A 144,179-nucleotide genomic window follows, 5' to 3' on the forward strand; every position below is an offset into this window, starting at 1 on the left:
TTGTATTTATATATATATATTCATATATATATATATTCTCTTTAATATTTATACTACACATATTTATACAGGTACTTGGTATCACTATCCTTAGAACACAAGCTTCTTGAGAGTAGAGGTTGCTTCATTCTTCGTACTTGTATCCTTACACCTGAGTAGTTCTCCAGGCACATAGTAGGTAAACCATAATTGCTTCATGAGTAATTCATTGATTCTCAATGTTTCTCTTGCCTTCTAATGTACCTGAATTTAATGGTCTTCTTTATGGGCTACAGCCAGACCTGTTGCTTCCATGTTCTCTGTGAACAACGGGAACTGAGATTCGGTTTCTGAAATACCACATTTCCTCTCCCACTCTTATCCAATTTCATGTTATTTCCTTTGTCATTCTTCGATTTTGCCTTTCTCAGGAAAGCCATCACAGTGAAAAATGAGGATTCTCATTATTCCTTTTATTATTTAAACTCTAACTATACAAGTAAAACTAGAAAAATAAATTGTTAGATTATTGATTAGAGGAGATGAAAGCATTTGTATATGGATAATAATTATTCACTGAAGAATTCCTACAAAGGTTTTAAAAACCAATACCTCAAGAAAATATACATTCATCAAGGTAGCAGGACAAAAACATAACCCTAGAAATAATTGGTATTTTCATTTGAAACTAACAGCTAACTACCACTCGATCTAGGTTTGAGGGAAATTAGATCAATCTTGAAGATTTCTTCAGGAATTATATCTCTCTGGATTAATTTGTCCACCTAATTGTCTTCTGAAACCACAGCTCATGCTCAGATATCTACAAATGTGGTGTAAAAGAGGTCTGGTTCCCATTCAATCACTCAAGGTAACCATACAAATCTTATATAAGGTAGCCTTTTTTGGACTGAATTGAAAATAGAACTAGCAAAAGAACTCATAGTAGGTTGTAGACAACAGATACAATTCTCTCACCTCTCTAAAAAGTGGTATTTTTTCCTTGTCCTTATACAGTTCTTAAATTCAAAATAGGGAAGGTGGATACAAGATGGCACAATGTCAGAAAGAAGTATAGTAAGTTCTATCCCAAAACTCACTCAAACAGAACTAGAGGATGCACTAGATCAAATCTTGATCAAGAAATCCAAGCATTTCATATTAAAAGATAAGAGCTGAATAGAAACCCTAAATTTCAAATACAGGAGTTAATAACAATATAAAATCAGAAACACAAATGAAAAAGTATAAAGCACTAAAAAGGATAAATTATCTATACTCTAATATGGGGAGATGATAAATATGTGCCCACTGATCCCTAGAGTCATAGAGGGACTCTAATGAAATAGAGGGCCTGGAGTGTTCCTTTTATGTCTGATCATTTTACAAAGAGGGTGGAAAGAGCAGGGAAGAAAAGAAGGAGTGGCAAGAGAGAGAGAAACAAAGTAAAATTATAATCAAGGTACATAGACATGTAAACAAATAAGAAAATGGTTTGGGAGACCAGCTGCATTTCAACATGAGAGGGAAAGGGAGGAGAGGGGAAAAGGGAGGATGAGATGAGGAGGAGATGGCAAAGCAGGGGGAGGCAGGGGGTAAAAGACAGAGAGAGACACAGAGAGAGACAGAGAGAGACACACACAATGAGATAGAGAGAGAGAGGGAGAAAGAGAGAATTAAGTATAGAAGAATACAAAAGCATTTCTCTGAGGAGGGAAATGGGAGAAGAGGAAAGGCAGAATTTAAGAGAAAGCAGATTAAGAGAGAAAGTAGGGATTAGTCTTGAGCAAAACAAACTGTAGCAAAGAATATACAAATGCATTTATAGAATTTTGTGAGGTGGCAAAAAAATGGGAATCTGAGGGAGTGCTGATGAATTAAGGAATAACTGAACAAGGTATGGAATACAAAACTGATGACATCAGTTGAAATTCTTGGTAGTGAAGTGGAGGAGACTCTCCCGATATCATTGCTACTTCCACCACTGCCTATGCTGCCATCTGTGCCCCTGTAGCTTGGGATTTCTCACAGTCTCCAGCATATTGAATAGATATGGAGGAATACACAAAAATAGAGAAAACTGAAGAAGGTACCTGTGGTGCTATATACAAGGGTCTACATACATTAGATGTCAAACGGTAACCATGATGAAAATCAGATTAAAGAGTAAGAAAGACATTACAAGAAGTACAATTCAAGAAATTTTGCTGTTGAAGGAACTTCACACAAATACTGCCAGCTTTCAAGATGTACTCATGTGAGATACTAGACCATACCACATTTTTTATTCCTTTTCATTTATCTAAAAAAAAATTGGATTCTATCCCTCCTAGCCAGCATATGTATTCTTAATTCATTAAAAGTTATGTATACCAAATCTTATAACACACAGTCTTTTTTTTTACTGTTTTTTTATTGTTGTTTTTTTTTAGGTAATCTGATTTCTATTATTTATTTATTTTGTGTTTTGGGGGTTTTTTTAGTTTTTTTTATAGTAATTTTTATTTATTTTTTTGTTTTCAACATTTACTTCCACAAGATTTTGAGTTCTAAATTTTCACCACATCTCGCCACTCCCACCACCCCAAGATGGTATGCACTGTGAATACCCCTTTCCCTAGTCTGCCTTCCCTTCTATCTCTCCCCCCTCTTCTCTTATCCCCTTCCCCTTCAGTTTTGCTGTAGGGCAGGATGGATTTCTGTACCCCATTTCCTGTATTTCTTATTTCCCAGTTGCATGTGAAAATGTGTTTTTAAAACTTTGGGTTCCAAATTTTCTCCCTTCCTCCCTCCCCACCCACCCTCATTGATAAGGCAAGCAACTAAATATAGGTTATATACGTGCAGTTATGCAAAATAATTCCTTAATAGATACGCTGTGACAAACTAACTCTATTTCCCTTAATCCTATCCCACCCCCCTGTTTATTCTATTCTTTCTTTTGACTCTGTCCCTCCTCAGAAGTACTTGCTTCTGATTACCCCCTTTCCCAATCTGCCCTCCTCTCCATCATCCCCTTACTCCCTGGACCCTCCCCCTGCCCATTTTCCTATAGAGTAAGACAGCTTTCCATACCCAATTGAGTGTGTATGTCATTCCCTCTTAAGTCAAATTCTATGAGAATAAGATTCACTCATTCCCTCTCACCTTGCCCCATTCCCCCAACACTGTAAGAGCCTTTTCTTTTGTTTTTTTTGTGAGATAATTTACCCTGTTCTACCTCTCCCTTTCTCTTTCTCCTAGTATAATCCTTTCTCACCCCTTAATTTTATTCTCCAGATATGACCCCTTCATTTTCAACTCACCCTGTGCCCTCTATCTATTTATCTGTCTATCTATCTATCTATCTATCTATCTATCTATCTATCTATCTATCTATCTATCTATCTATATCTATATATACATACATATAATTTTTTCTCCTCCAATTACCCTAATACTGACAAAGGTCTCATGAGTTACAAATATCATCTTTCCATGCAGGAATCTAAACAGTTCAACCATAATAAGTCTCTTATGATTTTCTCTTTCCTGTTTACCTCTTCCTGTTCCACTTGAGTCTTGTATTTGAAAATCAAATTCTCTGTTCAGCTCTGCTCTTTTCATCAAGAATTATTGAAAGTCCTCTACTTCACTGAATAACCATTTTTTCCCCTGCAGGATTATATTCAGTTTTGCTGGGTAGGTGATTCTTGGTTGTAATCCTGTCTCCTTTGCCCTCCAGAATATTATATCCCATGCCCTGCAGTCCCTTAATGTAGAAGCAGCTAAATCTTGTGTTATCCTGATTTTGTTTCCACAATACTTGAATTGTTTCTTTCTGGCTGCTTGTAATATTTTCTCCTTGACCTGGGAACTCTGGAATTTGGCTACAATATTCCTAGGAGTTTTCCTTTGGGGATCTCTTTCAGGCGGTGCACAGTGGATTCTTTCAATTTCTATTTTGCCCTCTGGTTCTAAAATATCAGGGCAGTTTTCCTGGATAATTTCTTGAAAGATGATGTCTGGGCTCTTTTTTTGATCATGGGTTTCACATAGTCCAGTAATTTTTAAATTCTCTCTCCTGGATTGATTTTCCAGGTCGGTTGTTTTTCCAATGACATATTTCACATTGTTTTCTAATTTTTCATTCTTTTGAATTTGTTTTACAATGTCTTGATTTCTCATAAAGTCATTAGCTTCCAATTGCTCTATTCTAATTTTTAAGGAAGTATTTCCTTAAGTAATCTTTTGGACTTCCTTTTCCATTTGTCCAATTTTGCTTTTTAGGGCTTTCTTCTCCTCATTGGCATTTTAGACCTCTTTTGCCATTTGGGTTAGGCTATTGTTTAAGGTGTTATTTTCTTTAGTATTTTTTTGGGTCTCCTTTAGCAAGCTGTTGACTTGTTTTTCATGATTTTCTTGCATTATTTTTAGTTTTTCCTCTATTTCTCTTACTTGCTTCTCAAAATCCCTTTTGAGCTCTTCTAAGGCCTGGGACTGATTCATATTCTTCTTGGAGGATTTGGATTTAGGAGCTTTGGCTTCGTTGTCTTCTTCTGGTTGTATGTTTTGATCTTCTTTGTCACCAATGTAAGATAATACAGCCTGAATTTTTTTGCTCTGCTTGCTCATGATCCTGCTCAGTTACTAGAGTTTGAAACTCTTTGTTAAGATAAAAGTCTGTTTCCAATGTGGAGAATGTACTGTCCCGAGCTTCGGGGGTTTGTACAGCTGTTTTAAGAGATACTTCTAGGGATCTGAAAATTTTCAGTTCTTCCAAGGGGGATGATACAGGGCAAGGTGTTTCTCCACCAACACAACAAGCTCCACCATGCCAACACTCCTCCTCACCCCGGGACTGCCCCTCAGAACTGTGACCCAGATCCAAGCACAGGTAAAGCAAGAGATTCCTGCCTCAGCTCTGGGAGAGAGATCCCTGCAATCCCCCTCTGATCAGCCACTTGATTCCCCCTCAGCATGTAGGCCAGAAGCTCAGGAACAGCCGCAGCCCCAGGGGTAGCTGAGACCTAGCTCCTTCTCTCACCATAGTCACAGACTTTTCCCACTGACCTTCTAAGTTGTCTTTGGTGTTTGTGGGTTGAGAAGTCTGGAAATTGTCACAGCTTCCAGCGATTAAGTCCTCTGAGGCCTGCTCCAGGGTCACTGTGTCCTGCGTGCCAACACCAAACTGTGCTCCTCTCCCTGCCTGGCGCGATATACCTTTCTGATCAACCACCCAGGCTGTCTTTGGCTATAAATTTGTTTTACTCTGTCTTTTTGTGGGTTCTGCTGCTTTAGAATTTGTTTAGAGCCATTTTTTATAGGTATTTGGAAGGGTTTGGGGGGAGACCTCAAAAAAGTCACTGCTTTCCCTCCGCAATCTTGGCTCTGCCCCTGAGACTGGTAATCTGATTTCTCCACACTGTCTTTTATTACTCATGAAGAGTTCCTCACAGATGCTTGAAACCTCAAAATCTGTTAATAAATAATAAATTAGTAATTTAGCTAGCTGACTTTGGACTTGCTGGGCCTTTGCAATACTTATAAGGATACACACACACATACATACACACACACATATATTTATAGTGGTAACACTGGTACAGATCTCCAGAGGTATTGCAAGCATTTGCTAGATATTCTAATCCAGTAGACATTTGGAGTACAGGAAGCTAGATGGCCTACCAGATAGAGTGTCAGACCTAAAGTCAGGAAGACTCATCTTTACTAACTGTGTGACCCTGGGTGAGTCACTTAACCCTGTTTGCTTCAGTTTCTTCATCAGTAAAATGACCTGGAGAAGGAAATAGCAAACCACTCTAGTATCTTTGCCAAAATGGGGTCACAAAGAATCAGACAGGACTTAAATGACTCAATAACAATAATGCTATTTACTGAATCAGCAAGCAATGAGTCACTTTTCCATGGTGATTCTGAAATTGATCAGTTCCTCAGAATCTTCAGGGCTTTGTGAACTCCCAAAGAAGCATAGCTAGAAGTTGAATCAATACAAGATTGTAAGAATACATCATCCAATTGGAAAGCAGGAATACAGACATCACTTGGATGAAAATGGCATAGATTTGCTCTCTAAAAAGTTTATCCATGATCCTGCAAACAAATTTCAGACAAAATGGTATTGAACATCCATATGTATATTACCTAAATAGTTAGATTAAGGAAGTCTAGTTGTCCATCCAAGCATTTTAAGGGGTTTCATATCAAGAATGAATAGTCCTCTTGTACTGTTCAACTCTATCAATGTTTGTCTTTATATTTGTGTTTCCTTTTCTTGTGGTAAAATTGAAGCTGTCCTGTTTCACTACAGATCCATTTCTATATGGCCTTACAGCTGGTTTGAAGACAAGCTTTGGGATATAATTCATAAGTTTATGAGGATAGATGGGTATTTTAATTCAATCAATGTGAATCAGAATTGGGCAGGGGTAGGAGAGAGACAGGTATTCCCTATACTATCTTCTCCTTTAAAAACAGAAGGACAGATTCAACATAGATGGGAATGATCCAAGAGTTAGGTCTTAAGTTGATAATGCGTTTGTATTTCCAGATGCTTGGTCTGGATTAGTGGTGGTATAGCCTTTAGTCAACAAAGAGCACAAAATGAAATGGGCCAAGTTGGTCTCAAAATGGTACCAACTGCCTTCATTTCTGTGACAATTCCAGGTTACTGATAATATCAAAATAACAGAGTTTTAGACTGGGTATCCATCCTGGGCACTGGATAGCATTTAAAATTGCTTCAGAATCCATAGCACTGTTTGTCTTAAAGAATGGAAAGACAACCATTTGTTCATAAAGAGCAAATTCAGGTTTGCCTCAGCTCAGGAACCTGGAAGAACTTTCAAGTCAACGTTGACATCAGAGACTTGGGTTAATATCCTGATTCCAACTCCTTTTCTGAACACCAGAAAGTCACATAACTTCTCTAAACCTTAGTATTTTTTTGTGTCAAAAGGTAATAATACTACTTGAGCTATCTACTTCACAGGGTTCTTATAAAAAATTGGCTTTATATACTCTTTTAAAATCACACATTTAAAGAAATCTCACTATCATTTTCATTTTTTTCAAGGTAAAGATCCTGTTCATAGAGTTACAGTTTCTTTGGAATGTAGAAGAGCATTTGGAAATTATCTAGTTCACTTCTTGGCCTTTCATGTGGTTTGGGTCCCTTCTGTTGAAGTCTATGAGAACTTTCTTAAATAATATCTTTAAATGCATAAAATAAAACAAAAAGATTTTAAAGGAAACCAACTATATGGAAATAACTTACCGACATATTTTTAAAAATTCATGGACTTCATGGGCCAATCCCCTAGTCTCAGGTCCTATGTCCAATTCCCTCATTAACAAATAAGAAAATGGAGGGACACAAAATAATCATACTTTGCCCAAGGTGAGGCAATGAACTTAAAATGAGGTCTTCTAAAATTCAACACTGAGTGTTTTTCTCATCATTTGACAGCTACATTTTTCAGCTTTGCAGACAATGAAGAGAACTCTCAGAGTATGGCCAACCTCACTATGATGACAGGATTCTTCCTCATGGGCTTTTCCAACACCTGGGAGCTAAGGTCTTACAGGCCACCTTGTTCTTACTGATATACATGGTGGCTCTGATAGGTAACATATCATCTTCACCCTTATCTCTCTAGATGGTCATCTCCATACCTCCATATATTTCTGTCCAAAGAACCTGTCCTTTTTGGACATCTGCCTTATTTCTGTCACTGTCTTCAAATTACTTGCAAAATCCCTGAACCACAGCTTCTGCATCTCTTAAAATAAAATACTATGAAAGAGATTAGAGTAATATATCATAAAGATAATACACCATGACCAGGAGGGATTAATACCAGGAATGCAGGGTTGGTTCAATATTTTTAAATATTTTTAGAAAATCTCAACACAATTGAACATATCAATAACAAAATAAAAATCATAGTATCTCAATATGTTAAGAAAAAGCTTTTGATAAAATGCAAAACTCTTTCCTATTAAAAAAAAATAGAAAGCATAGGAATTGATGGAACTTTTCTTAAAATCATAAGTAGTACCTATCTCAAACCAAGATCAAGTATTATATGGAATGGGGATAATCTTTAAGCCTTCCCAATACTTTACAGAAGTAAAGTAAGGATGTCTATTATCACCTCTATTATTAAAGATTGAACTAGAAATGTTAGCTATAGTAATAAGAAAGGAAAAATAAACTGAAAAAATAAAAATAGGCAATGAGGAAACAGAACTATCACTCTTGGTATATGATATGATGGTATACTGAGAAACCCTAGAGAATCAACTAAAAATAGTTGAAACAATTAAATGCAACAAAGTAACAGGATATAAAACAAATCCCCATAAATCATCAGTATTTCTATATATTACCAACAAAGCCCAGTGGTAAAAACAATAGAAAGAGAAATTCCATTTAAAATAATTGCAGACAATATAAAATATTTAGGAGTCTACAAGTAAGACAAACCCAGGGATTAGTTCATAGAACTCAATTACAAAATGCTTTTCACACAAATAAAAGCAGATCTAAATAACTGGAGAAATATTAATTGCTCTTAAGTATCAAAGACAAAATAATAAAATAACAATTCTACCCACATTGATTTATTTATTCAGTGCCATACCAAACAAACTACCAAAAATTTACTTTATAAAACTAGAAAAAAATAGTAACAAAATTCATCTGGAAGAACAAAAGGTGAAAATAAGAAGGGAATAAATGAAAAAAATGTAGAGAAGGACAATGTAACAGTTTCAGATCTCAAACTACATTATAAAATGGTAATCATCAAATAATCTAATACTGGATAAGAAATAGAATGGTGGATTGGTGGAACAGATTAGGTATACAACACACAGAAGTAAATAACCATAGTAATCTAGTGTTTGGCAAATCCAAAGATCCAAGCTTTGGGTGTAAGAACTCAAACATTTGACTAAAACTGCTGGGAAAATTGAAAAGCAGTTTAACAGAAACTAGGGATAGATCTGTATCTCATACTGTATAGCAAGATAAGATCAAAATACATAAATGATTTAAACATAAAAGATGACATCATAAATAAATTTGGGGAACATGGAAAATGTATCTGTCAGATTTATTGATAAAAGAATTTTATTACCAAATAGATAGAAAGGATTATTGCCAAGATCTTGGCAACTAGTCTCATCACTTCTTGGCAAACAGAGGGAGAAGAAATGGTAGCAATGTCATATTTCATATTCCTGGGCTCAAAGATCACTATAGACAGTGACTGAAACCATGAAATTAAAAGACACTTGCTCCTTGGAAGGTAAGCTATGTTAAATTGAGACAGCATACTAAAAAGCAGAGACATCACCTTGTCAAGAAAGGTCCATAATTTCAAAGTGATGGTTTTTCCAGTAGCAAAGAATGGCTATGAGAGTTGGACTACATGGAAAGCTGAGCACCGCAGAATTCATGCTTTCAAACTGTGGTGCTTGAGAAGACTTCTGAGAGTCTTTTGGACAGCAAAGAGATCCAATCAGTCGATACTAAAAGAAATCAATTCAAGCAGTTCACTGAAAGGTCAAATACTGAAGCTGAAGCTTAAATACTTTGGCCACATAATGAGAAGACAGAATTCATTAGAAAAGACCCTGATGTTGGGGAAAATTAAAGGCAAAAGGAAAAGGGGGGTGCAGAGGATGAAATAGATAATACAATGGAAACAATGAAAATTAAGTTGGACAGACTTCAAGAGATAGTGGAGAGGAGGACCTGAGTTCAAATCCAGCCTCAGACCAAACACTTGAAACTTACTATCTGTGTGACCCTGGGCAAGTCACTTAACGGCCACTGCCTTAAAAAAAATCAAAGAAGAGATAGTGGAGGATAGAAGGGACTGGGGTTCTTTGATCCATGGGGTCACAAAGAATCAGACATGACTGAACAAAGAAGACGAATTCAGGAAAACGATCAGAAACCTGGCAAGAGATATGATATCATAATGATGGGGAGACTTTAAATACTAAGACATCTCTTAAAGATTTTTTTTCTTTCTCTACATCTCAGTAAATGTTTAGTATGTATCAGGCACTGTGCTGGGTACTAGGAACAGAGAGATGGTATTTCTGCCAGCTTGTCAAATGAAACCCCCTTTCTTATAACAAATGGAGAATTATAAAAGATAATGGTTGCAATGAGGCATGCTCCTTTTTCTAAGAGGTGTAGAGGAATATCTTTTTGTTGTTGGGTTTGTTTGGTTTTGGGGTTAGGTATGGTATATTGATTTACATTGCTTTGTGGGATATGAAACTTTTTTATGAATTTAAAAAAATTTTAAATGTTATCTGATGTTTACTGGGATATTTATGATATTAGCAAGATAAGTCATAGGATCTAGGTGTCATAGAGTCCTCAAGTGTCCCTCATTTCCCAATGGCCATGCTAACAAGCTGGCTATAGTTTCTAGGCTTGGATTTGAGCTCAGGGACTGTAGGGGCCTTAACACTGAATAACTATAGAAACTCTCAGGAGAGCTTTAGTTCTCTTATCCTCAGAGATTCCCAGCAAATTTAGAGAGCTTGAATCTTAGAAGGAAAATAAAATGATTTAATAATATACCAAATATGTCAACCTCAGAGAAAGAACTAGCTACCGAGAAATTTGATTCCCTAAAACATTTTAAATGCTATGGTAGAAAAGTGGAAAGCATAGCTGGGACAGCATCAGTGCTTCCCACCTCAGTATACTTACTGTGACTGCGAATATAGCTGGATCCTAACAGGACCAGAAATAAGAAGAAAGGAAATGAAAAGTTTTTTGTCAACTACCTGTCACCATCAGGTATATAAATATCCTTCACTTTTGAAAGCTTACTTCATCTCTACATAACTCTTTAGGTGCCTGACAAATAGTCTTATCTCAAGCAATAGATTGAAGAAATGAATGGAATAGGAAGTATAAATTTCCAACATTTTTGTTATCAAAATGTAGATGCATCAGTGACTTTGTGCTCAAGATTAGAAAACACTGTGATGAAACAATGTTAAATGTACAGAAAAATTAAAAACTATATTAGCAAAGGGAGAGAGGTTGTTACAATTTGCATCTACAATTTTAAACAGGTTCTTGGGTATGAAAATCAAGCCAAGTGTGGCAAAAGTTAAAGAGAATGTAAAGGTTGTTTTAGGTAAGCTCCTACATCTTTATATTCTTTACTAAGTTTTAGCACTTCGGACCCTCATGTTGCTTTCTTGCTATCCAATGAACATTCAATTTATTCTCCCCTCCCTGCAAAATATCATTCTGTGCACTCAGGACTAGCTCTCTTTGTGGTGTAGTCAGTTGCAAAATCACATATTCTTTCTCTATAACATTGAAGCAAAACATTCTTTCTAGTGCCTGATCTTAACCAAGTGTAAAAAAAAAAAACAACACATCCAAAAAACCTGTCTCTTTAATGGTGAAATTCAGGAAGCCTAAAACAGAGAAGTTGAGCATTTCAGGCAATCTTAGGCCATAAGCTGGGGGTGCAATGACCTTTCCAATGACTCTTATGGCTTATAGACTAAGTGATCAATGAAAGGCTAACCACAAAAAAATCAATCAGCAAGAATTTACTCAGGTCCTAAAATAGGTCAATCACTAAGGGCTAGGAATTCAAAGATAGATGGAAAAACAGTCCTTAACTTCAGCCTTTTGAATAGGCAGGACAAAAGCACAGAGATGGTAGATGGAATGCTGTATATGAGGAAAGAAGGAAGGCTAGGTATCACAGTGGATGGAGCATTGTGCTGGCAATCAGGAAGAATCATCTTTGGGAGTTCAAATATGGTCTCAGACACTTACTATCTCTGTGGCCCTGGGCAAGTCACTTACCCCTATTTGCTTCTGTTCTTCATCTGTAAAATGAGCTGGAGATATAAATGGTAAACCACTCCAGTATTTTTGCCAAGAAAACCCCAAATGGGGTCATGCAGAGTCAAATATGATTGAAATGAAAACTGAACAACAATATAAAAAAAGGCAAGAAGGATATGTTAGCTGCACACTAGATTGTATTAAGGTAGAGAAGATGTATGTGCACTGTTGCTGGAAATAAGGGCTGGGTACTCTTTCAGAAAACATTTAAAAATCAAAAATAAGAGTTTATATATGATAATATGAAAATTAGTGAGCCTTCTGGGGTTTAATCAGTGGAGAAGTGGCATGCTCAGTTTAGTGCTTTAGGAAAGCCAGTTTGGCAGAAATGTGATGGATGGATTGAAGAAGGGAGAGACATGGGACAGGAACATCAATTAAAAGATACTGCACTAGTCTAGATAGTAAGTGAAAAGGGTCAAAACTAGAGTGGTGGCTGAGTAAATGAAGACAAAGGGACAAATGCAGGAGACATTGTGGTGATAGAAAGAACCCTATGTGAAAACTGATTAAATCTGGGGACAGAGATAAGAGTGACATGAAAAGGAGAGCAATGAAGCTATGAATCCAGTGACTGAAAGGATGATAGTACTCTTGAAGAAATAAGGAAGTTGAGAACCAGGGGGTCTGTGGGAAATGGGGAAGATAATGGGTGGATTTGGGACATGCTGAGTTTGAGATAGCTAAAGGACATCCACTTAGGAATGTCCAATATATGACACAATGCTAAAGTTTAAGAGAGAAAGACTAGGGCAGGAATGTAGCAATGGGACTCATCATCACAAGGAACATGAACAAACCCATGTGAAATAATATGGTCACTGAGAGAACATAAAAGGAAAGGATAGAAGAAAGCCTAAATCAGAACTATGGCTAAACCTAGTTAGAGGGCATGATGGGAGAGTTATGATGCAGCAAGGAAAATTAAGAATTAGTTGTCAGATATTAGGACATCCGAGAGAGCAGAGTAACAAAAATCCAGAGAGGAAACAGTATAAAAGTGTGAAAGTGCACAAGAGTGTCAAATACTACATAGAAGTCAAGAAGAATGAGTTTTTAGAAAAATCTATCAGATATAAACATTAATAAATTATTGTTGACTTTGAAAATGATTATTTCAGTTGACTCATGAGGTCATAAATCAGATTACATGGGGTTTATAATGATAAAAGAGGATACAGTTGAGATAAAAAATAAGGATGGCATTTTTTCCAAAACATTTACTGCATACAGAAATATTACAGAGCTTATTTAGGTGTTTTCAAGGATAAGGGAAATTTTAGGCTCCAAAAAAGGAATGAGCAGTTAGGGAAAGGCTTAATATGAGAGGTAAAGAAGAGGCTGATAATAGAGGAAAAACATTTATAATGGGATGGAGGATTTTACTCTTGCCAGGAGCAGGGCTCCTTTAAATCTTCATCAGAGATTAGGGTAAAGCAGGAGAGAATGGGGTACAATGTCAATTAGTTGTGAGTTGAAAAGAAGGGGGAAATAACTCTCAACCATAATGGTCTCTATTTTCTAAATGAAGTATGATATGAAGTCTTCACTTGTGCAAATGTTTGGAAGGGGAGGTATGGGAGATATAAAGAGAGAAGATAAGTTTAGAAGCAGCCAAGGTAAGGAATGGGATATAAAAATCAACATGAAAGGAACTAAAGGACTGCCTTGCTGAAATGAGGACCAGTTGCAATTATATGGCATTAATTGGTAGTAAATCCAGTCAGTAGAGTGTTGTGACTTTTCCCAGCTCTATCCAGCAGTACATGAGTAAAATTATAATAGGTGGGTGGCTAAAGTAACCAAAGGTTAGGGTTTAACAAGTTGTAATCTTCAATAAGACAAAACAGCAGGTGATTTAAGAGGAGAGATGAATATCCAGTTCAACTGGCTATTTACAGGGACACAATTAGGATGGGAAGAAAGTAAAATTAATCAGGATTGCCAAGCAAATTGTTGAGTGGTACCGGAATTATACGTCCCAATAAAAATAAAGAATAGGCTTAAGAAGAATAATTCATGGGAAAACAGGCATTTTAGTTAAAGGACAAGAACTTTGATTGAAATTGTATCTCTTGAAATCAGGTTTTGAATTCCAAAAGGTCTTTATATGAAGAAAATAGACATTCCCTCTTCCTTCCCTTGCTCATCACTGCTCCTGTGTTTGTGCTGAAAACATACATAGAATATCTCCCCTTGCAGCCTCGATTTTTATGCCTTTTGAAATCCTACCCAAACTCTAAAAACTTTCCTTCCAATTACATTAAACATGAAACTGTCCCTTGATCTTGCCAGTCAGAAATAAGCTCACTGTCTCACATGTCTCTGAGCTCTTTGTTCTCCTCCCATGCACTTGTCCCATTCTACTTTCAATTATTTTCATTTACATATATTACATGTTCCCCTGATAGACTGGAAACATCTTGAGGCCTAGAAATGATTCATGTTTTTAAACTATGCAGGTTTAGAATAGAGGCTTATACAGAGCAAGCCTTTGATAAATGTTTTGTCAAATGTTATGGGTGATCCATCCTTTTTAATTCCTTTGCCTCATGCCTAAATGCAAATGTCTGTTTATATATGGTCTTGTAGGCATAAATAATGGGTCTTAGAGGTATAGCTCAGGAAATAATTTATGAGTATATGAGGATTTGTTAGAGTTCCAGGAGTGTTTTAAGTAGGGCAGAATGAATCAAAATCTAAAGTGGTGTTTGGGGGTGGAGGGAGCAATTTTTCCATATTCCGTATTCTTCAAACCAGAAGAGATCCAACACAGAAGAGAATGCTTTGGGAGTTATTTTTCCACTTGAGGATAGACTTGCATTTCGACATGACTGGTCTGGGTTGGTGGTAGCCACCAGAGAGCTTGAAATTGAAAAGGCCACAAGGAAGTCTAATCTGTGACACTACATTCATCTGCATAACATGTCTAGTCTATTAGTCTGATTGTAGTTTCAAAATGTCTTGGATAGAGAACCAGTCCAGCCCAGTGGACATCGTTTCAAATTACTAGATAATCTACATAACTCTCAGTCTGAAAAGATGGTAAGGCAGTCATTTGTTTATGAACAGCATATTAAGGTACGCCTCAGCAAAGGAACCTAGAGGAACTTTCAAGACAGCCTGAAGAGCAAGGAACATGGATTAACATCTTGGTTCTGACACTTCTTCAATAATGACTGAAAAGTCACTTAACTTTTCTGAGCTCCACTGTCTTCTGTATAAATAAGTAAAACACTTTTAGGATAGTCTACATAAAAAGAGATCTTATATTAAAAGTACTTCATGATAATGAACATCCTCCACTGAAAGAGATACAGCTGTTGCTCACAACTTTTTCAAGGTAAGGATATTGTTTAGAGATTCCTGGAAAATCTGGGATGTAGAAGAGCCTAAAAAATCATCTACTTGAGGGGTTCTTAGCCCTTTTTTGCTTCATGGATCCATTTGCTATCTGGTAAAGACGATGGACAAATTTATGAGAATCAATTCACTAAAAGGCATTAAATACGTAAAGATTAAAATGGAAACAAACTACAAGGAAATACATTTATAAAAATATTTTAGGTCCATGAATTTCAAGTTTAAATCCTCTGAACTAGTTCCACCATTTCTTTCTAAAAATAGGAAAACTGAGGCAAAAAGAACTGTCATTTGCCCAAGGTCACACAGTGAACCTGAACCAAAGTTACCTGAGATGTTCTTCTCATCATTTTGCATCTGTTTCTTTTCTCCACGCAGGCAGTAGAGAAAATTCTCTACCTCGAGAACATGGCCAATCTCACTGTGGTGACAGGATTATTCCTCATGGGCTTTTCCAACATTTGGGAGCTACAGGTCTTACATGCAATCATCTTCTTGCTGCTCTACCTAGTGGTTCTCGTGGGTAATATACTTATTTTCACCCTCATCTCTCTTGATGAGAAACTCCATACTCCTATGTACTTCTTCCTAAAGAACCTGTCCTTTTTAGACCTCTGCCTTATTTCCACCACAGTCCCCAAATCAATTGCTAACTCTCTAAGTCACAGCTGCTACATCTCTTTTTGGGGGTGTGTCTCACAACTCTTTTTAATGGTGTTATTTGTAGCATCAGAGCTTTATCTCCTCACAGTGATGTCTTATGACCGCTATGTGGCCATTTGTCAGCCCCTTCACTATGAACTCATCATGACTAGAGGGGCTTGTGTGAAGATGGCAGCTGCTTCCTGGCTCAGCAGAGGTTTGTTTGGGGCCCTGTACTCAACTAGTGTATTCACTTTGCCCTTCTGTGGCTCCAAGGAGATCCACCAGTTCTTCTGTGATGTCCCTCCATTGCTCAAGATCTCCTGCTCTGAAACACACCTTGCACTTGATGTCAGTGTGGCTTTTGGGGTTGGTATGGGGTTTTATGCTGTATTGACATCACAATCTCTTACAGTCACATCTTCTCAACTGTCCTAAAGATTCCAACCAGAGAGGGTAGGTCAAAAGCCTTCTCCACTTGCCTGCCTCACCTCATTGTTCTCACGGTTTTTATCACCACAGCTGTCATTGCTTATCTACAGCCACCCCAGGAATCTGACTCACTTCTAAATCTGTTGCTGCCCATGTTCTACACAGTGTTGCCCCCAACCATGAACCCAATCATCTATAGTCTGAGGAACAAGGACATGAAGACTGCTTTGGTGAAACTCATAGCCTGGGAATACTTCTCAAAGGGATTAATATCAAAATCTTTTCCATGATAATATGACTGCGCATAGATACAGGTATGCATATATGTATATGTTTCATGTTTACACACATTTATGTTTATATATATTTTAAACATATTGATATACCACTTCAATATGTGTTTACTGACTTAAATTCCTTGCTACCATATCTATATCAAGCTCACCAATTTAAAAATGTGTTATCTGAACTAGTGGTCATACAGGGACTTTAATGAGACAGAGGGCCTGGAGTGTTTCTTCTATGTCTGATCATTTAAAAGAGAGTGGAAAGAGCAGGGAAGAAAAGGAGGATGAGCAGGAGAGAGTGAGAAATAACGTGAAATTATAATCAAGGTACATAGACATGTAAACAAATAAGAAAATGGATTGGGAGACAAATGTATTTCAACACATGAGGGAAATGGAGAAGGAAAGGGAGAAAGAGAGAGCAGAGAAGGAGAGAGGGAGCAGATAGCAAGGCAGGAGGAGGTAGGAAGGGAAACAGAGAGAGAGAGAGACAGAGAGAGACAGACAGAGAGACAGAGAGAGAGACAGAGAGAGAGACAGAGAGAGAGAGAGAATGAAGTATAGAAATGCATTTCTCTGAGCAGGGAAACAGCAGTCGAAGAGAAAAGTCAGAATTTAAAAGAAAGCAGATTAAGAGAGAAAGTAGGGATTAGTCCTGAGGAAAACAAACTGTAGTAAAGAATGTACAAAAGCATTTATAGAATTTTTTGAGGTGGCAAAAAAATGGGAACGTGAGGGAGTGTGGATCAACTGAACAAGGTATGGAACACAAAAGTGATGACATCAGGTGGAATCCTTGGAATTGAAGTGGAGGAGACTCCCCTGCTATCATTGCTACTACCACCACGGCCTATGCTGCCATCTGTGCCCCTTTGGCTTTGGACTTCTCAGAGTCGCCAGTATATTGAGTAGCTATGGAGGAATATCCAAAAATAGAGAAAACTGAAAAAGACACGTACGGTGCTATATACAAGGGTCCACATAAACGAGAGGTCAGATGGTAGCCATGATGAAAATCAGATTACAGAGTGAGGAGGACATTACAAGTAGTGCAATTCAAGAAATTTTGCTGTTGAAGGAACTTCACCCTAACATTGCCAGCTTTCAAGATGTACTTATGTGAGATGCTAGACTATATCTCATTTTTAATTCCTTTCCATGTATCTAAAAAAATAATTGGGTTCTATCCCTCCTAGCCAGTATATGGATTCTTCACCCATCAAAAGTTATGTATACAAAATCTTATAACACATTGTCTTTTGTTACTCAGGAAGAGTTCCTCACACACATTTGAAACCTCAAAATCTGTTAATAAATGACAAATGAGTAATTAATCTAGCTGACTTTGGACTTCCATGGGCCTTTGTGGGTGTGATCCGCAACTTGACAATGCAGTAAATGACTGAATAAAAGAGAAACATAGAGTTGATTTGGTTAACGATAGGGTATCAACTGAAAAGGAAAGGAAGTTAAGTCAAAGTAGATGGTCAGGGAAAGTACTGAGGGGTGCATGGACTAAAAGGACTAGTGAAGACAAAGAAGAAATTAAAGAAAAATAAGCTATGGTAAAATGTGGGCATTCTAGTTTTTTTTTTTTTTAAATAGAGGAATCCGTTTTTAAGTATGGCTCTTGAAATCAATATTTGGGATTTCAAAATATCTTTATATTGCGGATAAAAAATAATTCCTCATGTCAAATTTGTCTTGCACCTCTCAGTTTCTGTGTATTTGAGCACATTACGTATATAACACTGTCTCCAAGGGTACTTCTGCCTGTCTGTTAAAATACTACCTACCTATCCTCGAAGAACTACCTTACCACCTCCATAAATTAGAAAGTTCTCCCTGATAATACCAGTCAGAAGTTCACCCTCACACATTTCTCTGAGCAGTTTGTTCTCATCTCATCCATTTATTCCTTGGTATTTTGAATTGTAATTATTTGCATGTTTTTCTTATAACCCCTGAAAGACTTAAAAAGCATTGAAGTTTGCAACAAGAGATGATTCGTTTTTTTTTTTTAATATCTAGATTTAGGATAGAGGCTTGCACAAAGCAAACAATAGATAAAAGCTTAATGAAAACACGTACTGAGTCATATCTTTGTCCCATGTCTAAATGTACAGATGCATTTTTATATGGCCTTACAGTTGGTTTGAAGACAAGCTTTGTGATATAATTCATAAGTTTATGAGGGTAGATGCGTATTTTAATTCAGTCGATGTGAATCAGAATGAGAAGAGAGCAATTATTCCCTATGCCATCTTCTGCATATACAGATGGTAAAACAGATTCAACACAAATGGGCATGCCCTAAGAGTTAGGTTTCAAGTTAAGAATGGATTTGTATTTCAAGATGGTTGGTGGCATAATCTTTGGTCAACAAAGAGCATACAATGAAATGGGCCAATTTGGCCTCAAAATGTTGCCATTGCCCTCTTTTCTGTGACAATTCTAGGCTACTGAACTACTGATAATATCAAAATGACAGTCTTAGACTGGATATCCATCCTGAGCACTGGATAGCATTTAAAATTGCTTGAGAATCTATAATACTATTTGTCTGAAAGAATAGAAGACAATCATTTGGTCATAAAGAGGAAATTCAGATTTCCCTCAGAACAGGAACCTGGAAGAACTTTCAAGTCAAACTTGACATCAGATACTTGAGTTAACATCCTGAATCTAAGTATTTCTGTGAATACTGCAAAGTCACATAACTTCTCTGAACCTTAGTATCCTTTTGTGTCAAAAGGTAATATTACCACTTGAGTTATCTACCTCACAGGGTTCTTATAAAAAATAGTTTTATATAATCTTTTAAAATCACACATTTAAAGAAATCTCTTTTATTATCATCATCTTTTTATCATCTTTTTCAAGGTGATGATCCTGTTCATAGATTTGCAGTTTCAATTGATTGGAGAAGAGAATTTGGAAATCATCTAATTCAATGGTTCTTGGTCTTTCATGGGATTTGGGGCCCTTCTGTTGAAATCTATGGGAACTTTCTTGAATAATATCTTTAAATTCATAAAATAAAACAGACAGATTTTGAAGGAAACAAACTCCATGGAAATAAACTTATGAACATATTTAAAAAATTGAAGAACCTCATCATCCAATCCCCTAGTCTCACATCCTAGTTCCAATTCTCTCATTAACAAATAAGAAAATTGAGGTAGACAAAAAGAATTGTGTTTTGCCCAAGGTGAGTCAATGAACTGAAATTAAGGTTTTCTAACTTCCAACACACTGAGTGTTCCTCTCATCATTTGATAGCCATTTTTTTTCACCTTTACAGACAGTAAAGAGAGCTCTTCATTATGGACAACCTCACTATGATGACAGGATTCCTCTCATGGGCTTTTCCAATATCTGGGAGCTGCAGGTCTTGCAGGCCACATTGTTGTTACTGATATACCTAGTGCCTCTGATCGATAACATACCGTCTGATAGATAACAGTCATCTCTATACACTTCTGTCCAAAGAACCTGTCCTTTTTAGATATCTGCTTTCTTTCTGTCACTGTCCCCAAAATGGTTGCAAAATCCCTGAAACACAGCTTCTCCATCTCTTAAATAAAATACTAGCAAAGATATTACAATAATATATCACAGTAATATATTACAGTAATAAGGGCAAGTCACTTAACCCCATTGCCCAGCCAAAAAGAAAAAAAAATGATCTGATGTTTACTGGGATCAAGATAAGCCATAGCATCTAGTTGTCACAGAGTGCTCAAATGGCCTCCATTTCCCAAGGGCCATGCTAACAAGCTGGCTATAGGTTCTAGGATTTGAGATCAGGGACTGTAGAGCCATTAAAACTGAATAACTATAGAAACTCTCAGGAGAACTTGTTCTATCATCCTCAGAGAATCCTAGCAAATTTAGAGAGCCTGAATCTCAGAAGGAAAACAAAATGATGTAAGAATATATCAAAAACATCAACCTCAGAGAAAGAATTAAATACTAAGAAATGTGATTCCCTAAAAATACTTTAAATGCAATGGCTGAAGCAGAAAAGTGAAGCATAGCTAGGACGGCATCAGTGCTTCCCACCTCAGTATACTTACTGTGACTGAGAATATAGCTGGATACTACCAGGCACAGAAATCAGAAGAAAGAAAATTTAAAGTTTTTGTCGAATGCAGGTCAGCACTGGGTGTACGAATATCCTTCACTTTCGACAGCTTAGTCGATCTCTACATAAGTCTATGGGTGCCTGAATGGAGAACACATAGTCTTATTTCAAGCAGTGGATTGAAGAAATTAATGGAATAAGAGGTATACATTTCCACCTTTTTTGTTATCAAAACGTAGATGCATCAGTGACTCTGTGTCCAAGATTAGAAAAAAACTGTGACAAAACAAATCTTAAATGTCCAGAAATATTAAAAACTATGTTAGCAAAGGAGAGAGGTTGTTACAACTTCCATCTATGGTTTTAAGCAGGTTATTGGATATGAAAATCAGGTCAACTGTGGTAAAATTTAAAAAGAATGTGAAGATTGTTTTAGGTAAGCTCCTACATCTTCATATTCTTTACTAAGCTTTGGTACGCAAGTTCTTCATGTTGCTCCCTTGCTACCCAGTGAGCATTCAATTTAGTCTCCCCTTCCTGCAAATTCTCATTCGATGCACTCAGGACTAGCTTTCTTTGTGGTGTAGTCAGTTCCAAAATCACATAATCTCTCTCTATAATATTCAAGCAAAATAGCCTTTCCAGTACTTGATCTCAACTAAGTGTTAAAAAAAAAAAAGCACATCCAACAAAACTGTCTCTTTAATGGTGAAATTCAAGAAGCAAAAATCAGAGAAGCTGAGCATTTCAGGCAATCTTAGGCCATAAACTGGGGGTGCAAGGATGTTTCCAATGACTTTTATGGCTTATAGACTAAGTGATCACTGAAAGGCTAGCCACAAATAAATGAATAAGCAAGCATTTACTAAGTTCCTAAAGTAGGTCAATCACTATGCTAGGGGCTAGGGATTCAAAGATAGATGGAAAAGCAGTCCTTAACTTCAGCCTTTTGAAGAGGCAGGACAAAAGCACAGAGATGGTAGATGGAATGCTGTATATTAGGAAAGAAGGGAGGTTAGGTGTTGCAGTGGATGGAGCACTGTGCAGGGAATCAGAAAGAATCATCTTTGTGAGTTTAAATATGATTTCAGACACTTACTATCTCTGTGGCCCTGGACAAGTCACTTACCCCTTTTTGCTTCAGTTCTTCATCTGTAAAATGAGCTGGAGATGTAAATGGTAGACCACTCCAGAATTTTTGCCAAGAAAACCCCAAACGGGGTAATGCAGAATCAAATATGATTGAAACGACTGAACAACAATATGATGAATGCCAAGAAGGTTATATTAGCTAGACATTAGATTGGACTAAGGTAGAGAAGATGTATGTGCACTATGGCTGGAAATAAGGATTGGGTCCTCTTTCAGAAAGCATTTAAAAATCAAAAATAAGGGTTTCAATTTAATTCTATGAGAATTAGTGAGCCCTCTGAGGTTTAATGAGTGGTGGAGTGACATGCTCAATTTTGTGTTTTAGGAAAGCCAGTTTGGCAGAAATCTGATGGATGGATTGAAGATGGGAGACACTTTGCACAGGGACACGAATTAGAAGATACTGTACTATTCTAGAGAGTAAGTGACAAGGGTTCTAACTATAGTGATGGCTGAGTAAATGAAGTTAAAGGGACAAATGTAGGAGACATTGTGGTGATAGAAAGAACTCTCTGTGAAAACTGATGATATGTGGGGACAAAGGTAAGAGTGAAATGAAAAGGATAGCCTTGAAGCTATAAATCTGGTGACTTCAAGGATGATAGTACTCTTGAAGATATAAGAAAGTTGAGAACCAGGGGGTCTATGGAAAATGAGGAAAATAATGGTTGGGCTTGGGACACACTGAGTTGGAGATATCGAAAGGACATCCACTTTGGAATTTCCATTACATGACACAATTCTAAAGCTTAAGAGACAAAGACTAGGGCAGGAAATATAGAAATGGGACGCATCATTGTAATGGGAACATGAAAAAACCCACGTGACATAATATGGTCACTGAGAGAAAATGAAAGGAAAGAACTTAGAAGAAAGCCTAAATCAGAAGTTTGGCATAAACATAATTAGAGGGCATGATGGGACAGTGATGTTGCAGCAAGAGAAAGTAAGAATTAGTTGTCAGATATTAGGAAAACTAGGAGAGAGCAAAGTAACAAAAATACAGAGAGGAAACACTATAAAAGAATGAGGGGGTGCTCAAGAATGTCAAATACTACACAGAAGTCAAGAAGAATGAGTTTTTAGAAAAATCTATCAGATATACACATTAATAAATTATTTTTGACCTTGAAAATGATAATTTCAGTTGACTCATGATGTTATAAGTCAGATTATATGGGGTTTATAAGAATGAAAGAAGATACAGTGGATATAAGAAATAAGGAGCACATTTTTCTAAGACATTTACTGGGTATAGAAATATTATAGAGCCTATTTAGGTGTTTTAAAGGATAAGGGAAATTTTAGGTCCCAAAAAAGGCCTGAGCAGTTTGGGAAAGAGTGGATATTAGAGGTAGAGAAGAGGCTAATAATAGAGGAAAAATCTTAAAAATGGGATGGAATCAAGGATGTAGACATAGAGGGTTTTACTCTTGTCAGAAGCAGGGCTACTTTAAATCTTCAACAGAGACTAGAGTAAAACAGAAGAGAATGGGGTAGAATGTCAATTAGTTTGGAGTTGAAAAGAAGGGGGAAATAACTCTCGATCATACTGTTCTCTGTTTTCTAAATGAAGAATGATATGAAGTCTTCACTTGTGCAAATGTTTGGGAGGGGAGGTATGGGAGACATAAGGAGAGAATATAAGTTTGGAAGCAGCCAAGGTAAGGAATGGGATGTAAAAATCAACATGAAAGGAACAAAAGGACTGCTTGACTGAAATGAAGACCAGTTGCAATTATATGGCATTAATCAGTAATGAATCCAGTCAGTAGAGTTTTGTGACTTTGCCCAACTCTATTCAGCAGTACATGAGTAAAATTATAAGAGGTGGGTGGCTAAAGTAACCAAAGGTTAGGATTTAGCAAGCTGTAATCTTCAATAAGACAAAACAGCAGGTGATTCAAGAGGAATATCCACTTAAACTGGCTAATTATAGGGACACAGGATGGGAAGAAAGAAAAATCAGATTCAGCAGGATTGTCAAGCAAATTGTTGAGTGGTACCAAAACTGGAGGCCCCAACAAAAATAAAGAATAGGCTTAAGAAGAATAATGCATAGGAAAACATAGGCATTTTAGTAAAAGTACAAGAACTTTGATTGAAATTATACTCTTGAAATCAATATTTGAATTCCAAAAGATCTTTATATGAAGAAAATAGACATTCCCTCTTCCTTGTCTTGCTCATCACTGCTTCTGTGTTTGTGCTCATAACATACATGGAATATCTCCCCTTGCAACCTCAATATTTATGCCTTTTGAAATCCTACCCAAATTCTAAAGACTTCCCTACCAATTCCATTAAGCATGAAGCTGTCCCTTGATCTTGCCAGTCAGAAATAAGCTCTCTGTCTCACATCTCTCTGAGCTCTTTGTTCTCCTCCCTTGCATTTTATCACATTCTACTTTAAGTTACACTCATTTACATATATTACATGTTCCCTGATAGACTGGAAACATCTTGAGGCCTAGAGAAGATTCATATTTTTTTAAACTATGCGGGTTTAGAATAGATGCTTGTGCAGAGCAAGCCCTTGATAAATGTTTTGTCAAATGTTATGGTTGATCCATCCATTTAATTCCTTTGCCTGATGCCCAAATGCAAATGTCTAGTTATATATGGCCTTATAGCCATAAATAATGGGTCTAAGAGGTATACCTTGGGAAATACTTTATGAGTATATAAGGATTTGTTTGAGTTACAGGAGTGTTTTAACTAGGGCAAAGTGAATCAAAATCTAAAGTGGTGTTTGGGGGTGGAGGGAGCAGTTTTTCCACATGCTATATTCTTCAAACCAGAAGAGATCCAACACAGAAGATGGTGCTTTGGGAGTTATTTTTCCATTTGAGGATAGATTTGCATTTCAACATGTCTGGTCTGGGATAGTGGTAGCCAACAGAGAGCTTGAAATTGAAAAAACCGTAAGGAAGTCTAATCTCTGATACCACATTCATCTGCATGACATGTCTAGTCTATTGAGCTGATGATCTTGTCAAAAAGTCTTGGATAATGAACCAGTCTACGCCAGGGTAGTGGACATCATTTAAAATTATTATATAACCTATATAAGTTAAAGTCTTAAAGGAAGGGAAGACAATCATTTGTTTATGAACAGCATATTAAGGTATGCCTCAGCAATGGAACCTAGAAGAGCTTTCAAGACAGCCTGAAAAGCAGGAAACCTGGATTAACATCTTGGTTTTGAAACTCCTTCAATAATGACTGAAATTTCACTTAACTTTTCTGAGGTCCAACATCTTCTGTATGAGTTGGTAATAACACTACTAGAATTGCCTACATAAAAAGAGGTCTTGTAATGAAAGTATTTTATGATAATGAAAATCATCCACGTAGAGAGATATAGCTATGGTTAGCAACTTTTTCAAGGTAAGGATGTTGTTTAGAGATTCCTAGATAATCTGAGATGTAGAAGAGCCTTAAAAATCATCTACTTCAGAGGTTCTTAGCCCTTTTTTGCTTCCCTTTGGACTCTTAAAAAAGACCATGGAAAATTTATGAGAATCATTTCTCTAAAAAGCACTAAAATATGTAAGATTAAAATGGAAACAAACTACAAGGAAATACATTTATAAAAATATTTTAGGTCCATGAATTTCAGTTTTAAATCTTCTGAACTATGTCCATCAATTCATATTAAAAATAGGAAAATTAAGGCAAAAAGAACGGTCATTTGCACAAAGTCACACAGTGAACCTGAACCAAATTTCCCTGAGATGTTCTTCTCATTATTTTGCATCTGTTTCTTTTCTCCATTCAGGCAGTAGAGAAAACCCTCTACCCCTAGAACATGGCCAATCTCACTGTGGTAACAGGATTCTTCCTCATGGGCTTTTCCAACATCTGGGAGCTACAGGTCTTACATGCAATCCTCTTCTTGCTGATCTACCTAGTGGCTCTAATGGGTAACATACTTGTTTTCACCCTCATCTCTCTTAATGGGAAACTCCATACTCCTATGTACTTGTTCCTAAAGAACCTGTCCTTTTTAGACCTCTGCCTTATTTCCACCACAGTCCCCAAATCAATTGCTAATTCTCTAAGTCGCAGCTGCTACATCTCTTTTTGGGGGTGTGTCTCACAACTCTTTTTAATGGTGTTATTTGTAGCATCAGAACTTTATCTTCTCACAGTAATGTCTTATGACCGCTATGTGGCCATTTGTCAGCCCCTGCACTATGAACTCATCATGACTAGAGGGGCTTGTGTGAAGATGGCAGCTGCTTCCTGGCTCAGTGGAGGTTTGTTTGGGGCCATATATTCAACTAGTATATTCACTTTGCACTTCTGTGGCTCCAAGGACATCCACCAGTTCTTCTGTGATGTCCCTTCCTTGCTCCAGACCTCCTGCTCTGAAACGCACCTTGCAGTTGATGTCCCTGTGGCTTTTGGGACTGGTACAGCAGTTTTCTGCTCTATTTACATCACAATCTCTTACAGTCACATCTTCTCAACTGTCCTGAAGATGCCAACCAGAGAGGGGAGGTCAAAAGCCTTCTCCACTTGCCTGCCCCACCTCATTATTCTCATGGTTTTTATCACCACGGTTCTCATTGCCTATCTACAGCCACCCCAGGAATCTGACTCACTTCTAGATCTGTTGTTGCCCATGTTCTATACAGTGCTGCCCCCAACCATGAACCCAGTCATCTATAGTCTGAGGAACAAGGACATAAAGACTGCTTTGATGAAACTCATAGCCTGGGAATTAATTTCAATACCAAAATGTTTTCCATTATAATATGACTGTGCACATATATTTACACATGTATAAACACACATTTACATAGATAAAGGTATGCATATATGTATATATTTCATGTTCATACACATTTATGTATAAATATATATATTTTATACATATTGATATATCACTTCAATATGTGTTTACTGACTTAAATTCCTTGCTACCATGTCCATGTCAAGCTCACCAATTTTAAAATGTTGTCACCCAGATTGTCTGGAGAATCATAACAATATGCTTTTGAAAATATGTTCAGCCATTCTGGTCCTGAAATCAAAAGGCCATTACTTTTCTGAGAAAAGGGTACTTATTTGAAAATAATGTATTTGAAGATCCTCTGATCAATTTATGTCAACTGTTTTCTTAACACATAGCTGCATAAAATGACAGAAAATATTATCTGACTTGAAAACAGATGAATCATTTGACTCAGGGTACCACAACTTACAATGAAGCACCAAAAGTTCCTCATACGTCTATTTTACTTTACAATTTTTTGAAATGGCTTCACTATCCAATATTTGATTACCATGACAATAGTTGGAGAAAATTAGGAAAAATATTATCATCACCACTTTATATTTAATAATAATAAACATTTTCAAGAATTACAGTAAGTGATGGCATTCTGATTCAATTGTTTCATTTATTCTCAGGTCAGATAATGTTTTCTACTATTCCCTGTTGTCAGTTACTAAGTAAACAGTTGATATAAATTGATGAGAGGATCTTCAAATACATCATTTTCAACTAATTTTCTTTCAGAAAAGTGTTAGACTCTTCATTTAACCTTCAAATTTAGAGCATAAGTATAGAAATCCAGAATCAGGAGGGACATCAAAGGCTATTCCTCTAGTCTAATCTTACCTGAACTTGACATCCATATTAAACATCCACAATTCATGGTCATCCAAATTTCATGTGTGTATTTGCAGTGAGGGAGAGTAACTTCATGCAAAAGCAATCCATTCCACCTGTGAAGGTTTTTGATTGTTCAGACACTTTTCTCCCATTAGGCCGAACATTGCTCTCTCTGCAATTTTTACCCATTGCTCCTACTTCCACCAGTCCTTTCACTACACTGATATATAGGTTGTTTGGGCTTGTTATATGGGGAGCATAAAAGAGCAAATGATACACAAATAACTAAGTCAGTCATGTGTTCTGATCATACAAATTTACGATACATTTAAGGTACAGAATCCCTTTTAAAGAATAAGATTCTTACAAGAGCAGAGTGTAACTTGATTTCTTTGTGTTTATATTGTACACAGAAAAGACATTCTTTTTGCTATTAATTTGTTACCCCAGAGAGTGTAGCTTTATGTCCACTTTGTAAGAAAGTAAATACATATTCAAGACCAAACTTTAAGATGCTTAGCTAAGTCCATATATTTTATGTTTTTAAAGTTTTGTTGAACTCATATCCCTATAGAAGTAACTTAAGTAAGAAAGGGGTCTTTATATTAAATTTTTCATATTCAAGCATACATCTATGTATCCATCTATCTATCTGTATATCTACACACACATACACAGACACATACAATAGGTGGTACTGTGGATAGAGTGCAGGGCTTAACATGTGGAAGACCTGAGTTTAAACATAGCCTCAGAAATTTCCTAGATGTGTGATCTTGGAGAAGTCATTTAACATCTCTTTGCCTATGGATTGGTGATCCACTGGAAAAGCAAATGGCAAACCACTTAAGTGTCTTTGCCAAGAAAACCCCATAAACTGAAGTCCATTGGGTCATGAAGAATTCGACATGACTGAATGATTAAACAACACATGTATACTATTATGTGGAAGATTTTATTAATATACATTATATAATTATATATGAACACACTATATTAAATGATAATCAATATTAAAGATAGATTGACAAACAAAAGATATAATTTCCTTATTTTTTAAATACAGTCATGTCAGGGCAGCAAGGTGACATAACACTCACTAGCTATATGACTCTGGGCAAGTCACTTAACCCCAATTGCCTCACCAAAAAGAAAGCATATATATATATATGCATATATATATATGTATGTATATATGTATATATATATGTATGTATATGTGTATGTGTATGTATATGTATATGTATATGTATATGTATATGTATATGTATATGTATATGTATACACACACACACAAATATATATTTGAGGGGAGGTTGGAGGGGAAGGTTTTTGCAACATTCCTGAACTGGTTTAATGGCAGTCCTTGACTAGGCTTCCCATTGCTGAAAAAAAATTTTCTGAGGTTAAAAATAAAGTTATCAGACTGAAGAAAAGGGTCACCTGCAAAACCAGCCATGGATTCAAAGACTGGCCCACTAATAACTGCAATATCTAAAACATCAAAGTAAGTATTTGAGAATGGAGGCAATAGATAAACCCTTGTCCCTTAATCAGTTAAAACACTAGAAAGACCAGTAGATGGGAAAGCTGAAAGAGATTAGGTAGGTGGGAAACTATTCTCCATCCAGATAGTAATTGAAAATAAATAGATAATTAAATCTTAGATATTGCTCTCCCTTCAATGGATACAACAAAATTAGTAACTTCAGCCAGCTGATAGGAATCAGATGCTATGGGTTCCTCCATAAGCTGAAACTAGAATGCGTACCACACTTGAAAGTGACAAAAGAAAGTAGGGATAAAATTAACTGTATTCTTAGCCCCCATTGTCAATTTGAAATTTAGCCATCTAAATGTATGAGACTCCATGTATTCTTCAATGAACTTCACTAGGATTGTTGAGAATTACTTTGGTTTTTTTTTCACTTTCCTAATGGGGCTACCTGTTTACCATGAAGCAATATAAATCATGGTTGACCATTAGATCTCTCCTTATCCCCTTATTCCTCTCTTACCCCAATCATAAATAACTGCCTGAAAACATATGCTAACTTGAATTCATCAAGGGCAGCTAGAGGCTCCCTTATATTATTCCTGTCATAGTCTTCTCTCTCAAGGAACTCATCTTCAAATAAGGAAAGACAATCAATAATAGAATTCATATGCAAGAGAGATGAAAAGATCCAGTGGGCCTTACATTAGAAAAATAAGATAGGTGATAAAACATCTTTTTTACTGTTATTTCCATTTATAGAACCATATCCATTTCTGATATCACATCAGTGACAATGCAGAGGTGGATAATTGATAGCTATGGCTACTGAAAAAACACCTTTAAAAGGAGTTGCCAGGTCTCCCATCCACAACTGTAATTACCTGGATGGCAGCAGTAGGGACTGGGCTTGAAAACAGAGGTGGTCTAGTGTGATACTATTTCCAGGATGGTTGGGCTCAAATTCTAGGTCTGTCTCTATCCAAGTTTGAGAAGAAAAATTGATTGATAAAGCAGTGGTAGTTTGACTTGCCTGGCACATGAAGTCTCCTATCTTTCCCTGTACTTTGCTGCTTCAGATCGGCTGTCTGTATAATCAGTTCCAAAAACAAGCCCTTTGGTTGATCCCTTCTCTCTATTCACACAGGTATCACCTTAATTCAGGCTTTCATCACCTCTAGCCTAGATTACCACAATAGTCTCCTAACAAGCCTCCCTAATTCCAGTCTCTCATCACTCCAGAACATTCTGAGCACTACTGACAAAATAATTATACTAAGAGCAAATCTGACCACGTTACTATACAATTCAATCAATTCTCCTAGCACCCTATAGCCTCAAGTATAAAATATAAACTCTTTTATTCAGCTTTATAGCATTTTAAGAACTGGCCTCACACCAGTCATTCCTCTTTAAACCTTACTCCTTATCCCGCACACTTTGATCAGCTGAATTGACCTTCACTCTGTTCCCCAGATCCATGCCTTTACACTGAACATATTACACATCTTCAATGCAATCCTTCCTAACCTCTGTGCCTCAAAGACTCTCTTCTCTTTCTTTATGGTACAGAACAAGAAACATCTTCTGAAGCCTTTTCTAATCTCCTTCATCTGCTGGTGCACTCTATCACAATATATCATACATTTAATGACCATTTGTAATTTGGTATCTCTATCTTTAGAACACAAGCTTCTTCAGAGTAGGGGTTGCCTCATTCCTTGCAGTTGTATCCTTACAACTGAGTAGTTCCCCTTGAACACAGTAGGTATACAATAAATGTTTCCTAAGTAACTGATTGATTCTCATCATTTCTCTTGCCTTCTAATCTCCCTGAATTTTAATGGTCATCTTTGTGGGCTATAGCCAAACCTGTTGCTTCTATATCGTCTTTGAACAATGGGAGGAACTTGAAGTTTCTGAAATACTAAGCTTCCTCTCTTCCTCCTATCCAATGTGGCATTATTTCATTTCTTCTTCTTCAATTTCACCTTTCTCAGAAAAGACATCACAGGTGAAAAGAAAAGATTCTAACCATCATCTTAATTATTTAAACACTAGCTACACAAAAAAGCAAAAAAAAAAAATTTCCAGATTATTGGTTAGAGGACAGGAAAACACATGTTATAGAAAATGATTATTCATTGAGGAACCCCTAGATAAGCTTTTAAAAACTAAGAATTTAAAATAATATACAATTTCATCAATATAGGAGACCAAAAATATAACACTAGAAATCATCTGTATTTTCATTTGAAGCTAACAGGCTTAAGGTAAATAAGATCAATATTAAAGATTTTTTCAAGAATTATATCTCTTTGGGGCAGCTAGGTGGCACAGTGGATAGAGCACCAGCCCTGGAGCCAGGAGGACCTGAGTTCAAATCTGACCTCAGACACATAACACTTAGTAGCTATGGAACTCTGGGCAAGTCATTTAACCACAAATGCCTCACCAAAAATAATAATAATAATTATTATTATTATTATTATTACTATTATATCCCTTTGAATTAATTTTCCCATGCATTTATCTTCCAAAACCACATTTCATGCTCGTATATTTACAAATGTGGTTGAAAAGACCTATAGTTTCCATGCATTCACTCAAGGTAACCATAAATATCTGATATAAGGAAGCATTTTTTTCATTTAACTGAAAATAGGACTAGCAAAAGAACTCATAGTAGTTCACAGAGAAGAGATAGAATTCTCTCACCTCTCTAATCAGTGGTATTTTCCCCTCGGTCTTATACAGTTATTAAATTCAAAATAAGGAAGGTAGATACAAGATAGCACAGCAGCAGGAAGAAGTACAGCGAGTTCTACCCCAAAACTCACTCAAACAGACATAGAAGATGCACTAGATCAAATCTTGATCAGAAAATCTAAGCATTTCATACTAAAAGACAAGAGCTGAACAGAAACCCTAAATTTCAAATACAGAAGTTAATGATGTAAAACTGGAAACACAAATGAAAAAGTATATAGCACTAAAACTAGTAAATTACTATTCTCTAATATGGGGAGATGATAAATATGTCCCCACTGCTCCCTATTATCTGAACCAGTGGTCATAGAGGGACTCTAATAAAACAGAGGGCCTGGAGTCTCATCATTTTAAAAGAGGGTGGAAAGAGCACGGAAGAAAAGGAGGATGAGCAGGAGAGAGAGAAACAAAGCAAAATTATAATGAAGGTACATAAACATGTAAACAACTAAGAAAATGGATTGGGAGAGCAGCTGCATCTCAACATGAGAGGGAAACAGAGAAGGAGAGGGAAAAAGAGAGAGAGGAGAAGGAGAAGGAGAGAGGGAGGAGATGGGAAAGCAAGAGGAGATGGGGAGGAGACAGAGAAAGAGAGAGAGACAGATAGAAAGAACTAAGTATAGAAATGCATTTCTCTGAGCAGGGAAATGGGAGGAGAAGAGGAAAGGCAGAACTTAAGAGAAAGCAGATTAAGAAAGAAAGTAGGGATTAGTCCCGAGCAAAACAAACCGTAGCAAAGAATGTACAAAAGCATTTATAGAACTTTGTGAGGTGGCAAAAAAATGGGAATCTGAGGGAGTGCTGATCAATTGAGGAATAACTGAACAAGATATGGAATACAAAAGGGATGACATCAGGTAGAATCCTTGGAACTGAAGTGGAGGAGACTCTCCTGCTATCATTGATACTGCCACCACTGCCTATGATGACATCTGTGACTCTTTGGCTTTGGACTTCTCAGATTTGCCAGTATATTGAATTGCTGTAGAGGAATATACAAAAATAGAGAAAACTGAAGAAGGTACTTATGGTGCTATATACAAGGATCCACATAAACTAGAGGTCAGATGGTAGCCATGATGAAAATCAGATTACAGAGTGAGGAGGACATTACAAGTAGTGCAATTCAAGAAATTTTGTGGTTGAAGGAACTTCACCCTAACATTGCCAGCTTTCAAGATGTACTTATGTGAGATGCTAGACTATATCTCATTTTTTATTCCTTACCATGTATCTAAAAAAATAATTGGATTCTATCCCTCCTAGCCAGTATATGAATTCTTCACTCATTAAAAGTTATGTATACCAAATCTTATGACACACTGTCTTTTGTTACTCAGGAAGAGTTCCTCACAGACATGTGAAACTTCAAAATCTGTTAATAAATAACAAATGAGTAATTAAGCTAGCTGACTTTGGACTTGCATGGGCCTTTGTGGGTGTGATCTCCAATTTGACAATGGAGTAAGTGACTGAAGAAAGACAAATATAGAGTTGATTTGGTTAAAATAGGGTATCAATTGAAAAGGGAAAGAATTTAAGTCAAAGCAGATGGTCAGGGAAAGTACTGAGGGGTGCATGAACTAAAGGTACTGGTGACGACAAAGCAGAAATTAAAGAAGAATAAGCTGTGGTAAAATGTGGGCATTCTAGTTTTTTTCTAAATAGAGGAATCCATTTTTAAGTATGGCTCTTGAAATCAATATTTGAGATTTCAAAATATCTTTATGTTGGGGATAAAAGATAATTCCTTATGTCAAATTTGTCTTGACCATCTCAGTTTCTGTGTATTTGTGCACATTACGTATATAACACTGTCTCCAAGGGTACTTCTGCCTGTCTGTTAAAATACTACCTACCTATCCTTGAGGAACTACATTACCACCTCCATAAATTAGAAAGTTCTCCCGGATAATATCAGTCAAAAGTTCACCCTCACACATTTTTCTGAGCAGTTTGTTCTCGTCTCATTCATGTATCCCTTGGTATTGTGAATTGTAATTATTTGCATGTTTTTCTTTTAACCCCTGAAAGACTTAAAAACCATTGAAGTTTGCAACAAGAGATGATTCATTTTTTTAAATATCTAGATTTAGGATAGAGGCTTGCACAAAGCAAACAATTGATAAAAGCTTAATGAAAAGACATACTGACTCATATCTTTGTGCCATCTCTAAATGTACAGATACATTTCTCTATGGCCTTATAGTTGGTTTGAAGACAAGCTTTGTGATATAATTCATAAGTTTATGAGGGCAGATGGGTATTTTAATTCAGTCAATGTGAATCAGAATGGGAAGAGAGCAGTTATTCCCTACACTATCTTAGGCATATAGAGATGGTAAAACAGACTCAACACAAATGGGCATGCTCTAGGAGTTAGGCTTCAAGTTGAGAATGGATTTGTATTTCAAGATGGTTGGTGGCATAGTCTTTGGTCAACAAAGAGCACAAAATGAAATGAGCCAAGTTGGTCTCAAAATGGTACCATTGCCCTCTTTTCTGTGACAATTCTAGGCTACTGAACTACTGATAATATCAAAATGACAGTCTTGGACTGGATATCCATCCTGGGCACTGGATAGCATTATAAATTGCTTGAGAATCTATAACACTGCTTGTCTTAAATAGTGGAAGACAATCATTTATTCATAAAGAGCAAATTCAGGTTTGCCTCAGCACAGAAACCTGGAAGAACTTTCAAGTCAACCTTGACATGAGATACTTGGATTAACATCCTGATTCTAAGTATTTCTGTGAATACTGGCAAGTCACATAACTTCTTTGAACCTTAGTATCCTTTTGTGTCAAAAGGTAATAATACTACTTGAGCTATCTACCTCACAGGGTTCTTATAAAGAGTGGTTTTACATAATCCTTTAAAATCACATTTATCCCCTCCCCCAATCTGCCCTCCTCTCTATCAACCTCCAGCTCTCTTATTCCCTTTCCCCTTATTTTCCTGTAGGGTAAGATAGATTTCCAAGCCAAATCCTATGAGAATAAGATTCACTCATTCCCTCTCACCTTCCCCCATTTCCCCTCCACTGTAAAAGCCTTTTCTTGTCTGTTTCATGTGACATAATTTACCCCATTCTACTTCTCCCTTTCTCATTTCCCCAGTATAATCCTCTCTCACCCCTTAATTTTATTTTCCAGATACCACCCCTTCATCTTCAACTCTCTCTGCACCCCCTATCTACCTGTCTCTCTATCTATATATACACACATATAATTTTTCCCTCCCACTACCCTAATTCGGACAAAGGACTCATGAGTTACAAAAATCATCTTTACGTGCAGGAATGGAAACAGTGCAACCTTAACAACTCCTTATGATTTCTCTTTCCTGTTTGCTTCTTCCATATTTCACTTGAGTCTTGTAGTTGAAAGTCAAATTTTCTATTCAACTCTGGTCTTTTCCTCAGGAATGCTTGAAAGTCACCTATTTCATTGAATGACCACTTTTTTCCCAGAAGGCTTATATTGAGTTTAGCTGGGTATGTGATTCTTGGTTGTAATCCTATTCCCTTTACCTTCCGGAATAGCACACTCTATGCCCTCTGGTCCCTTAATGTAGAAGCTGCTAAATCTTGTGTTATCCTGATTGTATTTCCACAATACTTGAATTGTTTCTTTCTGGCTGCCTGCAACATTTTTTCCTTGACCTGGGAATTCTGCAATTTGGCTACATTATTCCTAGGAGTTTTCCATTGGGGATCTCTTTCAGGAGGAGATTGGTAGGTTCTTTCAATTTCTATTTTGCCCTCTGGTTCTAAAATATCAGGGCAGTTTTCCTTGATAATTTCTTGAAAGATAATGGCTAGCCCCTTTTTTTGATCATAGTTTTCAGATAGTCAAATAATTTTTAAGTTTTCTGTCCTGGATCTTTTCTCCACATCAATTGTTTTTCCAATGAGATATTTCACATTCTCTTCTATTTTTTCATTCTTTTGGATTAGTTTTACAATGCCCTGAGTTCTCATATAGTTGCTAGCTTGAAATTGCTCCATTCTAATTTTTAAGGAAGTATTTTCTTCAGCAACATTTTGGACTTTCATTTTGATTTGTCCAGTTTTGCTTTTTAGGGCATTCTTCTCCTCATTGGATTTTTGGACCTCTTTTGCCATTTTGGTTAAGCTGTTTTTTAAGGTGTTATTTTTTTCAGTATTTTTTGGGTCTCCTTTAGCATCACTCTCAGGTTTTCCTCTACTTCTCTTACTTGCTTCTCAAAATCCTTTTTGAGCTCTTCCATGGCCTGGGAACAATTCATATTTATCTTGGAGGCTTTGTATGTAGTAGCTTTGGCTTCATTGTCTTCTTCTGGTTGTATGTTTTGATCTTCTTTGCCACCAAAATAAGATCATGTAGTCTGACGCTTTTTGCGCAGCTTGCTCATAGTTCTGGCCAATTACTTGAGTTATAAACTCTTGGTTAAGGTAGGGGTCTGTTTCCAGTGTGGAGAATGTACTGTCCCAAATTTCGGGGGTTTTGTGCAGCTGTTTTCAGAGATACTTCTAGGGACCTGTAAATTTTCAATTCTTCCAAGGTGCTATAATCAAGGGCGAGGTGTTTACTCCTTTTCTGGCCTGTGCTCTGGTCTATGAGTGACCACAAGCACTCTTTTCCGTCTTGGAACTGTGAGGAGGATTTCCTCTCCACAGCCACTACAAGCTCCACCAGACCAGCTCTCCTCCTCAACCCAGGACTGCCACCTAGAACTGTGACCCAGATACAAGCATGGGCAAAGCAAGAGAATCCTGCACCACCAGAGAGATCCCTGTAATCCCCCTCTGATCAGACACTCGATTCCCCCTTAGTCTGTGGGCCAGAAGCTCAGGTGGGAGCCACCGCCCCAGGGCCAACCTTGGGGAATAGGGCTGGGACCCTTGATTGTGTCTCACTGCAGAAACAGACATTTCCCACCAACCTTCTAAGTTGTCATTGGCGTTCATGGGTTGAGAAGGGTGGAAACCACCACAGCTGCCTGCACTTCAGTCCCCTCAGGCCTGCTCCAGGTTCACTGTGGCCTGTGCGACCATGCCTAACTGCACTCCTCTCCCGGCCCTGCACAATATACCTTTCTGATCAACCATCCAATTTGTTTTGGGATGGAAATTTGTTTCTCTTTGTCTTTTTGTGGTTTCTGCTGCTTTAGAATTTGTTTAGAGCCATTTTTATAGGTATTTGGAAGGGTTTGGGGGAAAGCTCAAGCAAGTCACTGCTTTTACTCTGCCATCTTGGCTCCACCCCCTAAATATTTTTAAAAACTCTCAGCAGAATTGAACTTATCAATAGTAAAAATAATAAAAATCACATTATTATCTCAATAGGGGAAGAAAAAGTTTTTGATAAAATGCAACACGTATTCCTATTTAAAACATTAGAAAGCACAGGAATTGATAGAACTGTTCTGAAAATCATAAGTAGTAAATATCTCAAACCAAGAGCAAGCATTACCTGTAATGGAGATAAATTTAAAGACTTCCCAATAAGATCGGGAGTAAGGCAGGGATGTCTAGTGTCACCTGTATTATTCAAGATTGAACTAGCAATAAAAAAAGAAAAATAAATTAAAAGAATAAAAATAGGCAACGAGGAAACAGAACTATCACTCTGCAAATGATATGATGGTATAATAAGAAACCTTAGAGAATCAACTAAAGAAAATAATTGAAACAACTAACTGAAACAAAGTTGCAGGATATAAAATAAATCCACATAAATCATTAGCATATCTATATATTACCAACAAAACCCAATGGTAAAAAATAGAAAGAGAAATTCCATTTAAAATAACTGTAGACAATATAAAATATTTGGGAGTCTACCAGTAAAACAAACCCAGGGATGAGTTCATAGAACTCAATTATAAAATAATTTTCATACCAATAAAGGCATATCTAAGCAACTCGAGAAATATTAATTGCTCATAAGCGGGCAAAGATGAAATAATAAAAATAACAATTCTACCTAAATTAATTTAACTATTCAGTGCCCAAACAAACACACCACCAAAATTTACTTCATAGGGCTAGAAAAAATAGTGACAAAATTAATCTGGAAGAACAAAAGGTGAAAATAATAAGGGAATCAATGGGAGAAAAATGTAAAGGAGGGCAACCTAACAATTCCAGGTTTCCAACTATATTACAAAATGGTAATCATCAAATAATCTAATACTTGATAAGAAATAGAGTGGTGGATCAGTAGAAGAGATTAGGTATACAATACACAGAAGTTAATGACCATAAAAATCTAGTGACTATAATAATCTAAACCCAAAGATCCAAGCTTTGTGGGTAAGAACTCAGCATTTGACAAAAATTGCTGGGAAAACTGAAAAGCAGTTTGGCAGAAACTAGGGATAGACCTATATCTCACAGTGTATACTAAGATAAGTTCAAAATGCATAAATGATTTAGACATAGAAGGTGACATCATAAGAAATTTAGGGGAACATGAAAAAATGAACCTGCTAGATTTATCAATAAAGAAGAGTTTATGCTCAAACAGATAGAAAGGATTATTGGAAATAAAATAGATCATATTGATGATATAAAATGTAAAAGTTTTTGCATAAACAAAATTAATACAGCCAAAATTAGAAAGAAAACAGGAAATTGGAGAAAATATTTACACCAAGTTTCTCTGATAAAGTCTTCATTTCTCAAATAAATTGGGAACTGAGTCAAATTTATAAAAATAAGAGATATTCCATAGTAGATAAGTTTTCAAACAATATGAATAAGCAATTTTCAGAAGAAATCCAAGCTAGCAATAGTCACATGAAAAAATGTTCTGAATCACTATTGATTAGAGAATACAAATGAAAACAACTCTGAGATACCACCTCACACCTATCAGATGGACTAACATGACATTTACTCCAGATTATTAGGAATCTCAATAACAGACAGAGGAGGTAGCAAAAGATGGGCAGTTATACTTATGCTCAGGAATACTCAAGCAGATAGTCCTCTTACCAATTTCAGAGAATTTTGTTTTTTCTTCAGACACCAGAAAACAGACACACCAGAAAACTGCCAACAGTTATCAAAATGAGAATAACTTCCAATTTTTTACAACTCTCATGGACACAAATAATGTCAGAAGGAACCTAGAAAGCATTGCCATGAAGCATATAGTGAATCATGTGGTATTTTTCTCATGGAGAAAAGAAAAAAATTAATTTGGTTAATGAAAAGTTATCTATGAATATAATAAAAGAAAACTGGCTTTGGATTTCTGGATGTTGGCATAATACAAAGTAATGGCTCTTGTCTAGGAATGGAAGTTCATAAGAATACATATGCTCACTAAAAGTGCTTCAAAGTAAAAAAAGATGATAGAAAGTTAACTATTCACATTCACCAAGATAAATGGCATAAAGTATGGCTAAAATGAAAGAAGGATACCAGTTGAGAAGCCTTTCAGAAGGCTACACGACAGGTTCCAAGAAAGGATCAGAAATAAAATTCAAGGGCTAAAAAGGTCATATATAAATTCCAAATTTAGGTAACAAACAAGAAGAATTAGAGGACATGATTCAAGAAGCAAATATGACCTCATACATATCACTGAAGATGAGTGTTATGAACCCCATGACTGGAATAATGCTATCAATGGGACTACTACTATAGTGCTTCTAAAAGTAGCAGGAGAACAAAAAAAATGATGGAGTGTGGTGAGGTAGAATTGTAAACTATACTTATTATGAACTATAATCATGTGAGGGTATCCTAGAAATATAAGAACAAGAATGATAGAGAGCATTTGAGTCAAAATTAATGGAGGTACTAACATTAACTATATGCAGTATAGGATACAAATGACCTAAACATAAAGACAAAAACAATGAGGAATTCTCTGATAGCAGAAAGTGAAGTGAAGTCCTCTTCACTTAAGAAGCCCCTTTATGAGGGTAAAAGAAATTGTAAAAGCTGGCTTGAAGTCTGATACCAAAAAAACTAAGATCTTGGCAACTGGTCTCATCACTTTTTGGCAAATAGAGGGAGAAGAAATGGTAGCAGTGTCATATTTTATATTCTTGGGCTCAAAGATCACTACAGATGGTGACCGAAGCCATGAAATTTTTAAAAGACACTTGCTCCTTAGAAGGTAAGCTCTGGCAAATTGGGACAGCATACTAAAAAGCAGAGATATCACCTTACCAACAAAGGTCCATATAGTCAAAGCGATGGTTTTTCCAGTAGCAAAGAATGGCTATGGGAGTTGGACTATTTGGAAAGCTGAGTACCACAGAACTGATGCTTTCAAATTGTGGTGCTTGAGAAGTCTTTTGAGAGTCTTTTAGACAGCAAGGAGATCAAATCAGTCAATACTGAAAGAAATCAATTCAGGCAGTTCACTAAAAGGTCAAATACTGAAGTTGAAGCTTAAATATTTTGGCCACATAATGAGAAGGTAGAACACATTGCAAAAGACCCTGATGATGGGAAAAATTGAAGGGAAAAGGAAAAGAGGAGTGCAGAGGATGAAATAGTTATCATGCAAATAATGATAATTAACTTGGATAGAGTTCACGAGATAGTGGAGGATACAAGGGACTGGGATACTTTCTTCCATGGGGTCATGAAGAATCAGACGTGACTAAACAAAAAAAGAGGAATTCAGGAAAATGATCAGAAACCTGGCACAGAGATATGATATCATAGTGATGGAGAGAGTTTAAGTATTAAGACATCTCTTAAAGTTCTTTCTGTCTCTCTTCCTCTCTCTCTCTCATTCTCCTTCCCTCCCACCCTCTCTCACATATCTCCATGACTTCTTTTTACATCAATAAATGATTAGTATGTATAAGGTACTGTGCTGGGTGCTAGGAATTGAGATGATTTTTGTGTCAGATTGTCAAATGAAACCCCCTTTCTTATAACAAATGGAGAAATATAAAAGATAATGGTTGCAATGAAGAATACTGCTTTTTCTAAGAGATGCAGAGGAATATTTTTGGGGGGTTTGTTTGGCTTTGGGGATAGCTGTGGTATACTGATTTATATTGCTTTGTGGGACACGAAACTTTCTTCTGAATTAAAAATAGTTTTAAATGTGATCTGATGGGGCAGCTAGGTGCTGCAGTGGTTAGAGCACCACACCTGGATTCAGGAGGACCCGAGTTCAAATACGGCCTCAGACCAGACAATTGATACTTACTAGCTGTGTGACCCAGGTCGCTTAACCCCATTGCCTAGCCAAAAAGGAAAAAAAAAATCTGATGTTTACTGGGATATTTATGGTGTTATCAAGGTAAGTCATAGCATGTAGGTGTCTTAGAGTTCTCAAATGACCCCCATTTCCCAAAGGCCATGCTAACAAGCTGGCTATAGGACCTAGGATTTGAGATCAGGGACTGTAGAGCCCTTAACACTGTATAACTGTAGAAACTCTCAGGAGAAATGTAGGTCTATCATCCTCAGAGAATTCTAGCAAATTTAGAGAGCTTGAATCTCAGAAGGAAAATAAAATGACGTAAGAACATAGCAAATATATCAACCTCAGAGAAAGAACTAAATACTAAGAAATGTGATTCCCTAAAAATACTTTAAATGTTATGGTTGAAGTAAAAAAGTGGTAAGCATAGCTAGGAAGGCATCAGTGCTTCCCAGCTCAGTATACTTACTGTGACTGAGAATATAGCTGGATCCTACCAAGCACAGAAATCAGAAAAAAAGAAATGAAAATTTTTGTCAACCGCACTTCAGCACTGGGCATATGAATATCCTTCATTTTCGAAACTTAATCCATCTCTACATAAGTCCATAAGTGCCAGAATGGAGAACAAATAATCTTATTTCAAGCAATGGATTGAAGAAATGAATGGAATTAAAGGTATACATTTCTACCTTTTTGGTTATCAAAATGTAGATGCATCAGTGACTTTGTGTCCAAGATTAGAAAAAAATTTTGACAAAACAAATCTTAAATGTCCAGAAATATTAAAAACTATGTCAGCAAAGGGAGAGAGGTTGTTACAACTTCCATCTACAATTTTAAGGAGGTTCTTGGGTATGAAAATCAAGCCAAGTGTGTAAAAATTAAAAAGAATGTGAAGATTGTTTTGGGTAAGCTCCTCCATCTTCATATTCTTTACTAAGCTTTGGCATGCAGGTCCTCCATTTTGCCCCCTTGCTACCCAGTGAGCATTCAATTTAGTCTCCCCTTCCTGCAAATTCTCATTCGATGCACTCAGGACTAGCTTTCTTTGTGGTGCAGTCAGTTTCAAAATCACATATCCTTTCTCTATAATATTCAAGCAACACATTCTTTCTAGTACCTGATCTCAACTAAGTGTTAGAAAAAATAGAGCACATCCAACAAAACTGTCTCTTTAATGGTGAAATTCAGGAAGCAAAAAACAGAGAAGCTGAGCATTTCAGGCAATCTTAGGCCACAAGCTGGGGGTACAATGATCTTTCCAATGACTTTTATGGTTTATAGACTAAGTGATCACTGAAAGGCTAACCACAAATAAATGAATACGCAAGCATTTACTAAGGTCCTAAAGTAGGCCAATCACTATGCTAGGGGCTAGGCATTCAAAGATAGATGGAAAAACAGTCCTTAATTTCACCCTTTTGAATAGGCAGGACAAAAGAACAGAAATGGTAGATGGAATGCTGTATATGAGGAAAGAAGGGAGGTTAGGTGTTGCAGTGGAAGGAGTACTGTGCTGGGGATCAGGAAGAATCATCTTTGTGAGTTTAAATATGATCTCAGACACTTACTATCTCTGTGGCCCTGGGCAAGTCACTTACCCCTATTTGCTTCAGTTCTTCATTTGTAAGATGAGCTGGAAATGTAAATGGTAAACCATTCCAATATTTTTGCCAAGAAAACCCCAAAAGGGGTCATGTAGAGTCAAATATGATTCAAATGACTGAACAACAATATGGGGAAAAGCAATAAGGATATGTTAGTTAGACACTAGATTGGATTAAGGGAAAGAAGATTAATGTGCAATATGGTTGGAAATAAGGATTAGGTCCTCTTTCAGAAAGCATTTAAAAATCAAAAATAAGAGCTTCAATTTAATTCTATGAGAATTAGTGAGCCCTCTGAGGTTTAATGAGTGGGGGCGTGACATGCTCAATTTTGTGTTTTAGGAAAGCCAGTTTGTCAGAAATGTGATAGATGGATTAAAGAGGGGAGAAATGTGGGACAGCGACACCAATTAAAAGACACTGTACTATTCTAGAGAGTAAGTGACAAGGGTCAGAACTAAAGTCGTGACTGAGAAATGAAGTTGAAGGGACAAATGTGGGAGACGTGCTGATAGAAAGAATACTATGTGAAAACTGATTAAATATGGGGACAGAGGTAAGAGTGACATGAAAAGGATAGCAGTGAAGATATGAATCTGGAGACTGCAAGGATGATAGTACTCTTGAAGAAGTAAGAAAGTTGAGAACCAGGGGGTCTGTGGAAAATGGGGAAGATAATCAGTGGGTTTGGGACATGCTGAGTTTGAGATAGCTAAAGGACATCCACTTTGGAATGCCCAATACATGACACAATTCTAAAGCTTAAGAGAGAAAGACTAAGGCAGGAAATATAGCAAAGGAACTCATCATCATAATGGGAACATGAAAAAACCCATGTGAAATAATATGGTCACTGAGAGAACATGAAAGGAAAGAACAGTAGAAAGTCTAAATCAGAAGCTGTGCATAAACATAGTTAGAGGGCGTGATGGGACAGTGATGTTGCAGCATGAGAAATTAAGAATTAGTTGTCAGATATTAAGACAACCAAGAGAGAGCAGAATAACAAAAATCCAGAGAGGAAACACTATAAAAGAATGAGAGTGCTCAAGAGTGTCAAATACTACATAGACGTCAAGAAGAATGAGTTTTTAGAAAAATCTATCAGATATACACAAAAATAAATTGTTGACTTTGAAAACGATAATTTCAGTTGACTCATGAGGTCATGTCAGATTATTTGGGGTTTATAAGGATGAATGAAGATACAGTAGATATAAGAAATAAAGAGAGCAGTTTTCTAAGACTTTTACTAGGTATAGAAATATTACAGAGCCTATTTATGTGTTTTTAAGGATAAGGGAAATGTTAGGCCCCAAAAAAGGAAGGAGCAGTTGGAGAAAGACTGAATTTTAAAGATAGAGAAGAGGCTGATAATAGGGGAAAAACCTTAAAAATGGGATGGAATCAAGGGTATATACATAGAGGATTTTACTCTTGTCAGGAGCAGGGCTATTTAATTCTTCATCAGAGATTAGGGTAAAGCAGGAGAGAATGGGGTAAAATATCAATTAACTGTGAGATGAAAAGAAGGGGGAAATAGCTCTCAACCATAATGTTCTCTGTTTTCTAAATGAAGTATGATATGAACTCTTCCCTTATGCAAATATTTGGGAGGAAAGGTCTGGGAGATATAAGGAGAGAAGATAAGTTTAGAAGCAGCCAAGGTAAGGAATGGGATATAAAAATCAACATGAAAGGAACAAAAGTACTATCTTGTTGAAATGAGGATCAGTTCCAATTATATTAATTGGTAATGAATCCAGTCAGTAGAGTTTTGTAACTTTTCCCAGCTCTATCAAACAGTAAATGAGCAAAATTATAAGAGGTGGGTGAATAAAGTAACCAAGGATTAGGGCTTGGCAAGTTGTAATCTTCAGTAAGACAAAGCAGCAGGTGATTCAAGAGGAGAGATGAATATCCAGTTAAACTGGCTAATTACAGGGACACAATTAGGATGGGAAGAAAGTAAAATCAGATTAAGCAGGATTGCCAAGCAAATTGTGAAATGGTACCAAAACCGGAGGTCTCAATAAAAACAAAGAATTGGCTTAAGAAGAATAATTCATGGGAAAACAGGCATTTTAGTTAAAGTACAAGAACTCTGATTGAAATTATACCTCTTGAAATCAATAATTGAATTCCAAAAGGTCTTTATATGAAGAAAATAGACTTCCCTCTTCCTCCCCTTGCTCATCACTGCTTCTGTTTGTGCTCATAACATACATGGAATATCTTCCCTTGCAGCCTCGATTTTTATGCCGTTTGAAATCCAACCCAAACTCTATTAACATCCCTACCAATTAAGCATGAATCTGTCCCTTGATCTTGCCAGTCAGAAATAAGCTCTCTGTCTCACATCTCTCTGAGCTCTTTATTTCCTCCCCTGCATTTTATCCCATTCTACTTTGAATTACAGTCATTTGTATATATTTCATGTTCACCTGATAGACTGGAAACATCTTGAGGCCTAGTGATGATTCATATTTTTGAAACTATGCAGGTTTAGAATAGAGGCTTATACAGAGCAAGATCTTGATAAATGTTCTGTCAAATGTTATGGGTGATCCATCCTTTTTAATTCCTTTGCCTCATGACCAAATGCAAATGTCTACTGATATATGGCCTTAGAGGCATAAATAATGGGTGTTAGAGGTATAGCTTGGGAAATATTTTATGAGTATATAGGATTTTTTTGAGTTCCAGGAGTGTTTTAACTAGGGCAAAGTAAATAAAAATCTAAAGTGGTGTTTGGGGGTGGAGGGAGCAGTTTTTCCACATGCTATATTCTTCAAACCAGAAGAGATCCAACACAGAAGAGAATGCTTCAGGAGTTATTTTTTTCCATTTGGGGATAGATTTGTATTTCAACATGTCTGGTCTGGGTTGGTGGTACCCAACAGAGAGCTTGAAATTGAAAAGGCCATGAGGAAGTCTAATCACTGATACCACATTCATCTGCATGACATGTCTAGTCTAGTGGGCTGGTTATAGTGTCAAAATGTCTTAGATAGTGAAGCAGTCTAGGCCAGGGCAGTGGACATCATTTTCAATTATTATATATCCTATATAACTTTCAGTCTCAAAGTATGAGAAGACAATCATTTGTTCATAAACAGCATATTAAGGAACGCCTCAGCAAAGGAACCTAGAGGAGCTTTCAAGACAGCCTGAAAAGCAGGAAACCTGGATTAACATCTTGGTTTTGAAACTACTTCAATAATGACGGAAAAGTCATTTACCTTTTCTGTGCTCCAGAGTCATAGGTATAAATTGATAAAAACACTACTAAAATTGCCCACATAAAAAGAGGACTTATAATTAAAGTATTTCATGATAATGAAAATTATCTACGTAGAGAGATACAGCTATTGTTAGCAACTTTTTCAGGGTAAGGATATTGTTCAGAGATTCCTAGATAATCTGGGATGTAGAAGAGCATTAAAAATCATCTACTGCAGGGGTTCTTTGCTCTTTTTTGCTTCATGAATACATTTGCTATCTGATAAAGACCATGGACAAATTTGTGAAAATCATTTCTCTTCAAGGCATTAAAATATGTAAGATTAAAATGGAAAAAATACAGGAAAATACATTTATAAAAATATTTTAGGTCCATGAATTTCAGTTTTAAATCCTATGAAGTAGCTCCAACACTTCATTTTAAAAATAGGAAATTTAAGGCAAAAAGAACTGTCATTTGCCCAAAGTCACACAGTGAGCCTGAACCAAAGTTACCTGAGATGCTCTTCTCATCATTTGGCATCCGTTTCTTTTGTCCATGCAGGCAGTAGAGAAAAAAATTCTACCTTGAGAACATGGCCAATCTCACTGTGGTGACAGGATTCCTCCTCATGGGCTTTTCCAACATCTGGGAACTACAGGTTTTACATGCAATCTTCTTCCTGATCTACCTAGTGGCTCTAATAGGTAATATACTTATTTTCACCCTCATCTCTCGAGATGGGAAATTCCATACGCCTATGTACTTCTTCCTAAAGAACCTGTCCTTTTTAGACTTTTGCTTTATTTACACCACAGTCCCCAAATCAATTGCTAACTCTCTAAGTCACAGCTGCTCCTTTTTTTGGGGGGGGGGGTGTCTCCCAGCTCTTTTTAATGGTGTTGTTTTCAGCATCAGAGCTTTTTCTCCTCACAGTGATGTCCTATGACCGCTATGTGGCCATTTATCAGCCCCTTCACTATGAATTCATCATGACTAGAGGGGCTTGTGTGAAGATGGCAGCTGCTTCCTGGCTCAGTGGAGGTTTGTTTGGGGCCATATATTCAACTAGTATATTCACTTTGCACTTCTGTGGCTCCAAGGACATCCACCAGTTCTTCTGTGATGTCCCTTCCTTGCTCCAGACCTCCTGCTCTGAAACGCACCTTGCAGTTGATGTCCCTGTGGCTTTTGGGACTGGTACAGCAGTTTTCTGCTCTATTTACATCACAATCTCTTACAGTCACATCTTCTCAACTGTCCTGAAGATGCCAACCAGAGAGGGGAGGTCAAAAGCCTTCTCCACTTTCCTGGCCCACCTCATTGTTCTCACGGTTTTTATCACCACAGCTGTCATTGCTTATCTAATGCTACCCCAGGAATCTGACTCACTTCTAGATCTGTTGTTGCCCATGTTGTATACAGTGGTGCCCCCAACCAAGAACCCAATCATCTATAGTCTGAAGAACAAGGACATGAAGACTGCTTTGATGAAACTCATAGACTGGGAACAATTATCAAAAGGATTAATACCAAAGTCTTTTCCATGATAATATGACTCTGCACATATATTTACACATGTATAAACACACATTTACATAGATAAAGGTATGCATATGTGTATATATTTCATGTTTATACACATTTATGTATATATATATATATATTTTATACATATTGATACATCACTTCAATATGTGTACATTGACTTAAATTCCTTCCTACCATGTCCATGTCAAGTTCACCAATTTTAAAATGTTGACTCCCAGATTGTCTGGAGAATCATAAGAATATGCTTTTAAAAGTATGTTCAGTCATTCTGGTCCTGAAATCAAAAGGCCATTAGTTTTCTGAAAAAAGTGTACTTATTTGAAAATAATGTATTTGAAGTTCCTCTGATCAACTTAAGTCAACTGTTTTCTTAACACATAGCTGTATAGAATGATAGAAAATATGATCTGACTTGAAAACAGATGAAGCATTTGACTCAGGGTGCCACAACTTACAGTGAAGCACCAAAAGGTCTTTATATGTCTATTTTGCTTTATAGTTTTTTGAAGTAGTTTCACTATCCAATATTTGATCACGACAATAATAGTTAGAGGTAGTTAGGAAAAGTACTATTGTCACTACTTTTTATTTAATAACAATAAACATTTTCAAGAACTACAGTAAGTGATGGCATTCTGATTCAAGTGTTTCATCTATTCTCAGGTCAGATAATGTTTTCTACTATTTCATGTTGTCAGATGTTAACTAAAGAGTTGATATAAATTGATGAGAGGATCTTCAAATATGTTATTTTCGACTAATTTTCTTTAAGAAAAGTGTTAGACTCTTGATTTAACCTTCAAGTTTAGAACATAAGTACAGAAATCCAGAATCGAGAGGGACATCAAAGGCTGTTTCTCTAGTCTAACCTTGCCTGAACTTGACACCCATAACTTGACATTCACAATTCATGGTCATCCAAATTTCATGGGAGTATTTTCAGTGAGGGAGAGGAACTTCATGCAAAGGCAACCCATTCCACTTTTGCAGGTTTTTAATTGTTCAGACGCTTTTCTCCCATTAGGCCAAACGTTACTCTCTCTGCCATTTTTATCCATTCCTCCTACTTCCACCAGTCCTTTCACTACATTAATATGTAGGTTCTTTGGGATTATTATATTGGGAGCACAAAAGGGCAAATGATACACAAATAACTAAATCAGTCATATGTTCTGATCATACAAATCTATGATACATTTAATGTATACAATCCTATTTAAAGAGTAAGATTTTTTTAGGCAATTGGGGTTAAGTGACTTGCCCAGGATCACACAGCTAGATAGTGACAAGTGTTTGGTCTGAGGCCAGATTTGACCTCATGTGCTCCTGACTTCAGGGATGGTGCTCTATCCAATGTGCCACCTAGCTGCTCCGAGAGTAAGATTCTTACAACAGCAGAGTATAAAATGATTTCTTTGTGTTGTCACTGTATACAGAAAAGACATTCTTTTTGATATTAATTTGTTACCCCAGAGACTGTAGTTTTATGTCTGCTTTGTAAGAAAGTAAATACATATTCAAGACCACACTTGAAGATGTCTAGCTAAGTCCATATATTTAAATACATGTTTAAAATTTCGTTGAACATATATCCCTATATATTTCATTTAAGTAAGAAAGGGGTCTTCATATTAAATTTTTCATGTTCAAGTATACATCCATGCATCCATCTATCTATATGTCTATCTACACACAGAGACACACACACACACACACACACACACACACACACACCACACACTTAAAATAGGTGGTATTATGGATAGAGTACAGGGCTTAACATCAGGAAGACTGGAGTTTAAATGTAGTCTCAGAAAATCCCTAGCTGTGTGATCTTGGACAAGTCACTTAACATCTCTTTGCCTATAGATTGGTGATCAACTGGAGAAACAAGTGGCAAACCACTCCAGTGTCTTTGCCAAGAAAACCCCATAAACTGAAGTCCATTGGGTCATGAAGAACTGGACGTGATTGAATGAGCAAACAACATGTATTGAATATTATGTACAAGATTTTATTAATATACATTACATAATTACATATGAAAACATATTATAATATTAGACATAGATTGATAAGAAAAGATATAATTTCAGTATTTTTTTAAATATAGTCATATCAAGGCAGCTAGGTGAAAGAACACTCACTAGCTCTATGACTCTGGGCAAGTGACTTAACCCCAATTGCCTCACCAAAAAAAAAACAAAAAACTGTGTGTGTGTGTGTGTGTGTATGTATATATATATATAAAGGTATCTTTATGGCGGGGGTAGAGGGGATCGTTTTTGCACCATTCTAAAACTGTTTTAATGGCACTCCTTGTCTAGGCTTCCCTTTGCTAAAAAAAAAAAAAAAATTTAATTCACAAAATGTTATCTGACTGAAGAAAAGGGGCACCTGCAAAACCAGCCATGGATTCAAAGACTGGCCCACTAATAATGACAATATCCTAAATATCAAAGTATGTATTTGAGAATGGAGGAAATAGATAAACCCTTGTTAACCCTTCAGTTAAAACACTAGAAAGACCAGGAGATGAGAAAGCTGGAAGAGATGAGGTAGATGGGAAAGTATTCTCCAGCCAGACAATAATTTAAAATAAATAGGTAATTAAATCTGTGATATTGCTCTCCCTTGAATGGATACAACAAAATAGTAACTTAATTCAAATAAAAGGAATCAGATGCAATGGGTTCCTCCATAAGCTGGAACTAGAATGCGTCCCACACTTGAAAGTGACAAAAGAAAATGGGGATAAAAGTAAATGTATTCTTAGCCTCCACTGTCAATTTGAAATTTAGTCATCTTGAGACTCCATATATTCTTGAATGAACTTCATTAGGATTTGTTGAAAATTACTTTGGTTTTTTTTTCTTTCACTTTCCTAACTGGGCTACCTGTTTGCCATATAGCAATAGAAATAATGATTGACCATTAGACATCAGTAACTTCTCTTACACCCAATCATTAATCACTGCCTGAAAACATATGTTAACTTGAATTCATCAAGGGCTCCCTTATATTATTCCTGTCACGGTCTTTTCTCTCAAGGAACTCATCTTCAAATAAGGGAAGACAATCAATAAAGAGCGATGAAAAGACCCAGTGGTCCTTAGATTAGAAAAATAAGATAGGTGGTAAAAACATCTTTTTTACTGTTATTTCCATTTATAAAACCATATCCATTTCTGATATCACATCATTGACAATGCAGAGGATGTTTTTCCTGGATAATTGGTAGTTATGGCCAATGAAAAAACTGCTTTAAAAGGAGTTGCTGGGTCTCCCATCCACAATTGTAATTCCCTGGATGCCAGCTGTAGGGACTGGGCTTGAAACAGAGGTGGTCTAGTGTGATACTATTTCCGGGATAGTTGGGCTCAAATTCTAGGACTGTCTCTATCCAAGTTTGAGAGGAAAACTTGATTGATACTGCAGTGGTAGTTTGACTTGCCTGGCACATTAAGTCTCCTATCTTTCCCTCTACTTTCCTGCTTCAGATAGGCCATCTGTATAATCAGTTGCAAAAACTTGCCCTTTGTTTGATCCCTTCTCTCCATTCACACAAGTATCACCTTAATTCAGGCTTTTGTCACCTTTAGCCTAGATTACTGCAATAGTCTCCTACCAAGCCCCCCTGGTTCAAGTCTCTCATCACTCCAGAACATTCTGAGTACTACTGACAAAATAATTACACTAAGAGCAAATCTGACCATGTCACTATCCAACTCAATCAATTCTATTAACATCCTATAGCCTCAAGTATAAAATATAAACTCCTTTACTCTTCTTTTAAAGAACTTTAAGAACTGGCCTTACACCAATCTTTCCTCTTTAAACTTTACTCCTTATCCCACACAGTTTGATCAGCTTAATCGACCTTCACTCTGTTCCCCAGATGATACTTCATCACCTTTCTCCATGCCTTTGCACTGAATATACTACATGTCTTAAATGCATTCCATCCTTACCTCTACGCCTCAAAGAGTCTCTTCTCTTTCTTTATGGTACAGAACAAGCAACATCTTCTGAAGCCTTTTCTAATCTCCCTTATCTGCTGGTGCACTCTATCACAACATACCATGTATTTAATGACCATTTGTAATTTGGTATCACTATCTTTAGAACACAAGCTTCTTGAGAGTAAGAGTTACCTCATTCCTTGCACTTGTATCCTTACAAGAGTAGTTCTCCTTGCACATAGTAGGTATACAGTAAATGTTTGCTGAGTAACTGATTGATTCTCATCATTTCTCTTGCCTTCTATTCTACCTGAATTTTAATGGTCTTGTTTGTGGGCTATAGCCCACCCAAACCTGTTGCTTCTATATCCTCTTTCAACAATAGGAGGAACTTGAAGTTTCTGAAATACCAAGCTTCCTCTCTTCCTCCTACCCAATGTAGCATCATTTCCTTTGTTGTTCTTCAATTTCACCTTTCTCAGAGAATCCATCACAGATGAAAAGGAAAGATTCTCATCATCATCTTTATTATTTACACATTAGCTACACAAAAATAGCAAGAAAAATAGAGACAGAGAGAGACAGAGAGAGAGAGACAGACAGACAGACAGAATTAAGAATAGAAATGCATTTCTCTGAGCAGCGAAATGGGAGTAGAAGAGGAAAGGCAGAATTTAAGAGAAAACAGATTAAGAAAGAAATTAAGGATTAGTCCTGAGGAAAACAAACTCTAGCAAAGAATGTACAAAAGTATTTATAGAAGTTTTTGAGGTGGCAAAAAAAAATGGGAATCTGAGGGAGTGTTGATCAATTGAGGAATAACTGAACAATGTATGGAATACAAAAGTGATGACATCAGTTGGAATCCTTGGAACTAAAGTGCAGGACACTCTCCTGTTATCATTGCTACTGCCACCACTGCCTATGCTGCCATCTGTGACTCTTTGGCTTTGAACTTCTCAGATTTGCCAGTATATTGAATTGCTATGGAGCAATATACAAAAATAGAGAAAACTGAAGAAGGTACTTTGGTGCTATATACAAGGGTCCATATAAACTAGAGGTCAGATGGTAGCCATGATGAAAATCAGATTACAGAGTGAGGAGAACATTATAAGTAGTGCAATTCAAGAAATTTTGCTGTTGAAGGAACTTTACCCTAACATTGCCAGCTTTCAAGATGTACTTATGTGAGATGCTAGATTATATCTCATTTTCTTATTCCTTTCCATGTATCTAAAAAATAATTGCATTCTATCCCTCCTAACCAGCATATGGATTCTTCACTCATTAAAAGTTATGTATACCAAATCTTGTAACACACTGTATTTTGTTACTCATGAAGAGCCTCACAGACATTTGAAACCTCAAAATCTGTTAATAAATAATAAATGAGTAATTAAGCTAGCTCACTTTGGACTTGCATGGGCCTTTGTGGGTGTGATCTGCAATTTGACTATGCAATAAGTGACTGAAGAAAATAGAAATATAGAGTTGATTAGGTTAACTATAGGGTATCAATTGAAAAGAGAGGGAAGTTAAGTTAAAGTAGATGGTCAGGGAAAGTACTGAGGGATGCATTGACTAAAGGTACTGGTGAAGACAAAGAAGAAATTAATGAACAACAAGCTATGGTAAAATGTAGGCATTCTAGTTTTTTTTAATATAGGAATTTATTTGAAATGATGGCTCTTGAAATCAATATTTGGGATTTCAAACTACCTTTATATTGGGGGAAAAAGATAATTCCTCATGCCAAATCTGTCTTACCCATCTCAGTTTCCGTGTATTTGTGCACAGCATTTATATAACACTATCGCTCAGGGTACTTCTGCCTGTCTGTTAAAATACTACCTACTATCCCCTAAGAACTACTTTACCACCTCCATAACTTAGAAAATTGTCCCTGATAATATCAGTCAGAAGTTCACCCTTACACATTCTTCTGAGCAGTTTGTCCTCATCTCATCCATCTATTCTGTGGTATTTTAAGTTGTAATTATTTGCATGTTTTACTTATATCTCCTGAAAGACTTAAAAACCATTGAAGTTTACAACAAGAGATGGTTCATTTTTGTTTTCTTTTATATCTAGATTGAGGCTAGAGGCTGGTACAAAGCAAACAATTGATAAAAGCTTATTTAAAAAACGTACTGAGTAATATCTTTGTCCCATGTCTAAATGTACAGATTCATTTCCATATGGCCCTATAGTTGGCTTGAAGACAAGCTTTGTGATATAATTCATAAGTTTATGAGGTTAGATGGGCATTTTAATTCAGTCAATGTGAATCAGAATGGGAAGAGGGTCGTTATTCCCTACACTATCTTCTGCATATAGAGATGGTATAACAGATTCAACACAAATTGGCATGCCCTAGAAATTAGACTTCAAGTTAAGAATGAATTTGTATTGCAAGATATTTGGTGGCATAGTCTTTGATCAACAAAGAGCACACAATGAAATGGGCCAAGTTGGTCTCAAAAAGGTACCATTGCCCTCTTTTCTGTGACAATTGTAGGCTACTGAACTACTGATAATATCAAAATGACAGTCTTAGACTGGATATCCATCCAGAGCACTAGATAGCATTTAAAATTGCTTGAGAAGGGAGCCAAGATGGCTGAGTAAAAAAGTAGTCACTCTCACCCTCCCCTATCAACCTCTGAAAACCCAGAAAATATCACCCCAGAAAAAACCCCTGAATAGCTGAACCAGAAAAAAGACAGGGTGCAGCAGTGCAGCAGCCGAGGTAGCTGGAGGGATTAACAGGAAAGGCCCCTCTTATCCTGGAGGAAGGGGAGCAGTATGGAACTGGGAGTCACACGGTCAGCTAGTGGAAAGACCCAGTTTAGCACACCAGGAGAAGATTCTAGTGCCTTGGCATTCTACAGCAAAAGGGTCTTCCAATGTCTCAGCAAAAATAAGGGAAGCAGCACTACAAAGGGCCCCAGGTGGATAAGCACCCTGCAACATTCGTCTGAAAGGAGTTGAAGAAAGCATCCTAGAGTTGCCTATACTTCCAGCTTTGTTGATTCCAGCCCAACACCAGGTAAGCTGTCAGAACCCTACATCTTCCAACTGCCAACCAGGAGGAGATCCCGAAGCCCAGGTGGTTGAGCAGGCAAACACCAACAGCTGGACCTCTGAGTGCCTCTGTGAGGGTGGGGGAACCAGGGGAAACTGGCTCAGAAAACCACCAGGTGCCTCGGCATTCTACAACAAAGGAGTCTCCCAGTGCCTCGACAGAACTAATGGAGGCAGCACTGCAAGGGGCCCCAGACAGATAAACACCTGGCAGCACCCATCTAAAAGGAGCTGACCAAAGCTAAAGGAAAAGAAAAGCAACCAACCTAGATTTTCCTAAAAGTCCCAGCCTTGTTGATTCCAGCCCAACCCCAGGTAAGCTGCTAGAACCCTACAGCCTCCAATTGCCAATATGAGAGGCCCCAGCATAGAAAGTCAGTGACCAAGACATAGGCTCCCACACTAGAAGCTTGGGTCAGTGCCCTCTGCTCCCCAGCAGGAGAGCATAATCTCTTTAAAGGTCAGGGAATAAAAAAAATTAAAAAAAAAGATGAGTAAAAAGAAATGTACAATAGATTCATATTATGAGAAGAATGAAGATCAAGACAGAAATTCTGAAGAGGACAACACTGTCATCAAACCCACATCTGCAACATCAGAAGGGAATATGAACTGGTCTGAAGCTCAAAAAGCCTTCTTAGAAGAGCTCAAGAAGGATTTTAAAAGTCAAATGAGAGAGGTAGAGGAGTCCTTCAGAAGTACAATTGGTCAATTAAAAAAAAGTACACTGAAGAAAACAAATCCCTTAAAAATACAATTGGCCAATTGGAGAAGAATATACAAAATCTAACAGAAGAAAACAATATGTTGAAAATTAGAATTGGACAATTGGAAACTAATGACTCTATGAGAGAACAATAATCAGTCAAACAGAAACAAAAAAAAAATGAAAAAAATAGATGAAAACATAAAATACCTCATGGGTAAAACAAGTGACCTGGAAAATCGATCCAGGAGAGACAATTTAAAAATCATATGCCTACCTGAAAGTCATGATGAAAAAAAGAGCCTGAACAATATCGTTCAGGAAATCATAAGGGAAAATTGCCCTTAAGTCCTAGAACCTGAAGGTAAAATAACTATAGAAAGAAGCCACGGCTCCCCACCTGAAAGAGATCCCAAATTGAAAATGCCAAGGAATATAATAGCTAAATTCCAAAATTACCAGATTAAAGAGAAATTACTGCAAGCAGCCAGAAAGAAACAATTTAAATATCATGGAACCACAGTCAGGATTACACAGGACCTTGCAGCCTCTACATTAAAAGATCTCAGGGTGTGGAACATGATATTCCTCAAGGCGAAGGAGCTTGGAATGCAGCCAAGGATTAACTACCCAGCAAAATTCAGTGTGATTTTTCAGGGAAGGAGATGGATATTCAACAAAATAGGTGACTTCCAAAGCTTCCTGATAAAAAGACCAGAGCTGAACAAAAAATTTGATCTTCAAGTACAAGATTCAAGAGAGACATGAAAGGGTAAATGGGCCAGAAAGATACAATATGTTGTTAATAAGGGCAAAATGTTTACAACCCTACAAGGGAAGATGACACTTGCAACTCTTTAGAACTGTATTGTTATTTTACCATGTTAAAGAGGTATACATAAAGGGGGTGGATATAAGTTGACTTTGATGTAATGATAAAAAAAAATTAATAAAGTAGGTTAAATGGATCCAAGTAAGTGGATTAGTCTGAGCTAAGAAAATGTACTGAGAAAGGAGGAGGCAGACAAGAGTAAATTACATTACAGGAAAAGACAGAAAAACCTATTATAACAGAGGTAAAGAAGGGAGGGGGATGAGCATTGTTTGAACCTTACTCTCATCAGATTTGGCTCAAGAAGGGAATAGCATAATCAGTTAGATATAGAAATCTAACTTGCACTATAGGCAGTAGGAGGGAAAAGGGGGAAGAAAAGGGAGGGGGCATAGAAGAGAGGGATGAAGCAGTAAGAGTAAAGGAGAAGAAAAGGGAAAGGGATAATAGAAGGGAGGTGGGCCTGAAGGAGGCGGTGGTCAAAAGCAAAACACTAGTGAGGGGGGGAAAGGAGAAAGGAGAAAGGAGAAAGAAAAGCACAAATGGGAGGAAAAGGGATGGAGAAAAAAGACACAGATAGTAATCATAACTGTGAATGTGAATGGGATGAACTCTCCCATAAAATGGAAATGTACAGCAGAGTGGATTAAAAACCATAATCCTACAATATGTTGTTTACAGGAAACACATTTGAAAAAGAGTGACACGTACAGGGTAAAGGTAAAAGGCTGGAGCAGAATATATTATGCTTCATTTAAAGTAAAAAAAGCAGGGGTAGCAATCCTGATCTCAGACAAAGCAAAAGCAAAAATAGATCTTGTGAAAAGAGATAAGGAAGGAAGTTACATCCTGCTAAAAGGCACCATAAACAAGGGAGTAATATCATTATTAAAAGTATATGCACCAAATGGTATAGCATCCAAATTCTTAGAGGAGAAGTTCAGGGAGTTACAGGAAGAAATAGACAACAAAACTATACTAGTGGGGGACCTCAACCTCTGCCTCTCTGAACTAGATAAACCTAACCACAAAATAAACAAGAAAGAATTTAAGAAGGTTAATAGAATGTTAGAAAAGTTAGGTAGGATAGACCTCTGGAGAATACTGAATGGGGATAGAAAGGAATATACTTTTTTCTCGGCGGTACATGTCACATACAAAAATTGACCATGTACTAGGGCACACAATCCTCACAATCCAATGCAGAAAGGCAGAAATATTAAATGCATCCTTTTCAAATCATGATGCAATAAAAATTATGTGTAATAAAGGGCCATGGAAATATAGACTAAAAAATAATTGGAAACTAAATAATCTAATCCTAAAAAATGATTGGGTCAAACAACAAATCATAGAAACAATCAATAATTTCATTCAAGAGAATGACAATAATGAGACAACATACCAAAACTTATGGAATGCAGCAAAAGCAGTTCTTAGGGGAAGTTTTATATCTCTAAATGCTTACATAAAATAGAAAAAGAGTAGATCAATGAATTGGGCATACAACTAAAAAGCTAGAAAAATAACAAATTAAAAATCCTCAACTAAATACCAAATTAGAAATATTGAAAACCAAAGGAAAAATTAAGAAAATTGAAATTAAGAAATCTATTGAACTAATAAATAAGACTAAGAGCTGGCTTTATGAAAAAACCAATAAAATATATAAACCTTTGGTTAATCTAATTAAAAAAAGAAGAAGAAAACCAATTTACTAGTATAAAGAATGAAAAGGTTGAAACTACCACCAAGGAAGAGGAAATTAAAACAACAATTAGGAATTATTTTGCTCAACTATATGTCAACAAATTTGACAATCTCAGTGAAATGGATACATATTTGCCAAAATATAAATTGCCCAGATTAACAGAAGAGGAAGTAAAATACTTAAATAATCCCATCTCAGAAAAAGAAATTGAAGAAGTCATTGATGAACTCCCTAGGAAAAAATCCCCAGGGTCAGATGAATTTACATGTGAATTCTATCAAACATTTAAAGAACAATTAATTCCAATACCATATAGACTATTTGGTGAAATAGGTGAAGAAGGAATCTTACCAAATTCTTTCTATAACACAAATATGGTGCTGATACCTAAACCAGGAAGAGTCAAAACAGAGAAAGAAAATTATAGACCAATTTCTCTAATGAATATAGATGCAGAAATTTTAAACAAAATATTAGCAAATAGATTACAGCAACTTTTCACAAGAATAACACACTATGACCAGGTAGGATTTATACCAGGAATGCAGGGCTGATTCAATATAAGGAAAACTATCAGCATAATTCATTATATCAACATCAAAACTAACAGAAACCACATGATCATCTCAATACATGCACAAAAAGCTTTTGACAAAACACAACACCCATTCCTATTAAAAAAAAAAACACTAGAGAGCATAGGTATAAATGGACTCTTCCTTAAATTAATAAATAGCATCTATCTAAAACCTTCAGCATGCATAATATGTAATGGGGACAAGCTAGAAGCATTTCCAATAAGATCAGGGGTGAAACAAGGATGTGCATTATCACCACTGTTGTTCAATATTGTACCAGAAACATTAGCATTAGCAATAAGAGAAGAAAAAGACATTGAAGGCATTAGAATAGGCAAAGAAGAAACAAAGCTATCACTTTTTGCAGATGACATGATGTTATACTTAGAGAATCCAAGACAATCAAGTAGAAAACTATTTCAAATAATAAACAACTTTACCAAAGTTGCAAGCTACAAAATAAACCCACATAAATCATAGGCATTTCTATATATTACCAACAAAGCCCAACAGCAAGAGATAGAAAGAGAAATTTCATTTAAACTTACTATAGACACCATAAAATATTTAGGAGTCTACCTCCCAAAAAAAACCCAGGAAATCTATGAACACAATTACAAAACACTTTTCACACAAATAAAGTCAGATATAAATAACTGGAAAAACATTAGTTGCTCAAGGCAGGCTGAGCTAATATAATAAAAATGACAATTCTGCCTAAGCTATTTACTTATTCAGTGTCATACCAATCAAACTACCAAAAAATTACTTTATAGAGTTAGAAATAATAAAAACAAGATTCATTTGGAAGAACAAAATGTCCAGAATATCAGGGGAACTAATAAAAAGAAATGCAGGGGAAGTTGGCCTAACCATTCCAGATTTTAAACTGTATTATAAAGCAGCAATCATCAAAACTGCTTGGTACTGGCTAAGAAATAGAGTGGTGGATCAGTGGAATAGGTTAAATATGCAAGACACAGTAGTCAATGACTATAATAATCTATTATTTGATAAACCCAAAGACCCCAGCTTCTGGGATAAGAAGCAACTCTTCGAAAAATACTGCTGGGAAAACTGAAAAAGAGTATGGCAGAAACTAGGCAGAGACCAAAATCTCACACCATATACCAAAATAAAGTCAAAATGGGCCCATGATTTAGACATAAATGCCGATACTATAAGCAAAGTGGGAGAGCAAGGAATAGTTTACCTGTCAGATCTATAGAGAACAGAAGAATTCAAGACCAAACAGGAGATAGAGAACATTACAAAAAGCAAAATAGATAATTTTGATTACATTAAATTGAAAAGTTTTTGCACAAACAAAGCCAACGCAATTAAGATTAGAAGGAAGGTAGAAAATTGGGAAAGAATTTTTACAACCAGTCTCTCTGATAAGGGCCTCATTTTTAAAATATATAGAGAATTAAGTCAAATTTCTAAGAATACAAGCCATTACCCAATTGATAAATGGTCAAAGGACATGAACAGACAGTTCTCAGATGAAGAAATTAAACCCATCCATAATCATATGAAAAAATGCTCTAAGTCACTATTGATTAGAGAAATGCAAATCAAAACAACTCTGAGATACCACATCACACCTATCAGAATGGCCAACATGACAAAACAGGAAAATGATAAATGTTCCAGAAGCTGTGGGAAAATTGGTACACTAATGCATTGTTGGTGGAGTTATGAAATAATTTATCCATTTTGGAGAGCAATTTGGAACTATGCCCAAAGGGCTATAAAAATGTGCATACCCTCTGACCCAGTAATAGCACTTCTAGGGCTATATCCCAAAGAGATCATACAAATGGGAAAAGGACCTACATGTACAAAAATATTCATAGCAGCTCTTTTTGTGGTGGCAAAGAATTGGAAATTGAGAGGATGCCCATCAATTGGGGAATGGCTAAGCAAGTTGTGGTATATGAATATGATGGAATGCTACTGTGCTACAAGAAATGATGAACAGGCTGACTTCAGAAAAACCTGGAAAGACTTGTATGGTCTGATGCTCAGTGAAGTGACAAGAACCAAGAGAACATAGTACACAATGACAGCCATGTTGTGTGATGACTAATATTGATAAACTTAACCCTTCCCAGCAATACAAGGATCTAAGACATCTCCAGAGGCCTTGTGATGGAAAATGCTATCCACATCCAAAGAAAGAACTATGGAAGTTGAATTGCTATTTTGTTTTCTCTTCTGTTGAGTTTTGTTTCCTCTTTCTGATGGTTCCTCCTATTGGTTTTAATTTTTACTTACAACATCACTAATGTGAAAATATGGTTAATATGAATGTAAATGTATAGCCTATATCAGATTGTGTGCTGTCTTGGGGAGGGTGGTGGGGAGGAAGGGGGAGAAAAATTTTAAACTCAAAAGCGAATGGAAATGATTATTGATAAATCAAAAGAAGTTAATTTAAAAATTGCTTGAGAATCTATAACACTATTTGTCTTAAAGAATGGAAGACAATCATTTGTTCATAAAGAACAAATTCAGGTTTGCCTCAGCACAGGAACCTGGAAGAACTTTCAAGTCACTGTGACATCAGATACTTGGGTTAACATCCTGATTCTAAGTATGTCTGTGAATACTGCAAAGTCACATAACTTCTCTGAACCTTAGTATCCTTTTGTGTCAAAAGGTAATATTACTACTTGAATTATCTACCTCACAGGGTTCTTATAAAAATAGTTTTATATAATCCTTTAAAATCACACATTTAAAGAAATCTCTTTTATTACAATCATCTTTTTATCATCTTTTTCAAGGTGATGATCCTGTTCATAGATTAACAGTTTCATTGGAATGTAGAAGAGTATTTGGAAATCATCCAGTTCAGTGGTTCTTGGTCTTTCATGTGATTTGGGGTCCTTCTGTTGAAGTCTATGGGATCTTTCTTGAATAATATCTTTAAATTCATGAAATAAAACAAACAGATTTTGAAGGAAACAAACTCTATGGAAATAAACTTATGAACACATTTAAAAAATTGATGGACCTCATTGTCCAATCGCCTAGTCTCAGATCCTAGTTCGAATTCTCTCATGAACAAATAAGAAAATTGAGGTAGACAAAAGAATTGTGCTTTGTCCAAGGTGAGTCACTGAACTGAAATTAAGGTCTTCTAACATCCAACATACTGAGTGTTCCTTTTATCATTTGACAGCTGTTTTTTTTTAGCTTTGCAGACAGTGAAGAGAACTCTCATAGTATGACCAACCTCACTATGATGACAGGATTCCTCTCATGAGCTTTTCCAGTATCTGGGAGCTGCAGGTCATACAGGCCACATTGTTCTTACTGATATACCTAGTGCCTCTGATACATAACATACCGTCTGATAGGTAACATGGTCATCACTATACACTTCTGCCCAAAGAACCTGTCCTTTTTAGATATCTGCTTTCTTTCTGTCACTGTCCCCAAAATGGTTGCAAAATTCCTGAAACACAGCTTCTCCATCTCTTAAATAAAATACTAGCAAAGAGATTACACTAATACATTAAGAAACTTATTTTGGTGACAAGGAAGACCAAAACACATACTCAGAAGAAAACATCAAAGGCAAAGTTCCTACATTCAAAACCTGCAAGAAAAATATGAATTGGTCTCAGGTCATGGACAAGCAGAAAAAGGATTTTGAAAACCAAGTAAGAGAAGCAGAGGAAAAATTAGGAAGAAGAATGAGAGTAATGCAAGAAAATCATGACATGAGTCAACAGCTTGCTAAAGAAGACACATAAAAAAATACAGAAGAAAATAATACCTTAAAAAACATACTAGGGGCCAGTTAGGTGGTGCAGAGGATAGAGCACTGGCCCTGGACTCAGGAGGACCTGAGTTTAAATCCGGACTCAGACACATAACACATACTAGCTGTGTGACCCTGGGCAACTCACTTAACCCCAACTGCCTCACACACACACAAAAAAAAACATACTAGGTCAGATGACAAAAAAGATCCACAAAGCCAGTGAGGAGAAGAATGCCTTAAAAAACAGAATTGCCTAATGGAAAAGGAGGTTCAAAATCTCATTGAAGAAAATAATTCCTTAAAAAATAGAATGGAGCAAACGGAAGCTAATGATCTTATGAGAAATCAAAAAATCATAAAACATAACCAAAAGAATGAAAAAAGAAAAGACACTGTGAAATACCTCATTGGAAAAAACAACTGACCTGGAAAAGAGATCTAGGAGAGAGAATTTAAACATTATTGGACTACCTGAAAGCTATGATTAAAAAAAAAAGAGCCAAGACATTGTCTTTCATGAAATTATCTAGGAAAACTATTCCAATATTCTATAATCAGAGGGCAAAATACAAATTGAAAGAATCCACAGGTTACCTCCTGAAAGAGAACCCAAAATGAAAACTCCCAGGATTATTATAGCCAAATTCCAGAGGTCCCAAGTCAAGGAGAAAATATTGCAAACAGGAAGAAAAAAACAATTCAAGTATCATGGAACCAGAATCAGGATAACACAGCTTCTACATTAAATAAAAGAGGGCTTGGAATACGATATTTCAGAGTGCAAAAGAACTAGGATTACAACCAAGAATCACCTACCCAGCAAAACTGAGTATAATCCATGAGGGGAAAAAAAGGATATTCAATGAGATAGAGGAATTTCAAGCATTCTTGAGAAAAGACCACAACTAAATGGAAAATTTTACTTTCAAATACACGACTCAACAGAAGCATGAAAAGGTGAACACAAAAGAGAAATCATAAGGGATTTATTAAAGTTAAACTATATTCCTACATGTTAAGATGATATTTATAACTCATAAGATCTTTCTCATTATTAGGGTAGTTAGGAGTACATATAGACAAAGGACAGAGGTCTGAGTTGAATAAGAAGGGATGATATCTAAAAAATAGAATTAAGAGGTGAGAGAGGAATACTTGGAGAAATAGAAAGGAGAAGTAGAATGGGGTAAATTATCTCACATCAAAGAGGCAAGAAAAGGCTTTTGCAGTAGAGGGGAAGAGGCAAGAGGTGAGGGGGAGTGAGTGAACCTTATTGTCATCAGAATTGGCTCAAAGAGGGAATAACATACACACTCAATTGGGTATAGAAATCTATCTTACCCTACAGGAAAGTAAGGGGAAAGGGGATAAAAGAAAAGTGGGTTGGGGGTTATAGAAAGGAGGGCAGATTGGAGGAGGGGATAGTCAGAAGCAAAACATTTTTGAGGAGGGAAAGGTTCAAAGGAGAGAGAGAATAGAATAAATGGGGAGGGGAATAGGATGGAGAGAAACATAGTTAATCTTTTACAACATGACTATTATGGAAGTGCTTTGCATGACTACATATATAACCTATATCAAATTGCTTGTTTCCTCAATTGGGGGGGGGAGGAAGGGAGAGAATTTGGATCTCAAAGTTTTAAAAATGAATGTTAAAATTGTTCTTACATATAACTGAGGAAAAACAATACACTAAACAATGTTTTAATCCTAAAAAATTAAAAACAATAAAATAGATAAATCATTAGTAAATTTATTTTTAAAAAAGAAAGAAGAAAATCAAATTACCCATATCAAAAATCAAATAGGAGGATGAACCACCAGTGAAAGTGAAATTAAAGCAATTATTTAAAATTATTTTGCCCAATTATATGCCAGTCAAACTGACAATATAAATAAAATGGATGAATATTTACAAAAATATAAAATGACCAGGTTAACAGAAGAGGAAATAGGTAGCTAAAACCATTATCTTAGAAAAAGAAGTTGAACATGCAATTAAAGAGCTCCCTAAAAATAAATTCCCAGTTTCACAAATTAATTCTACCAAACAATTTAGGAAAAAGTAATCCTAGTACTATGCAAACTCTGTGAAAAAATAGGTAAAGAAGGAGTACTACCAAATTCTTTTTATGAAATAAATATCGTTTTGATACCTAAACCAGGGGAAGCAAAAACAGAGAAAGAAAACTATGGAACAATTTTCTTCATGAATATCAATGCAAAAATTTTAAACACTAACAAGAAGATTATTGCAATATATCATCACAAAGATTATACACTATGACCAAGTGGAATATATACCAGGAAGGCAGTGCTAGTTCAATATTAGGAAAACTATTGACATAATAGACCATATCAATAAAAATAACAATAAAAACTATATAATTACCTCAATAGATGCAGAAAAAGCCTTTGACAACTCCCATTCCTATCAAAAAAGACTAGAAACCATAGAAATTAACGAAACCTTTCTTAAAATGATGAGTAGCAGCTATCTAAAACCAAGAATAAACATGATCTGCACTGAGAATAAACTTGGAAACTTCTCAATAAGATAAGGAGTCAAGGAAAAATATCTTTTGTGGCCACTGTTATTTGATATTGCACTAAAAAGGCTAGCTATAGCAATAAGAGGGAAAAAAGAAATTGAAGGAAGAAACATAGGCAAAGAAGAGCAAAATTATCATTTTTGCAGCTGATATGATGGTACACTTAGAACACTGCATAGAGAATCAACCAAAATTTTAGGTGAAACAATTAACAACTTTAACAAAGTTGGATATAAAACACAGAAATCATTCGCATTTCTATATAATACCAAAGTTCATCCAGAAGGGATAGAAAGAGAAATTCCATTTAAAATAATTGTACACAATATAAAATACTTGTGAGTCTTCCTGCCAAGACAAACCCAGGAAATATATGAAAACAATTACAAAACACTTTTCACATAAACACAGATCTAAAAAATTGGAGAAATATTAATTGCTCATGGGTAGGCTGAGAGAATATAATAAAAAAGACAATTCCACCTAAGTAAATTTATTTATTCAGTACCTCAACAACCAACTACCAAAGAATTATTTTATAGAGCTAGGAAAAACAGTAACAGATTTAATCTGAAAAAAATATATCAAGAATATCAAGGGAATCAATGGGGAAAATAAGTTACAGAAGGTGGCCTAGCAGTTCCAGTTATCAAACGATAGTACAAATTATACTACAAAGCACCAATCAAATAATCTACTACTGGATAAGAAATAGAGTGGCGGATAAGTAGAATAAATTAGGTACACAGTACATAATAATAAATGACCCGAGTAATCTACTGTTTGGTAAACCCAAAGATCAGAGCTTTTAGTGTAGGAACTCAACATTTTACTAGAATTGCTGGGAAAACTGGAAAGTAGTTTGGCAAAAACTAAGCATAGAGTAACATCTCACACCATATACCAAGGTAAGATCAAAATGGACAGATGATTTAGAAATAAATGGTAATATCATAACTAAATGAGAGGAGCAAGGGGAAATATCCCTCTCAGATCTGTGAATGAGAGAAGGGCTTATGACCAAATCAGAGAGAGAGGAGATTATGGGAAATAAAAAAGACATTTTTGATTATATGAAATTAAAAAGGTTTTACCCAAACAATACTAACGCAGTCAAACTTAGAAGGAAAACAGGAAGCTAGAGGAGGGGGGATTTCCAATAAGTTTCTCTAAAAAAGGACTCATTTCTCAAATATATAGAAAACTGAGCTAAATTTATAAAAATAAGAGCCATTCCCTAGTTGATAAATGGTCAAAAGATACGAAAAGGCAGGGTTTTTTTTTACAAATTTTTATTAACTTATTTTAAACTTAAATACTGAAACTTAAATATACAATAAGAAAAGGAAACATTATAAATTTAAACACTAAAACTTAATTATAAAATAAGAAAAGAAAAAATCATTACCATGTACACAGGAGAATGTAAGAGTGGATTCAAAATACACAGTAATAAATTTCCATTTCAAGACAACTACATAATAAATACCACACACCATGTCCAGAGCTTTCCATCTTTTCTTTCCTTCTTGTACGTTTTTAGGGGCAGTTAAGTGGTGCAGTGGACAAAGCTCCGGCCTTGGAGTCAGGAGGACCTGAGTTCAAATCCAGCCTCAAACATTTGGCACTTACTAGCTGTGTGACCCTGGGCAAGTCAGTTAACCCCAATTGCCTAAGCAAAAAAAAAAAAAAAAAAAAAAGTTTTTTTTTTTTGGTGCTTCTCTGCTGTGCACTTTTTACTTTGTTCTTTTTTCCCCTTCCTTTTCCCTCTCCCCCAAGAAGGCTAAAATTAAGTATATACAGATAGATAATATACATATATATGTGTATATATATATATATATATACACACATACATACATATAGTGCTATACACACATATATACATAACTTACATACACATATATATTCTTACATACCTATAATTGCACTCAAATATAGACATGTACATTCATAAGCATCAAAACGTAAGACCATACTATTCTTGTTTTGTCCTCTGTTTCTCTGAGGGTACATAACATCTTCCTTGATAAGTCCAAGGCTTTCCATATTTTTCTAAGTCCACCAACTCATCATTTCCTTAATCACAGCAATATTCCTACCTTATACTGTCTAGTTATTTTAAATAGGTAGTTTGCAAAAAAAAAAATGAAGACTGGGTCATGTTTCAAAAAGAACTTAAATGCTAAACAGAGAATATCACATGATCCTAGGAGTATTAGTAACACCTGGACTTTATTGAATAAGGGAGCAACATAGCCAGATATGTGCTTTAAAAACAAAAATAATTTGACAGGTATGTGAATGATATTTTGTAGAGGGGTGATTTGAAGAAGGGAAACTAATTAGGAGGCCACTACAATAGTTTAAGTGTAACTTGTGAAGATCTGAACTAGAATTGTGGTAGAGTGAGACAAGAGAAAGAGATCAATGCCCATCAGTCAATAAGCATCTGATGTTGGGAAAACAGAAAGAACAAGATGTAGAAATTGATTAGATACATGGGGTGAGAGTGAGGTAATAAGGATATCATTAAAGTTGTGAATCTGCATGACTGAAATGATAGTGATCCTTATGATAAAAATAAGAAAGTTTAGAGATGTTATTTCTATGTTTTTATGGGGGAGGAAAATTGCTTATATTTTGGCTATGCTAAGCTTGAGATATCTATAAGACATGAACTTCGAAATGTCCAGTAGACAGTTAGTGATGTAATACTGGAAATCAACAGAGACAGTGGGGCAGGAAATATAGATGTGGGAATTCATCATCAAGAAGGAGAAAAATAAACCCATGTGAACTGTCGAGAGAGAGCAGATAGGGAGAAAATAGAAGAGAACCTAGTACAGAACTTTGGCATAAACCCACTGTTAGAGAGCATGTTGTGATGATGATTTGAAAAAGAAAATAAGAATGAGTGACCATATATGTAGGAGAAAAATCAAGAGAAAGCAGGATCAGAGAAACACAGAGAAGAAAGTATAGGCAGAGAAAATAGCAACCAGTTTCATATACTGCACAGAGGTCAAGATGAATGAGGAGAATGAAAAAATCATGATATCAGCCAATTAATAAAGTACTAGTAACTTTGCAAAGGCTAGTGTCAGCTGACTGATGAAGTCATAAATCAGATTATAAAGGATTTAGAAAGAGAGAAAAGGCAAGAGAATTGAAAAATGTATACAGTATTTTTCTAGGACTTTGGTTGAAAATGGGAAGAGATCTACTGAAAGATAGATTCTTAAAGATTATAGAATCTAATGAAGGGTTTTTTTTAAGGCTGAAGAAAATTTAGGCATTTTTCTAAGCAGCAGAGAAGGAACCAGGAGAAAGGGAAAGATGGACAAATAGAGGAAAAGAAGAGATTATAATGGAAACACTAGTGTTAGGAGAGGATGAGATCAAGGGAACACGTAAAAATCACCTTTTTTAGAAGAAAAAAAACCACCTCACCTCTTCATCAGAGACTAGAGTAAAGGAGGAAAGAATGGGGGGGAATAATATCAGAGAACTGTAAGTTGAAAAGAACGGAGAAAGTAGCTCAACAAGAATGGTCTCTATTTTCTAAGTAAACTATGAAATGAAGTCTCACCTATGAAAGTTATGGAAGGGAGAGTATAGAAGGGGTAAGGAGAGAAAAGAAAGATGTGAGCAGCCCACATGTGTTAGTGGGATAGAGAATTAATTTAAGAGAAATAAAGGTATTGCCTTACTGAAGTGAGGGACCAGGTGAGTTTAAATAACTAAAATGAGTAGTTGACCCAGTCAGCATAGTTTAGTGAATGTGGCTAGTTTCACTTAGCAACACATAAATATGATTAAAGGAGATTGATCATAGAAGTATTCCAGAGTTGTAATTTGGCAATGTGTGTTTTGCAATAAGAGAAACGAGTAAGGGATTCAAGAGTAGAAAAAAAAAGTATTAAATGGAATTGGTAGGGGCACAATGGGGAAGAGGAAAATGTTGTCAGAATAGGAGACACTTCCAGAAAAAGTAATGAGGGGTGCAGGAATTAGACATCCCAATAAAAAATAATAAATATAGGAAGAATAACACATGCAAAATGTGGAAATTTTTAGAAACATAAAGGAATCATAATAGCATTCCATAGTTCTGTGTATTTCTTCAAATCATACATATTTCTGCCTGATAAAACCCTACTTACCCTCTATGAGGCACCTTATAATCTCCATACAACATGAAACTGTTCTTGATTCTGCCAGTTAGAAATAAACTCTTTGTTCTCCTCCAATGAATTTCTCCATTCTACTTTGTATTATAATTATTAACATTCATTTTCTTATTCTCCTGACAGATCAGAAACAGTTTGAGGTCTTTAACTAGAGAAGATTAATCTTTTTTAAACTATCCAGGTTAACACAGAATAAATACTTGATAAATGTTTCTTGATAAATAGTATTGATCCATTCTTCTTTGTAATTTTCCTTTGTCCAATATCCAAATGCACAAGCCTTTTTTCTCTATGGGTTAACTGAAAGCAATGGGTCCAGAAGCCATACCTTAGGATGTAATTCATGAGAGTAGGAGAATAGTTATTTTAATTCAGTAAAAGAAATCAGAATGGGGGTGGAGAGTATATTCCCCAAGCTATGTTTATCATACTAAGATGGTAGAAGAGATCTACCACAGATAGACATGGCCCCTGAATAAGTTCTCCAGTTCAGTAAAGATTTGCATAGAATATGTGCTCTGAGTTAGCAATGGGACAGTTTTGGGTCGAGGGAACACATGAAATTAAATGGGTTAGGCAAGTATGAAATCTGTTCCATTGTCTTTATCTGTATAACATTTCTATTCTGCTGGACTAATCATGGTGTCAAAGTATCTTCATTTAAATTCCCATTCTGGGCAGTGGAATTCATTTAAAATTACTAGAGAATATGCATATTACTGTCAGTCTTTTCAAAATGGGAAGACAACCACTTTTTGATGAAAAAATAAGTTCAGATTTGCCTCAGCACAAGAATCTGAAGAGACTTTTGCATCAGCCTAGGAACTGGGGTTAAAATTCTAGTCCCTGATGTGACCACAGGAAAGCACATAACGTCCCTGAACCACAGTAATTTTTGGTATAAAATGGTAATAATGCAACTTGAAGTATTTAACTCAAAAGATTCTTGTGGTTAAGATGCTTCTCAATCCTTAAACCTGTAAAGATATCTTACATATAAAGAGATCTAACTTTTATTACCATCTTTTTCAATGTGATGACACTGCTCACATATACAGAGATACCTTGAAATGTAGACCAGCCCTCAAAAACCATCTAGTTTAGGGATTTATAACTTTTTTGTATCATGGGCCACTTTGGCAATCTAGTAAATCCTCCAGGCCCATTTTGGAAAATGATGTCTTTAAATTTATGATTATATATGTATAATGTATAATTATAAATTTGCAATTTTATACACACACACACACATATATATATATATATATATATATATATATATATCTTTAGCCACCGAAAGGGGAGAGACTGCCAAAAGTCTCAGTATCAAGAAACTAAGGCCTGTAGAAGACATACCTGGGATTTGACTCTGACTCCTCTTTGTACCCTACCATACTTTTTCCATTTTGTGTTGGCCTGCATATTCATCAGCCCCAGGACCCTAGAAGGAAATAGCATTAAAATGACAGAATGTTAAGAGACCCGACCCAATTCTTCTAAACTTCCTCCATCCTGAGAATAAGGTGTGGTACCCACACCAGACAAGGTCCCAACTTAGCCACATCCATAGAACAAGGGGAATTCCCTGACAAGAGATGATCATCCAGCCTTTGCTTGCATACTCCTGGTATGTTACTCAATCCATAAATATTTATGAAGGGGCTACTGTGTGCTAGGCATTGTGCTAAACAATGGAGAATACAAAGAAAGGCAAAAGACAGTCCCTGCCTTCAAGGTGCTCATGCTCTCTCTAATGGAGAAAACAGGATATGAATAACTATGTATAAACAAGATATAGACAGGATCAACTGCAGATAACTAACAGAGAGAAGGCACTGTGATTAAGGAGGACTGGGAAAGGGTTCCTTGGAGAAGGTAGGGTTTTATCTGGGACTTGCAGGAGGCCAGGAGGCTGAGATGAGCACTACAGACTTCAGGACAGCCAGTCAAAATGCCTGAAGTCCAGAGATGAACAGCCAAGGGACCAACATCACTGAATCTCAGCGTAAAGGTGGCTGGCTATGAGGGGTAAGAAGATGTGGGGCTCATTACCTTTGTTAAGTCCATTCCATCTTGGGACAGGTCTTGTCTACTCATTAGGATGGTTTTCTTTTCTCATTCAACCTTCCACAGCTTCTCCCAGTTCTGCCCTGAGAGGCCACTTCCACAAGAAATCTTTTTACCTCCCTTCTCAAATATGCAGAGAACTGAGTCAAATTTATAAGAATACAAGTTATTCCCCAACTGACACATAGTCAAAGGACATGAACAGGCTGTTTTCAGGTGAAGAAACTAAAGCTATCTATAATTATATGGAAAATGCTCTAAATCACTATTGATTATAGAAATGAATATTAAAACATCTATGTGGTACCACCTGATACCTATCAGAATGGTTAATATGACAGAAAAGGAAAATTATAAATGTTGGAAAAGATGTGAGAAAATTGGGACACTAATGCACTGTTGGTGGAGTTATGAACTGATCCAACCATTCTAGAGAGCAGTTTGGAACTATGCCCAAAGTGCAATCAAATGTGCATATCCTTTGATCCAGCAATACCATTACTAAGTCCCTATCCCAAAGAGATCATAAAAAAGGAAAAGGACTCACATGTACAAAAATATTTATAGCAGCTCTTTTTGTGGTGGCAAAGAATTGGAATTGAGGGAATGCCCATCAATTGAGGAATGGCTGAACAAGTTTTACATTTGAATCTAATGGAATATTATTGTACTACAAGAAATGATGAGCAAACAGACTTTAGAAAAACCTGGAAAGACTTATGTGAACTGATGCAGAATGAAGTTACCAGAACCAGGAGAATGTTGTACACAGTAAGAGCAACATTGTGCGATGATCAGCAATGAATGATTTAGCTCTTCTCAGCATTACAATGATCCAAGAAAATTCCAAAAGACTAATGATGGAAAATGCTATCTATCTACATCCAGAGAAAGAACTATTGAGTTTGAATGCAGATTGAAGCATTCTATTTTCACTTTCTTGTTATTTTTTGGTGGCTTTTCCCTTTTGTTCTGTTTATTCTTTCACAATATGACTAACGTGGAAATATGCTTCCATGATTACATGTACTATATCAGATTGCTTAATGTCTGGGGAGGGGAAAAAATTGGAACTCAAAACCTCATAAAAATGAATGTTGAAAACTATCTCTACATGTAATTGGAAAAAATAAAATAATATATTTAGTAATCTTGGGTTTTTTCACTTTATTTATTCAAAGACATTATTCTGAAAATGGTCCCATAGTCTTCAGTACAGCCAAAAAGGCCCAGGACACAAAATATAGTAAGCAAAACATTTTTTTTCTAAAAAGCAAATTCATAGACCTCATAGGCCCATACATCTAGTACCAGTCATTCATTTTAAAAATGAGGAAAACTGAGATAGACAAAACAATTCGTGCTTTGCCCAAGATCATACAGCAAGCCTGGAAAAAGATATTCTGATGCCAAGCACACTGGGTGTTCTCTTCATTTGGCATCTGTTTCTTTTGTCTGTGCAGTCATTCAAGAGAACCCTCCAGGGCATGACCAGAATCACCATAATGAAAGAATTCTTCCTCATGGGCTTTTCCAACACCTGTGAGATACAGGTCTTATACACCATGCCTTTTTATTGATCCACCTATGATAGGGAACTTTATCATCTTCACCCCCATCTCTCCCAATGGGCACTTCCACACCCCCATCTACTTCTTCCAAAGAACTTGCCCTTTTTATATCTTTGCCTTATTTTTGTCCTTATCCTCAAATTCATTGCCAACTCCCTCACTGGCAACTGTTCCATCTCTTTCTTCGGATGGGTATTAAACCTCTTTTTGGTGATTTTCTTTGCAGCATCAGAGATTATTCTCTTCACAATGGTATTTCATGATCGTTATGTGGTCATTTACCAGCCCCTACAATATGAAGTCATCATGAGCAGAGGTGTTTGTTCATGGATGGCAGAATTCTGGCTCACAGAAGGTATTTTGAGGGCCTTGTACTCAGGTGGTACATTCCTTTTTGCCCTTCCATGGCTCCAAAGAGATCCACCAGGTTTTTTTTTGTTTTGTTTTGTTTTTGTGATGTCTCTTCCTTATTCAGAATCTCTTGCTCTGATACATAGATTGCAGTTGCTGTGATTATGGATATGATGACTGGTTTAGGAATATGCCATTGTATTTCCATAGTTACTTATTATGATCACATCTTCTCAACTGTGCTGAAGGTCACAGAAGGTCAACCAAAAATTTTCTCCACTGTTTGACCCACTTCATTGATCTCATGGTTTTTTTTACAACCAGGATCAAGGCTTATCTAAAGACACCCTGGGAATCTGACTAAGTTCTGGATCTATTGTTGTCTGTGTTCTACATAGTGGTGACTCAAACCCTAAACTCCATCATCTAGAGCCTGAGGAACAATGACATCAAAACTTCCGTGAAAAAGTTAATAGCCTTGAAACATTTCTTAGTGCAATTAAGACTTTTTTCATGATGTATATATTGGTATGCATTGTATGTGTGCATATGCATATGTGTGTGCTTATATAAGTATATGTGTATAACGTGTATATGTGTGTTCACACATATATCAGTTCTACTCTTTATGTGTTTATTGACTTAAATTCCTCGCTTATGTGTTTATGTCAACCTCATGAGTTTTAAAATGCTGACTATCATAGTACCTTGAGTATACTAATAAACATCATTTTAAAAGTCCCCACCAAAAGTACATTATATGTCCATAGTGCTTTCTAATTTTTAAAGGGTTTTCACATTTCAATATTAAATTTCTTCAATAATTTAAAGGAGCAGTTTAGATAGGCTTATTACTACCATTTTTTAGTTAAGGAAATTAAACTTTATCAAGATCATCAGTAAATGGTGGAGTCCTGAATCAATGTTTAATCTGTTTTCAGGTCAGATTAGTTTTTCTATTATGCCTTGTGGTAGTTCTTAAGTAAACAGTAGATGTAAATTAATAGAAGAAGTTTCAAATATACTATTTTCAAACAAGTGCTTTCCTTTCAAAAAAGTAGTAAACTCTTGATTTTATCTTTAAATAAAAAATAAAATTACAAAAATTTAGTATTGGGAGGAATGTCCCAACTAAATATACTAAAGTATCCAAAATTCATGATCATCCAAACTTTATATAAGGACTTTCAGTGTAGCAGAGTAACCTCATGCATTCCATATTTGTGGGACAGCTAGATGACACAATGCAGAGTGCTGGGCCTGCAGTCAGGAGTATCTGAGTTCAAATCCAGCCTCAGACACTAGTTAGCTGTGTGATCCTGGGCAAGTCACTTAACCCCATTTGCCTCAGTTCCTCATCTATAAAATGAACTGGAAAAGGAAATAACAAACCACTTCAGTATCTTGGCTAAAAAAAAAAATTGTATTCATAAAGATTCAGACACGACTAATACACTAACCAACAAGAACAATTCCACATTTGCAAAGTTCTAAGTACTGGATTTTTTTTCCTTTCACTCAGCCAAATATTGCTTATGTGCAACTTCTGCCCACTGCTCCTATATTTTACCAAACCTTTGACTACCTTGAGAGGTAGTTCATTTGGGCTTCTACTATTGGGGAGTAAACTACACACAGATGAATGATCAAGTCAGTGGAGTTTTATGATCAGACAAATTTAAGATACATTTGATATGCAGAATCCCAATTTAAATGTAAGACAGTGCTGAACCAGATCACTAAGTGACTTGATTTTTATGTGCTGTAACGGTAAAAAGTATTCTTCTGGTCCATTAGTTTGTTTCCTAGAGATTACAGTCTCATGTACATATTAGCAGAAGGTATACATGCAAGGCCATGCTTGATGCTGTTCACCTGAGTCCACGTGTTGAAATAAAGGCTCAAACTAAATAAGTGTCTTGGGGGCGGTGTATTTTAAGTAAGAAAAAATTATATTTATTTGTATTAGGTTGTCAATGTTCAAGTATATACATAACTGCCTATTATCTATTCCTGATATTATATATAATATTATGTTAATTTATAGTAAATATTATATATGAATTTATAATTTATATCAGAATATCATATTATATACAATGTAAAATACAGAGTGATAACCAGATAGATATGATTCTTTCTTTATAAATGTTTGGTGACATCTCTGTTGTTGTAGTTGCATTTTGTTACATTGTTGAGCTGTTGTAATGACACTCCTTCACTAGGCTTCCTGTTATAAAAACAGTGATGGATTTATAGAAAACAGACAGCTATAGAAGTAGTATTGGATAGACATAGTAGTCCTCTAAGAATGGCAATGTACAAAATATCAAAGTGTGGAATTGAGAAATAATGCAACAGATAAGCCCTTGTCTCTTGACCAGGTAACTTAAACACCAGAATACCTAAAGCAGAAACTTGGGAAAGATGGGAAACATGCGAAGCATCATTAAAGCAAATGGTAGATTAAAAAAACAGAAATGGACAATCAAATATATAATACTGCCTTACTTTGAACTGATCCATAAAGATGAATTAGTGAAGTTGTGATGGAGAAAGTTGCTGTGAAATATTGTACCTACCTGGGCAAAAATGTGTCACTCATCAGAAAGAATGGGGTTTGAGGTGGGGAAAGACTTCACGATATTTTGAACTCTCACTATTGATCTGAGACCCAGGCATGTGTACCAGTCTTCTTCATTTAACTTAACTAGGATGTGTGAATGTTGCACTAAGCTATCTTTTTGCTTTCCTAGTATTGTTCTGTGTTTGACATATACAAATTTGAATAATGGTGATAAAACATGAGAGGCTAGTAACCTCTCTGACCCCAGGTTATTAGGCACTGACTGAAAATAGTGGTTAACTTGAGTTCATCAAAGAAAAATGGAGGATTTCTTATATCACTCCTACAAAATCCCTTCTCTAGGGGCTCATCTTCTAATAAGGGGTTATAACGTATCATTAAGGTGTTTGCTATAAGAAAAAATGAAATACCCAGCTATCCTCAAGATGAGATAGCAAGCAGATGGCAAAGTATGCTTTAATGCTATTTCCAATGATAAAACCATATCCATTTCTGATATTACATAATTTGACAGCACAGAAGACTTTCTTTGCTAAGTCATCTATAGATAGGCTAACAAAGAGGTAGTAGTTGCAGTAGTGAGATAAAATTTTAACAAGTCATCCAGTTATTCCCTGAAGGGTGACTGTAGGAGGTGGGCTGGAAGCTACAGTGATGCTCTATCATTAGATACTATTTGTAAATCTCTTGGGTTCACCTTAGCCCAGGTTCTCATCACCTCTGGCCTGGATTGTGCCTCTACCCTGGAAGAAATGCTACATTCCCTCTTAAGGAAAGAATGGAATGAAGGAGCAGAGAATGGGGAGATAATAAGCTTAAAAAAGTTGAAAAGAAGTAGCTCATTAAGAATGACCAATATTTTCTAAATGGAGTATGAAATTAAGTCTTCAGTCAAATAGGTAGTGGGAGGGATACTATGGGAAGTCAAGGAGACAAAGGAAGATTGGGAACAGTCAACATGAAGAGTAGGTAGAAAATCAATCTGAGAGGAGTAAAAGGACTGTCTTGATGACAGTCATCTGAGCAGGTAGGTGGCACAGAGGATAGAGTGCAAGGCCTGAAATCAGTAAGACTCATCTTCCTGAGTTCAAATCTGGCCTCAGACATTTACTAGCTCTGTGACTATGGGCAAGTCACTTAAACTTGTTTGCCTTAGTCTGTCATTTATTGTTATTATCCTTTGTGCTTTGTTCTTTAAGAGGACCAATGGTATCAGCAGGGTGATATCTTGACTTGCAAGTGAATTGGATTTAAGCGAAGCATGGCTGTGCAAAGTCATCAGCCTCACTCTCTCCTCCAGAATCGTCAGAGTCTAGTGGCAAGACATAAGTCAGGATGACTGGCAATGGCCCCAGATGCAGTGCAACCTTGGTCTTTTTAAGCTAAGGTCTTTCTCAGATCTCAGTTTGTCTGAGGTAACACCCATTCTGTGATTAAAGGCTAGATAGAAATTAAGGCAAAAGATGGCCTAGTTTGCCTTCACAAAAGAATCAGTACACAGTGGAAGACCCTCAGAGTTTCTGACCAGAACAGAAACAATTGCTATTTATACTCCCCTTTATCTATAAAATGAGCTAGAAAAGTAAATGGCAAGTCACTTCAGCATTTTCACCAAGAAAACCCTAATTGGGGTCACAAAGAGTTAGATATGACTGAAACCACTGAACAACAATAACAAAAACCCTAGTCCAGTTTGCAATTACCATTTTTGAAGAATGGGAAGATAATCATTTGCTCATTGGAGGAGCTTTCAGGTCAGTCTTGGAATTGGGAGCCAAGGGTTAATATCTTTGTGTAACCACTAGAAAGTCTCTGAGTCTCAGCATCTTTTTTTTTTATAAAATTGTAATAATTCTACTTGAACTTCCTACCTCAGATATTCTTGTAATGAATAACTGATATAATTCATTATAGATTGAAAGATATTGCTATTATAATAATATTTTTCAAAGCAAAGATATTATTCAGAAATTCACAGATCCTTTGAGATCTAAAACATCCTTTAACGATTATCTACTTCAGTGAATCTTAACCTTTTTTGTTTAATGAGCCCCTTGGGCAGCATGATGAAGCCTATGTACTCCTCACAACCACTTTATTAAGTGCATAAAAATACATAGGATTGCAAAGGAAACCAAATATATGGAAATGCAGTCATCAAAAAAAATAACAATTTTGTGACTCTCATGTTAAAATTCTCTGATCTAGATCAATTCCTTCATTTGACAAATGAGATATCTGAAAGAGACAGAGAGATTTTGATTTACCCTACTTCAGGCAGTAGGCCTGAATTAAATTCTCTTGACACCTAGCACGCTTGGCTAGGTCATTTGGCATCTGTTTCTTTTCTCTGTACAGACAGTTAAGAGAACCCCCCAGAACATGGCCAACCTCACCATGGAGACTGGTTTCCTCTTCATGGACTTTTTGAACATCTAGGAGATTCAGGTTTTACATGCCATGTTCTTCTTTTTAATCTGATGGCTTTGAAGGGGAGCCTGATCAATTTCATCTTCATCACCATAGATGAACACCTCCATGCCCTCCCATACTTCTCCCTGAGGAACCCGTCCTTTTCAGATCTTTGCATTATTTCTGTCATTGTCCCAAAATCCACTGTAAACTTCCTGAGCTGTAGCTTCTCAATCTCTTTCTTGGGGTGTATATTACAGCTCTTTTTAGTAATTTTCTTTTCAGCATCAAAAATTTTTCTCCTGTCATTGTTGTCATATGACAACTATTTGGCCATCTGTCAGCCCTTGAACATGAAGACCTCATGATGAGAGCTATGTGTGAGAATGGCAGCTGATTCTTGGTTCAGGGAAATTATGATTGGGGCCACATGAGGACTGTGGATTCTCTTTGCTTTTCTATGGCTCAAAGGATATCCACAAGTTCTTTTATAATGTCCCTCCTACTCAGGATCTTGTGTGTGTGTGTGTGTGTGTGTATTTACTGCAGTTGATATCACCATGACTACTGTAACTATTTTTTAATATTCTACTTTATTTTCATGGCTAATATTTTCACATCCTCTCAACTGTGCTACAGATTACAACTGCAGAGGGTCAAAACAAAAGCCTTCTCTACTGCCTGCCCCACCTCTTCATTTTCGTGGTTTTTATCATAACATTTGATTCAGTTCTAGGTCTATGTTCTATATAGTAGTTTGCCAAATTCTGAGCCCTTTCATCTATATCCTAAGGAGCAAAATCTTAAAGACTTCTCTGAAGAAACTCATAGCCAAGAAACCGTTCTCAGAGGGATTAAAAACCAAGTCATCCCAATGATCATAAAATAGAGTAGATAGATTGTTGTGTGTATGTATGTATACATGTATATAAATAACAGAGTGTAGCTTTTTCAAAGGAATATTGACTTCCAAATATACAAACATACTCCTAAAACACATAGGAGGCATAATCCCCCTGTACCTTCACCACTACTTCAATCTCTGTGGAATAGGAGAGGTTTTTTAGGTTCATGACCTAGCTCATTTCCCATAGAGCACAGTTCCAGTTCCAAGTCCAAAACTACCCTCAAGCTCAAGTATTGTACCCTGGATTCTCAAGATTTCCACACTGAGAGGGTTGGTGAGACTATGTCACCTATAATCCTGGCTCCAAGGTCACCAAGGCTCAAACTCCCTGGTCTATGGGGATTGCCTCCAGCACATGAAACTGAGGAGAACATAGAAGAGAAACAAACACTTCCCAGGCCTATTTCTAGGAGCTGGAATAAAAGAGAGAGAGAAGGGTGGGGGAGACCACACTGGGCACATCAGATAAGTTGCTGAAAAAGCATAGCAGAAAAGGTGGGGAAAGAGCAGCTCAGTCTCTCCTGTTTTAAGGATTCAGGCAGCCAATCAAAGGAGGTAACCAAACCAGCATGATAGGGGGACACAGTAAGCTCCAGTTAAGCAAAGCATGTTCAAGAGAAGCCTGGGCTACACACACACATACACATGCACACACATGTACACTCATGCATATATAATATAAAATATTATATTATACACATATTTTAATATTTACCTACCTGGTGTATGTGATATTAAATGCAAAAGTATATTGCTATTTAAAATTCTGACTTTCAGAGGGTCCAGATCACACTAATAAATACAATTTTAAAAATACATTTACCTAGAAAAGTGGCCAAAGGCACTTTACATGGCTACGTGCTTTACCATAGCTAAAGTATTTTTGCATTCCTATATTTGATCTCAATAACCCTAAGTAGAAGTTAGGAAAGGTATTATCACCACTATTTCATAATTAAGAAAACCAAACTTTTTCAAGTTCTACAATAAGTAGAAGAGTCAACTCAAATGCCCTGTCAGAGTATTTTTTCTCTTATTCCATGAATCCAATAAATTAATAGGAGAAATGTCAAATACATTATTTTTAAATACTTTTTTTAAAAAAGGTTATGATCTCTTGACTTTACCTTCAAACTTTAAACAAAAGCACAGAAACTCAATATTGGGATGTATGTCAATAACCTTTATTTGAACTTGAATTACATCTAAAATATCCACAATCAATGGGCATCCAATTTTCACTTGAGGAATTTCAGTGAGGTAGAATATTCTGATGCAAAAAACAACCCATTCCAAATTTGCAAAGTTCTGATTTTCCTTACATTGAACCAAACATAACCTTTCTGTAATGTCTGCTCATTACTCCTATTTCTAACAATCCTTTCATTACCCTGAGATATATAGTTCATTTGTTCTTGTATTGGGGGCAAAATGCAATCATATAGTGATTAAGTCTGTTACATGATATGCTTATACAAATTTATGAAACATTTTATTGTAGAACCCCATTGTGAAGAGTAAGAATAAGAACTGAACAAGAAAACTGTTCTCATCACATAAAATGATTAACAGTATGCTGTTAACTACATTTAGCAAAGACATTCTTTTGCTTGCTAGTTTCTTGTTGTTCTTCCCCATAGATAGTGCATCCCTATATCCACAATGGCAGAAAGTAGATACCTATGCAAGAGCATACTTAAAGTTATTGAGCTAAGTCACTTTGAACAAAAGGTATTTAAAATCATGGGAGGATATAACTCTGTAGAGAAGATTTTAAGATAGAGGTGTTTATATCAAATTGCCCAATTTCAAGTGTGCATAAATATGCCATGTCTCTCTACCATTACCAATAATATATTTTCTTAATTTATGTGATATAATTACATATGAATATATAATTTCTCTTATGTTATATAACAGTAGAAATAGGAATGCTGCTTTCTTTTTAAAAGTTTATTGTAATTTTTCAGTTGTAATCCTGTAATTTTAAAAGCAATTTTTTACTAGACTTCTCATTACCAAAAAAAAAAAAAGTTGTAAGCATGGAGAAAACAGCCACCTGGAAAGCCAGTCATAGACTCATACAGTGACCCTCAATAATCGCAATGTCCAAAATATCCAAGTATGTGTGAATGGAGGAAACACATAATGTATTATATTAAAGCACAAGTTTATTTCTGCATATCCTTAATTAGAGCAATGGGTCTTTCAAGAATTCCTTTTGATGTATTTCATGAGTATATGAGAATACATAATAATAATGACTAATATTTATATAGCACGTACTATGTGCTAAGCTAAACTGCTAAGCATTTTACAAGTATTATCCCATTTGATCCTCACAACAACCCTGGGAGATAGGTGCTATTATTATCCCCATTTTGCAGATGAGAAATTGAAGGAAACAGATGTTGAATGACCTGCCTAGGGTCACACAGCTAGTAAGGGTCTGAGGTCAAATTTGAACTCAGATCCTTCTGACTCCAGGCCTGGGACTCTACAGATTATACTGCTATATCCACTGTACCATTCAGCTGCCTGGAGATAAATGGGTATTTTTATTCATGCAAGATTAATCAGAATCCAGAAGGCAGTTATTCTCCATTCTTCCTTCTTCATAAAAAGGTATGCTTGGTTTACCTGTGCTTCGATCTCGGTCACAGTTCTGAGGGGTGGTCCTGGGGTGAGGAGGATCGCTGGCGTGATGGAGCTTTTTGTGGTGATGGAAAGGAAACACCTCATCCCTTATCTTAGCACCTTGGAAAAACTGACACTTTTCAGATCCCTAGAAGTATCTCTGAAAACAGCTGGAAAAATGCCCAAAGCTTGGGACTGTACATTCTCCACAATCTTAACAGACTCTTACCTAAACAAAGAGTTTAAAACTCAAGTAATTGGTTGGGATCATGATTAAGCAGCGCAAAAAGAGTCAGACTATATTATCTTACATTGGTGACAAAAAAGAGCAAAACATACATCCATAAGAAGAAAACAAAGTCAAAGCTCCTACATCCAAAACTTCCAAGAAAAATATGAATCAGTCCCAGGCCTTGGAAGAGCTTAAAAGGGATTTTGAGAAGCAAGTAAGAGAAGTACAGGAAAAACTGGAAAGAGAAATGACAGGGATGCAAGAAAATAATGAAAAGCAAGTTAACAGCTTGCTAAAGGAGACCCAAAAAAATACTGAAGAAAATAACACCTTAAAAAATTGCCTAACCCAAATGGCAAAAGAGGCCCAAAAAGCCAATAAAGAAAAGAATGCCCTAAAGAGTAAAATTGGACAAATGGAAAAGGAAGTCCAAAAGATTACTGAATAAAATACTTCCTTAAAAATTAGAATAGAGCAATTGGAAGCTAGTGACTTTATGAGAAATCAAGACACTGTCAAACAAATACAAAAGAATGAAAAATTAGAAAACAATGTGAAATATCTCATTAGAAAAACAACTAACCTGGAAAATAGATCCAGGAGAGAGAATTTAAAAATTATTGCACTATCTGAAAGCCATATCAAAAAAAGAGCCTAGACATCATCTTTCAAGAAATTATCAAGGAAAACTGCCCTGATATTTTAGAACCAGAGGGCATAATAGAAATTGAAAGAATCCACCAATCTCCTCCTGAAACAGATCCCCAAAGGAAAACTCCTAGGAATATTGTAGCCAATTCCAGAGTTCCCAGGTCAAGGAGAAAATATTACAAGCAGCCAGAAAGAAACAATTCAAGTATTGTGGAAACACAATCAGGATAACACAAGATTTAGCTGCTTCTACATTAAGGGACCGCAGGGCATGGAATATAATATTGTGGAGGGCAAAGGAGATAGGATTACAACCAAGAATAACCTACCCAGCAAAACTGAGTATAATCCTGCAGGGGAAAAAAATGGTCATTCAGTGAAATAGAGGACTTTCAAGCATTCTTGATGAAAAGACCAGAGCTGAATAGAAAATTGGACTTTCCAATACAAGACTCAAGTGGAAAATGAAGAGGTAAACAGGAAAGAGAAATCATAAGAGACTTACTATGGTTGAACTGTTTTCATTCCTGCATGGAAAGATGATATTTGTAACTCATGAGACCTTTGTCAGTATTAGGGGAATTGGAGGAAAAAAATTATATTTATGTAGATAGATAGATAGATAGATAGATAGATAGATAGATAGATAGATAGATAGATAGATAGATAGAAGGATAGATAGATAGAGGGCACAGGGTGAGTTGAAGATGAAGGGGTCATATCTGGAGAATAAAATTAAGGGGTGAGAGAGGATTATACTAGTAGAAGAAAGGGAAAGGTAGAATGGGTAAATTATCTCACAAAAAAACAGAAAAGAAAAGGCTCTTGCAGTGGAGGGAAACTGGGAGAAGGTGAGAGGAAATGAGTGAATCTTATTCTCATAGGATTTGACTTAAGGAGGGTATAACACACACACTCAATTGGGTATGGAAATCTGTCTTATCCTACAGGAAAATAGGAGGGGAAGGGAACAAGAGAGTAGGGGGATGATAGAGAGGAGGGCAGATTGGGAAACGGAGTAATCAGAAACAAATACTTCTGAGGAGGGACAGGGTCAAAAGAAAGAATAGAATAAATGGTGGGGCAGGTTAGGATTAAGGGAAATAGAGTTAGTTTTTCACAGCATTTCCACTATGGAAGTGTTTTACATAACTGCACAACTATAGCCTATATTGAGTTGCTTGCATTTTCAATGAGGGTGGGTGGGGAGGGAGGAAGGGAGAAAATTAGGAACCCAAAGTTTAAAAAAAAAATATTTAAAAAATGTTTTCACATGCAACTGGGAAATAAGAAATACAGGAAATGGGGTACAGAAATCTATCCTGCCCTAAAGGAAAATAGAAGGGGAAGCGGGGGGAGAGATAGCAGGGAAAGCAGACTAGAGGAAGGGGTATTCAGAATGCATGTCATCTTGGGGTGGGGGGAGGGGCGAAACAGGGTGAAAATTTGGAATTCAAAATCTTGTAGAAGTAAATGTTGAAAACTAAATATAAATAAAATAAATTAAAGTTGAATAAAAGAATCAAAAAAAGAATAGAAAATAAATAAAATAAACTGTTGGATCTAAAGTTAAGACCTTCTGAAACAGTTTCATCTCCCCATTTAGCAAATGACAAAATCAAGACAGATGTGCTATGATTTGCACAATGTCACAGAACAGACCTAAAACAAAGTCTCCTCACACAATGTTCTTTCATCTGACAGCTGCTTCTCTTCTCTACAGAGATCGTCAAGAAAATGCCCAAAGCATGGCCAATCACTATGCTGAAAGGATCCTTCCTCATGGGTTCTTTTTAATACCCAGGAGTTACAGGTAGAAGACCTCAACATCTAGTGAGGAATCTTCCTTCCATTTAGATCAAAAGTACAAAGTGTGAATCAGCAGGTTGTTGGGGAAGATAGCAAGGTAATCTCATCATTTCCCTTACCCTATATAAGACTATGCCAAAGTCAATTCCAAAAATTTCAGAGAAATGGATCCTAATTCTGTATTTGAGGCTTTTCCCACCCAAATATATAATAGAATTTTTTTTTCTTCTTGTCATATTTCTAAACTTTATTTCTCTAGCATGTTGAGTGAACCCCTTTTGGAGGATTTTCAAGAGGACATGTACCAGAGTCATATTGGATGAAGGCATAGATGTGTTGTGATTTGCATCTTTGAAGGATTGTCCCCAGATCCACTGGAGTGCCCAAATTTCTAAGATACAACAGCCTAGCAGACACTACTGGGTGGCTCTGGTGGGAAACCTGCTCATCTTCAACCTCATCTCTCTAGATGGGCACCTCCACACCCTCATGTACTTCTTCCCAAAGACTTGTCCTTTTTTGATCTATACTTTATTTCTACCAGTTCTTAAATCCATTGCAAACTCTCTGAACCAAAGCTATTTCACCTCTTTGTTGTGGTGTCTATTACAGCTCTTTCAGTTATTTTCTTTAAATCCTCAGAGTTTTTTCTCTTCACAATGATGTCCTCTGATTGCTATGTGGTTATCTGTCCATCCCTGAAGTGAACATGAGGAGAGAGGGACTTGTGTGAAGATAGCAGCTGCTCCCTGACTCACTGGGGTTTGTTTGGGGCCAAAGCAGTTATATTCACAAGTTTGGCCTTTTTTAGCGCAAAGGAGATCCATCTGTTCTTCTGTGTCATGCATTTCCTGCTTAGAATCTCTTGCTCTGATACACACATTGCAATTGATGTGACTGTAACTATTGGGTTAGGGATTTTCTACTGCATTTCCATTACTATCTCTTTGGTCTCATTTTTTCAACTGTGCTGAAGATTCCAGTCTAAAGCCTTCTCAACTTGATTGCCCCATTTCTTTGTTCTCATAGTTTTTATCACAACTCCAGCCATGTCTTTTTCCCTTTCCCCCCCCTCCCTTTTCCCCTTTGATTTCTCAGGAATCAAAGTTTCCATTAAAAGAACATGGGCATTAATCTAAAAATGTCTATTCATGTCTTTCTGCAAGTCACTTTTAGACAATATGGATATGGACATATACAGTTATCTCTTCCACCTGGCAGGGGTTAGCTGTTTGTCATCTGAGTAAAGTTTTTCAGCCCTCCCTTCATACCAGAGAAGAAGTTTGATTTTATTTCTTTTTCTTTTATGGGGTGTTTATAGTACCTTATTGTAAAATGTGGGTTAAGTATTTGGTCATAGACTCTGTGTCATCTGCTGGTTTTTGAGTATCATCTGTGACTTCCACAAAACTCCCCAAATACTCCCACTTAATTTCTTATGCTGACTCATGATATATCAAAACCACAATGGGGAAAGCTGTGATGCGGAAGGAATAACTATATCACTTACATAGGCAACATACACACAAACAAACAAACACATACACACACACACACACCTTTCACTCAGACAAGTTCTTTCCTTTTTCCACATCTGAGTTTCTGCCTCCAAACATGAAGGATTTGACCAGCTAATCTTGGAGCACACTCTAGCTTTGTTTTGTTACTAGGATCTTAATACAACATAGCTTAAGACCCTTCTACTTGTCTGACTGCTTGAGATAGGGACTGTGCAGGTTTTGTCTACCACTGTGCACAATAGCATGTATTTATGCATATGTAACTGAGACTTTTTTCCTATCCATTATGCATAGAAAGCATTGGGAGAAAGAGGATATAAGCTTCTTTTTCCTCTAGATCACTGGTTCTTACTCTGAAGTCATTTTATTAAAAAAAAGATCTGATAAGAGCATTTCAGTAAAATTGTTTTTTGTAATCCTGTGTATTTTATGTATTTAGAAACATTATTCTGTGGAGAGAACCATATACTTCATACTGACAACATTATCCATGACACACACAAAAAGGGTTAGGAATGCCTCTTAACTCTGTTTCCTATTCTGTCTAAACTTTACCATCATAATTTAGTCACCTACTTACCCTGGAACTTTCCTCAACACCTTTGTTCTTCTCATTCTGAAACATCCTTCCGTGACAGTGAATCCATTCTACCACTGGTTTTTAGTTCCTTTGAGAAGCCTCCATTCTGAGGGCAGGATCAGGTTGGCCAGGTTTCATTCCCTTCATGGCTGTGCATCTGACTTTCTCCAGACTTTGCCATGACTCAGATGTTGTCTCAACGGGAACTTCCTCATTCCACTCCTACACTCCAATTATTAGATGTTTAAGCTCCTTGAGGGTAGTGAATGTTTTCTTTTTGCTTGGATTTGTATCTCAGCACAGAGACTGGCACATAGCAAAATTCTTAGCAAATGATTCTTGCCTGCCTATCTCTCCTGTACTAAGTATTTTAGACAGTAGCCCAAGAAATCTGAATAAACCCTCCAAACAACCTAGGAGGATCATGCTGGGTGGAGAGACAGTTAGAGAGGAAGAATGTATTGCTCTCCAAAGCCTCTGGACTCACAGAGAGTGCTGACTCAGGTAGGAGGCACATTGCCCAGGGAAAGAAAGTAACAGGAAGAAAACTGTGACATCACCAGGAGCCAACATAGAATTTGGGGAAGGAACTATTTGCAAGGGGCAATTGTTCCTTACCTCTGCAAGAGGTGTAGAATACGAGGCCTGAGCTGAGAATTAAGGGAAAATAGAAAGTTCCATAAGTAGACAATCTGGAAGTATTTTTTCAAACTGAGACTCAGATAGACCAGGAAGTTTGGCCATGTGAAAGGGAAGAAGTACCATCAGGTAGAAGCTGAAGTTCACTGATGAATGGGCCATGGGATGAAAAATACATATAGTGACAAGAATCACAAATGGAGAGTAGATAGAATGGAGGTCCCAAGAAAAACACTCCAGCTCACCAAAGGATCCATGGAACAGAGATCAATATGGAAAAGCAATGCCTAACAAAGCCCAGCTAGAATTCAAGCCTAGGAAATATACTGACTGAGTCAAAACAGGCCACTGAGAAGAAGTTATGCTCACTCTTAGTTACCATTAATTTCCATGGACTGTGATATCACTACCATTTATCTTCCCTAGCAGATAAATAAACTTGGTTGTGTTTCCAGCTTTGTAAGCCTCTATGCTTACATATTGGGAATGGTATGCAGAGTCAGGTATTAAAAATTTTCATATTATTTGGATGAAACAGCAAGCCAAGAAAGCGACATCCCTTAAGTATAATCAGGTTCTTTGTGTCAGGAGGGAATTTCTGATAATCATGGCTATGTATGTGCTTATTTGTTTTCTGCAATAAAACCACAACACTGTCACTACTAAAAGCTTGGGAGTCTTTCTCATGGCTAAAACCCTCAGACTGTTTCTGACATCCATTATCTCTTACATCCTCCTCCAAAATAAGTCATTGTACCATTAGCAATCATTTGGGTCAATGCTGCGTGTGAGAGACAATGCTTTAATTTAGGAGACATATGTTTATATCCAGTTTGTATACATATTAGTAAACAATTATTGATGCATAAAGTAGATACATTTCTCTTTCTTTTAGAGAGTAAGAAAGCAGAGGAAAGGAGAGAGTTGATATTGAAATCTAACCTAGACTCTTCTAGAGCTACTGAAGCACCCAGTTCTTTTTCATCCCTTTCTCTGTCCTCAACATATCTGTGGACATCTAGTTTTTTAAGTCAGGACTAATACAATGTCTAAGAGAACAGACAACTGCGGGCGAATTGGGAGGGAACTTGGCAGATGATTTCTCAGGGACAGAGAGTGGGGAGCAAGAATAAGAGTTGATCTGTGGTTCCCATGGAAAACAGTTCCCTGATGGGGATGAACAAGTTTGGAGAGGCCCTTTTTGTGATAAGATAGCTAAAGCACATTTCCGCTCCAATCAACTCATAAATAACTAGAAGGGCACATATAAGTATAGAAGGGACCTCTGAATCATCAAGGGCAATCCTCTCAATTTGTAGATAAGGAAAAAGAGGCACAGAGACAATCAGTGACATACCCAGAGTCACACAACTACGACGTGATAAATAAAAAAAGCTGAGACAGATTTTCTGGGTAATTAATAATCAATTTCTTCATTAGGCTATCTAATAATCAATAAATTAATGATCAGTGGTTTCTCTCAGTAAACCTTAATATACATTTGGAAAAGGGGATGCCCCTGACAGGTGAAAATCAACCCTGATTGGTGAACAATTAAGAAGTGGGTGGGCTACACATCTTCAGCTTCTGCTGCTAACATAGCTAGATCATGAGACTCAGCACCTCCAGCAATCTGGACAGAGGAATCCATCTGCACCCAGACTACTCTCACTGGTTTTCTCTTTCATGACCCTAAACTCCAGTGGAGGGGTGCAAGTACATAGGCTTATTCCCTCAGGGCAACAATTCACCTAGATTGGATTTTGTTTACACTTCAAACAGAAGTAAGGTCTCCAAATTGGGTGGGGTCCTGCCCAAGATGAAGGAGCATGTACCCCAAGAATTAGGGCATTCTTCTCTATCAGCCATGCCCTTCAGAGACTGGCTGACTTATCATTTAGGGGCTGGTCCCTGAATGAGTAAATAGAAAGCCTGGATCCTAATTAATAATGGGTTATTAATATAATAGAAAATAATTGTTTTTCTCAGATAAAAGCAGCTAAGAACCCTGTTAAAGTTAGAGTAGGCCCCATGGGGGAGGCCTTGGTTGTTTTTTTTTTTTTTTGAGAAATTTGGATCTCTGGACCAGCCTACTATAAAATCAGGTATGGTCATCTGGCAGTCACATGAGAATGTATGTGATAATATATGTGAAAGCACATTCAAAATGACATAATCTCTATAAATCTAATTTATCTTAAACATCCAGGGCAGCCACATTGTTGCCATCAGCCCTACTGCCATTCATGTCAACTGACTGCTTGATGGAACAACTCCTATCCTTAGGACTACTCAAAGCAAAACTATTTCCCTTACTACTATTCTACTATATGTGTTATCTTCCTCTGTTAGAATATAAGTTCTTTAAAAACAGAGAATTCATCATTTTTGCATTTAAATACTCAGCATTCAGGACAGTGTCTGGCACACAATGAAGACTGAATAACTGCTTTTTGTTTCACCATTTGATTCATTCATTCATGGCACTACTACTAACCAGTCTTATGCTTGAATTCTTCTCAGAAAGTGAAAAAAAAAACATCAAGTTGAGAGAGAAGTAAAACTATATGAATAGTTAGATAGATTTCAGTCCTTCAGACTTGTACTATTAAACAACTCCAGGTAGCAGCTGAAACAAAAACTAATCTAAAAGGGGTAATGAAAGGAAAGAATTTTACATGAATATCCACTGAGCCAAATGGCATAAAGTATAAGAAAAATCAATGAAGAAAGATAGTAGTTAAGGCCACAAGAAGGCAACAATACAAAGTCCAAGGGGAAAAAAAGAAAAAAAGAAACTCCTGGGCCAAAAAGTCTATATACAAATGCTCCAAGATTAGGCAACAAACAAGATGAACAAACAAGAAGTCTTAACTCAAAGTGGAAAATTTGACCTCATATACATAATTGAAATTTTATGGAACAAAGCACAATATGAGACTATGGATAGAGAGCTATATTATTCAAAAAATAAAAAAAAGCCAAAGGATAAAAGGGTTGGCACATGGAGGAATAGTTATACTCATGTGAGAAAAATCAAGGACCCACAAGGAAAAATAGTTTAGAGCATCTAGGGAAAGATAATGGAGAAAGTGTTTTGTGTGAAAAGTGTGCTATGAATAACCCAGCAAGAAAAAAAAGAAACAAAGGAATTTAGGGAATTGATGCAGATGCATCATATGGTATTCATGAGGAAACTTCATTTAGTAAAACATCTGTAAGAGCTTTCCATCTCTATCAAAAGAAATGAAGAGGATAGCATCATGACTTCTTTCTACGACATGATAAATGTGTACTATGTGCCAGGCACTGGGAATACAAAGACAACAAATGTGTCAACTAATTGAAATTAAAAAACTATGTCTTTCTTTTGACAAATTGAAAATTATTAACAATAACAATTATGTATGGTATCAGTAACAATCACTCTTCTTGTAAATTTTGCTAACATTTACAAAGGTATGCATTTTGTTGCTGGGAGTGAGCAATTAATTAGTAATTCTCCACGGAACATGAATTTGGGGGATTTGGCAGGAAATAAAATGAATTTTAAGTTTAATCAAATGAACACTTCGATATTTATGGTTTTTCATCAAAATGAGGCATAGGATTTAGGAATGATTGAATCCTAAAATATTCCACAGTCCTCAGGAGTCATACAAATAAGCTGGCAGTAGGTTCTGGAGCTTGAGCTCTTTGGGGACTTAGGACCCGTGACACAGAATGACTGGAGGAACACTCTAGAGAGCTCCAGTTCTTTTATCCTCAGAGGATGCCCAAAAAGTAGAAGACTTGCATCCCTAAAGGAAAATAAAATGATGCAAGCATCTGGCAAGTATTTCAACATCAGAAGAACTGATTGGGTTTCTAAGATACTTGATTGTTTACAGATACTTTAAATGCTACAACCAAAGATAAAGAAAAAAGTATTAATCATACCTAAGAAGACACTAAGGCTTTGTACTCCAGTATACTTGCATTGAGTCTAGGAAATGCTGGGGTCATACTGGGACAAGGAATTAGAAGAAGGGTCAGCAGAATTTTTTGTTTCCTCTTCATGTAACAATTGGGTATATGAATCTCCTCCACTTTTGAAGAATTATTCCACCTCCGCATAATCATATTGAATAACGTATGGAGATCTCATGGTCTGACTCTTAAGCAATGGATTGAAGAAGTAAATGGATTACAATGTATGAACTTCCATTTTCTCTTGTGAAACTATATATGCATTTGTATCTTTATGACTAAGATTATAAAAAAAGGTAGTCTGCCATCGATCTGAAATGACCAGAAATATGAAAGACCATATGAGTAAATGTGAAAAATATTTCAACAACGTATATTGTGACTGTAAACAAGGTCTCAGGCATGACAATAAGGGCAAAGTGTAAGAGAAATTGAGGCAAAGGTGAAGAGGATTGCTTTAGAGATCTTCCTACTTCCAATTTATTCTCTCCTAAATTTTAGTACCTTCTCTTCTCTACCCTCTAATAGTACAAATCCCTTATGTTGCTTCCTTGCTACCTGGTCAGACTTCAGAATTGGCTCCATTCCCCCCAATTATCAGTCTACCCACTTAGGACTAACTTTATTCATGCTGTCTCCAGTTTCAAAATTATATAGCCTTTCTCAATTCCTTCTAAATATTCATTCTGACACCTGATCTCAAACAAGTGCAAAAAAAATTTTAAAGTACAATCCAACTTAACTATCTTTAAAGAGGTAGTAAAATTTTAGGTAGTCTAAAACAGTAAAATTAATCAATTCAGGAAGTTTGGAATTGTATAATGGGGCACTCTAACTTTTCCAAGACCTCTTAAAGCCTTTTACTGAAAAATCACTTAAAGGCTGACTCCAAACAATCAACAAGTATTTATCAAGTTCTTATTTTAAATCAATCATTGTTCTAGGGATACAAAGACAAAAATCAAAACAATCCTTGCCTTCAAAGACTTTATAGACTATTTTAGGGGGGCAGGGAGCAGGATATACATATATAAAAATGAATATCAAACAGATACCAGGAGATTTCAGAGGAAAAAGCAAGGAGATGGTTAAATTGAGAAAGAGCTTACAGGATTATGCATTTGGGATTATTTTGTTTTGGCAGAGGTGGGCAATTAATTCATAATTCTCCATAGAACATAAATTTGGGGGGCTTTCAGGTGGAAGAAAAATGAATTTTAAATTTAATCTAATGGATACTAGAATATTTGTTTTAATCAAAATGAGTCACAGGTCTAGGATGATTAAATCCTAAAGTGTCACAAAAACCCCCAGGGATTGTGCTAATAAACTGACAGTAGGTTCTGAATGGGGGTCTTTAGATGAGACTTGAAAAAGTGGGAACTCTAGGCCACTGAACTGAAGAGGAAATGCATGCCAGCCATTGGGAACAGCAGTGCAAAGTCTCAGAGATGGGAAATGATATGCCATGTAAGAGGAACAGCAAGAAGGCATTTGGGGCTGGACTATGGTGGCCTAGAGAAGAGTCATGTGCAACATGGCTGAGAAGAAAATTTGAGTCCTGATTCTCCAAAAATTGCCAAACAGAGCAGTTTTTATTTGATGCTGGAAGGATTGGGGAACCCTGGACGTTTGGTGAGTAGGGTAATGCCATGCTCTGATTTTGCTTGAGAAAAGCCAGTTTGGCAGCTATGTGAAGAATGGGTTGTAGTGGGGATAGACCTGAGACTGGGCCCTCAATTACGAGGTTATTTAAAGAGTCTAGTGATAGGCAATCAGAGACTAATTAGGTGGCAGCTGACTAAATGGAAGGAATAGAGACAATGCGGATGGTAGATAGAGATGTGGAGATAAAAGGCACAGGATGTGGAAACTTATTGGATTTCTGTGTTAGGTGGGAGTGAGGGAACAAGAAGATCAGTAACGTTCTGAATCTGGGTGATATAAAGAATGAATGCTACCTTGATAGAAATAAGAAACTTCAGAAGCAGAGGGCTCTTTTGGAATAGGGGAGGGGGAGGGGGAAGGTGATAGAGATAATGATTTCTCTTTTGAACATGTTAAGTTTGAGCTCTCTATAAGGTATCTACTTCCAAATGCCCAATGGTTTTTGGTTCAGCATTGGTGCTCAGGAAAGAAACTATGCCAGAAATACAGATATGGGGCTGGTCATCATAGAGAAGATTAACAAACTCCTGTTAACTTATAAGATCACAAAGAGAAAGTATACAGAGAGATTCAAACAAAAGTTTCGCATCAACCCACAATTAGAAAAATATATTGTATCACCTAGCAAGAAAAAATACCAATAAGTCATAAGATGGGTAGAAAGAGTACCAAGAGAGGGTATAGTCAGGAAAACCCAGAAAAGAAAAACTAGGAGAAGAAAGTATTAAATAGTTTCAAATACTGCACAGGAGTAAAGAAGAATGAGGGTTAAGGAAATGCCATCAGATCAATTAATAAATTATTAGTGACTTAGTAAAGGATAGTTTCACGTGAATAATGAGGTCATGAAGCAGATCATAGAGGGTTTAGGAAATATTAGCATACAAGCAGTGGAGTCCAAAGTGTAGACAGAATAGTTCTGGATTTAATTTGAGAAAGGGAAGGGATATATGGGAAGAAAGTTTGCTAAAGATTGTCAGATCTGATGAAGATATTTTAAGGTTGGGAAAATTTAAGTATGTTTAGGAAGCAAGAAAGGAACCAGTAGATAAAGAAAAAGTAGAGGGAGGGAAAAAATAGAGTCATTGTCATAAGGAGGGGAAATGTTCCAGAAAATCATAGTTTCACCTTTGTCAGAAATAGGCCTCCTGACATCTTCACCTTCATCAGAGAAGGGTAAAGGAGGAAAGAATGGAGGATACTATGAAGGAGCTATGAGTGAAAAAGGAGAAAAGAAGCATCTTACCAAAAATGGTCTCTTTTCCCAAATGAAGAATGAAATGAAGACTTCACTTATTTTGTAGCAAGGAAAGAAGATATGTTTGGGAGAAGAGATGGTGAAAAGTGTGATCAAAAATCAATTTGAGAAGGAAAAGAGATTGCCTTGCTAAAGTGAGGAACCAGTTTAGGTCAGATGACTAAAATTGGCAGTGGACCCAGTTAAAACAATTTTTAACTGTCATCAGTTCCATTCCACAGCACCTAGGTAGGATCAGAGGAAGTGGATGGTAGGAATAATCAAGATTCGTTTTCTTAGGTGTAATCTTCAATTAGCCACGGGAGAAAATTATTAAAAAGGAGAGGAAATTGGTTAAATATAAGGTCCCAATTAGGAAGGTAAGAAAGTTCAGAATAGGGGTGATTACCAAGGAAAGTACTAAAGGATGTAAGGCCTGGTGGGACCAGGGAAGATAAAGAATAGGTTCATGAAGAATAATGCATGCAAAAATTGGGCATTTTACTAAGAGTACCAGAATTTTAATCGAAAGTAAACCTCTTAAAATCAATAGTTAAGATTTTAAAAGGCCTATAAGTTGAGAAAATAGAAAATCCCACTTCCTGTCCATTCCTGCTTCTCTGTATCTCCTAGCAATAAACATGGAATATCTCCTTCAACAACCTAAATATTTCTACCTGAAGAAATCCAACCCACTGTTTAAACAACCTTGTGCTTTCTTACACAAACAACCCACATTACTGCATCAAATGGAGAGAGAGATACATATTTATGTATGTGTGCATACAAAGCTGCATATAGCATGAAGCTGTCCCTGATCCAGTCAGAAGTAAACTCTCAATCTCACATCTCCCTAAATTCTCTTATGATCTTATGAATTTATTTCATTCCAATTTGTATTGAAATTCTTTGGAAATTTTTCTTGACCCCTGAGAGACTAGAAGTACCTAAAGGCCTAGGACTGGACATTGTCCATCTTTTAGACTACAGAGGTCTAGAAGAAATGTTTATACACAGAAGATAACTGATAAAACTTCATTGAAAAGTATTCCTAAAGCACACTTATCAGTAATTCCTTTTGTTTGTGTAATAAAGCACAAATTGGTTTCTGCAAATCCTTCATGAGAGAAGTAGTTCCTTTGGATATGCCTTTTGATGTAATTCATGAGTTTATAGGGATAAATAACAATAACAATAATAACTAACATTTATTTAGCTGCTTACTATGTTCCAGGCATTTTGCTAAGAGCTTTATGATTATTATCTCATTTTATTTTCACAACAATCCTGGGAGGTAGGTGTTATTATTATTCCTGTTTTACAGATGAGGCAACTGAAGCAAGCAGAAGTTAAATGATTTATCCAGAGTGCCACAGCTAGAAAGTATCTGAGCCTAGATTTAAACTCAGGTCTTTTAGATTCCAGTTCTGGCAGTCTATCCACTGCACCACTAAGCTTCCTCTAACTAGATGGGTATTTTAACTCAGGCAAGATGACTCAGAATCCAGAGGGATAGTTACCTATTCCTACCAAAGACGGTAGGATACCACAAATAAAGGTGATTTGGGAGTTAGCCCTCCAGTTGACAACAGATTTGCAATTCAAGGTGGCTGTTCTAAGTTACTGGTGGCACAATAGCTCCCTTTGACTAAGGGAGAGCATAAAATTAAATGGCCCAGGTTGGTGTCAAATCCACTGCCTTTCTTTGGTGTAAAGAGGCTATCAATATGGGTTAGCTATCCTGGCAGTGGACATCATTTAAAATTGTTAGAGAATCTACATCACTATTATTCTTGATAGCATAGGAAGAAAGCTGTTTGTGAAAAAAAAGTCCAGGTTTGCCTCAGTATAGGAACCTGGAGGAACTTTCAAGTTGGCCTTGGAATCAGAAGCTCATGTTAGCATCCAAGGTCTGACATTTCTCATATAACCACGAGAAAGTCACAATACTTCTCTGAGGATTAAGTATCTTCTGTTCAAAATGGCAATAATACTGTTTGAAAAATCTACCTCACAAGATACTTGTAATAAAAAGTTGCTCAAATCCTTAAAAATCATACAATTTAGAGAGGTATTACAACTATTGTCATGTTTTTAAAGGTAAGGATACTCTTCCTAGAAACATAGAGCCTTTGGAAGGTAATAGAGTCCTTAAAATCATTTAGTTAAGAAGTTTTTAGCCTGTTTTGTGTCTTTGGCCCTTTCTGATAAAGCCAATGGAGTCATCTTCAGAATAAGATGTTTAAATGCATGAAGTAAAATAGATTTCAAAAGAAACCATCTATGCGTCATTACTAACATTTGTTTTAAAATCCAAATTAATGGACATAAAGTTAAAATATTTTGATATAGTTTCATCTACTCATTTAGCAAATGACCAAGCCAAAGTAGACAAAGGGATTCTGATTTACACAAGGTGACAGTGTAGGTCTGAACCAAGATATCATGCTACTCAGCACACTGATTGTTCTCATCATTTGACAGCTGCTTCTTTTCTGTGTGCAGAAAGTCAAGAGAACTCCCAGAGCATGGCCAACCTCACCATGGTGACAGGATTTCTCCTCATGGGTTTTTCCAATATTTGGGAGCTTCAGGTCTTACATGCCATGCTCTTCTTGCTGATCTACCTGATGGCTCTCTTAGGGAACCTGCTCATCTTCACCCTCATCTCTCTTGATGAGCACCTCCACTCCCCCATGTACTTTTTCCTGAAGAACTTGTCCTTTTTAGATTTTTGCCTAATTTCTACCACAGTCCCTAAATCCATTGCAAATTCCCTGAGCCACAGCTATTTCATCTCTCTGTTGGAATGTATAGTACAGCTTTTTTTAGTTATTTCCTTTGCATCATCAGAGCTTTTTCTCCTAACAATGATGTCCTATGACCGTTATGTGGCCATCTGCCAGCCCCTGAACTATGAAGTCATCATGAACAAAGGGGCTTGTGTAAAGATGGCCGCTGCTTCCTGGCTCACTGGAGGTTTGTTTGGGGTCCTATACACAGTTAGCACATTCAGTTTGCCTTTCTGTAGTGCCAATGAGATACATCAGTTCTTCTGTGATGTCCCTTCCTTACTCAGAATCTCTTGCTCTGATACACATATTGCACTCGATGTCACTGTAGCTATTGGGTTCAGTTTAGGGATTCTCTGCTGCATTTCCATTATTATCTCTTATGGTTCCATTTTGTCAACTGTGCTGAAGATTCCAACCCTGGAGGGTAGGTCAAAAGCCTTTTCTACTTGCCTACCCCACCTCTTTGTTCTCACGCTTTTCATTACAACTGCAGCCATGTCTTATCTAAGCCCACCTTTGGACACTGACTCAATTCTGGATTTGTTGTTGTCTGTGTTCTATATAGTGGTGCCCCCAACCCTGAACCCTGTCATCTATTGCCTGAGGAACAAGGATGTGAAGACTGCCCTAAAGAAGCTCATAGCCTGAAAACACTCTTCAGAGAGTCTTACCCCAAAGGCTTTTCCATGATTATATGCATGCTTTTTTTTACTGTTATTTTTATTTATTTTATTTTTAAGTTAAGAAATAAAACAAGCATTTCTATAACACTGGAGAGTAAAAATAAAGATGATTGCACATGAAACTGCAAATCTATTATGTACGACTTGCTATTTCTTTTAAATATATAAAGTTATCAAATAAATTTCTTTTTCTTTCCTATTTTTTCTTGCCTTCCCCACCCTGGAGATGGCTAACATTAGACACAAAAATGTATGTGTGTGTATAGAAAAACACATACACACACACACATACACATATACAAAATCATTCCATACATACTTCTATATATATGTTCTTTCTCTGAATGCAGATAGTGTCTTCTTTTATAAATCTTTTTTGGTTAATTTGGATATTTATAATAATCAAAATTACTTGTTCATTCAAAGTTGTTCTTAAAATGATATTGTTGTTACCATAGACTATATTCTCTTGGTTCTGCTCATTTTGCTATTCATTATTTCATACAAATCTATTCATGTTTTTCTAAAATCATGTCTTATGGCACCACAACTTATTCAGTCATCCCACAATTGACAGGGCATCCCTGCAATTTCTAGTTCTTTGCCACCACAAAGAGAGCTGCCATAAATATTTCAGAACATAAAGATTTTTTTTCCTTTTTATTTAATCATCATTGGAAATAGACCTAGTAGTGCTGTTGCTGGGTCAAAGGATATAGGCAGTTTGATAACTCTTTGGGCATACTTCCAATTTGCTTGGTTGGATCAGTTCACAGTGCCACCAACAGTGAATTAGTGTCCCAATTTTTTGACATCCCCCCTAACATTTGTCACTTTCCCCTTCAATCATTTTAGCCAATCTGATAGAGATAAAATGGTATTTTAAGGTTGTTTTACTTTAAAATTCTTTAATCAACAATGATTTAGAGCTTTTTTACATGACTATAAATTATTTTGATTTCTTCATTGGAAAACTGCCTGTTGATATTCTTTAACCATTTGTCAATTGGGGAGTGATTACTATTCTTATAGATTTGACAAAGTTCTTTATATATTTGAGATGAGGCCTTTATCTGAGAAATTATCTACAAAAAGTGTTCTCCCAATTTTCTGCTTTCCTTCTGATATTGGTGACATTTTGGTTTATTTGTATAAAAACTTAATTTAATATAATCAAAATTATCTATTTTCCACCTCACTCTGATCTATTTTTTATTCATTTATAAATTGTTCATCTACCCATAAGTCTGATAAGTAATATGTTCCATATTCTTCAAATTTTTATGTAACATCTCTCTTAATATCTGTGTCATGTATCCATTTTGACCTCATCTTGGTACATGGTTTAAGATACTGGTCTATGCCCAGTTTCTGACATACTGCTTTTGAGTTTATTCAACAATTTTTACCAAGCAATGAATTTTTATCTCAAAAACATGTCTTTATACTTTGCAAATACAAGATTACTGTGTTCATTTGCTGCTGTAAATTGTTTGTCTACTTTGTTCCACTAATCTACCTTTCAATTTCTTAGCCAGTACCAAATAGTTTTGATAATAACTGCTTATGGTATAGTTTAAGATCTGATACTGCTAAACCCTCTTCCTTTACATTTTTTATTAGTTCTTTTGATATTCTTGATTTTCTGTTCTTCAAAATTAATTTTGTCACTTTATTTTCTAATTCAGTAAAATATTTTTGGTAATTGAATTGGGATTGCATTGAATATATAAATTAGTTTGGATAAAATTGTCATTTTTATTATATTGGCCCTGCCTACTCATGAACAATTAACATCTCTCTAATGATTTAAATCTGATTTTATTTGTAAAAAAGCCTTTTATAATTTTATAATTTTGTTTATATAGTTCCTGGGTTTGTTTCGGAATGTGCATGCCCAGGTATTTTATACACACTCAATATACATGCATACTGAGTATTTAATAAGTACATTGGCTATATATATAATAATCCACAGAAAAGCTCTTCCAAAGACACTTCAACGTGAAATTCAATGCAGAAAGCCAACCCAGTAATAATTTCCACCAAACCAATAGATTTTTAAAATATAATTCCTAGAGTCCCTGTGAAGTCATGAATTCTGTTCTTACAACAAATTTAGGGAGTAAGAGAGTCTTGTTATTTCTTTATTTTACTTTTTTTTCTTTTAACTGACCAGATTAGGAGGAAAGAATGAGGAGTAGACTGAATTAATGTTCCAATTGAGCCCAAATAGCAGACGTACTGAAAGCTTAGAAGCTTCCTAACGAAAAGCTCCAATTTCATTTTTAATTAACTGCAATCTTATTAGGGGCTGCTTTTTTCTTCTCCCTGAACAACTTTTATCACGTATAGATAAAAAAGATAAAACAAGAACACTTTCACCAGCACTCACTCATTCCTACATCAGAAAAAAAAAACTATAACAATGAGTTAAAGTCCTTTTTTTTAATATACTCCAGGTCTTTACGGTTTCTTTCCTCATTCGAAAAGAAAAAAATAATAATTTTGTTCTGAATTCCTCTGAGCATCCCAATTTAGCCTTTCAGAAGGTTTTCAGAAGTAAATTGAAGATTGAACTTTTTCTATCACAGAATGTTAAATTATTTCAAATGCATATGTGTGTGTATATACATAAAAGTGTGTATGTGTATGTGTGTGTATATATGTATTACACTGAAATTTCCCTTGCAAATATCTGAACCCAGGTGTTTTATTTGTGCTTTGTCTTTCTTTTAATTAAACCAAAATGGAAATTTATTTTCTTATTATTGTCCCCTGCTTGGAACTTCCATCTCCTTTAATTGCAATGTTTTATTTAGATAAAAGAATTATTCCTAAGGAAAGCATTTAACTGGACCATACCTGGCATGCTAATTTAAACCTCAGAAAGTCCATGACCATAGTCTATACCTACATGATATTCAGGTGTCTCTTTTGCTAAGGCAGGCAAAACTTTTGATCCTACAGCTTCCTTATCTCAACTCCCACAGGTTTTTTTTTTTTAATGTATTAGAAGAAGGAAAAGGGGTAAAGAAATAATTTATTTGCCTGAGGTTATTCCCTAAGATAGCTGGGCAAAAGATTCAGTACTTCCTAGAAAGAGAAGAAATTGAAATGGGCCCCCTCTCCACATTTAACTGAAAGAAACTAAGTCTTAGACCAGGTTTCTATCCCTTATAACAAAAAAGTGAGGAAAAGGAAAAGTTCCTATTCTTTGGGTCTTGAAGGTCTATCCTTACCTCTTACATTCATATGCATGATCACTGTACAGACACAGGTTGTTTGATGCAGGTGATACTGACCAAGTCCCAGTTCTAAGCAACAGCTCATGGATTAAAGGGAAAAGTATTCCAAATATGATGATTTGGGCAAATAGGACACATCGACAGATGGGAATAAATCATTCCACACAGAGGCAATTTAAGAGCAACAGAAATAAAATCATTCAGTCGGACAGACTCTAGCCTGACAGCGATTTTGTAACACAGTTCATTTAGGGGAACATATTCACTAACCCCACATTTTCCTGACGTATTGGCCTAAACAGTCAATCTAACAGAATAAGCAGAACAAGATTGGTTGGCATCATGTAAGTAAGAAATAGACAGGCACAGACTCTTCACTGACACCCTAAGTAGAGATTTCCCATGTTCTCTTACCTCTTCAAGTGGTCTATTAGGATTCAGTGAATAGTGCTCTGTTCTATCAGTAGCTTCTGCTTAGAAAGAGAAAGAGAAGAAAGGACCTGAGCTAATAGTTGGAAAGAGGAATTGTAGAGTTAAGTACTTTGAAGATGGAACAGTTTTTAGTGAGGATGATGCAAAGACTATCAACACCTCCAATGGATGGGTGAAAGGTAGGAGAATTGTATTCATAATAGTTGATTAGTTTAAGAAACTGTGAGGTCAGGATGCTTAAAGATCAGAAGTATCCAACTTCCAACTAAGATGGGTGCCTAAATCAAAGCAGGCAACCAAGCTCCCACAACATTACACTAGCAAAAATGTAAAAAGAGCACTAGATCAAATAATGATCAAGAAATTCAATTCCCACCTACAGTAAATTATTTTTCCACAAAAGAACTGCACAAAAAAGACATGCAATAGCCCATGGGCAATACAAAGGGGGACTGCCAAGCAAACAAAGCTAAGGAAAACAAGCCAGGAGTCCCACAACTGGAATAAACATCTGCCAGAGATACTGTAGCTCACAAGATCTTGTATCTAGTGACAAATACAGTAGAAGTCTCTTCCAAGAAAGCCCCAGGGTGATCAGAAACTTAAAACACTGACAACGGAAGTAATTGAGGCACTTTGCCTGCCAATACAATCTCACGCAGACCACAACAGCCCATATTGTTAGTCCCTGAGATCTCTAGTGCTCTAACTGGTCATGCCATAAAGGTTTCTGAAGATTCAATAATCTGAACCTCAAACATCTGGGGGAATCTGACCTCTATAAGGAGAGACCCACATAGGAACTCAAGTGATGCAGGTTAAGCTCAAGCAGGGCTTACAACTTCACCCAAAGGAAAAGTGAAAGGTATGGTCCTGGCACAAACACCAATTTAATAAATAAAGCTGGAGAGAGAAGCAAGAAGATACAGACCACCATAAAAAATTATAACCCAATAATAACCAAAAATCCAACTTAGAAATAGAAAATAATTGTAACTGCAAAAGAAAAAAAAATCAATGGAGAGGAGATTTTTAAACATTTCTGAAGAAAAGACCAAAACTAAGTGGAAACTTACAAATGCAACAAAAAAGTCAAGAGAAACAAGAAAAGATAAATTTATTTGAGCAGTTAAAAGGGGCTGTAAAATCTAATAGAGTAATAAAAACAACTGTCCTCTTAGAATCTTAATGTATACAAAATGGTATTATGAGAGTTAAATTTAAAAAAAAGAGGGTGCATTGATTCTGTTCTGAAGATTTTACAAGGGAAGACAAAAGAGAAGGTGAAAGGAATACACCAGCACCAAAAGAAGGAAGAAGGGAACTGAACCTTCTACTTCTCAGAAATGGGATATGTAAGAAGAATATACAAATATGAATGAAGAAATTACACAAGAAGCATCAAATGAACTGCACTCTCAACTGAGCCACAAAAAAGAGGCTCGAATACAAACAAAGAATTAGATATAGAAATATAGTAAGCTCAACAGAGGAATTAGCATGGATAAAAAGGAATGAAGGGTATGAGGGAGGCTATTACCAGAAAAAGTTCCCAGTGAAATAAATGTCCTAATCCTGATAGGGAGATGGAAATGGAGGGAGAGGGAGAGAAAAGAAGTATAATCTAAGAGGGTACTGTAGATTGCCTCTTAAATGATTGGGGAATGGCTAAATAAATTGTAATGCAGGAGTGTAATGCAATATTATTATACCATAAGAAATGAGGGGGAGGATTTCAGAAAATCCTGGGTAATATGGACTGATGCAGAATGAAATAATTTATACAAGGAAGATAGCACTGTAAGCAACTTTGAAAGACTGTAAAAATAAGTTTTTGATGTCCTTATTTTTGGAAAAATCATTATAAATTCCAAGCCATCCCTCTTTCTTACCCTTCCAGAGCACCATCCCATATAATAAATAGGTTTTGGAAAGAGAGAGACAGAGACAGAGAGAGACAGGGAAACAGAGGCAGAGAGAGACAGAGACAGAGGGAGGAGAGGTAGGAAAAAAAAATCAGTACAACTAATCAACAAAGTGAAGAAGTCCAAAATCATGTGAAACATGTAGATCTCCCACTTCCATTAAGGAGATGGGTTGATGGTATCCTTTCATATTTCTTCATTTCAGTCATGTTTGAAGTATTTACTCAATACTAGAGAAATATTAACACATGAGTATGTGTCTCACACAATATTCATCTTTATTACATCTAATTTTTAATGCATCATGATTTGAAAAGGATGCATTTAATATGTCTGCCTTTCTGCATTGGATTGTGAGGTTTTTATGCCCTAGTACATGGTCAGTTTCTGTGTAGGTGTCATGTACTGCTACGAAAATTGTATATGCCTTTCTGTCCTCATTCAGTTTTCTCCAGAGGCCAACTATATTTAACCTTTCTAAAATGCTATTGATCCCCTTCACTTCTTTCTTATTTATTTCCTGGTTAGATTTATTTAGTTCTGAAAGGGAGAGATTGAGGTCCCCTACTAGTACAGTTTTACTGTCTGTTTCTTCCTGTATCCCCTTAACTTCTCCTTTAAGAATTTGGATGCTATATCACTTGGTGCATATATGTTTAGTAATGATATTACTTCATTATCTATGGTACCTTTTAGCAGGATGTAGTTTCTTTCCTTATCTCTTTTAACTAGATCTATTTTTGCTTTTGCTTTATCTGAGATCAGGATTGCTATCCCTGCTTTTTTGAATTAAGCTGAAGCATAATATATTCTGCTCCAGTCTTTTACCTTACTCTGTGTGTATCCCTCTGTTTCAAATGTGTTTCTTGTAAACAACATATTGTAGGACAGTGGCTCATAATCCACTCATCTATCTTTTTCCATTTTATGAGAGAGTTCATCTCATTCACATTCACAGTTATGATTACTATCTGTGTCTTCCTCTCCATTCTATTTCCTCCTTCCCTATTTTGCTTTCCTCTCTCCTTTCTCCCTTTCCCTCTTCGGTAGAGTTTCGCTTTCAACCACTGCCTCTTTCAGTCTGCCCTCCCTTCTATTAGCCCCATACCTTTTCTTTCCCTTTACCCTTTCTACTTCTTCAGTCCCTTCTATTCACTCCTTCTCTTTTCTTTTCCCTTTCCCCTCCCACTTGCTACAGAGTGAGTTTTAGATTTCTGTACCTAACTGATTATGTTATTCTCTTTTTGTACCAAACTTGATTAGAGTAAGGTTCAAACAATGCTCATCTCTCTCCCTTCTTTCCCTCTACTGTATTAGGTTTTTGTTCCTTTTCATGTGATCTAGTTTATCCTTGTCTGCCTCTTCTTTTCCTCTTATCCCAGTACAAAATCTTTTCGCCACTTAATTAGATTTTTTACCATCACATCAAAGTCAACTTATACCCATACCCTCTGTAATAATGATACTTCCTGAGGAGAAGGAGAACAGGGAAAGAAGGAAAGAGAGAGAGAGAGAGAGAGAGAGAGAGAGAGAGAGAGAGAGAAGGGAAGTTAGAGAAGAGACAGAGAGAAAGGGACAGGGAAAGGGAGAAAGAGAGAGAGGGGAGGACAATCTCCATGATCTAGGTTTGTCTAGAACACCAAGAAACCAAAGCTTATTTGTACTTTGATTTCTTGCTTTTGTCTTATTGCTGTTGCTAGTATTTCCAAGATTACATCGAATAATAGTGGACAGAGTAGGCATCTCATACTCATTGGAAAAGGTTCTAGTGCATCCCCATTACATAAGCAAAATTTATAATTTTGTTAAATACTTTTTTAATTTTTTCTGTGTTGTTATATTGTTTGTAATCTTTGTGTATATTGTTTTCTTGGTTATACTTCATTTTTTGTCAGATCACATAGATCTTTCCATGTTTCTTTGTATTTATCACATCCATCATTGCTTACAGCCTAGTAATAATTAAACACATTCAGGTAACACAATGTGTTAAGCTTTATCCCAGTCAATGGGCCTTTGTTTTGATTCCAATTCTTTGCTATCACAAAAAGTGATGCTATAAATATCTCGGTGTACATTAGACCTTTTTTTCTTACCAGTTGCTTCCAGGGGCTATAACCCCAGTAATGGAATCTCTTCATCAAAACGTATGGAGATTTTAATCATTTTATTGGTATAATTCCAAATTGCTTTCAAAAATGATTGTATAATTTCGTAGCTCCATCAATAAAATATTAGTGTGCCTACCATTCCACAGCCCCTCCAACATTGACTATTGCCATTTTTTACCATCTTTTCTAATTTGGATGATGTAAGGTGAAACCTCAGGTTTGTTTTGATTGGTTTTTCTCATTATTAGTTATCTGAAGCATTCTTTCATGTAGTAGTGAATACTTTGCAGTTCTTCTTTTGAAAATTATTTGTTCATATCCTTTGACCACTTACCTAATCAGAGAAATTTGATTCAAAAATCTTTTTCCCATTCAACTGCTTCCCTTCTTATCCTATTAATCCTATGCATTAATTTTATCTCTACAGAAGCTTTTCAGTTTTGAGTAATCAAAGTTATCTATTTTAGCTTTTGCAATTGACTCTGTCACTTATTTAATAAAGAATAAATGTTCTACATAAGATACTTCAGGCTCACAAGAGCAACAAGATGGAAGTAGAGGACTAGACAGTGTCTCTGATCCTCACAACCTTTCACACCTCTTTACATACCAAAGCAAAGCAACTTCAGCTATCTCCATGGTTTAGGACACTAAGAAGCCAAAAGAAAGTTTAAAAACCTATTAACTAATACCTAACTTGAGTTTACTCAGCACCCTCTCTGCCTCTGTCCAACATATTAGCAAAAGCAAGGTGCCACTAGCCATCTGACTCACAAGCTTTCAACAGGTGAAACCCTATACCTTGTTATATGATCTGCTTCTCTTCTAAGTATATATAGTATGATCTTTAATATTAAGGTCATGTATCTATTTAAAATGTACTGTGGAACATGGTGTAAGATATTGGTCAAAGCCTACTTCCTATCAGACTACTTTCCACATTTCCCAGTAGTTTTTTTTAATCAAAAAAAGAGTTCTTTCCTAGATAATTTGTGTTCTCCACTTTATCAATAACTAGGTTATTGAGCTGCATTGTTTCTAATTCTCTCCTTTCTAGTCTGTTCCACTGATCTATCTCTTTATTTTTTAATGAACACTAGATGGTTCTGGTACTTGCTGCTTTGTAATATAGTGTGTCATCTGGAATTGCTATTACTAGCTTCATTCCTACCTCTCTTCATGATTTCATTTTTTATTCTAGAACTTTTGTTTTTCCAAATGAATGTTGTCATGATTTTGTCAAGTTGGTTGTACTATTTGTTGGTTCTGTGAGTTCCTCCATATAACCGTTCCAAAGAGGTTAGTAAGTTCCCCTGTGTTGAAATCACAGGTCCTTGAAAGTCGAATGCAAGGAACACTACTTCTAACATGTAGGCACACAAAATGAATTGCTATAAGAGATGAAGAAATTAGGGAAACCTCCACTAAGCCAAGTAGTTACATATCCAGGGACAAAAGGATGTTTTCTGTAAATAATAAAGTAAACCTTTGTCCTCCAATCTGGTGGAACTCTCTTCTTCTAACTGATATTTCAAAGGTCATGGATAGATGTATTAAAAGTACATCTGCCACTTCTTTCAGCACCAATAAATATTATTCCTCTGCTAACTACTCTCAGTATCCCTTTCTTTACTTGGAGTATCAAATCTACAACACATTTTGTTCCGTCTTGGGGTGGGTAACTTGCAGACAAGAGGCCATATGTGACTTCTAGGTCCTTGGGTGTGGCTTTTTGACTGAGTCCAAGTTTTACAGAACAAATCCTTTTATTAAGGGGATGTGTTCTGTATAGTTTGGATTCAGTCAAAGGGCCACCCCTAAGGACCTAGAAGGACATGTATCCCCTTGAGGATATACGTTCCCCACCCTTATCTGTCCTTTCTGGTGAGAAACTTATTCTCCTTGGCTAATAATAAAGGAGTAAAATAAAAATAAGGCAGCTCCACCTCCTCTCTATGGTTCTTTATCATCATCTTATCCAAATGAAACAGTAGTCCTTTCCTTTTCTTGATCTTAGTCTTTTTATCCATATGATTTCAAAAACAAACAAAAACTTTCCAACGTCCTTAGCTTTCCTTGTAAGCCTCAATTTATTCTCAGTTTTAGGACTCCTGACATTATTTTGATATGCCATGAGATCCTTTTATATTCATTCTCTTACCTCATGCGTTTATTCATGCTCAATCTTCTAGTCACACTTTTTTTTTATCACCACTTTAATGGTTTTACTTTGTATCTTCAAAATGCCCTTCTGGACAGCATCCTATGTCTCATGGGCTGACTTTTAGGAAAAGACATTATGGCAGAAAACGCAAACACCTTGAGAAAGATTCTCCATGGGTGATCAGATTCAGGGGAAAAAAGGAATCATATTACAGAAATTTATGATAGTCTGAGTTATGATGGAAAGCTAATTTTTTTCACTTTTAGTGATATAAATAACTACCATGAAGTTAGATCAATAAAAGATAGATACATACATTTATGTATATTAATATCAATAGATAGGTAAAAGGTAGATAGAGAGACAGACAGATAGATAGAGAGATAGATAGATAGATAGACAGAAATAAAGAATGTAGATAGACAGACAGAAAAAAATCCTAGTTTCACCACTTAATTTCAGTACCAGACCAGCAATGATCCTTTGGACCTTCCAAAAGTGGATGTATTGCACACATCTCAAATTCAACATAACCTCCAAACCATCTTCACTGCCACACTTCACTATCTGTTTCTGTCAAAATCACCATGATCATCCCTGTCTCTCAAGTTAGTAACTATAGCAATATCGTAGATTCATCATCTTCAATCAATTACAATGGTGGGGGGGAGTGTTTGCTAAGAGTCTATTATGTGCAAAGCACTCTTCTAAGTAATGAAATGCAAATAGAAAAACCAAAGAATCCCTCTTCTCCAGGAACTCATAATCTAACACATAATAGGAGGCTTTAGCTACAAGGAAAGGAAAGGCTCAATGGTCCTTAGGGCACAAAAGCAAAGAGGCTAAGGGGTCTTCTTTAATGTTATTTCCACTGATGAAAGCATATTCACTTCTAACATTGTACCTTTGGCTATGCCAAAGGCTTTCTTTTCATCTGTAGCTATGGCTCCTAAGGAAGCAGTTGCCACATCTCATCTCCACAAGGACTATTCTGTGAAGGGCAGCTGTACAAAATGGGCTAGAAGCAGGGATGATGGTTTAGTGGTTCATATAATTTCGAAGGTTCTTGGGCTCAAGATCTAAGGACCATCTTCATCCATGTCTTAGGGGTAGCAGTTTCACTTATCTGACACATGAAGACACTTGCCTTTTTTCAGAGCAATTTTCTGTCTCAGGCTGCCTATAGAATCTGTTGCCAAATCTTCTACCTCCACAAAACTCTTGAATCCAACCCATTCTCTCTACTCACACAGCTATCACCTTAGTTCAGATCCTCACTACCTTGGCCTAGATTACTACAACAGCCTCCTACCTGGCTCTCTAACTCAAGTGTCTCACCACTCCAGGACATCCTACACAGGACTGTCAAAGAAATTTTACTTATGCACAAATATGACCATGGAATTCTCCACTCAATAAACTTTAACAGCTTCCTATTACCTCATGGATCAAAAATGTAAACACCTCTATTCAGTTTTGGAAGCACTTCATGAAAGACCCAGCCTTGACAAATCTTTCTAGGCTCATTGGACATTATCAACCTTCTCATATTTGATGATACAACAGAACTGTCTTTGTAGTGGCCATTCCACATACCTTAAATGCACTCTCCACTTATCTATGTCTCAGATTCCTTTTTCTTCCTTTTAGATACACCCAAAGCACCATCTTCTAAACAAAGTTTTTCCTGATCCCTGTATGCTAGTGCCTCCCACAACAAACAACCTGGCATGTAACCATTTGTATACATTTGATTTATATCCTTTAGGTTTATGCTGTTCAAGCATGTGAAGACTTTCCCCAGCAGAATGGGCAGATGAGAACAATTTGTTCCAGTAGCCATGAAGGTGTCTGGAGCAGGCATTATGGTGTGCTGTAAGCTTGGTCACACAGTGGAAATGCCAAGGTCATCTACTATATCCTAGGCCAGCACCAGTCACTTTGGCTTTTGTCCTGCCACTGAACTTCCATGACTCTGAAAGAAAGAGGGAAGCTAATGAAATTGTGCAAACTCTGCCTCACTTAAATCCAGTTTATGTGCAAGCCATCACCTGAGATATCATTGGTCCTCTGTGAAAATGAAGAATTAAAAGCAATAGCAACACTATACTTATACACATATTTTTTATCTCCCTTATCTTCCTTGTGAGGAGAGACTGTGCCATTTAATACTTGTAAACCTAGAGCATAGCACAGCATCCAGTGTATAGTAAGTCCATAATAACCATTTATTTTCTTCAGTATTTTTGGGGGTCTCCTTTAGCAAGCTGTTGACTTGTTTTTCATGATTTTCTTGCATCACTCTCATTTCTCCTCCCAGTTTTTCCTCTACTTCTCTTACTTGCTTCTCAAAATACTTTTTGAGCTCTTCCATGACCTGGGACCAATTCATATTTTTCTCGGAGGCTTTGGATGTAGGAACTTTGACTTTGTTGTCTTCTTCTGGCCATATGTTTTCATCTTCTTTGTCACCAAAGTAAGATTCTATGGTCTGAGTTTTTTTGCACAGTTTGCTCATGATTCTAGCCAATTACTTGAGTTTTAAACTCTTCTTTAAGGAGAACGTCTGCTTCCAGTGTGGAGAATGTACTGTCCCAACCTTTGGGGGGTTTTGTGCATCTGTTTTCAGAGATACTTCTAGGGACCTGTAAATTTTCCATTCTTCCAGGGTGGTATGATCAAGGGCGAGGTGTTGACTCCTTTCCTGGCCTGTGCCATGCTCTATGAGTGACCACAAGCACTCTTTTCTGCCTTAGAACTATGAAGAGGATTCCTTCTCCACTGCCACCAAAAGCTCCACCATGCCAGCACTACTCCTTGCCCCAGGACGGCCACCTAGAACTATGACCCAGATGCAAGTACAGGTAATCCAAGAGAATCTTGGCTCAGCACCAGCAAAGAGATCCCTGCAATCCCCCTCTGATCAGCCACTAAATTCCCCCTCAATCTGTGGACCAAGCTCCAGAAGCAACTGCTGCCCAGGGCTATGTCCGAACTGGGACTGGGATCAAGCTTCTCTCTCACTGCAGTCACAGAAATATTGAATAAAAACCTTAGAAAACAGTAGGTCAAATGGAAAAGGTAGTACAAACTTCACTGATGAGAATAATTCCTAAGAAATTAGAATCGAGTGGCTGCAAGCTAATGACTCAATGAGACATCAAGAAAAAATAAAACAAAGTCAAAAGAATGAAAAAAGTAGAAGAAAAGGTGAAATAACTCATCAGAAAATAGCTGACCTAGAAAATAAATTGAGGAAAATTAATTTAAGATTATTGTACTACCTGGAAATCATGATCAAAGAAAGAGCATAGACATCATATTTCAAGAAACTATAAAGGTACACTGCCCCAACACCCTAGAACCATAGGGTAAAACAGAAATTGAAAAAATCCACTGATTACCACCTGACAGAGCCCAAAATGAAGCTTCCCAAAAGTATGATAGCCAAATTTCACATCTTACAGGTGAAAGAGAAAATACTGCAAGCAGCCAGAAAGAAACAATTCAAATAACATGGTGTCACACTCAGGATCACAGAACACTTAGTAGCTTTCATATTAAAGGAGTGGAAAGCTTGGAATGTGATATTACAGAAGGCAAGAGAGCTGCGGTTACAACCAAGAATCACCTATTCAGCAAAACTGAGTAAAATCCTTCAAGGGAAAATGGATAGTTAACGAAACAGAGGATTTTGAAACATTCTTGGTGAAAAGACTATAGCTGAATACAAAATTTTACTTTCAAACAAAACTCAAGTGATGCATAAAAAAGTAAACATGAAAGAGAAATCATAAGGAACTCAATAAAGTTTACATTGCTATATGGGAAGATGATACATGAAACTTCTATGAACTTATTATTTTAGGGAAGTTAGAAGGATTCAACATAGACAAAGGAGGCAAAAGTGAATTGATTGTGTTGGGATGATGTAAAAAAATGGATAGGAGAGAAAAGAGAATGGCCTGGAAGGAGGAGAAAGGAAGAGGTAGAAGGAGTAAAATTATCTCAGTAAAAGAGACACAAAAGGAAGGGCTTTTAAAAGGCAGGGGGAAATTGAGGTGGCAGAAAATTCTTGAACATCAGTCTCTTGGTTCAAAGAAAAATACACACATCTACACATCCTTAATTGGGTATGGAAATTTATCTTTCTCAACTTGGAAGTAGGAAGGGAAGGGAGTAAGAGAAAGGAAATGAAAGTGATAAAAGAGAGGGTGGATAAAGGAAGGCAGTGGTCAGAAGCAAAACAGACTTGAAAGGAGGAACAGGATAAGAAGAGAGAGAATGAAAAACAAAAGAAAATAGGATAGAGAGAAATTCAGTTGCTAATTATAACTGTGAATGTGAATAAGATGAATTCATTATAAAATGGAAGCAGATAGTAAAATGGATTTTAAAAGAACAGAATCCAACAATATTTTGTTTAGAAGAAATACACTTGGAAAAAAGAGACATACACAGAGTTAAAATAAGGGGCTGAAGCAGAATCTCTTATGCTTTGGTTGAGGCAAAATAGGCAGGGGTAGTGATTATCATCTTAGACAAAGCAAAATCAAAAATGGTTGTTGTTCACTCTTTAGTGAAACTTTCCCAACACCAAGGTCTATGCATTATGTGGCCAAAATATTTAAGCTCCAGCCCCAGTATTTGTTGTTCCAATGAATAGTATAAATTAACATATTTGTCATTACAATGAATAGTCTCAGTTAATTTCTTTAGGTATTAACTGATTTGATCTCCTTGCTGTCCAAAGGACTCTCAAAAGTCTTCTCCAGTACCACAACTCAAAAGTATCAACTCTGTGGCGCTCAGGTTTCCTTACAATCCAACTCTCACAGCCATGCATTTCTACTAGAAAAACCATAGCTTTAACTACAGGGATCTTCATGAGCAAGGTGAAGTCTCTGCTTTTTAAGATGCTATTAAGATTTGCCCGAGCTTTCCTTCAAAGGAGCAAGCACCTTTTAATTGCGTGACTGAAGTCACTATCTGCAGTGATATTTCAGTCCAAGAATATAAAATCTGACACTGCTTTGACTTGTTCCTCTATTTGTATTTTTTTGTTCAATTTATTTTGATTTATCAATAATAATTTCCATATGCTTTTGAGTTTAAAATTTTTCTCCCCCTTATTCCCCACCACCCTCCCCAAAATGGTGCACAATCTGATATAGGCTATATATTTATATTCCTATTAAACATATTTTCACACTAGTGATGTTGTAAGTAAAAATTAAAACCAATAGGAGGAACCATCAGAAAGAGGAAACAAAACTCAGAAGAAGAGAAAAAAGTAGCAATTCAACTTCCATAGTTTTTTCTTTGGATGTGGATAGCATTTTACATCACAAGGCCTCTGGAAATGTCTTAGATCCTTGTATTGCTGGGTAGGTTTAGGTTTATCAATATTAGTCATCACACAACGTGGCTGTTATTGTGTACAACGTTCTCCTGGTTCTGCTCACTTCACTCAGCATCAGACCATAGAAGTCTTTCAAGGTTTTTCTGAAGTCAGCCTGTTCATCATTTCTTATAGCACAATAGTATTCCATCACATTAATATACCACTACTTGCTCAGCCATTCCCCAATTGATGGGCATCCTCTCAATTTCCAATTCTTTGCCACCACAAAAAGAGCTGCTATGAATATTTTTGAACATATGGGTCCCTTTCCCATTTGTATGATTTCTTTGGAATGTACCCCTAGAAGTGCTATTTCTGGGTCAAAGAGTATGCACATTTTTATAGCCCTTTGGGCATAGTTCCAAATTGCTCTCCAAAATGGTTGGATCATTTCACAACTCCACCAACAATGCATTAGTGCTCCAATTTTGCCACATCTTCCCCTACATTTATCACTTTCCTGTTTTGTCATGTTGGTCAATCTGATAGGTGTGATGTGGTATCTCAGAGTTATTTTGATTTGCATTTCTCTAATGAATAGTGATTTAGAGCATTTTTTCATATGACTATAGATGGCTTTAATTTCTTCCTCTGAGAACTGCCTGTTCATATCCTTTGACCATTTACCAATTAGGGAATGACTTCTATTCTTATAAATTTGACTTAATTCTCTATGTATTTTAGAAATGAGGCCTTTATCAGAGAGACTGGTTTAAAGATTCTTCTACCTTCCTTCTAATCTTAATTACATTGGCTTTGTTTGTGCAAAAATTTTTCAATTTAATGTAATCAAAATTATCCATTTTGCTTTTCATAATGTTCTCTATCTCCTGTTTGGTCACAAATTCTTCTGTTCTCCATAGATCTGACAGTTAAACTATTCCTTGCTCTCCCAGTGTGCTTATACTATCAGCCTTTATATCTAAATCATGAACCCATTTTGACTTTATTTTGGTATATGGTGTGAGATTTTGGTCTATGTCCAGTTTCTGCCATACTCTTTTTCAGTTTTCTTCGCAGTTTTCTTTTTTTCAAAGAGTGAGTTCTTATCCCAGAAGCTGGGGTCTTTGGGTTTATCAAATAATAGATTACTATAGTCATTGACTACTGTGTCTTGCATACTTAACCTATTCCACTGATCCACTACTCTATTTCTTAGCCAGTACCAAGTAGTTTTGATGATTGTTGCTTTATATCACAATTGAAGATCTGGAATGGCTAGGCCACCTTCCCCTGCATTTCTTTTCATTAGTTCTCTGATGTACACATTTAGAGCAAACAGTTTTCCCCTATGTACTGCTCTGGCTGCATCCTACCTTGCTCATGTGTCCATGTCAAACTCCTCAATTATAAAATGTCGACTCCCACAGGTCCTGGAACATCATAACAATATGCTCTTAAAAGTATGTACATCCATTCTAGTCCTAAAATCAAGTGGCTACCACTTTTCTGAAAAAAAAAGGGTACTTAATTGAAAATAATGTACTTGAAGGATGCCTGATGAATTTATGTTTACTTAACAACTGTTCACATAGAATAATAGAAGCTATTGTCTGACTTGAAAACACATGAAGCGTTTAAATCAGAATGCCACAACTTACAATAAAGGACCAAAAGTGCCTTACATGTCTTTTTTGATTTATGGTTTTTTGAAGTATCTTCACAATCCAATATTTTATCACCACAATAACAGTAAGAAATAGTTAAGAAGTGGATTATTGCCACCATTTCATATTTAAGGAAACTAATCTTTTTCAAGATCTACAGTAAGTGATGGCATTCTGATTCAAGTGTTCCATCTCTTTTCAAGTCAGATAATGTTTTCTTCTATTCCATGCAACCAATTGGTAAGTAAACAGTTGACAAAATTGATGAGATGATCTTCAGATACATTATTTTCAAATAAGTAACTTTCTTTCAGAAAAGTGGTGGCCCCTTGATTTTACCTTTAAATTTAGAACATAATCACAGAAATCCAGAATTCAGAGGAACATCAAAGACTATTCCTCTAGTCTAACCTATACCTGAAATTGACATCGATATAAAACATCCACAATTCATGCTCATCCAAACTTCAAGTGAGTATTTTCAGAGAGGCATAAAAACTTCAGGCAAAAGCAACCCATTCCACATTTGCAGGTTTTTAATTGTTTAGACACTTTCCTCACATTAGGCCAAGCATTGTCTCTCTGCAATTTTAGCCTATTGTTCCTACTTCCTTCAGTCTGTTCATTTCACTGAAATGTAGGCTGTTTGGGCTTGTTATATTGGTGGAATGAAGGGACAAATGAAATTCAAGTAACTAAGTTGTGTTTTCTGATCGTGCAAATCTATTATTCATTTAATATGTAGAATTCCATTTTTAAAGTAAGATTCTTAGAAGACAAAAGCAGTGTGTAACTTGATTGCTTTTTGTTGAAGTTACAAACAGAAAATACATTATTTTTACCATTAGCTTGTTACCACAGAGTTTGTAGTTTTATGTTCACATTGACAGAAAATAAATATATATTCAAGACCATATCTAAAGATGTTCAGATAAATCCATATATTTAAATATGTGTTTAAAATTTCTGTGACCAGTTGTCCCTTCAGAGGACATTTTAAGTTGGAAAGAGGTCTTATTGTGTTAAGTTCTTCATATTCATATATTCTCATATATGTACAGATATATGTATGCATATATGTATACATTTAAGTGGTGCAGTGGATAGAGTCCTAAGTTCAAAATCAAGAAGACCTGAGTTCAAATCCAGTCTCAAAAACTTTCTAGCTATGTGATCTTGGGCAAGTCACTTAACCTCTCTTTTGCCTATGGTTTGGTGATCCACCAGAGAAGAAAATGGCAAATCACTCCAGTGCCTTCACCAAGAAAACTCCATCGACAATGGGCCATAGGGTCACAAAGAGGTGGACACAACTGAATGACTGAACAACAACATATTTGTGTGTATATGTATGATATTATGTGTGATATGTAATTAATTGACATTATATAATTAGATATGAACACATAATTTATGTTATATAGTATTTAACATTACAGATAGATTAATAAACACAAAGGGGTAATTTGCTTTCTTTTTAAAAGTATACATATTTGGAAGTATTTTGTGGAAGGGGTGATTCTACACCCTTCCTGAACTCTTTTAATGGCACCTCTTCTCTAGGTTTCCCATTGTAAAAGAAGAAATAGTTATCAGAGTGGAGAAAAGAGGTACCTACAAAACCAATCATGGACTCAAACAGTAACCCACTAATAACTGCAATATTCAAAAAACCAAAGTATGTATTTCAGAATGGGGATGATAGATAAACCCTTCTCCCTTAATGAGTTAAAACACTAGAAAGACCAAGAAATGGGAAAGCTGGAAGAGATAAGGTAAATGGAAAAGAATTCTCAAGTCAGACAGTAGTTTAAAAAAAATAGATAATTAAATCTGTGATACTGCTCTCCCGTGAACTAGTACACTGAAACTGGTAACTGAAGTTGTGGGGACCAGTTAATATGGGTTCGTCCACAAGCCAAGAATGTGTCCCTCATCTGAAAGTACCCAAAGAGAGTGGGGACAAGAGCAACCATATTCTTAAGCTTCATTGTCAACCTGAGACTCAGTCATTTTGAGACTATATACTCTTCAGTAAACTTCACTAGGGTTTGTTGCGTGTTGCATTGGTTTTTCCCTTCCTTCTCCTGAGGGGACTGACTGCCTGCCTGTCATACAGCAATATAAATGATGATTGACCATAAGATATCAGTAACCTCTCTTACACCCAATTGTAAGTCACTGCCTGAAAACACATTAACTTGAATTCATTATGGGCAACTAGAAGCATCTTTATACTATTTTCATGACAGTCTTTTCTCTTACGGAGCTCATCGCCAAATAGGGGAAGACAATAAATAATAGAATCCATATGCAAAAGGGATGGAAAGATGTCATGGAACTAAGGTTGCAACAATAAGACCAGTGGTGAGACATCTTAATGTTATTTCTAATGACAAAATGATAACCATTTCTGACATCACACCATTTGACAATGCAGAGAACTTTTTTCTGGATCATCAAAAGCTGTGGCTGCTTTAAAAGAAACTGCAGAAGAAATTGTCAGGTCTCCCATTGAGAAGGGTAAGTCCATGGAGGGCATCTATAGGGACTTGGCTGGAAACAGAGGTAGTGCAGGGTGATACTATTTCCAGGATGGTTGGGCTGAAAGTCCAGAACTGTCTCTATGAAAGTTTGAAGGGAAACACTGATGGGTGGGAGTTTGACTTTCCTGGCACATGAAGTCTCCTATTGTTTTCTGCACTTTGCTGCTTCATGTAGGCTGCCTATTTAATCAGTTGTGAACAAGCAACTTTTTGTTGCTTATTTTTTTTCTCCTCTACAAAATCACTCAGATTTGATACCTGCTCTCCACTGACACAGGTATCACCTTAGTTCAGGCTTTCATCACCTCTAGCCTGGATTATTGAAACAGTCTCCCATAAAGCCTCCCTAATTCAAGGCCCTAAACAGTACAGAATATTCTACACACTATTAAAAAAATAATTTTACTTGAGGGAAAATCTTAAGGACCATGTTACTGTCCAACTCAGTCAACTCTACTAGCTTCCTATTGCTTCAAGGATAAAATAAAAACTCCTCTATTTAGTCTTTAAAATACTGTAAGATCTGACCCCACATCAATATTCCCAGTCTCTTTGAACATTATTCCTCCTCCTACAAGCTTTGATCAGCTGAATTGAACTTCTCTCTGTTCCCCACTTCATCATTTTTCTCCATGCCTTTGCCCAGAACATAGAACATGTCTTAAATGCAATCCTTCCTTACCTCTGTTCCTCAAAGAGTCTCTTCTCTGTCCTTATTACAGAACAAACATCTTCTGAATGAAGCCTTTTCTAATCTCCCCCATCCAACATACCATGTATTTAACCACTTTTGTGTGTGTGTGTGTGTGTATATATATATATATATATATATATATATATACATATATTCTCTTTTATTTGTACTACACAGATTTATACAGGTACTTGGTATGACTATATTTAGAAAACAAGCTTCTTGAGAGTAGAGGTTGCTTCATTTGTCATACTTGTATCCTTACAATTGAGTAGTTCTGCAGACACATAGTATGTAAACAATAATTGTTTCCTGATTAGTTGATTGATTCTCAATATGTCTCGTGCCTTCTAATCTACCTGAATTTTAAGGGTCTTCTTTGTGGGCTACAGCCAAACCTGTTGCTTCCAGGTTCTCTGTGAACAACAGGAACTTGAAGTTTCTGAAATACCACATTTCCTCTCCCACTCTTATCCAATTTCATGTTATTTCCTTTGTCATTCTTCAATTTCCCCCTTCTCAGGAAAGCTATTACGGTGAAAAATGAGGACTCTCATTATTCCTTTTATTATTTAAACTCTAACTATACAAATAAAACTAGAAAAATAAATTGTTAGATTATTGATTAGAGGAGATGAAAGCATTTGTATATGGATAATTATTATTCACTGAAGAATTTCTACAGAAGATTTTAAAAACCAATAAATCAAGAAAATATACCTTCATCAAGGTAGCAGGACATAAAATATGATCCAAAAATCATTGGTATTTTCATTTGAAACTAACAGCTAACTACCACTCGATCTAGGTTTGAGAGAAATTAGATCAATCTTGAAGATTTCTTCAGGAATTATATCTCTCCGGATTAATTCGTCCACCTAATTGTCTTCTAAAACCACAGCTCATGCTCAGATGCCTACACATGTGGTGGAAAAGAGCTCTGGTTCCCATTCAATCACTCAAGGTAACCATGCAAATCTTATATAAGGTAGCCTTTTTTTGACTGAATTTAAAATAGAACTAGCAAAAGAACTCATAGTAGGTTGTAGACAATAGATATAATTCTCTCACCTCTCTAAAAAGTGGTATTTTTTCCTTGGCCTTATATAGTTCTTAAATTCAAAATAGGGAAGGTGGATACAAGGTGGCACAGTAGCAGAAAGAAGCATAGTAAGTTGTACCCCAAAACTCACTCAAACAGAACTAGAGGATGCACTACATCAAATCCTGATCAGGAAATCCAAGCATTTCATACTAAAAGGCAAGAGCTGAATAGAAACCCTAAATTTCAAATACAGAGGTTAATAACAATGTAATACCGGAAACACAAATGAAAAAGTATAAAGCACTAAAAAGGATAAATTACCTATACTCTAATATGGGGAGATGATAAACATGTCCCCTCTGATCCCTAGAGTCAGGGACTCTAATGAGATAGAGGGCCTGGTGTGTTTCTTTTTATGTTTGATCATTTTAAAAAGAGGGTGGAAAGAACAGAGAAGAAAAGAAGGAGGGGCAAGAGAGAGAGAAACAAAGTAAAATCATAATCAAAGTACAAAGACATGTAAACAAATAAGAAAATGGTTTGGGAGAGCAGTTGCATTTCAACATGAGAGGGAAAGGGAGGAGAGAAAAAAAGAGAGAAGGAGATGGGGAGGAGATGGCAAAGCAGGAGGAGGCAGGGGGTAAAAGACAGAGACAGAGAGAGACAGAGAGACAAAGAGAGACAGAGAGAGACAGAGACAAAGAGAGAGACAGATTGAGACAGAGACAGAGACACACAGAGAGAGAGAGAGAGAGAGAGAGAGAGAGAGAATTAAGTATAGAAGTATAGAAATGCATTTCTCTGAGCAGGGAAATGGGGGAAGAAGAGGAAAGGCAGAATTTAAGAGAAAGATTAAGAGAGAAAGGAGGGATTAGTCCTGAGCAAAACAAACTGTAGCAAAGAATGTACAAAAGCATTTATAGAATTTTTTGAGGTGGCAAAAATTGGGAATCTGAGGGAGTGCTGATGAATTAAGGAATAACTGAACAAGTTATGGAATACAAAAGTGATGACATCAGGTAGAATCCTTGGAACTGAAGTGAAGGAGACTCCCCTGCAATCATTGCTACTGCCACCACTGCCTATGCTGCCATCTGTGCCCCTTTGGCTTTGGATTTCTCAGAGTTGCCACCATATTGAATAGCTATGGAGGAATACACAAAAATAGAATAAACTGAAGAGGGTACTTATAGTGCTATATACAAGGGTCTACATAAACTAGAGGTCAGATGGTTGCCATGATGAAAATCAGATTACAGAGTGAAGATGACATTACAAGTAGTACAATTCAAGAAATTTTGCTGTCAGAGGAACTTCACCCTAACACTGCCAGCTTTCAAGATGTACTCATGTGAGATGCTAGACTATATCTCATTTTTTATTCCTTTCCATTTATCTAAAAAAATAACTGGATTTTATCCCTCCTAGCCAGCTTATGGATTCTTCACTCATAAAAAGTTATGTTCACCAAATCTTATAACACACTGTCTTTTGTTACTCATGAAGAGTTCCTCACAGATGTTTGAAACCTCAAAATCTGTTAATAAATAATAAATGAGTAATTAAGCTAGCTGACTTTGGACTTGCTGGGCCTTTGCAATACTTATAAGGATACACACACACACATACATACAAACACACACACACACACACACAGAGAAATATTTATAGTGGTAGCACTAACACAGATCTCCAGAGGTATTGCTAGCTTTTGCTGGATATTCTCATCCAGTAGACATCTGGAGTACAGGAACCTAGGTGGCCTACCAGATACAGTGTCAGACCTAAAGTCAGGAAGACTCATCTTTACTAACTGTGTGACCCTGGGTGAGTCACTTAACCCCATTTGCTTCAGTTTCCTCATCTGTAAAATGAGCTGGAGAAGGAAATAGCAAACCACTCTAGTATCTTAGCCAAAATGGGGTCACAAAGAATCAGACAGCACTGAAATGACTGAATAGCAATAATGCTATTTACTGAATCAGCAAGCAATTAGCCACTTTTCCATGGTCATTCTGAAATTGATCAGTTCCCCAGAATCTTCAAGGCTTTGTAAACTCCCAAAGAAGCATAGACGGCAGTTGAATCAATGCAATATGATAAGAATACATCATCCAATTGGAAAGCAGGAATACAGACATCACTTGGATGAAAATGGCATAGATTTGCTCTCTGAAATGTTTGTCTATGACCCTGCAAACAAATTTCAGACAAAATGATATTGAACATCTATATGTACATTACCTAAATAGTTAGATTAAGGAAGGCTAGTTGTCCAGCCAAGCATTTTAAGGGGTTTCATACCAAGAATGAATAGTCCTCTTGTACTGTTCAACTCTATCAATGTTTGTCTTTATATTTGTGTTTCCTTTTCTTGTGGTAAAATTGAAGCTGTCCTGTTTCACTACAGATCCATTTCTATATGGCCTTACAGCTGGTTTGAAGACAAGCTTTGGGATATAATTCATAAGTTTATGAGGATAGATGGGTATTTTAATTCAATCAATGTGAATCAGAATTGGGCAGGGGTAGGAGAGAGACAGGTATTCCCTATACTATCTTCTCCTTTAAAAACAGAAGGACAGATTCAACATAGATGGGAATGATCCAAGAGTTAGGTCTTAAGTTGATAATGCGTTTGTATTTCCAGATGCTTGGTCTGGATTAGTGGTGGTATAGCCTTTAGTCAACAAAGAGCACAAAATGAAATGGGCCAAGTTGGTCTCAAAATGGTACCAACTGCCTTCATTTCTGTGAGAATTCCAGGTTACTGAAAATATCAAAATAACAGAGTTTTAGACTGGGTATCCATCCTGGGCACTGGATAGCATTTAAAATTGCTTCAGAATCCATAGCACTGTTTGTCTTAAAGAATGGAAAGACAACCATTTGTTCATAAAGAGCAAATTCAGGTTTGCCTCAGCTCAGGAACCTGGAAGAACTTTCAAGTCAACGTTGACATCAGAGACTTGGGTTAATATCCTGATTCCAACTCCTTTTCTGAACACCAGAAAGTCACATAACTTCTCCAAACCTTAGTATTTTTTTGTGTCAAAAGGTAATAATACTACTTGAGCTATCTACTTCACAGGGTTCTTATAAAAAATTGGCTTTATATACTCTTTTAAAATCACACATTTAAAGAAATCTCACTATCATTTTCATTTTTTTCAAGGTAAAGATCCTGTTCATAGAGTTACAGTTTCTTTGGAATGTAGAAGAGCATTTGGAAATTATCTAGTTCACTTCTTGGCCTTTCATGTGGTTTGGGTCCCTTCTGTTGAAGTCTATGAGAACTTTCTTAAATAATATCTTTAAATGCATAAAATAAAACAAAAAGATTTTAAAGGAAACCAACTGTATGGAAATAAACTTACCGACATATTTTTAAAAATTCATGGACCTCATGGTCCAATCCCCTAGTCTCAGGTCCTATGTCCAATTCCCTCATTAACAATTAAGAAAATTGAGGGAGACAAAATAATCATACTTTGCCCAAGGTGAGGCAATGAACTTAAAATGAGGTCTTCTAAAATTCAACACTGAGTGTTTTTCTTATCATTTGACAGCTACCTTTTTCAGCTTTGCAGACAATGAAGAGAACTCTCAGAGTATGGCCAACCTCACTATGGTGACAGGATTCTTCCTCATGGGCTTTTCCAACACCTGGGAGCTAATGTCTTACAGGCCACCTTGTTCTTACTGATATACCTGGTGGTTCTGATAGGTAACATATCATCTTACCCTTATCTCTCTAGATGGTCATCTCCACACCTCCATATACTTCTGTCCAAAGAACCTGTCCTTTTTGGACATCTGCCTTATTTCTGTCACTGTCTTCAAATTGCTTGCAAAATCCCTGAACCACAGCTTCTCCATCTCTTAAAATAAAATACTAGCAAAGAGATTAGAGTAATATATCATAAAGATAATATACCATGACCAGGAGGGATTAATACCAGGAATGCAGGGTTGGTTCAATATCTTTAAATATTTTTAGAAAATCTCAGCATAATTGAACATATCAATAACAAAAATAAAAAATCACATTATCTCAATATGTGAAGAAAAAGCTTTTGATAAAATGCAACACTCATTCCTATTTAAAAAACTAGAAAGCATAGGAATTGATGGAACTTTTCTTAAAATCATAAGTAGTACCTATCTCAAACCAAGAGCAAGTATTATATGGAATGGGGATAATCTTGAAGCCTTCCCAATACTTTACAGGAGTAAAGTAAGGACATCTATTATCACCGCTATTATTCAAAATTGAACTAGAAATGTTAGCTACAGTAATAAGAAAATAAAAATAAATTGAAAGAATAAAAATAGGCAATGAGGAAACAGAACTATCACTCTTGGTATATGATATGATGGTATACTGAGAAACCCTAGAGAATCAACTAAAAAATAGTTGAAACAATTAAATGAAACAAAGTAACAGGATATAAAACAAATCCACATAAATCATCAGCATTTCTACATATTACCAACAAAGCCCAGTTGCAAAAAAATAGAAAGAGAAATTCCATTTAAAATAATTGCAGACAATATAAAATATTTAGGAGTCTACAAGTAAGACAAACCCAGGGATTAGTTCATGGAACTCAAATACAAAAAAAGCAGCCGTGGCCCCGGGCCGTGCTCTAGACTTGAGGCTGAGACCTAGCTCCTCTCCCTCTGCAGTCACAGACTTTTCCCACTGACCTTCTAAGTTGTCTTTGGCATTTGGGGGCTGAGAAGTATGGAAACCGCCACAGCTGCCAGCGATTCAGTCCTCTGAGGCCGGCTCCAGGGTCGCTGCGGCCTGCGCGCCCATGCCGCACTGTGCTCCTTAACCTGCCCAACACGATATACCTTTCTGATCAGCCATCCAGGCTATCTTTGGCTGGAGATTTCTTTCTCTCTGTCTTTTTGTGGGTTCTGCCGCTTTAGAATTTGTTTAGAGCCATTTTTAATAGGTGTCTGGAGGGCTTTGGGAGAGAACTCAAGACAGTCACTGCTTTCCCTCCACCATCCTGGCTCCCTGAGAGTCTTTTAGACAGCAAGGAGATCCAATCAGTCAATACTAAAAGAAATGAATTCAAGCAGTTCACTAAAAGGTCAAATACTGAAACTGAAGCTTAAACACTTTGGCCACATAATGAAAAGACAGAAGTCTTTGGAAAACACTCTGATGTTGGGGAAAATTGAAGGTAAAAGGAAAAAGGGGGTGCGGAGGATGAAATAGATAATATCATGGAAACAATGAAAATGAACTTGGACAGACTTCAACAGGTAGTGGAGAGGAGGACCTGAGTTCAAATCCGACTTCAGATCAAACACTTGACACTTACTAGCTGTGTGGCCCTGAGCAAGTCACCTAACTCCAATTGCATAACAAAAAAAAAATACATAAATAAAGGGAGAATATATTCTGGGGCAGCTAGGTGGCACAGTGGATAGAGCACTGAACCTGAGGTCAGGAGGACCTGAGTTCAAATCCAGCTTCAGACCAAACACTTGACACTTAGTAGCTGTGTGACCCTGGGCAAGTCTCTTAACCCCAACTGCCTTAAAAAAAAAAAAGAAGAGATAGTGGAGGATAGAAGGGACTGGGGTTGTTTGATCCACGGGGTCATGAAAAATCAGACATTACTGAACAAAGAAGAGGAATTGAGGAAAATGATCAGAAACCTGGCACAGAGATATGATATCATAGTGATGGGGAGACTTTACGTATTAAGATATCTCTTAAAGCTTTTTTTTTCTCTCTCTCATGAATATCTCTGTGACTTCTTTTTAAATCTCAGTAAATGTTTAGTATGTATCAGGCACTGTGCTGGGTACTAGGAACAGAGATAATATTTGAACCAGATTGTCAAATGAAAGCCCCCGTCTTATAACAAATGGAGAATTACAAAAGATAATGGTTGCAACGAGGCATACTCCTTTTTCTAAGAGTTTTACAGGAATATCTTTTGTTGTTGGGTTTGTTTGGTTTTGGGAAAAGGTATGGTATATTGATTTACATTGCTTTGTGGGATATGAAACTTTTTTCTGAATTTAAAAATAGTTTTAAATGTTATCTGATGTTTACCGGGATGTTTATGATATTAGCAAGATAAGTCATAGGATCTAGGTGTCACAGAGTCCTGAAGTGTCCCTCATTTCCCAATGGCCATGCTAACAAGCTGGCTATAGTTTCTAGGCTTGGATTTGAGCTCAGGGACTGTAGGGGCCTTAACACTGAATAACTATAGAAACTCTCAGGAGAGCTTTAGTTCTATCATCCTCAGAGATTCCCAGCAAATTTAGAAAGCTTGAATCTAAGAAGGAAAATAAAATGATTTAAGAATATAGCAAGTATATCAACCTCAGACAAAGAACTAGCTACCAAGAAACGTGATTCCCTACAACACTTTAAATGCTATGGTAGAAAAGTGGTAAGCATAGCTAGGAAGGCATCAGTGCTTCCCACCTCAGTATACTTACTGTGACTGAGAGTATAGCAGGATACTAACAGGACCAGAAATCAGAAGAAAGGAAATGAAAAGTTTTTTGTCAACTACCCGTCACCATCAGGTATATAAATATCCTTCACATTTGAAAGCTTACTTCATCTCTACATAACTCTTTAGGTGCCTGACAAATAGTCTTATCTCAAGAAATGGAATGAAGAAATGAATGGAATAAGAGGTATTAATTTCCACATTTTTTGTTATCAAAATGCAGATGCATCAGTGACTTTGTGCTCAAGATTAGAAAAACTGTGACAAAAACAATGTTAAATGTACAGAAAAATTAAAAACTATGTTAGCAAAGGGAGAGAGGTTGTTACAATTTGCATCTACAATTTTAAACAGGTTCTTGGGTATGAAAATTACGCCAAGTGTGGCAGAAGTTAAAGTGAATGCCAAGATTGTTTTAGGGAAGCTCCCACATCTTTATATTCTTTACTAAATTTTAGCACTTAGGACCCTCGTGTTGCTCCCTTGCTATCCAGTGAACATTCAATTTAGTCTCCCCTCCCTGCAAAATATCATTCTGTGCACTCAGGACTAGCTTTCTTTGTGGTGTAACCAGATGCAAAATCACATATCCTTTCTCTATAATATTCAAGCAAACATTCTTTCCAGTACCTGATCTTAACTAAGTGTTAAAAAAAAGCACATCCAAAAAAACTGTTTCTTTAATGGTGAAATTCAGGAAGCCTAAAACAGAGAAGTTGAGCATTTCAGGCAATCTTAGGCCATAAGCTGGGGGTGCAATGACCTTTCCAATGACTCTTATGGCTTATAGACTAAGTTAGACTAAGTGATCACTGAAAGGCTAACCACAAAAAATCAATCAGCAAGCATTTACTAAGGTCCTAAAGTAGGTCAATCACTAAACTAAGGGCTAGGGATTCAAAGATAGATGGAAAAACAGTCCTCAACTTCAGCCTTTTCAATAGGCAGGAGAAAAGCACAGAGATGGTAGATGGAATGGTGTATGTGAGGAAAAAAGGAAGGCTAGGTATCACAGTGGATGGAGCATTGTGTTGGCAATCAGGAAGAATCATCTTTGGGAGTTTAAATATGGTCTCAGACATTTACTATCTCTGTGGCCCTGGGCACAGGGCCCTTACTCCTATTTGCTTCTGTTCTTCATCTGTAAAATGAGCTGGAGATGTAAATGGTGAACTACTCCAGCATTTTTTGCCAAGAAAACTCCATATGGGGTTATGAAGAATCAAATATGATTGAAACGAGAACTGAACAACAATATAAAAAAAGGCAAGACGGATATGTTAGCTGCACACTAGATTGTGTTAAGGTAGAGAAGATGTATGTGCACTGTTGCTGGAAATAAGGGCTGAGTACTCTTTCAGAAAGCATTTAAAAATCAAAAATAAGAGTTTATATATGATTGTATGAAAATTAGTGAGCCCTCTGGGGTTTAATGAGTGGAGAAGTGGCATTCTCAGTTTTGTGCTTTAGGAAAGCCAGTTTGGCAGAAATGTGATGGATGGAAGAAGGGAGAGACATGGGACAGGAACATCAATTAAAAGATACTGCTCTATTCTAGATAATAAGTGACAAGGGTCAGAACTAGAGTGGTGCCTGAGTAAATGACAGCAAAGGGACAAATGCAGGAGACATTGTGGTAATAGAAAGAACACTCTGTGAAAACTGATTAAATGTGGGGACAGCGATAAGGGTAACATGAAAAGGAGAGCGGTGAATTTATGAATCTGGGGACTGAAAGGATGATAGTACTCTTGAAGAAATAAGGAAGTTGAGAACCAGGGGGTCTGTGGGAAATGGGGAAGATAATGGGTGGATTTGAGACGTGCAGAGTTTGAGACAGCTAAAGAACATCCATTTTGCAAAGTCCAATACATGACACAATGCTAAAGTTTAAAGAGAAAGACTAGGGAAGACATATAGCAATGGGACTCATCATCGTAAGGAACATGAACAAACCCATGTGAAATAATATGGTCACTGAGAGAACATAAAAGGAAAGGATAGAAGAAAGCCTAAATCAGAACCATGGCTAAACCTAGTTTGAGGGCATGATGGGACGGTGGTGATGCAGCAAGAGAAATTAAGATTTAGTTTTCAGATATTAGGACAACCAAGAGAGAGCAGAGTAACAAAAATCCAGAGAGGAAACACTATAAAAGAATGAGAATGCTGAAGAATGTCAAATACTACAAAGAAGTCAAGAAGAATGAGTTTTTAGAAAAATCTATCAGATATAAACACTAATAAATTAATTTTAATTAACTGTAATTAATTAATGGTCATTTCAGTTGACTCATGAGGTCATAAGTCAGATAGTATGGGGTTTATAAGAATGAAAGAAGATACAATGGAGATAAAAAATAAGGATAGCATTTTTCTAAAACTTTTGCTGCGTACAGAAATATTATAGAGCCTGTTTAGGTGTTTTTAAGGGTAAGGGAAATTTTAGGTTCCAAAAAAGGGATGAGCAGTAAGGGAAAGCCTGAATATTAGAGAGAAGAGGCTGATAATAGAGGAAAAACCTTAAAAATGGGATGGAATCAAGGGTATATACATAGAGGATTTTACTCTTGCCAGGAGCAGGGCTACTTTAAATCTTCATCAGAGATTAGGGTAAAGCAGGAGAGAATGGGGCAAAATGTCAATTAGTTGTGAGTTGAAAAGAAGGGGAAAATAACTCTCAACCATAATGGTCTCTATTTTCTAAATGAAGTATGATATGAAGTCTTTACTTTTGCAAATGTTTGAGATAGAAGGTATGGGAGATATAAGGAGAGAAGATAAGTTTAGAAGCAACCAAGGTAAGGAATGGGATATAAAAATCAACATGAAAGGAACAAAAGGACTGCCTGGCTTAAATGAGGACCAGTTGCAATTATATGGCATTAATTGGTAGTGAATCCAGTCGGTAGAGTTTTGTGACTTTGCCCAGCTCTATCCAGCAGTACGTGAGTAAAATTAGAAGAGGTGGGTGGCTAAAGTAAGTAAAAGTTAGGGTTCAACAAATTGTAATCTTCAGTAAGACAAAACAGCAGGTGATTCAAGAGAAGAGATGAATATCCAGTTAAACTGGCTAATTACAAGGACACAATTAGGATGGGAAGAAAGTAAAATCAGATTAAGCAGGATTGCCAAGCAAATTGTGGAATGGTACCAGAACTGGAGGTCCCAATAAAAATCAAGAACAGGTTTCAAAAGGATAATTCATGGAAAAACAGGCATTTTAGTTAAAGTACAAGAACTTTGATTAAATTATACCTCTTGAAATCAATATTTGAATTCCAAAAGGTGTTTGTATGTAGAAATTAAATATTCCCTCTTTCTTGCCTTGCTCATCACTGCTTCTATGTTTGTGCTCATAACATACATGGAATATCTCCCCTTGAGCCTCAATTTTTATGCCTTTTGAAATCCAACACAAACTCTAAAAACTTTCCTACCAATTACATTGAACATGAAGCTGTCCCTTGACCTTGCCAGTCAGAAATAATCTGTCTCATTTTTGTCTGAGCTCTTTGTTATCCTCCCATGCACTTAATCCCATTCTATTTTCAGTTATAGTCATTTACATATGTTACATGTTCCACTGATAGACTGGAAACATCTTGATGCCTAGAGATGATTCATATTTTTAAACTATGCAGGTTTAGAATAGAGGCTTATACAGAGCAAGGCCTTGATAAATGTTTTGTCAAATGTTATGGTTGATCCACCCTTTTTAATTCCTTTGCCTCATGCCCAAATTCAAATGTCTACTTATATATAGCCTTATAGGCATAAATAATGGGTCTAAGAGGTATAGCTCAGGAAATAATTTATGACTATATAAGGATTTGTTTGAGTTCCAGGAGTGTTTTAAGTAGCACAAAACAAATCACAATCTACAGTGGTGTTTGGGGGTGGAGGGAGCAATTTTTCCATATTCTGCATTCTTCAAATCAGAAGAGATCCAACACAGAAGAGAATGCTTTGGGAGTTATTTTTCCACTTGAGGATAGACTTGCATTTCAACATGACTGGTCTGGGTTGGTGGTGGCCACCAGAGAGCGTGAAATTGAAAAGGCCATGAGGAAGATTATTCTGTGACACTACATTCATCTTCATAACATGTCTACTCTATTACGCTGATTGTAGTTTCAAAATGTCTTGAATAGTGAACTAGTCCAGGGCAGTGGACATCATTTAGAATCACTACATAATCTACATAACTCTCAGTCTTAAAGGATGGTAAGACAGTCATTTGTTTATGAACAGCATATTAAGGTATGCCTCAGCAAAGGAACCCAGAGGAGCTTGCAAGACAGCCTGAAAAGCAGGAAACCTGGATTAACATCTTGGTTCTGACATTTCTTCAATAATGACTGAAAAGCCATTTAACTTTTCTGAGCTCCAGTACCTTCTGCATAAATTAATAAAACACTATTGGAATAGTCTACATAAAAAGAGATCTTATAATGAAAGTACTTCATGATAATGAACATCATCCACTGAGAGAAATACAGCTGTTGCTAACAACTTTTTCAAGGTAAGGATAATGTTCAGAGATTTCTAGAAAATCTGGGATGTAGAAAAGCCTTAAAAATCATCTACTTGGGGGGTTCTTAGCCATTTTTTCTTTCATGGATCCCTTTGCTATCTGGTAAAGATCATGGACAAATTTATGGGAATCATTTCACTAAAAGGCATTAAAAGATGTAAGATTAAAATAGAAAAAAAAAACTACAGGGAAATACATTTATAAAAAATATTTTAGGTCCATGAATTTCAAGATTAAATCCACTGAAATAGCTCCATCATTTCATTTTAAAAATAGAAAAATTAAAGCAAAAAGAACTGTCATTTGTCCAATGTCACACAGTGAACCTGAACCAAAATTACCTGAGATGATGTTCTCATCATTTTGCATCTGTTTCTTTTCTCCATGCAGGCAGTAGAGAAAATCCTCTACCCCTAGAACATGGCCAATCTCACTGTGGTGACAGGATCCCTCCTCATGGGCTTTTCCAACATCTGGGAGCTACAGGTCTTACATGCAATATTCTTCTTGCTGATCTACCTAGTGGCTATAATGGGGAATATTCTTATTTTCACCCTCATTTCTCTTGATGGGAAACTCCATACTCCTATGTACTTCTTCCTGAAGAACCTCTCCTTTTTAGACCTCTGCCTTCTTTCCACCACAATCCCCAAATCAATTGCTAACTCTCTAACTCGCACCTGCTACATCTCTTTTTGGGGGTGTGTCTCCCAGCTCTTTTTAATGGTGTTATTCGTAGCATCAGAGCTTTTTCTCCTCACAATGATGTCCTGTGACCGCTATGTGGCCATTTGTCAGCCCCTTCACTATGAGCTCATCATGACTAGAGGGGCTTGTGTGAAGATGGCAGCTGCTTCCTGGCTCACTGGAGGCTTGTTTGGGGCCCTGTACTCAACTAGTGTATTCACTTTGCCCTTCTGTGGCTCCAAGGAGATCCACCAGTTCTTCTGTGATGTCCCTCCCTTGCTCAAGATCTCCTGCTCTGAAACACACCTTGCACTTGATGTCAGTGTGGCTTTTGGGATTGGTAAAATGGTTTTCTGCTCTATTTACATCACAATCTCTTACAGTCATATCTTCTCAACTGTCCTGAAGATTCCAACCAGAGAGGGTAGGTCAAAAGCCTTCTCCACTTGCCTGCCCCACCTCATTGTTCTCATGGTTTTTACCACCACAGCTGTCATTGCTTATCTACAGCCACCCCAGGAATCTGACTCACTTCTAGATCTGTTGTTGCCCATGTTCTATACAGTGCTGCCCCCAACCATGAACCCATTCATCTATAGTCTGAGGAACAAGGACATGAAGACTGCTTTGATGAAACTCATAGCCTGGGAATACTTCTCAAAGGGATTAATACCAAAATCTTTTCCATGAAAATATGACTGTGCACATATATTTACACATGTATAAACATATGTTTACATAGATACAGGTATTCATATATGTATATGTTTGAATTTATACACATTTATGTTTATATATATACATTTTATACATATTGGTATATCACTTCAATATGTGTTTACTGACTTAAATTCCTTGCTACCATGTCCATGTCAAGCTCACCAATTTTAAAGTGTTGACTTCCAGATTTTCTGGAGAATCATAACAATATGCTTTTAAAAGTATGTTCAGTCATTCTGGTCCTGAAAACAAAAGGCCATTAGTTTCCTGAAAAAAGGATACTTATTTGAAAATAATGTATATGAAGTTCCTTTGATCAATTTATGACAACTCTTTTCTTAACACATAGCTGCATAGAATGATAGAAAATATTATCTGACTTGAACACAGATGAAACATTTGACTCAGGGTGCCACAACTAACAGTGAAGCACAAAAAAGTCTTCATACGTTTATTTTGCTTTACAGTTCTTTGAAGTGATTTTACTATCCAATATTTGATCACCACAATAATAGCTAGAGATAATTAGAAGAAGTATTATTATCACCACTTTATATTTAATAATAATAAACATTTTCAAGATCTACAGTAAGTGATGGCATTCTGATTCAAGTGTTTCATCTATTCTCAAGCCAGATAATGTTTTCCACTATTCCATGTTGTCAGTTGTTAAGTAAAGAGTTAATATAAAATTGATGAGAGGATCTTCAAATATGTTGTTTTCAACTAATTTTATTTCAGAAAAGTGTTAGACTCCTGATTTAACCTTCAAATTTAGAACATAAGTACAGAAATCCAGAATTGGGAGGGACATCAAAGGCTATTCCTCTAGTCTAATCTTACCTGAACTTGACATCCATATTAAACACCCACCATTCATGGTCATCCAAATTTCATGTGAGTATTTTCAGTGAGGGAGAATAACTTCATGCAAAGGCAACCCATTCCACTTTTGCAGGTTTTAAATTGTTCAGATATTTTTCTCCCATTAGGCCAAATATTGCTCTCACTGCAATTTTTACCCACTGCTTATATTAGGAGCATGAAAGGGCAAATGATACACAAATAACTAAGTCAGTCATGTGTTCTGATCATACAAATCCATGATACATTTAATGTACAGAATCCCATTTAAAGAGTAAGATTCTTACAAGAGCAAAGTGTAACTTGATTTCTTTGTTGTCACTGTACACAGAAAAGACATTCTTTTTCTTATTAATTTGTTACCCCAGAGAGTATAGCTTTATGTCCACTTTGGAAGAAAGTAAATACATATTCAAGACCATACTTTAAGATGCTTGGCTAAGTCCATATATTTAATGTGTTTAAAGTTTTGTTGAACTTATATCCCTATAGAGGTCACTTAAATAAGAGAGGGGTCTTTATATTAAATCATTCATATTCAAGTATACATTTATGTATCCATCTATCTATCTATTTGCACACACACACACAACACACATGTACGCACACACACACACATACACACACACATACAATAGGTGGTAATATGGATAGAGTGCAAGGCTTAACATCAGGAAGACCTGAGTTTAAATATAGCCTCAGAAATTCCTTAGCTGTGTGATTTTGGAGAAGTCGCTTAACATTTCTTCGCCTATGGATTGGTGACCCACTGGAAAAACAAGTGTCAAACCACTCCATTGTCTTTGCCAAGAAAACCCCCTAAACTGAAGTCCATTGGGCCATGAAGAATTGGACATGACTGAATGAGTAAACAACATATATTTAATGTTATGTGCAAGACTTTATTAATATATACTATATAATTACATATGAACACACTATATTATATGACAATGAATATTAAAGATAGATTGATAAACAAAAGATATAATTTGCTTATTTGTTGAATATAGTCATATCGGGGCAGCTAGGTGACATAACACTCACTAGCTGTATGACTCTGGGCAAGTCACTTAACCCCAATAGCCTCACCAAAAAAAAATTATTTATATATATAGATATAGATATTTGGGGGGCAGTCAGAAGGGATGGTTTTTGCACCATTCCTGAATTGTTTTAATGGCACTCCTTGTCTAGGCTTCCAATTACTAAAAAACAAAAAAACTTAAAAAAACTTTTAAAAAGTTATCAAACTGAAGAAAAGGGGCACCTACAAAACCAGCCATGGATCCAATGACTGGCCCACTTATACCTACAACATCCAAAATATCAAAGTATGTATTTGAGAATGGAGACAATAAATAAACCCTTGTCTCTTAATCAGTTAAAACACTAGAAAGACCAGGAGATGGGAAAACTAAAAGAGATGAGGTAGATGGGAAAGTATTCTCCAGCCAGACAGTAATTTAAAATAAATAGATAATTAAATCTGTGATATTGCTCTCCTTTGAATGGATACAACAAAATTAGTAACTTCAGTCAGGTGATAGGAATCAGATGCTATGGGTTCCTCCATAAGCTGAAACTAGAATGCGTCCCACACTTGAAAGTGACAAAAGAAAGTGGGGATGAAAGTAAATGTATTCTTAGCCCCCCTTGTCAATTTGAAATTTAGTCATCTACATATATGAGACTCCATATATTCTTGAATGAACTTCACTAGGATTTGTTGAGAATTACTTTGTTTTTCTTTTCTTTCACTTTCCTAATGTGGTTACCTGTTTGCCATATACCAATATAAATCATGATTGACCGTTAGATATCTCCTTACCCCCTTACTCCTCTCTTAACCCAATCATAAATCACTGCCTGAAAACATATGTTAAATTGAATTCATCAAGGGCGCTGCCCTTATATTATTCCTGTGACAATATTTTCTTTCGAGGAGCTCATCTTCAAATAAGGGAAGACCACCAATAACAGAATTCACATGCAAGTGAGATGAAAAAACCTAGTGGTCCTTAGATTAGAAAAATAAGATAGGTGGTAAAACATCTTTTTTACTGTGATTTCCATTTATAGAACCATATCCATTTCTGATATCACATCATTTGACAATGCAGAGGTGGATAACTAATAGATATGGCTACTGAAAAAAACACCTTTAAAAGGAGTTTTCTGGTCTCTCATCCACAATTGTAATTCCCTGGATGACAGCTGTAGGGACTGGGCTTGAAACAGAGGTGGTCTAGTGTGATACTGTCTCTAGGATGGTTGAGCTCAAATTCTGTGTCTATCTCTATCCAAGTTTGAGAGGAAAAATTGATTGACAAAGGGGCGGTAGTTTGACTTGCCTGGCACGTGAAGTCTCCTATCTCTGTCTGTACTTTCCTGCTTCAGATAGACTGTCTGCATAATCAGTTGCAAAAACTTCCCCTTTGTTTGATCCCTTCTCTCCATTCACACAGGTATCACCTTAATTCAGGCTTTCGTCACCTCTAGCCTAGATTACTGCAATAGTCTCCTACCAAGCCTCCCTGATTCAAGTCTCTCATCACTCCAGAACATTCTAAGCAGTACTGACAAAACAATTATACTAAGAGCAAATCTGACCATGTCACTGTCCAACTCAATGAATTCTACTAGCATCCTATAAGCTCAAGTATAAAATATAAACTCCATTATTCAGCTTTTAAAGCACTTTAAGAACTGGCTTCACATCCATCTTTCCTCTTTAAATATTACTCCTTATCACACTTTGATCAGCTGAATTGACCTTCACTCTGGTCCCCAGATCTGTGCCTTTACACTGAATATACTACATGTCTTAAATGCAATTCTTCATTACCTCTGTGCCTCAAAGACTCTCTTCTCTTTCTTTATGGTACAGAACAAGCAACATCTTCTGAAGCCTTTTCTTATCTCCCTCATCTGCTGATGCACTCTATCACAATATACCATACATTTACTGACCATTTGTAATTTGTTCTTTATCTTTTGGGCTCTATCTTTAGAACACAAGCTTTTTGAGACTAGGGGTTGCCTCATTCCTTGCACTTGTGTCCTTAAAACTGAGTAGTTCTCCTTGCACATAGTAGGAATACACTAAATACTTCCTGAGCAACTGGCATCATTTCTCTTGCCTTCTAATCTACCTGAATTTTAATGGTCATTTTTGTGGGCTATAGCCAAACCTGTTGCTTCTATATCCTCTTTGAACAACACGAGGAGCTTGAAGTTTCTGAAATACCAAGCTTCCTCTCTTCCTCCTATCCAATGTAGTATTATTTCCTTTGTTGTTCTTCAATTTCACCTTTCTCAGAAAAGTCATCACAGGTGAAAAGGAAAGATTCTCATCATCATCTTTATTATTTAAACACTAGCTACAGAAAAACAGCAAGACAAATAAATTACTGGATTATTGATTAGAGGAGAGGAAAACATATGTTATAAATGATTATTCATTGAGGGACCCCTAGATAAGCTTTTAAAAACTAAGAAGTTAAAATAATATACACCTTCATTAATGTAGCAGAACAAAAATATAACTCTAGAAATCATCTGTATTTTCATTTGAAACTAACAGGCTTAAGGGAAATAAGATCAATCTCAAAGATTTCTTCAAGAATTGTATCTCTTTGGGGCAGCTAGGTGGGACAGTGGATAGAGCACCACCCCTGGAATGAGGAGGACCTGAGCTCAAATCTGGCCTCAGACACATAACACTTAGTAGCTATGGGACTCTGGGCAAGTCACTTAACCACAGTTGCCTCACCAAAAAATAATAATAACAATAATAATTATATCTCTTTGAATTAATTTTCCCATGTATTTATTTTCCAAACCATAGTTCATACTCAAATATCTACAAATGTAGTTAAAAAGAGCAATGGTTTCCATTCACTCACTCAAGGTAACCATACATATCTGATATAAGGAAGCCCTTTTTGCACTGAACTGAAAACAGGACAAGCAAAAGAACTCATAGTAGGTCACAGATAAATACAATTCGCTCCCCTCCCTAATGAGTGATATTTTTGCTTTGGCCTTATACAGTTCTTAGATTCAAAATATGGAAGGTAGATACAAGATAGCACAGCAGCAGGAAGAAGTACAGTGAGTTCTACCCCAAAACTCACTCAAACAGAACTAGAAGATGCACTAGATCAAATCTTGATCAGGAAATCCAAGCATTTCATACTAAAAGATAAGAGCTGAATAGAAACCCTAAATTTCAAATACAGGAGTTAATAACAATGTAAAACTGGAAACATAAATGAAAAAGTATAAAAAATTACCTATACTCTAATATGGGAAGATGATAAACATGTCCCCACTGATCCCTATTATCTGAACCAGTGGTCATAGAGGGACTATAATGAGACAGAGTGCCTGGAGTGTTTCTTCTATGTCTGATCATTTTGAAAGAGAGTGGAAAGAGCAGGGAAGAAAAGGAGGATGAGCAGGAGAGAGAGAAACAAAGTAAAATTATAATCAAGGTACATAGACATGCAAACAAATAAGAAAATGGATTGGGAGAACAACTGTATTTCAACATGAGAGGGAAAAGAAGAAGGAGAGGAAGAAAGAGAGAGAGGAGGACAGAGGGAGGAGATGGCAAAGCAGGAGGCGGTAGGGGGTGGAAACAGAGAGAGACAGAGAGAGAGAGAGAGGGAGAGAGAGACAGACAGACAGAGAGACAGAGAGAGAGAGACAGAAACAGAGACAGAGACAGAGACAGAGAGAGAAGTATAGAAATGCATTTCTCTGAGCAGGGAAACAGGAGTGGAAGAGGAAAGGCATAATTTTAGAGAAAGTAGATTAAGAGAGAAATTAGGGATTAGTCCTGAGCAAAACAAACTGTAGCAAAGAATGTACAAAATCATGTATAGAATTTTTTGAGGTGGCAAAAAAATGGGAATCTGAGGGAGTGTTGATCCATTGAGGAATAATTGAACAAGGTATGGAATACAAAAGTGATGACATCAGTTGGAATCCTTGGAAGTGAAGTGGAGGACCCTATCCTGCTATCATTGCTACTGCCACCACTGCCTATGCTGCCATCTGTGCCCCTTTGGATTTGTACTTCTCATAGTGGACACCATATTAAATAGCTAAGGAGGAATATACAAAAATAGAAAAAACTGAAGAAGGTACTTATGGTGCTGTATACAAGGGTCCACAGAAACTACAGGTCAGATGGTAGCCATGATGAAAACCAGATTACAGAGTGAGGAGGACATTACAAGTAGCGCAATTCAAGAAATTTTCCTGTTGAAGGAACTTCATCCTAACATTGCCAGCTTTCAAGATGTACTCATTTGAGATGCTAGACTATACCGCATTTTTCATTCCTTTCCATGTATCTAAAAAACTAATTGGATTCTATCCCTCCTAGCCAGCACATGGATCCTTCACTCATTAAAACCTATGTATACCAAATTTTATAACACACTGTCTTTTGTTACTCAGGAGGAGTTCCTTACAGATATTTGAAATCTCAAAATCTGTTAATAAATAATAAATGAGTAATTAATCTAGCTGACTTTGGACTTGCATGGGCCTTTGTGGTTGTGATCTGCAATTTGACAATGCAGTAAGTAACCTAAGAAAAATATAGAGTTGATTTGGTTAAATATAAGGCATCAATTGAAAAGGGAAGGAAATTAGGTCAAAGCAGTTGGTCAGGGAAGGTACTGAGGGGTGCATGGACTAAAGGTACTGGTGAACACAGAAGAAATTAAAGAAGAATAACCTATGGTTAAATGTGGGCATTATACTTTTTTTTTAAATAGAGGAATTTATTTGAAAGTATGTCTCTTGAAATAAATATTCGGATTTCAAACTATCCTTATGTTAGGGATAAAAGATAATTCCTCATGTCAAATTTGTCTTGCACATCTCAATTTCTATGTATTTGTGCACATCATGTATATAACACTGTCTCCCAGAATACTTCTGCCTGTCTGTTAAAATACTACCTACCTATCCTCGAAGAACTACCTTACCACCTCCATAAATTAGAAAGTTCTCCCCGACAATACCAGTCAGAAGTTCACCTTCACATATGTCTTTAAACAGTTTGTTCTCATCTCATCTATTTATTCCTTGGTATTTTGAATTGTAATTATTTGCATGTTTTTCTTATAACCCCTGAAAGACTTAAAAAACATTGAAGTTTGCAACAAGAGGTGATTCATTTTTTTTTAAATATGTAGATTTAGGACAGAGGCTTGCACAAAGCAAACAACTGATCAAAGCTTATGGAAAAGACATACTGAGTCATATCTTTGTCCCATGTCTAAATGTACAGATGCATATCTATATGGCATCATAGTTGGTTTGAAGAGAAGCTCTGTGATATAATGCATAAGTTTATTAAGTGTAGATGCATATTTTAATTCAGTCAATGTGAATCAGGATGGGAAGAGAACAGTTATTCCCTACACTATCTTCTGCATATAGAGATGGTAAAACAGTTTCAACACAAATGGGCATGCCCTAAGAGTTAGGCTTCAAGCTAAGAATGGATTTGTATTTCAAGATGGTTGGTGGCATAGTCTTTGGTCAACAAAGAGCACACAATGAAATAGGCCAAGTTGGTCTCAAAACGGTACCATTGCCCTCTTTTCTGTGAAAATTCTAGGCTACTGAACTGATAATATCAAAATGACAGTCTTGGACTAGATATCCATCCTGAGCACTGGATAGCATTTAAAATTGCTTGAGAATCTATAACACTATTTGCCTTAAAGAATGGAAGACAATCATTTGTTCATAAAGAGCAAATTCAGGTTTGCCTCAGCACAGGAACCTGGAAGAACTTTCAAGTCAGTCTTGACATCAGATACTTGGGTTAACATCCTAATTTTAAGCATTTTTGTGAATACTGAAAAGTCACATAACTTCTCTGACTCTTACTATCCTATTGTGTAAAAAGGTAATATTGCTACTTGAGTTATCTACCTCACAGGTTCTTATAAAAATAGTTTTATATAATCCTTTAAAATCACACATTTAAAGAAATCTCTTTCACTATTATCTTTATCATCTTTTTCAAGGTGATGATCCTTTTCATAGATTTGCAGTTTCATTGGATGTAGAAGAGGATTTGGAAATCATCTAATTCAATGGTTCTTGGTCTTTCATGTGATTTGGGGCCCTTCTGTTGAAATCTATGGGAACTTTCTTGAATAATATCTTTAAAATCATAAAATAAAACAAACAGATTTTGAAGGAAACAAACTCTATGGAAATAAACTTATGAACATATTTAAAAAATTGATGGACCTCATCATCCAATTGTCTAGTCTCAAGTCCTAGTTTCAATTCTCTCATTAACAAATAATAAAATTGAGGCAGACAAAAGAATTGTGCTTTCCCCAAGGTCAGTCAATGAACTGAAATTGAGGTCTTCTAACTTCCAACACACTGAGTGTTCCTCTCATCATCTGATAGGTTTTTTTTTAAGCTTTGCAGACAGTGAAGAGAACTCTCATAGTATGGCCAACCTCACTGTGATAACAGGATTCCTCTCACGGGCTTTTCCAATATCTGGGAGCTGCAGGTCTTACAGGCCACATTGTTCTTTGTTAAGGTAGGGGTCTGTTTCCAGTGTGGAGAATGTACTGTCCCAAGCTTCAGGGGTTTTATGCAGCTGTTTTCAGAGATACTTCTAGGGACCTATAAATTTTCAGTTCTTCTAAGGTGCTATGATCAAGAGTGAGGTGTTTATTCCTTTCCTGGCCTGTGCTCTGGTCTATAAGTGACCACAAGCACTCTTTTCTGTCTTGAAACTATGAGGAGGGTTTCCTCTCCACAGTCACTACAAGCTCCACCACACCAGTGCTCCTCCTCACCCTAGGACTGCCACCCAGAACTCTGTCCCAGATCCAAGCATGCGCAAAGCAAGAGAATCCTGCACCACCAGAGAGATCCCTGCAATCCCCCTCTAATCAGCCACTTGATTCCACCTCAGTCTGTGAGCTGGAAGCTCAGGGGGCAGCCACTGCCCCAGGGGTGAGCTCCAGGGATGGTGCTGGGACCCCATGTTTCTCTTTCACCACAGAAACAGACTTTTCCCATTGACATTCTAAGTTGTCTTTGGTGTTCATGGTTTGAGAAGTCTGGAAACCACCACAGCTGATTGTGATTCAGTCCTCTGAGGTCTGCTCTAGGTTCGCTGTGGCCTGCGTGTCCATTCCAAACTGTGCTCCTTTCCCAGACTGGCACAATATACCTTTCTGATCAATGAACCAGGTTGTCTTGGGCTGGAAATTTGTTTCACTTTGTCTTTTTGTGGGTTCTGCTGCTTTAGAATTTTTTAGAGCCATTTTTATAGTTATTTGGAGGGGTTTGGGGGAGACCTCAAGCAAGTCACTGCTTTTACTCAGCCATCTTGGCTCCACCCCCTAAATATTTTTAAAAACTCTCAGCAGAATTGAACTTATCAATAATAAAAATAATAAAAATCATATTATTATCTCAATAGGGGAAGAAAAAGCTTTTGATAAATGCAACACATATTCCTATTAAAAACACTAGAAAGCATACGAATTGGTGGAACTGTTCTCAAAATCATAAGTAGTACCTATCTCAAACCAAGAGCAAGCATAACCTGTAATGGGGATAAATTTAAAGACTTCCCAATAATAACAGGAGTAAAGCAAGAATGTCTATTATCATCTGTACTATTCAAGATTGAACTAGAAATATTAGCTATAGCAATAAGAAAAGAAAAATAAATTGAAAGAATAAAAATAGGCAATGAGGTAACAGAAGTATCACTCTGCATATAATATGATGGTATACTAAGAAACCCTAGATGATCAACTAAAAAAAAGCAGTTGAAACAACTAACTGAAACAAAGTTGCAGGATATAAAATAAATCCACATAAATCATTAGCATTTCTATATATTACCAAAAAACCCAGTGGTAAAAAATAGGAGAAATGCCATTTAAAATAACTGCAGACAATATAAAATATTTGGGAGTCGACCAAATTGAGTTCATAGAACTCAATTATAAAACAATTTTCACACCAATAAAAGCAAAGAACTTTTATTTATTAACAATTTTATATTTATTTTTTTATTTTTATTATAATAATAATAAATAATAATTATTTATTTTAATTATTATTTATATAATTTATCTATTATATTTTAATTATTATTTATTATAATTTTATTATGTTGTTATATATTATATTATAATTACTATTACATTTATTATTCATTATTTTATATTATTAATATTATATTTATTATATAATATATAATATTATTATATAAATAATAAATAATAATTATTTTTATATTTATAGAGTATGACAATTTTATATTTATTAACAAAGAAATATTAATTGCTCATTATCAGGCAAAGATGAAATAATAAAAAAAAACAATTCTATCTAATTTAATTTACTTATTCAGTGCCCTAACAAACTACCAAAATTTACTTTATAGGGCTAGAAAAAAGAGTAACAAAATCAATCTGGAAGAACAAAAGGTGAAAATAATAAGGGAATGAATGGGGGAAAAATGCAAAGGAGGGCAACCTAAAAATTTCAGGTTTCAAACTATATTACAAAATGGTAATCATCAAATAACCTAATACTGGATAAGAAATAGAGTGGCGGATCAGTATAACATATTAGGTATACAATACATAGAAATAAATGACCATAATAACCTAGTGTTTGGTAAACCCAAAGATCAAAGCTTGTTGGGTAAGAACTCAGATTTGACAAAAATTGTTGGGAAAACTGAAAAGCAGTTTGGAAAAACTAGGGATAGACCTATATCTCACACTGTATACTAAGATAAATTCAAAATGCATAAATGATTTAGACATAAAAGCTGACATCATAAGTAAATCAGGGGAACATGAAAAAATGTACCTGTCAGATTTATCAATAAAGAAGAGTTTAGGATCAAACAGATAGAAAGGATTGGTGGAAATAAAATAGATTATTTTGATGACATAAAATTAAAAGGCTTTTGCATAAACAAAACTAATACAGCCAAAATTAGAAAGAAAACAGGAAACTGGAGAAAATATTTACACCAAGTTTCTCTGATAAAATCTTCATTTCTCAAATATATTGGGAACTGAGTCAAATTTATAAAAATAAGAGATATTCCCCAGTTGATAAATGTTCAAATAATATGATTTCAGAAGAAATCCAAGCTAACAATAATCATGTGAAAAAAATTTTCTAAATCACTATTGATTAGAGAAATGCAAATTAAAATAACTCTGGGATACCACCTCACACCTATCAGTTTGAGTAACATGACATTTACTCCAGATTATTAGGAATCTCAGTAACAGTCAGAGGAGGCAGAAAAAGAGAGGCAGTTATACCTATGCTCATGAATACTTAAGCAGTTAGTCCTCTTACCAATATCAGAGAATTTTGTTTCTTCTTGGGACAGGTGCCTGAAGACACACCAGAAAATTGCCAGCAATTGTCAAAATGAGAATAACTTCCAATTTTTACGAATCTCATGGACACAAATAATGTCAGAAGGAACCTAGAAAGCATTGTCATGAAGCATATAGGGAATCATGTGGTATTTTCCCTATGCAGAAAAGAAAAAAATTAATTTGGTTAATGAAAAGTTATTCAAGAAGATAATAAAAGAAAATTGGGTTTGGATATCTGGATGTTGGCATAATACAAAGCAATGGCTCTTGTCTAGGAATGGAAGTTCATAAGAACATATATGCTCACTAAAAGTGATTTAAAATAAAAATGATGATGGAAAGTTAACTATTCACTTTCACCAAGATAAATGGCATAAAGTATGGCTAAAATGAAAGAAGAAGGATAGCAGTTGAGAAACTTTCAGAAAGCCACATGACAGGTTCCAAGAAAGGATCAGAAATAAAATTCATGGGCTAAAAAGTCCATATATAAAATCCAAATTTAGGTAACAAACAAGAAGAACTAGGGGGCATGATTCAAGAAGCAAATATGATCATATGGATCACTGAATCTTTGTGTCATGAACCCCATGACTGGAATAATGCTATCAATGGGACTACTACTATAGTGCTACTAAAAGTAGCAGGAGAACAAAAAAATGATGGAGTGTGGTGAAGTAGAATTATAAACTATACTCATTATGAACTATAATCATGTGAGGGTATCCTAAAACATAAGAGCAAGAATGATAGAGAGCATTTGAGTAAGAATTAATGGAGGTACTAACAGCAACTGTATGCCGTATAGGATATAAATGACCTAACCATAAAGAGAAAAACAATGAGAAATTAATTCTCTGATAGCAGAAAGTGAAGTGAAGTCCTCTTCCCTTAAGAAGCCTCTTTATGAGGGTAAAAGAAATTGTAAAAGCTGGCTTGCAGTCTGATACCAAAAAAACTAAGATCTTGGCAACTGGTCTCAACACTTCTTGGCAAATAGAGGGAGAAGAAATGGTAGCAGTGTCATATTTTATATTCTTGGGCTCAAAGATCACTACAGACAGTGACTAAAGCCATGAAATTAGAGGACACTTGCTCCTTAGAAGGTAAGCTCTGGCAAATTGGGACAGCATACTAAAAAGCAGAGATATCACCTTACCAACAAAGGTCCATATAGTCAAAGCGATGGTTTTTCCAGGAGCAAAGAATGGCTATGAGAGTTGGACTATTTGGAAAGCTGAGCACCACAGAATTGACGCTTTCAAATGGTGGTGCTTGAGAAGTCTTTTGAGAGTCTTTTAGACAGCAAGGAGATCAAATCAGACAATATTAAAAGAAATCAATTCAGGCAGTTCACTAAAAGGCCAAATACTGAAGCTGAAGCTTAAATATTTTGACCACATAATGAGAAGATAGAACTCATTGGAAAAGACCCTGATGTTGGAAAAAATTGAAGGCAAAAGGAAAAGTGCAGAGGATGAAATAGTTATCGTGCAAACAATGAAAATTAACTTGGTCAGAGTTCAAGAGATAGGGGAGGATAGAAGGGACTAGGACAATTTCCTCCATGGGGTCATGAAGAATCAGACATGACTAATCAAAAAAGAGGAATTCAGGAAAATGATCAGAAACCCAGCACAGAGATATGATATCATAGTGATGGAGAGAGGTTAAGTATTAAGACATCTCTTAAAGTTCTCTCTGTCTCTCTTTCTCTCTCTCTCTCATCCTCCCTCCCTCCTGCCCTCTCTCTCATATCTTCATGACTTCTTTCTACATCTCAATAAATGTTTAGTATGTATAAGGCACTGTGCTGGGTGCTAGGAACAGAGATGATTTTTGTGTCAGATTGTCAAATGAAACCCCCTTTCTTATAACAAATGGAGAAATATAAAAGTTAATGGTTGCAATGAAGTATGCTGCTTTTTCTAAGAGTTGCAGAGGAATATCTTTTCTTGGGTTTGTTTGGTTTTGAGGAAGGCTATGGTATACTGATTTATATTGCTTTGTGGGATATGAAACTTTTTTCTGAATTAAAAATAATTTTAAATGTGATGTGATGGGGCAGCTAGATGGTGTAGTGGATAGAGCACAGAAGCTGGAGTCAGGAGGACCTGAATTCAAATCTGGCCTCAGACCAGACACTTGATACTTACTAGCTATGTGACCCAGAGCAAGTCACTTAACCCCATTGCCTAGCCCAAAAGAAAAAAAAAATTGTGATCTGATGTTTACTGAGATATTTATGGTATTATCAAG

At 36.3% G+C, this 144,179-nt stretch overlaps 4 protein-coding genes and 6 pseudogenes across 4 annotated transcripts; all 10 read left to right on the top strand.

Annotated features, from left to right (window-relative positions):
* Positions 1–2,031: 2,031 nt before the first annotated feature.
* LOC114037164 lies at positions 2,032–6,031 on the top strand (annotated as a pseudogene).
* A 9,627-nt stretch (positions 6,032–15,658) lies between these two features.
* On the top strand, positions 15,659–16,614 carry LOC114037171 (annotated as a pseudogene).
* A 911-nt stretch (positions 16,615–17,525) lies between these two features.
* On the top strand, positions 17,526–18,009 carry LOC114037180 (annotated as a pseudogene).
* Positions 18,010–25,661: 7,652 nt separating this feature from the next.
* LOC114037188 (olfactory receptor 14A2-like) lies at positions 25,662–26,612 on the top strand. Its single transcript, XM_027854017.1, has one exon. It carries the CDS (start codon positions 25,662–25,664, stop codon positions 26,610–26,612), a length of 951 nt encoding a protein of 316 aa, XP_027709818.1.
* A 1,932-nt stretch (positions 26,613–28,544) lies between these two features.
* On the top strand, positions 28,545–120,433 carry LOC114037198 (annotated as a pseudogene).
* On the top strand, positions 46,340–47,294 carry LOC114038741 (olfactory receptor 14A2-like). The gene is made up of 2 exons (XM_027856148.1): positions 46,340–46,405; positions 46,632–47,294. Exons 1-2 carry the CDS (start codon positions 46,340–46,342, stop codon positions 47,292–47,294), a joined length of 729 nt encoding a protein of 242 aa, XP_027711949.1.
* Positions 52,244–52,576, top strand: LOC114037093 (annotated as a pseudogene).
* On the top strand, positions 96,060–96,974 carry LOC114038680 (olfactory receptor 14A2-like). Its single transcript, XM_027856058.1, has one exon. It carries the CDS (start codon positions 96,060–96,062, stop codon positions 96,972–96,974), a length of 915 nt encoding a protein of 304 aa, XP_027711859.1.
* Positions 120,434–129,636: 9,203 nt separating the features above from the next.
* Positions 129,637–130,593, top strand: LOC114037209 (olfactory receptor 14A2-like). The gene has a single exon (XM_027854020.1). The coding sequence runs from the start codon at positions 129,637–129,639 to the stop codon at positions 130,591–130,593; it is 957 nt and encodes a 318-aa protein (XP_027709821.1).
* A 908-nt stretch (positions 130,594–131,501) lies between these two features.
* Positions 131,502–137,087, top strand: LOC114037220 (annotated as a pseudogene).
* The last annotated feature ends 7,092 nt before the right edge of the window (positions 137,088–144,179 follow it).

Source organism: Vombatus ursinus, unplaced genomic scaffold (assembly GCF_900497805.2).
Source record: "Vombatus ursinus unplaced genomic scaffold, bare-nosed wombat genome assembly UNPS02000582.1, whole genome shotgun sequence".
Lineage (NCBI taxonomy): Eukaryota > Metazoa > Chordata > Mammalia > Diprotodontia > Vombatidae > Vombatus > Vombatus ursinus.

Coding starts and splice junctions, on each gene's coding strand:
- LOC114037188 (XM_027854017.1), top strand. CDS start 25,662: ATGGCCAATCTCACTGTGGTAACAGGATTCTTCCTCATGGGCTTTTCC.
- LOC114038741 (XM_027856148.1), top strand. CDS start 46,340: ATGGCCAATCTCACTGTGGTGACAGGATTCCTCCTCATGGGCTTTTCC. Junction 46,406..46,631: donor CCAACATCTGGGAACTACAG/GTTTTACATGCA, acceptor GGTGTCTCCCAG/CTCTTTTTAATGGTGTTGTT.
- LOC114038680 (XM_027856058.1), top strand. CDS start 96,060: ATGGCCAACCTCACCATGGTGACAGGATTTCTCCTCATGGGTTTTTCC.
- LOC114037209 (XM_027854020.1), top strand. CDS start 129,637: ATGGCCAATCTCACTGTGGTGACAGGATCCCTCCTCATGGGCTTTTCC.